Below are 115,861 nucleotides of genomic sequence, written 5' to 3' on the forward strand. Positions count from 1 at the left end.
ATTCTACGGCTCCTGCCACCTAATTGTCCTTTTCTTTGAACCTTTTCTTTGATCTTCATCTCACACATACTGTTAACTAATTTTTGCAGTTCCACAGGATGAATTCTAGTGTTTGATGCTTCTCCAACTTAAATGAGGGCCAGCTGCTGATATCAATAAAACAGTACTGCCTAGGGAAGAAAAAAATGCAGCAAAAGGCTTGATATTGCTGAAAAGACAACCAGCCACATAACATACTTCTTACTTATAGGACCTGGCAGCTTCTAAGATTCAGGAATAATTTTAAAAAATAAACACTGAGTGAATCAAAAAAATATCACAGCAGGGTATTGGTTCACTGGAAAACCTTACTACTGACTGAATGATAAGTAGATGTTGAGTTACATGGGGGCGAAGAGTACATGCCATGAGTTTTACTCAACAGAAAACCTAAGGGGACTATATGTGTTGGACCATATCTGAAACCTACATGTTCAGATAGTCTTGATAAGAGAGTACCAGACTCCTCTGTACCTCTGAGATTCTGAAGGTCCTCTGAAACCTTTTTTGTTGAGTATGTTAGGATACAGCTTGAAATCCAAGTTATTCATAATCAAAGAAACCTTGGTTTTTTAGTCACCAGATGGGCCTTTAGTCATAGAGTGGACAAGACCTCTTGGATCTCTGAGTCCCATCTCCTGTTTTCACAGAGATCATGTTCTTAAACTCCTTGAACAAATTTATCAAACTAACTGAAAAGTTAGTGTGAGAGTCTCTCAAAAGAGGCAGTGTATTGAGTTTGGAGTTAAAATGTCTTCTCAGAGGGAAACAAAGACATAGGTAGCGTATTGATGAAATTAGAGTATAAATATACTTATATTTTAAATGGATTTTTTCATTTTTCTCATATAAAGACAGGGAGCTCAATAGCTTAAAATGTATTTTTAGTGAGTTTGTGAAAGCTTCAGCCTGCATGTTCTTATATAAATGAGTTGTTTTAGTTGGAATAAGAAGGAATTCTTGCAGTCTGCAAACATTTAGTCTTACTGAATTGTCTTCAGAGAGAAAACAAAATAGCATTATACAGGAATTTTGTGCAAAACAGCTTGTCCTGTGTTTGTGAAATGGCAGCATGTTAGAAAACTGGTGCGACAGTTTGATGGGTTTCCATGGAAACTGCTAGACTTGAATGCATGGGTGCACAAGGAAGCTTGCCAGGTGCCCGTTATTGGTTTGGAGAAGGAAAAATTACATTTCCATGACAGCTATAGATTAGCTGAGCAAGTCTCTTTCCAAAGTGATGTACTTTCAAAATGGATAAGCGCCGACCAGTCTAAAATTTGTTTGCACTTTCTACAGCGAGCTGTGTAATTTGATCTCCCCTTGAAAATGTCCAGATTGGAGTTTCTGCCCATTGACTGTTTCACTCAAGACACTCAAGTCTTCTGCTGCAAGGTAATTTTCTGGAAAAAACTCTTAACACTGCAGGTAGGATGAAGAAACCAAAATTGAAATGGGAGAATTATTGCCTCAAAGAGAACCACACAAGCGTTTTGAACACCGATGAAATATGTAATAGAATGAACCACAAATAGGGCTTATGTGATAATCCTTTACACTCACTACACTTGTCTGCTGGGCTATTTTTAAAAATCCGAACATAACCAGACCCTCGGTTAGTGTAAATCACCATTGCTTTGATGAAATCAGTGTAATACTGAAAGCTTCTCTAAACTGGAGATTTAACTCAGTGTTGTTCAATGAGCAGATATTGATTAGGAGCAAGGGACAGGCTGAACTGTACCAGGTGTGCTTTCTCAGTGTGAGTCTGTTGCCTTCTTCCATTAACTCTTTGAACACAACCAACATTTGAATAAGCAATGCAAATGCCAGAATGTCACAGTCACAAGTGAGAAAGGGAGTGAACAGTTCAGGAGGTAATGACAGAGTTTTAAACCTCTGAAAAACTGCATAGGAATATGATTAGGGTAACTGTCCCTGACTGCGGATTGATTTGCTTTGGGATCCAATAGATAAGAAGTCTTTTCAGAGGCCACTTTACAAATGCTAGGGATATGTGAACAAAATCTCATGGAAGTAAATTCACCAGTTTCAGCTGACAAGGAATTTGGTTTTATACTCTGGCAAATACTCAGGGAGGAGAAAAATGGGCTGTACAGAACACATGCACAGAAGGAATTCTAGAGATCCTAAAGCACCTGGCCTAAGTCCAAAGAACATGGTGCAAGGGTAGAAACTCAGATGTTTCATTGTTTTGTCTAGGTCCATGAGTCTCTCTCACAGTTGGCAGTGAAAACTTTGTCAGTATGTAAGAATCTTCTAATACTCAGTTTCTGTGAAAAACAGCTTTTAAACAGACTGCCTACAGGTATTGTGCTCTGGAAAACAACAAACAACTGGTGAACCTTGTGTGTCCACATCCATGCAGGATGTAATTGCATCCCAGGAGCTTGCTTCTCTAAAGGGAATCTACACTCAGGGCATTTACAAGAGATACCTTATAAAAGAAGAGAACACTGTGACTTACCCAGACCAAAGAAACCTTATAAGTACTTAGGCTTATTCTTATGCAAACCAGAACAGCCTAGTAAGTCACTAAAAATGAGAGGTCCATTAAGGAGTCACTGAACAAAAGCTGAGGACTTTCATGAGTTCTGTCATTTCCCAGAAGGACTACTCTTGCACAACTGTTAGCCCAGATGGTGAGCTCAGATTCTGGATCACTATAACTATTCATTAAAGCCTCACCTATAACAAGTCCAACAATTCAGGAACAATGTTTTTATGGATCTTTAGGCATACATTAAAAATGGCTTTGTATCCACCCTCAACTTCAGTGAAGACTATTCACTTTTAGATTATTCTTTCCATTCAAACTCCCAAATTGGGAGGACTACCTTTATGTGGACCATGTGTGGTCTGGATGTCTGAATTCCTAATATAGTCACTGGAGATCTAGGACTCTTTCATTTGTCCTCATGTAGGCCCACAGAGCCGTTTCAGTTATCCTATGGTATCTTTCACAGCTTTTATTTGTGTGCATAAAAGCACAGGATTCCCTTGTGCCCTGCATCATATTTGCTAGTGCAAAAATGATACTTCTGGTATCTTAAAGGAATTTCTGTTCATCACATATTTACCTACAGACAGCTAAATAAAACACTGATTCTCCTTTGAATAGAATGGGTACTTATGCACTCAACTCACATGGGATATTGCTTTCAGATTCCTAATGTAGATGTCTACCATCTGAAGCTGAATCTTATCCTTACTTCCAGCTTCTCTTTCTAAATCGTGGATACTTCCTTATGGGTCTTTATGCTTAGCCACTCACCAAATGGTATCTCTAGCATCAAGTATTCATGTCAATAAGTGATTGTTTAACATAAGCTGTATTTCACATAGCAGTCTCCTAATTATATATGCATATGGCTTTATATTAATTCAGTGATATCCTTTTAAAAAGACAACAGCACCACAGAGATTAACAGCAATACTCAATGGAAGCCTAGGCCCAAACTTTTTTGTTTCATGAATGATTCCTTTTCAAAACACACATTGTGTCTGTCTTAAAGTGGATTACTGCATCTACCCTAAATGTTGATCTAAACCTTTCTGAAGGGTCCAGCCATGAGTCCGTCTGAGGGTAGCTACTGAGACACACAACTGTCGTAGGTGTTGTTTCTTTTCATACTGCCTCTGTCGCAGATGGGCCACTTGTGTTATAACAGTAGAGGAGGCGGGAGTGAGCATTATCACTGCACAGAGGGCAGCTGGCAGAGGTACAAAACAGTCTCTGAACCCCATACATTATCCAGCGGGCTGAAAACAGGACAATGTAACAGCTTCGGAAAAGGCACAAATAAATGTTTTGTACACACGTCCATTATTGCATGTGGTACTTTTCCATTCTTTCATTTGACTAAATCACAGCTTCAGGACAAAATGATGAGACAAAAAGAACCTTGTACAAATGTATTTAGTATAATGGCTGAATGAGCTGACTCTGGAGAGTCTTGCATGTTCAGGCAATTTTTTCTTTCTGGTTTTTCTTGACACTAATTCTGTCTCTGGCTTCCCATAATACATAATTGATATGGAAATTAAAGCATGAGTGAAGATCAAACAAAAAGTCACAGTACTTGAACTTTGTTATTCTTCCTTTCCTGGATGAAGTAATTTGTATTACAGTAATGCAAACTCAGTTACACTAAGCAAATATCAATGTCTGAAAACAAAGACACGATACTGGACAACAACATTCTGGCTGAAGGATTTGCAAGAGATTTTGGAGTTAACAAAATATATACCTTCACATATTTCTGAAGCCAAAGTTAAATCAGGAAGCCTTTTAACCTCAAAGTACTATATTTCTGAAAGGAAACAAAAGACAAGAGCTCTCATCAGGACCCCGTAACTTCCTTTCATGTTACATGCATATGTTTATCATAGTTCTTATCTCTCTAATGATAAGAAACCTTTATAAAATGGGAGATTCACTAACTTACCTGTTCTTAAGTGAAAATGACATCTTGCAACCCTTTCAAACCTACCAGGAAGCATTGATCACTTAATGGGGCTTGAATATAGCAAAGGGTTGTTCTACACTAGATATAATCAGTATCTCCGCAGAATAAGAGTACCAGAAAAGTACATGAAAAAAAATATGAAAACAAGAAGAGAAACACAAAACAATTCTGAAAAAGTACATCGAACTTCCCAGTGGGCATCTGAGTTTTCAGATGTTTAATCTCACATAGCCGTACACTCAAAGATACCCTTATCATCCAGATGCTGCAGTCTAATGAGAATGTCTCAACATATAATGCCCTCTCCCTGAGCTTTGACCAGTATTACTCAAAAAAGAGCCTTAGCAAAGGTTTCCACAGGCCTGAAACACTCTTTGAATTTAGGCTCTACAGTTTTCACTCATACTGACATGAGATAGATTGGTGGAGCAGCACCTTAGCACCCCTGAAGCAACAGGAGCAAATGGAGGCTCAAAAAAAGTCAGGCAATCCCTCACTCTCTTGCTACCAGGCAGAAGGAGGGGACCTAAGAGATGAGGGAGACTGGAAACAGGTCCCTGCTCAGGGAGGCAGGAAAATCCCCTCCCGACCTCCCTCACCTTCCATGGTGCCCCTTCACAACAGATACAGGGCCCTGGAACTTGTGAATGAAGCAGAGAAGGATGAAGAAAATGAGTCAAACAATGAGGAAGGTCAAGGTCCACCTAGGCCAGGTCGCTCTAGACCAAGTATTAAAACGAGTTCTAAAAAGAACCCCAAAAGGGTCATTGTAGTGGGTGACTCCATTCTGAGGGGTGCTGAAGGCTCAATATGCAGACCAGACCCACTTCACAGGGAAGTCTGCTGCCTTCCTGGGGCCCAGGTGAAGTACCTCACAGCAAAACTCCCCACTCCAGTGAGAACCAAGGACTACTACCCTCTCTTGGTTTTTCAACCAGGAGAAGTCCTAAAGCAATGAAGAGAGATTTCAGGGCCTTGGGGAAACTGGTTAAGGGGTCAGGGGCACAAATTGTATTCTCTTTCCTCCCTTCATTTGTGGGGATGGATGAAGAAGATTACAGGAGAACCCAACAGAGGAACTTGTGGCTCCGAGACTGGTGTTACCAGCAGAACTTCAGATTTTTCAATTATGGGTTACTATACAGGACGACAGACATTTTGGCATCAGATGGGATGCACCTGTCCCAGAGGGTGAAAAGGATCTTGGGACATGAGTTACCTGAACTCATTGAGAGAGCTTTAAACTAGATTTGAAGGGGAAAGGGGACAAAACTGGAACTCCCAGACATAAGCCCCAGGGTAGATTACCACAGTTTGCGGGCTGGTGTGCCAGCGATGACCCTCACCCTGCTATCCCAGTGGAGGCAAGGGATGGAGACATGCAGCACAACAAAGATGCAAGGGATATTGATGGATCAGTAACTGTTGTAACACCTGTGAAAGCTCAGGCTGGACTTAGGACCTCTAAATGCAAAAAGGTGCTGGGGACATCAGCCCATCTGATGTACATCTACACCAGTGCACACAACGTGGGTAAGAAACAGGAGGAGCTTGAAGCCATGATTCAACAGGAAAATTATGATGTAGTGGCTATTACAGAAACATGGTGGGATGTCTCCCACGACTGGAGTGCGCCAACTGATGGCTACAAGCTCTTTAGGAGGGATAGACAAGGAAGGAGAGGTGGTGGGGTGATGCTGTATGTTACAGACTGTTATGATTGCTTTGAGCACAAGTATAGTGAAGACAGGGTGGAGTGTCTTTGTGTTAGAATCAGGGGGAAGGCCAACAGGGCAGATGTGGTAGTAGGAGTCTACTATAGGCCACCCAACCAGGACAGAGAGGTGGCACTTAGGAGAAATCTCATGATTGCTTGCCCTTGTTCTTGTGGGAGACTTTAACTTCCCAGACATCTGCTGGAAATACAACACAGCAGAGCGGGACCAGTCCTGGAGATTCCTGGAATGTGTGGGAGAAAACTTCCTGACACAGCTGGTGAGCGAACCGACCAGAAAAGGTGCTCTACTGGACCTCCTCTTTGTGAACAGAGAAGGACTGGTGGATGATGTGGCAGTTGGAGGCCGACTAGGGCACAGCGATCATGAAATAGTAAGTTCTCTATTCTTAGAGAGGTCAGGAGAGGGGGTAGCAGAACTGACATCCTGGACTTCCAAAGAGCTGACTTTGTCTTGTTTAGGCACCTGCTTGACAGAATCTCTTGGGAGATGGTCCTGAAGGGTATAGTGGTCCAGGAAGGCTGGACACTCTTTAAGAAGAAAGTCTTAATGGCTCAGGAGCAGGCAGTCCCCAGGTGCTGTAAGAGAAGCCGGTGCCAGAGAAGACCACCCTGACTAAACTGGGAGCTTTGGCTGCAACTCAAGGAGAAAAGAGAGTTTATGGCCTTTGGTAAAAAGGGCTAGCCACTCACAATGATTACAAAGATGCTGTGAGGCTATGCAGGGTGGAAATCAGGAGGGCTAAAGCCCAGCTAGAAATTAATCTGGCTTCAGCAATCAAGGACAACAAGAAATGTTTCTATAAGTACATCAACAGCAAAAGAAAGACCAGGGAGAGCCTCCATGCCCTGCTAGACGCAGGAGGAAACATGGTAACAAGTGATGAGGAAAAGGCTGAGGTGCTTAATGCCTTCTTTGCCTCACTCTTTAATGACAAGACTAGTTGTACTGAGGGAATCCAGCCTCCTCAGCCAGAAGACAGACACTGGGAGAATGACCCCCCCACAATCCAGGAGGAGATAGTCAGTGACCGACTGCATCACATAGACATACACAAGTCTATGGGACCGGATGGGATACACCCGAGGGTGCTGAAGGAGCTGGCTGGGGTGCTCGCCAAGCCGCTTTCCATCATTTACCAGCAGTCCTGGCTGACCGGGGAGGTCCTGACAGATTAGAAATCGGCCAATGTGACGCCCATATATAAGAAGGGTCAGAAGGATGATCTGGGAAATTACAGGCCTGTCAGCTTGACATCGGTGCCCAGGAAGCTGATGGAGCAGCTCATCCTGAGTACCATCACACAACACATGTGGAACAACCAGATGATCAGGCCCAGTCAGCATGGGTTTATGAAAGGCAGGTCCTGCTTGACAAACCTCATCTCCTTCTATGACAGGGCGACCTGCTTATTGGATGAGGGAAAGGCTGTGGATGTTGTCTACCTTGACTTCAGTAAGGCCTTTGACACCGTTTCCCACAGCATTCTCCTGGCAAAACTGGCTGCTCGTGGCTTGGATGGGTACACGCTTCGCTGGGTAAAAAACTGGCTGGATGGACGGGCCCAAAGAGTTGTGGTGAACGGAGTTAAATCTGGTTGGCGGCCAATCACGAGTGGTGTCCCCCAGGGCTCGGTTTTGGGGTCACTCCTGTTTAACATCTTTATTGATGATCTAGATGAGGGGATCGAGTGCACCCTCAGTAAGTTTGCAGATGACACCAAGTTGGGTGGGAGTGTTGATCTGCTCAAGGGTAGGGAGGCTGTGCAAAGAGGAGAGATCTGGACAGGCTGGAGCGATGGGCTAAGGCCAACTGTAGGAGTTTCAATAAGGCCAAATGCCAGGTTCTGCACTTTGGCCACAACAACCCCCAGCAGCGCTACAGGCTTGGGGAGGAGTGGCTGGAGAGCTGCCAGTCAGAGAGGGACCTGGGGGTATTGATTGACAGCCGGCTGAACAGGAGCCAGCAGTGTGCCCAGAGGTGGCCAAGAAGGCCAATGGTATCCTGGCTTGTATCAGCAATAGCGTGGCCAGCAGGGACAGGGAAGTGATCTTACCCCTGTACTCGGCACTGGTGAGGCCGCACCTTGATTACTGGGTTCAGTTTTGTGCCACTCACTACAAAAAGGACATTGAATTACTCGAGCGTGTCCAGAGAAGGGCAACGAAGTTGGTGCAGGGTCTGGAGCACAGGTCTGATGGGGAGCGGCTGAGGGAACTGGGGTTGTTTAGTCTGGAGAAGAGGAGGCTGAGGGGAGACCTCATCGCCCTCTACAACTACCTGAAAGGAAGTTGCAGAGAGCTGGGGATGAGTCTCTTTAACCAAGTAACAAGCGATAGGACAAGAGGGAATGGCCTCAAGTTGTGTCAGGGAAGGTTTAGACTAGATATTAGGAAGCATTTCTTTCCAGAACAGGTTGTTAGGCGTTGGAATGGGCTGCCCAGGGCAGTGGTGGAGTCCCCATCCCTGGAGGTGTTTAAGAGTTGGGTTGACATAGAGCTTAGGGATATGGTGTAGTTGTGAACTGTCAGTGTTAGGTTAATGGTTGGACTAGATGATCTTCAAGGTCTTTTCCAACCTTGATGATTCTGTGATTCTGAGATACTGTGAAAAAATATCTTTGGCTCTGTGACAGTGAATTAATCAGTTCTATGAATAATGAGTCAACTAGAGTGATAACATTCTTGCCTATACTGCAACAAGGCAAAAATCTGATGCAGCGCTAAAGAATGTCATGGACTTCTTGCATGTTCTACTTTACTTTTTAAAATGCCCCTCAGCTCTTTTGGGTGGATTTTGCAAGGGACAGCAAACGCTCTTGCCGAAATAGTTATTGCTTCTGCAGATGTTGAGGGTTTTTCCTCTGGGAAGGACTGCACTCATGAGGACATGGGAGCAGCTTGTGTTTTCATGGAAGTTTCACTTGGAAGACAGATATGCTATTTTGTGAACCGGTAACCTGAAAATGGGACACAGATGTGCACAATGTAAAATGTACATTCAGTTTGTCTGACTTAATTCTTCAGAGTTAGCCACAGCTGAGGTACTTCAGGAATAGAACAACCACCAGGAGCCAGCTAAGGACTTGCAAATGCTTTGATTCATTAGAGAATTATGCACATACTTTGGAGTTTAACCAAACAACAGATAGATGCAAAGACTTAAAACAAAGTCCATACTTACACGTTGACATGTACTACAGGTCTTCCAGAACTGGGGCACAAGCCAGTAAGAAAAGTTGCCCCTATGTTAAACTCATCTGGGAGTCATGTACTCTGTTGCAGCTTTATAATACATGAAGCACGATTTGGGAGAATAGTTTTCCCGTCGTACATGAAGATACAGTTCACTTCTCAGTAACACTTCATAACTATAGGCTGTTCAATTAAAGTTTGACTGCAACAGGATTCTTAGATTGGCTTACTGCATCCCTCAAATTCATACAATCATCGGAGTGTTGGCTGGAAGGGATCTCTGGATGCCTCTAGTCCTGCCTCCCATAAGAAGCAAGACTGTTACCAACACCAGATCAGATCAGCTGTTGCTTTGCCTAGATGAGTCCTGAGATCTTCCAAGGACAGAAAGTCCCTGACCTCTCTGGGTAACCCGTTCCAGTGCTGCACCACCTCCCCAGTGAAGAATTTTTTCCTAACATGTAACCTGAACATCCAAAGCTGCAACATGTGACTGTTGCTCCTTGTTATACCATCTGGCCCTGTTGAGAAGACTTTGTCTCAGACATCTCTGTAGCTCCTAACCAAATAGCTGTATGCTGCTGTTTGACCAATTATCTCTTCCCCAGGCTAGGCTAGATGAGCTCCCCAAGCTCTCCTTGTAGGTTTGTGCTCCAGGCCCCTGATCATCCTATTAGTACTCTACCCTCTGTAGTCTCTCCCCTTCCCTCCCGGGCTTCAGCGTCTGTGAACTTGAAATTATTTGAAGTGCAGCTTCACCAGTGTCAAATTATCACCTCCCTTTGGACTGCTGACCACGCTGCCCCTGACACTGCCCGTTGTGCAGACTGTGTTGTTTGCAATGAGAGTGCACTGTTAACACACATAGTTTGGCATCCACTGTAACTCCCAGGCCCTTTTCAGTCAGTCTGCGCTGATGCCTGGTGTTATTCCTCACCAGGTGCAGAGCTTTGCACTCCCCTTCCTGCACTTCATGAAGTTCCTGTTGGCCCAATACTCAAGTTTCTTTGGATTGTAACTCTGCTGTTCAGCATGTTAAGCATTCCCCCACTTTAGCGTCATCTGCAAATTTGCTAAGGGTACGTTCTGTCCCCAAAGTTGAGTAATTAATGTTAATACAAGCTACAGGAATTAGTACTGATTAGATGTTATTCTATGGTGCTCCCAAAGCTCCTGTGAGAAAAATGAAACATCCCAGTCAGGATTTCTAGTTGTCAAGAAACAACCAAGTATGGAATGCCAGAGTCCGCAAAGCAGAAACATCTGCTGAATAGTTCTTGCTTGTTGCAGCACAGTGTACTCGGGATGAGTGCAAAACGATGAGAGAAAAAGACCTACATGCTCAAAAAGAATTAATGAGAGCAGAAGAGATAAACTGGCTAATAAGATGTGGATGAGAACTGGAAGGGTGGAGAGTATTTGTCATTTTAATTTTGTTTATAGCATTTGTATTCTAGCCGAGTTCTTCACTGTGAATTTATCCTCCCCAATGAACAACGCACCTTTGAGGTACCTCAGAAGTAGAAACTGAAAACAAAATTTTGCAGTCTCTACTGTTTTAGCCATAGGTTCCTCCATAAAGGTAAGGAATCATTTTTTTCTCTACCAGGAGAATATTTCCCCAAGTGCGTGTGAGCTGGTGATATCATATGGGAGAAAGAGTAGTTTTCTAGGACCCAGCCTCAATCTACACACAGAAGAAAAAGTAAGCAAACCACCTCTTGTGTTGCGCACTAATGTTTAGAAGAGGTATCAAGCAGACTGTTCTTGCTTAGCACAAGGCATTGCATTTCATTAGTTTAGAAGAGACCTCCATTTTGCTCGACCCTACCTTTCAGATATCATCTTTCCTCAGGACAAGAAAGCTTCAGCATTCAGTATCACATCATAACTTTGTTGCAGATTGATCATGGCAAGGGAAAGGAACATTTACAATGCATGGGAGGGCAGTTTCTTTTGATGGAATTGAGAACATGTATGTCTACAAAAACAAACTCATGCATTTTTTTCTCCTGAAAGAGGGAAGAATAACTTACTAAACAGGTCCCTCAAGCCTGATTGAGAACCAGTTTTTTCAGGGAACATGTCGATCCTGACTCCATTTTAGACACAGCAAGCCTATTCTGTGACAGAGTAACTCCATCAGAAGATACACTTACACTGTTTTACCACCAAGAGGCTCCCATGCATCCCTTCAAAACTTCTACAGTGTGAAAATCAGCTTGCTTCACACTACGTGTTAGCCCATATCTCTGACGGACCGCTGAGGAAGGACTGTCTGTTTCTCTGGTGACACGACACTGCACCTTTTCTCACATTTTACTGTTTGCATGGGGCCATCACATCCACAATGCATTTGTATGCTCAAAGCAGTGGCATAGTCAGCCCTCCTTGCACTAATAAACAGTTAATCCACAAAAGTGGAACAGCTAGAGTCAGTTTTCTTGAGACTGTTTCTCTATTCAGATGATCTGATACATGCAGAAAAACAGTTCAATTTCTGCTCTCAATCAAGCTGATTTAGGCTCACACACTAGTGTTGTAAATCACCTGGTAATGATTTGCAGGGAAAAGCACTTTTTTTTCTTAGAACTGTTTTTGGTTGATTACTGGAGACAAACTAAGAGTCATTTGGTAAACATCTTCTCTCAGACAATACTAAAAGGCCCAGTGAGCACCTGGAAAGACAAGAAGCATGAAGTCATCAAGACTGATTTCATTTGAAGCTTAATGCAGACTGAGGCATGACAGTAACTTAACCTTTTATAGTAAAATTTGGCCTTCAGTACAAAGCATTGACCACCCTAAAGCCTTACACATCCTCCATCAGAAATAGAACTGCAAAAGCAGTTTACCACAAAGAGCAACTCCAGCAAGAAGTAGTTCTCCTCAAGGTGAGGTTTTGCCCTGAAATGCTGAATCAAGAAGAATCTGAGAAACTCTCCTTTGGTCCCAGGAATACACTGCCACTTGCTTTCCCCACATAAGGTATCTTCCCTCATTTTTCTTCATCTCCTCCCTCAAACTGGTGTTAAACTGTTCAATCCTTCGTTGCAGTGAAGGACATTGACTCAGATGGGGATTACGCGTGCAAGGCAGAACTCACAACCAAAAGCAGCTGTTGCAAAAGGTTGGGTTACATTTGTTTTGGATCTAGGCTCAGCTGGAAGAGCAGGGCGCCTTGTAGACTCTGACTGAAGTGCATGGGGAAGTCACCTACCTCCTCTAGGCCTGTCCCTCGCTAGCTACCTACCAGAGCAGTCTTCATTTGATTTGGCTTTTATCATCAATTTGTACAATTTATTCCTGCACTAAGTCTATACAATGCATTATCTCACAGGTTCATTTCCTTGCAGGTGTGTGCTCAGCAGAGATCGGTCTATAAAAGCTGCCATCAGCTATTGTCAAATCAGAAATGAAAAATGTTATTAGTGAGAATTGTGATTCTTTTTCCCACTAGCTATGAATCAGCGGTCTACAGCTTGTTTATTGAGTTACAGAATATTGGCAAAATGATGCCATTATGCCCAAGGAACGTTCTTTCAAATTTTTTATAATGACACTGAAACCCATTGTAATTGTGTAACTGCACTTCCTCTGGATTGAGACAACCTGCATTGTGGGACGTCTCACAGTTTAAGAACTAAAGTGATGAGAGTGTCTTAATCGAAGACAATGGCCAGGCAGAAGGGAGCAAGAACACATAAATTGCCCAGAGCTATTTGCTTTAGTGTGCTCTTGCCCTCATGGTACTGTATGCCTGGCCTCCAATGCCTCCTGAAAGCACCAGCTGTTCTCCCTGCCCCTGCCGTTGATCCTGGCAGGCTCCTATTAGCCACTGCTCCCACCAAGCCCTGGCTCCTTCCCTGAAGAGCAGCAGCCCTGGTCAGCCAGGCTCAGCTACTTCTGCCTCTGCTCAGTGCTCCACCAGGTAGGTACCAGGAGCCGGGAGCTACTTTGCTGCAGCTCAGCATGAGGAAACAGTTAGGTCAGTATCTTCCCTGAACATAGACTTACATTTCTGCAGACCCATGAGGTTAACACAGGAGGTTATGATTCTGATCTTGAATAAAGATTAACAAGGACCGTATGAAATGCAGAGCTAGCACTGAAGAATATACTATAGACATAATATAATATATTCAATCCCTTGAAAGACAAACTGGTGTCTAGACTGGAAGAGAGACTGACTTTCTCTCACCTAATTGCAAATATCTACAATGTGGACATCTGGAGATGAGTTAGGTACGTCAGGCTCACTTTGCAGACAGTAGAGAAAGCATAGACACTTGCAGAGTAGCGGTCCTCTGACCCTTTTCAGTGGCTCCTTTTGGATGAGGTACAGTATACTCAAAGCCTCCCACTGCTCCTCACAGTCTGCAAAGGGGACCCAGGGTGATGCTGCTGCAGATCACTGTACGACAAGTTGTTCTTTCAGCTCAGAGCTCTGTTGTTCAAAGGTGAATGGTTCAAATGGACAGAGAGGAAAGGATTTCTGAAGAGCCTGAAACTGTGACCTTCCTGTCATATTCAGCTTGCAGGAGCTGGATGGCTGCCAGAAAAAAATGTCCCTTCCTCTGGGAAGCTGATGGAAGGAAGTGTTTCTTCCACAAGTCCTGCCCTGCCACCAGCAGCCTCAGAAGCTCTGAGCTCCTGGCAAATGTAAAACAGAGCTCAGGACCTGAGGATAAGCATACTGAATGTAAAAGGAAAGGAAGGTGGTGTCCATCTGGGAAGCCAAACCTGGAGGAGAAGAAACTGTAGCTGATGAAGACTTATAACCAATGCCCTTGATGGCTGCTCATTCAGTGGCATAAAGGTTGGGTACATGTTTGTCAGCAAACTTCAAAGGATCTCTGGACCAAGGTGATTCCTGACCAAAATCCTGCCTCCTGAAAGACAGTGAATCTGGTATAACTTAGGGGAAAAAGAGCTCCAACAGCAACTACTGGTTAAGAAATAGGGCTTGACCATCATTGAAGAGAAACTTGGCTCCTATCTTCCATCTGGAAAGGTAACAACTGAGAAAAAAGACAAGAAGAGAGATATTTTTCTAGTTGTAAACTCAATTGTTGTTCCAGATGGTGGCAGAAGAAAGTCACAATATAATCACAGAGTACTTGCATCCCTGTGTATTCTGATGATTAAATGCCACTTACAACTACTACAAAAACAAAAGGTGTCACAATCAAAGAGGCCAATAAGCTGAAATTTTGCTGTTACAAAAGCTGATTTCTTTCTGCAGATCTCACTTTTCATCATGTCTTTGCTCCCCACCCTGTTCGTGTAACCCATAAAATACTATCTTTCTTCCTAAATATGCCAACAGTTATAATTGCACCTGGCAGGGAACTAGAGTTCTGCATAAGAAAGTAACAAATCAGGAATGTTTCTCCAAATCTCTCCAGTAAGAATTGTCTAAATGATATGAAAGGATAAAGTAAGAAGGCGGCACTGTCATGGTCTAGTGCCATCATCATGCAGTGAATGTCAGAACAACACCACCAGTGTAAAGCAGTCCAGATCTGCCGCTGAACACTGACCTACTAAACTTTCCCACTACCAGGGTTTTGCATGGCAGAAAAGAGATGCTCCCTTCACTTCACTATCTCTACAATGTAAGTTTTTAGACCCAAAACAATATTTTTGTTTTAGGAGTATAGCAGTGTCTTCCATTGCCTGTTTACCAGGCAGATCCAGGCAGACAATGCAGAGGAGGAGGCCAACTGGAGCCATGGTATTAATAGCTGTGAAGAAAAGAACATTATCATGTCTAATACAGTTATGGACAGATGGCCTGCTTGTAGCACAGTAATCCTGCAATCCAGTTTCAGTCCTCTGCCTCAAAATAAAACATACCAAATAATGACTCAGGATCCTCTGCTTCTTTTCCAGGGGCAAGTCTCATTACAGAAATAAGTTTCCACTTTTCCTGGCTGTTTAAATCTCTTATGTTGAAATTGAAGATTTATCATCGTATTTTTCTATTCCTACTTCCATTGCTTTCCTGTTGAATGTGACTCCATCTGCTCCATTTTAGCTGCCTGCCCTCCCTCAATTGCAAGGTGTCTGTGAGAGCCCCTGCAGAGCGCAGTATCTTGCAGCAAAGGCCTTGCAGGAAAAATTCCCCTGTTCCCTCCCACCACCATTCCCCCAGCATCTGTGAAATCTCAGCAGTTACGACTTGTCAGGCTGCACTAGAGCTTTGCATAGCTTAGTTTGAAAGAAGCCAGACAAGGTGAAAAGGAGAGGAATTTTTTCCAGCTCCTCTCTTTTTTGACAAGTTGATGGTTTTATATGGGAAAAGATGAGAACATGATGATTTCTAAAAAAAAAAAAATAAGTAAAAATTAGAGAGAATGAATGAAAGGTGGGTTAATCACGTGTTAGATGAGAGGCAGTGAATCACTGCTGACATGTGTCATGACAGCATCTTTGGACTGTGCTAAAATGTCTTGCATTAAAATGCCCTGTGTATCACCCCAAGTTGCTTGGTGATGTGCTGGGCACACTGGCCATTCTGAGGCAGGGCTAAGGACAGCTTGAATGTTTTTAGACTGCTTTTAAATCTCATTGGCTTCCCAGCAAGTACATGCATCCACTAGAGTTTTAAATATGACCTTGGAAGGGCAAAGTGTATGGCACACAGTGGCAGGGTGCCCTCCCAGACTGTCACAGCTCCAAGTTCCTCCATGTGCTCAAATCTAACAAGCCAGATCCCGAATTCCCTGTATTCCCTGCTCCGTCTCTACAATGATTAATAATAGCAGAAGCTTCTGTGCTGTCTTCTCTTTTCTCACTCCTACAGTCTTGTATTTAGATTGTTGCTAATAGCTATGGCTGCTGTTTCTCCAGCATCTTAGAAATCTTTGCAGTATCCAAAACTCACATTGTCCTTTCTATTCCTACTGCCAAATCCCTTTGTTACTGCTTTTGTTGGCCGATACTGCACTGTGATCCAGTCACCAACCATTTAGTGCACACCTACACAGGTATGGACTATAACCTATCTCAGATGACCCCTAAACCACCTAGCCCAGGCACTGGCAGCAGTCTAGCTATTATAAACTGAGACACACAGTAAATTAATCCATGCAGTAGTGTAGCTGAAGAACTGCGTAATTCTGTAGCTAGTCCATGAGACACCATAATTAAAATGGACTCAGATATCCATATGGTATTTGCAAAGTGCAAAGCGAATATAACAATAGTTTACTGAGGAGCACCACACACACATATTTGCTCCTTCCTATGCACCTTACTTTGAAATAAACAAAAAATTCAGTACGATGTTAGAGCTGAAGAGTTAAAAGCACTACATCAGAAACAGAAGATACTAATTCCTCAGCGAGCTGTATTTGTTTACAAAGCAAAATACAGATTTCGTGTCATGAAAAATATATGTGACTAAACTCTGTGCTGAAGTGACTCTCATTTTCCTCTTTGTACCATTTCCTGCCATGTTTTGAATTTGTGGCTGACTTCACAGAGGTGAGGGAGTTGTAATTTCAATCTCTTAATTTTGTGACTTCCACTCATTTAAATCCTCATATGTGAAGTTGCATGCAACTTCACCACAAAAAGGTCCTCAAGTTGAAACGCGACCCTTGCACACTGCCACTCAAAGCAGCCAAACAGCAGAATGATGGCAGCCTGAATGAAAAGCAATAGCAAAACAATAAGGATCAGCCTAGCCCTGTCAAGCTGCCATGCTCAGCCAGGCTGTTGCTAACAGGGCTCTGAAAGGGCTAGTTGGAACTGTGACTAGAAGGCAGTTCTGTCTCCTGATAAAGCAAGCAGACGTGCTGCATTTCCTTGTAATCTGTGATGCTGGATTGCCCATCTTTCACAAGTCAATCAATTTTTTGTTGTAGAGAATAGGGAGTGGAGAACAGGAGGGAAGAACCTGAATAAAAAACTCTTTCATCCTTCCCTTCCTTGGACAGTCTGGTTTGGTTTATTTTATCTTGACTGTAGCAAAGGATAAAATAGCCTGCCTTAGGACTTGTGTAAACATTATTTGCAGAAAAGGTTTTGTTTTCTCTTCCCTTCATGATTGAAAGCTACAAGCTATTAACATCCACTGTCATTTTTAAAAAGAGTATCAACTAATCTCTTGACTGTGCATTTTAGATACAGCTGTACCTAACAGTTGCCGCTGTTCAAAAAGCCAGACACCAACATAAGTCTGGCAAAAGAAGTGTATAAGAGTAACACTAAGCAGCAAATAAAACATTGGTGAGGTAACGGTACCCACACCACCCTCTTTCTTCCCTCCTCTCAGTCCATGGAATTCATAAGCATTGCTGTCAAAACACACACTTCCTAGTTTTGTTACTTTTAAAGTAGTTTCAAAATTCACTTCCTAATGACATACAGCTTCACAATAGAAAAGTCCTACAGTACTTGCTGCCCCAAATATGCTCAACTCCTGCAAGCCTGCTTGGTTCTCTTGACTCTTGTGAAGTGATGCCAACATAAACCACCACAAAACTGTCCCATGCTGCAGCTTTCCACAGCTCTGGTATCCTTCTCACCCTTAACACAGCTCAGCGAGCGAGCTCTGACAGCGTTGGAGCTGCTGGTCCTGCACATGGAGCTCCTCTTCAAACCAGGTTCATCAAGTACCTGAGGCACCATGAGACCTTCAGAGCTCATCTGCTGTGATGGGATCCACCACCCTTTCTGCTCTGTTTGTCCTCGCTGGACCCAGACTCATTTCTGTTCTCTCTCTGCTAGCACCTTTTCTCCCTAATAGATTCCCAGTTCCTCTCTCTGCTGGGACTTCTGAGCTTCACTTTTAATTGCCACTGTGTGCTCTTTTCCAGCAGGTGGGACACAGATCTGCTTGTTGCCACTCATGATTGCTTGTCTATGAATGCCCTAAGCTCTGCTTCTGCCCTCACATAAAAATTGCATGAACAGAGCTGTAAACAGAGATGCAGCATTAGAATTATTCCAGAATAATTCCACTGATAGAATATTTCTGGAACATCACTTTGACCACGGAATACTTACTGTTTCACAAAAGCAGATTTTTCTGGAGTTGGTTTGTTCAGAAGTAAACCTCTATCCTGGAATAGTTATTGCATAAATGCTTTTTGCTCAATAGTTATTCTTTCAATCACCCCACACTACCATAAGATAGAAGAAAGAGAAGAGAATTCACAGTATGAGGGAACTGTGGTCAGACCATTCCTAAGGGAAGCTGGATTAATGAGAAGGCCTGCTCCAGTTTATTTTTTCTTTGCTACCCTTCAGAGAAAACTTTGGAAAGTGTTTGCTGGATGGCTTTCATTGTCTTGCTGCCAGGCTAGTAACTGATCCTACCACCTCATTAGCTAATCCACTCCCAAATTAAATATGGACTGGATTCAACAGGCACATACGCAGGAAGGGGTAAAGTAAACAAGTGTAATGGAAGTGTAATTGGTTTTGATGTGTTGCAATGTCAGTAAATGCTCTGCATTAATTAGTGTTCCAGGGCAATCTGTCTGGTCTCCTACCTAACTGCCCACAGAGGTTGTTAGCTTATGGAGGGATATATACAGAGAAAGTTTTTTGATTATTCCCCCGGTATGAATGTCAGAATCAAATGACATTGAGATGAGAAAAGGACACTGAATAAAACAAAATGCTTAGGATGGTAGTGTGCTTTCTTTACTTAGACCATAAGGTTAATTTGCCCTCACTTACCAAAGGTTTTATAAGCACAATACAATGACTTACCATCATGTTTTCCTGCTAACACTGTTTCAGTCCTCACTGGGTTTTTCAGTAAAGATGGCAAGGGACAAGACTATGTCAGAGGCAAAAATGGGATGGGAGGGACCACATTACCTGATGGCAAGTCTGACTGGGAATTGATGGAGGTGGCCATGCAGCAGGAGCTTGGCCACAAATGCTGCCAGATCAGGGAGCACTGGAAGGGACCAAAGCAAGCATAAAGGTGTCCCAGCCAGAGATTGCCCTGAGCAGTGACCCTGCAAAGCACTGCACCATGTGCCAGAGCCCCTTTGGAAAGAAAAATAAAGATCTTGTTCCTGCACAACAGGCACCCCCTGGCTGGTACCAAAACATCTTCTCTTATCCACCTAGCAGATGATGTTTTTTTTCCAGTCTATTCATTGTGGGGAGGAGATGATGGTTTTGCTGGGAGAGCTGGTCAGCCCTTGGGCTCCCTACTGGAAGCCTGGTATATCACCACAGACTGTCTTGATGTCAGTGTTTTTGCAGAAGGAGGCCATCTCAAACAGTGGAGATGGCTGAATGCTGAAAATGTGTGTTCACAGCTATGATAGTGAGAGGGGATAAATTAATGGAGTGCACTCTGCATTGAAAATTACATGACAAGGTAAAGAATGGGAGTAATAAAAAAAATCAGTAATGATGTATTCAAGACAGAAATAGGTGTAGACCAAATCATTTCACTATAAGTTAACGATGTGTCTTTTGATCAAATTCACTTGCAGGATAGGCTGGCTATATTTTTTTAGCCATGACTGAAAAGAAATGCTTCAAGTTATTACTAGTCCCACTGAACTACCTGATTTTTTTCACTTTTCTAGAAAGCCTATGTTCTCTTCAGCAATATTTGGACGCAGTTGTAAAATTTTATTGTTTGCTCATGGGGTCACAGTACATGCCAGTCCCTGTCAGCAATAGCTGGTTTGCATTCAGAGTATGTGCCACCACTTTATAACGTCAGCACAAGTTCAAATCGTAACCACACTAGAGGAAAAAAAAAAGATAAGCATATTCCCTAGGCAGAAAGACAACCTTCGAGTTTATATGTCAGAGTAGGCAAAATAATTAAATATACAGGGGTGTTCACCTGTTACTGAAACTTCCCAGCTTACTGGAACTCAAATAAAGCATTTCATAACTGATGAAAATGAGGGCATGATGGTTCGATTCTTCTGATTGTCAGGCTCTCATGCAGCTCAGTGAAAATATAGCCAAAAGCAAAAAAGTCAGGAAGCCCCAGATAAAACAAAAAACTCTCAGTAAATCAAGTGTAAAATGTCTTCCACTAATACTAATTCAGATTATAAATGAGTTCACTCTGAATGCACAGATGCCCCTTTTCTGTTTGCTTTCTGGAAAGAATCCAGCAGTGTGGTTTGCTGGCAAAAATGTCAGAAGAAATAGCTCATTTATGTCAATTTTTGAATCTAAAAATGTTATAATGCCTGCCAGTGAGGAAAGTGTAATAGTTTCACAGACTCACTTAGGGACAGAGACACAGCCCATGTCATTCTGCATGTGTCCAGCTAAAAAACAACCAACACAGCACAAGATTTCACCTAGCAAATCCCTGAAGGAAGATGCAGTTAACTTCCAGTAATGAACCTCTCCCATGTAGAACAGCATGTAGGAGCTGTTCAGGAACAACAGAGGTATAGAAGAGTGGAACCAAAAGAAAAAATTATGTAAGAATTATTTGCTCATTTAAAGAAATATCAGTGAACGTGAGATAAATATGACAGCTTAATACTTACACAGGGCTGATATGTGACATCTCAGGCTTTACCCAAGGCTTGCCTGTAGCAAGGCTGTCCCTCATGCCCAGAGGAGAGGATGCACTGCCAGATTCCCTGGGCACATCTCTGGGTACTGGTCCCTTCGGGCTGTCTGCTTTCTGCTCTCCCTGAGCTCTGTTTCACCGTGCTCACTGACACCAGATCGCTGTTGCAGGGAAACAGAAGGAAAGCTTGTTTAATAGTTTTCAGTAAGGAACTCAATGGCTTGTGGTCTCTTCCCTTTCTTGATTTTTGATTATTGCCCCTCAGCACCTTTTGTTTATCTGCTATTTTTTGCCTTTTTTGCCTGGTGGGGAAGGTAACTAGTTTCAGAGGTCAAGCATCAGCCCAGCCCTAAGACTTATCGATACAGACAGTGATCAGTGGCAACAGGAGAAGGGATAAGGTCAGGACAAGTAAGACAATCTCTCAACTCCTAATTCATGTCTACTGCCAACTCAACAGCTGTGTCTTGGAGACTTCTTAAATTACAGGTGGTAACTTTTCATTTAGCAGTCCTGAATAGATTTTTTTTTTCCTCTGAATTTGTCCAATCACTCTTTGAACCTGTTTAAATTTCTAGCTGTCATAACAATCCACCAGAAACAGTTTCACAACTTAAGCACACACTAAGTTTTCAGAAGAGAACCCACAAACTATAGGAGATATATATATAGGCTATATAAAAATATATTTAGATATAGGCTATATATTCAAATCTATGTATGTATATATGCCTTCCATATAAACATATTTATATGTTTATACATATATGTACATGACCAAGTTGGTCTTAGATCATTTCAGTATGTCTCATACAGTGCAAGTCTTAGCCGTCCTGTGGCCCTCTTACTACTCAGATGTTAAGCTCTGTCCTGGGTAAACTTGCTTCTTTCTGTTCCCTGTCTCATCTAGGCTTTTGTCTCCTGCTTCTATGTACACAAAAGCAGCGCTGATGAATCATGTTCCACTCCTCCATGGTGTTTTAGGTTTTTCCCTTACATGTACCCAACAGCTTCCCTGGCTGGAGCTACTGGGATATTTTTCCAGCTGGCATCCTGGTCTAGGTGGCAGTTGCACGTACTGGGCATTTTTGGAAATTAATAGCATCATTCTACATTTTGTACATTAGGAAAAAAATATGGCCTGCATAAACATTACGTAAAACAGTCATCTCCAGTGCAGTCTCCACCTATGCCAGATAGCAAATGGACTCTGCAGGACATCATTAACATAAGCAGTTGCTAAAGAAATAAAGCAGGCTGAAAACATCAGCTGTATTTCTCTTCACCATGCCACTTCATTTCTTTACAGCCCACTCTTGGAGAAAAGTGGAGAGAAAAGCTGTGCCAAATGGTGCTTGTAAACACAATGCCTCTTGCACTCTCCTTTCCCTGGGATGCTGCAGTTGGGTAAAGGAATATCCAAGATTAGGTCAAACCCAGGAATTCCCTAGAGTACCAAGGATCATTATGGGGAAAGCTGTCTGAAGCAGGGCTCAGGGGTCTTCCAGACCAGCTTTTTTGAAAAACAACATTCAGGGGCTATGTTTTCTTTTGGTTGCATGGAAAAACATCCAGATTTCCTTCTAAAATTTTTCAACAAGCTAGCAGTTAAAAAGGAGGATGGAAAGTTTTCATTTGAAGAAGTCACACAGAGAAAGCCAGTGAGTAGACAAAAGCCTTTAGCTCCATCTCATGACTGTTGAATATGTTTCATGAAGCAGCCTCTTCTGATGAGATGAAGACTAGAAAGCAAGTAGCTTCAAGAGACATAATTGTTATGACAGAAAGCAGGGTATCTGAGCAGAGGTCTCTCACCAAAGAATGGTGAGTTAAACTCCCTAAGCTCTTGGTGCTGTATGAGCCTGGCATGCTCAAGTCTTGCTGGATGTTTACACTGACAAACGATGCTAAGGAAGCAGGGTTTTTTTCAGCTTTTTGTTCCAAGCCAAAAGGTATCTGTAATCCATTATCTTCCCCATTAAAGTCTCTTGATGCAGATCTGTTAACTGTTTGGAGCAGTAGTCTGTCTAATTTTATGAGTGCTGTTTTGCAAGCCTACCTGGCAGACTATGAAAACAAACTTCTCAGGAAAAGATGTTTTCTCTGGCAGGAAGCCAAGGTGTGCACTGCAAGCACTAGACAAGCACAGGAAGAAAATGTATCCTGTCATCTCTACAACCTGCCAGGTGAAACCTCCTTGAAACTGCAGACCAAGCTTGCATTTTAGTTTTCTTTTGGCTCATTTTCTTCGTGCACCTCACTGTGAATCTGACACTTTTCTCATCCAGTATTTCTTCAGAATTTATCATTTTGTCCTTTCCTCATATAATTCAAGCTGACTTTCTGGTGTAGATAGCAGTCATCCCTTCTGTCACTGGGGTGGAATGACAGCAAATGACCAACCACATCTACAAAGTGCCCAACTCTGTTACCACAACATAGCTGATGTTCAATGCCTTTTTTTGCAAATAGAAAACTGTGAGTTCTAGGAATGTCAGTTTAGTACTTCCAAAATTACATAGTTGGCATTATAAAAATTCAGACTCTTACACATATTCTTTTTCCATGAATACATATGAAGTGTGTTTTCAGGTTTAAAGGCAGTGTTATCTTCTGCTGTACCCATTTCTGGTGGGAATTTGCGTGGGTTGTCTTTTTCCTATCCCTTTTTCCATCTCACACCCCCCCTGAAAATCTGGACTGTCTGGTCCTGTCAAGAGATCCACAGGACCTGTTGATTTCATAGGTCAGAGGTCAGGCCAGTTTTGTACAGCTGAGAAGAAGGCTCAAATTCAGATATCTCACAGGAATGTAAGCCAAAGCCAAAACAGATGACGTTTTTCTTGCACTGTGTACAAAAAATTAGCATCAAGACTAGTGTAGCAGGAATACAAGAGATTGCAGGAATGTTATATAGGATATAAAGTATAAGAAACTTATTAACAGCCTTGATTTGTTGTTGTTGCTTTCCAGGTGTAAGTCCCTCACTGATGCAACAGTGACCTTATAAAGGTACCTTTATTTTTGGTGGGCTAGTCATCAGGCCTGTAACCTCTGAGGAAAGCAGCTCTGAAAGCCAGTGACCATGTTACTATGGTGCTCCAGGTGCATTCTCAACACTTTGGATTTTGATGACAAGATTGCTTGAATAAATCTGTGTATGTAATTTGGTTTCCACTTTCCTTCTCACATGTGCACAAAGTAATCTCTATGCCTACCACTCCTGCTATTGCCCTTAAGGATGCAGCATGTTCCTCTTGTTTTCCTCAGTTCTTTCCCATCACAGTTTGAAGTCTTCAGCTATGCTCACTAACAAACTTCGTCCACCACTGATTGAGCCAGACCAACTTACATATGCTGAAAATTGTGTACTTCTTCCAAAACACATTACCATGATGGAAGATGCGTTTGCTTTGTTATTTCCCATTTCATTTTGGCTTAACTTCTCCATCTCACCTCTCATGTTTTCTATTTCAGTGAGGCATTTGATTGCAGAATCTCCATTTCATAGTTTCTGGAAAGTCTCATCTGATTTCACAGGTGAAAGTGCTGTATCAGAAAAACAAAAGCTACACCAGCAGGTATTATACGAGTGCATGAGAATTAGTTATAGCACGGCTAGTAATTCACACCAGAGAACTGAAACATTTTTACCTTAACCCATTCCAAAGGGAACTGCCTTTAAATGCATGAAGGAAGAAAAATGAAGGGCATGCTATCAGAAGGTTTGCCAAATATGCAGACCTCCCCACTTCTCCCAATAGGTCACATCCTTTGGAAACTACTGCCTGAGGTGGCCTGCTCTTGTCCCAGTCAGCCCTGATTTTACATCAAATACCATATCACGCTCAACCAACTGACTACAGAGCTTTAAATTCATACTACTGAAAAGATCGATTATGTTCAGCTTCTTGACCACCACAACTCAGAAGTTTCAAGCACTTTTTCCACTAGTTGACAGTGATCCTGGCAGCCAAAAGGTCTGATTCTCTCTAGCTCAGTTCTCAGATATCTGCAAAGCAAAACACTAGAGAAGTGTCTTTAACTTACGGAAGAGAATGTTTTGTATCTTCAGGTGCATCTGATCCATGGAAAAGCACAAGTCTGTTCTGATTTTCAGGCTTTGGCTTAGATCCTCAAAGGTTTCAGCCAGTGATTCAGGAAAAAAATTAATACAGTGACTAAAATCCTCACATCATCAGCAGAAGGGTTAGATCTAGGAAACCATAAATCCAGAGGTTTATCTGAGCTTCTCCTCACTCTGAAGGTGCAGGCTGCTCAGGACTTTGTATTAAGGGTCCCGCTCATCTGGACTAATTCCTTCTTAAGGTTCCAAACCCTGTATTCCTGTTAGTTTTTCTCTATATCTCCAGAAGAGCCCAGCCAGTAAGGAATACTGTTCTCAGGAACACAGGGAGAGTTAAGGCACTCTGAACATAGTCCTCAGTGCTTCAACACACCTGGGGGATAGGTCCTTTAATTCAGCACATGCTTTAGCTCCAATGGCTGGAGGATCAGTCCCTGAAGGCAGTAATTTTCACAGCCCAGCCTACTGTATCTGCTACAGAAAAGAATGGAAGATTGTTTTTTTTATTTGCCTACATTGCTAAAGCCATATCCAAAAACTTATATTTAAAAGGAAGTTCAGCCTTTCTTTTCAGAGATGACATGATTTGGCTTTGAGACAGAAACAGCACCAACTTGAAACGTGTTGGGAAGCACGTGGCAAATTCAATGCTTCAACCCATCAGCTCTAACTCATGGTTTAATTTTGTTTTTCCAAAGCTCCCTGACAGTGGCTGGCCCTCTGGATGAACAGCACAGCCTGCCAGCCACAGCTTCAGGCCTCCTTTCTTTGACGTTCACACCTCCCACCTGGCACTGAAAGCACAGATCTAAATATGTGGTTTTTGTCCTGGCTGAGGCTCCCACATGCCAGGCATTTGGCTTAGAGCTCTTGTCATTGCAGCCGCTGATATGGATGCAGGGGGAAGAACGTCGGGCTGGCGAGAGCTCGCCTGTGCCAGAGAACAAGCGAGGAACTGGGATGTGAATAAGATGGGCCTGTGGGTACTATGATAATTTTTTTAAAGTTTATGTAGCCCTTTTCAGCTGAAGAATTTAGAGAGATTTTTTGGCCAAATTAGTTTTTCACAGAGAAAAGTAGTTAAGATACCAGTTTTAGGTCTCTCAGGAGATGCTGAAAGCCTTGTGGGATGAAGCCCTAAATCTGTCAATGGGCAATGCTAGATAAGGAGTGGTCCTGCAGAGCTATTCCCAAACCATCCCCATTCTTGCTCCATGGCCCCTTCCTGCGCTCACTTGTTTCCAGGAGTTACTGGCCTGCTGTTGAGAAATGCGGCTTCGCTCTGGTTCCCAGAGCGGCCATGAAAGAAGCGGTGGCATCTGCATCCACATGCGCATTCATCCGGGAAGAGGAGCTTCCCCTCACACCTGCTGTGTGGCACAAAGGACCTGGAGCCCAGCGGGGGGCACAGCCCCTTGCCCAGCCTTCCTCCCTCCCTCAGCTGAGGCAAACAAGAGAACAAAAAGTGGGACTTTCTCTCCCTTCTGCCTCAATACTGATGTTGGGGCCAAAGAGGAGGCAGCGAGCTCTCTCACCTCTCTCCCGCGCTCTGGTCCCTTTCAGGGCCGTGCTATGTGGGCAGTCCTTCCTCCTCTCTGACAAGAAAGATTTGCACTGGGACTTCAGATACAATCACTTGCTGCCACAAACCACAGCCTTAGCCCACTTGCCTTTTACTTTTTCTGGCCCCTATCATCAAAGCTGTTAAGACCCCTTACTTTTAAAATTCCTAAATACCTTTGAAGTGCTGGCCTTCAGTGTTGCAGCTTGCCATCTTAATGGGAGGGCAAACTACCAGAAGAAACTCAGGTCAGCCTAATACACTTAATTTCCCTAAGCTCCCTCCACAACTAGCAAGGAGAGAGGCCCTTCATGACATCTTTCAGATTTGCTAAATTAGCCCTCGACTCTGAATCACCTTCTGAATAGACTTGTCATGCTCCATTGACTACAGAGGGAGCCTAAGGACAACCTCTGAGATTAACCTTCCACCTCGCACACAGGGACGGTGGGTACTTAGCATGGACAAACTGCATAAAAGTTTTGAATCAAATGTTAACTGAGAGGGTATTACTAAACTACAATACAAAGCATAATAATGGCTGTTAAATTGTTGTTGTCATTGCTACTAATAACAACAGCAAATAAAGTATATTTCTGGGTTTAAGATTAGAGTGTTTTTCATCTCCCTTGAAAAAATCCATTTACTCCAGGGATCTGTAGCATAAATGCTGCAAAGTAGTAAAGTGGCTACCTTTTCCATTGTTTTTTCTTCCTCTAAGAGCTTGTCATTTTGCGTTTATTGTACCCCACTTTATTGTGACCCTTACATTAAGGTTGCAGAGCACTTAGTCTTTTGGGTACATGCTGCTCTGAAAGAAAATTTATGGTCTTTTTCTTCCCATGCTGGTAGATAGAGAAGTGGCTTATTTAGGGAGCTTTCCTGATAAGACAAGTAGCAGTGATGATACACAGGCCCAGTTCAAATTCAACTACTTACAAAACAGTCTTTATCACAGGGAGTGTATGTTTTGTCTTTGCAACACTCAGTTGTGCAGGTGGCTTGATGGACCCCTGTCACCAAAGGAGGACAACAGCAAAGAGAACAAATGTTGTACTTGACTCCCAGCTAAGGATAAATGGAGACCTAGTTCTGCCTCTCCTTGGATTTTTGCACTGGGAAGTGTCCTGTTGAATCAGTAGGACTATCTGCAGCACATAAAGCACAGCACTTGTGTAAACTGTAACAGGACTGGGATATTATATATTTTAGGATCTTTATACATTATGACATGAGTCTCAAGACATTTATCAAGGCTGAAAATGGGCCATTTCACATTCAGACTACATCCAAAATCAGGCCCCAAATTCAACATATTTTTCAGTATATCTTGTCAGAAAACAAGGGGAGAAACCTCTGGCTTTCCTTGCAGATAGTTCCATCAACTGCCCAGGTAATCCTATTTTTGGGATAGGACTCTTCAGCACCTCAGTCTAGGCCCTTTTTTGTGTCATTCTCTGATGCCTAGCTTTTTGTTGTGTTGATCTTTACATCATTCTGTTCTCACCTTCCAAAATCACCTCTCCTCCTCAACATTACATCTCAAAACTCCCAGCCTCACAGAAGTTTGGAGACTATGTACAACAGATATCACAGACAAATCCCTTCCCAGGTAGTCACTTACTCCCTGAGTTCTGGGTCAGCAGTATGTGGCGTTAGCCCAAGCAGAGAGTGGAAGAAAGGAAGAAAGTAAGCAAGCAAGGAAGAAAGAGAGAGAAAGAGAGGGAGAAAGGCTAATAGGGGTAATATTGCTCTGTGTTATATCTCTTTGGCCACTACCTCCACCATAAATACTTTGAGGAGAAAATGGAAGTTATTCCATTCTTGCAGCTGGAGATTCCCTTTGCATCAAGCACATCCCAGGAAGCCACTTCATCAGGCTGAGGCCCACTGCGCACCCTGGAGCGACACCAACTACACCTGACCGAGGTTGAGAATCTAGGTCCAATGAGCATCTATAGTGCTATGTAATGAATAATAGAAATACAATAATTAATGTAATAAAAAAGCTGAAGTTTTTCAGAGAGAAAAAAAAAATTATTTGAGTGCAGAAATCTTTTATTATGAACGGTAGGTTTTTGAAGCTGTATATCATGGTAAAACACAAAACAGAATAAAATAACAGCCTGTATTGCAAAATGTAATAGTATGCACATTAATTATAATTGTTATGGAAAGCTCTTTTCCTTTCCTCCATCCCCAAAATAGTACATTTTTCTTTTACTCTGCCTCCAGAACCTCCAGTAAAAAACACTTACCAGCTGCTAAATAGATATCAATTAACTGAAAACATTTATCTTTTTTTTTTTTAAGCACTCTTCATTGTGTTCTAGTCTTGAAAGGTTTTATCTGCTGAACAAGACAAGAAGTAGTTACTGACCTTTTCAGATCCAAGCTCTCATATTTTGCTCCTGGGATAAAAATGGGGGGAAACAGCAAATTAAGAGGACTACAGTGTAGCTAAGAAAGCAGAGACTGAATAAATACAAATAAAAAATAATCTTTGCCAATGGAAACAATAGTTTCAATGTGATTGTGTAGCAATGGAGACTTCTACAACTCAGGGTACCTGGAAGGGATGGAGATATTTTCCTGTAAAAGACACTCTGTGCATGTGTGTGCATGCATGCGTGTGTACACACGTTTGTGTGTATGTCTGCATGTGTATTTGTTTAATGTCAAATCTCATTTGACCACAAGTCAAGTGTAATGGTCTTTCTTAAGAAATGCTCTCAGAAAATGGTGAAGATTTTATAACAGACTTGTGTTTTACTGTAAGATTACTGTTTTTTTCCTTCTATTTGTGTTTCTCTAGATACAATTAGTACAGGCTAAGTAAGATAAACCAAGAGACGATGTCTGTGTAGGTGACTTCCCACATCACTGTAAAAGATGACAGTGGACAAAGAATTGTATTATTACTTTGTAGGAATGCTTTTTCTTGAACATGAACAGTTGATTGTGCCAATTCTCTGTTCTCAGTGAAAATCAAGAGTTGCTCTGTCATCTACAACAAGGGATGAAGCGAGTGTGTCTCTGTGTGTGAATGGGTGACTATCATGCATTGAGTCTCCAACTACAATTCTACCCTGTGCAAGGCCAGAGGGATGATGAAGTACAAACAGGTTTTTAATTTCAGCTGTAGTAGTGCATAGGTTGAGCTCTGGGGTCTTACAGTTTTCAAAGTGGCCTTCACACTGCTAACGGCTACTTTTGCATAGACATCTCATCCCACTCACCACTGGCGGTCGTCTCTGCATCCATAGACCCACTTAATGAACCACCACTCCCAGAAGTTTGGAGCACAGATTGGTAGCAGAACTTGGGTCTCTTCTGCATGAAGTCGTCTCCATTCAGGTACTCCATATATAACAAAAAGAAGATACACAAAGACAGCGATGGTCTTCTAAGACCCTAATCCATGAAGTTAACCCACTAGAAAAGAGCTGATCTAAAAGCTCTTTGCCAGACCTGTTTCTAGCTTAGTTAGCATTTGGGGACAGAGGTGGGAAGAACAGAAGAAATCAGAGACCTGTGTGCCCTAAGTGATGGAGTTTTGGGAAACTAAGCATGACTTGAGAAAATACGCAAGCAGCTCAGGCTTACTGACAAGATCAGATATGTCCCATGGAATAACAAGAGCATCTTAAAACTCTCTCATTACTCAGTAACCTAAAAATGTAACTCACTGCTAAGTAGCATTTTAAAGAATAACGAAATGTTTTCTTTTGTAATTAAACAATAGTGAATACTTGGTCTCCTTTTCAAGGATAGGATTTAGGTTGCTGAGTCCATTAGTGGTTTGAAGAATGCACTGTCAGTTTTCTTAACTTATAATACTTCACTTTCTTCCAAACAATTTCAGAAGACTGTATAAATCTCCTAGTCTGGTAAACAGTGTGAAACATCTTCTTTTGGCAGTGAGTGATGGAATGGCTTGTATGGAGTACTTAATTATTCTAACATTTTAACTAATAGTTGGACACAGAAACAAAACCAGGAAAAGTATTTGGAAAAGAAAGTAGATTTAGGAAAAAAGGATAATGAATGAACAAAAAGAAAGGACAAGACATGAACATATAACGAGCATTACCTGAATTTCTGCATAATTCTATTTAGACCATTAATGTAATATAACTTCTTTGCTCTACTCTTGAGGCTTAATCCTCTCTCACTGACCACACACCCATTAAAGTCACTGTTAAAGTAAAACAGCTGAGCATGACACAGCTGAGAATAAGGTTTTCCCACTGCTTAGTTGATAGAGTAATTTAAAAAAAAAATCAAACTCCTCATCTGTAAGCCATCATTGTGTCAATATTATACAGGTTGAAATAACTGTATACTGAAACAAGCTGCTTTACAGCACTGATAAGTGTCAGGAATTGGGGCAGGCAGACTTCAGTATGCACAAATCAAAGAGCTGTTATCTGCTAGAATCATTTTCTGGTAGAATTCTTTCTACAGACAAAAACTTTTTCTGAATTTACAAAGAAAAGTGTTTCTGTGACAAGCAACACCTACAGGTGATGGGAAATTAGCACGATAAAGAAAGACCACTAAGAATACTTGGCATTAATTTAAGAAACTTTGGAAGTCCCCTACAGTTTCCACAACCAAATGAAAACACCACACTTCTGTGTATTAGTTTATTTAATTCTTTATCGCCACTAAGAGCAAGTAAATTATGTTGATACAATTGGTAAACATATACATTCGCTAGTGTCTCCCACAATCCCACAGAGCTAATGGAAACATTAAGGGATGTTACAGGATTAATGCTTTCATTCTACAATATGGATATATGGCTTTCATACAAGTTTAAAAAAATCGAAAGAGTAACACACTGCTAGCTTACAAAATCAATATACAAACTGAAAAAAAAAAAGGAAAAAGAACAGGAAAAAGAGTAACCCATGAGAAGATATCATGTAGCACTGGTTTAATAGATATATACAGAATTAGAAATCCAATGAACACGATATTCAGGCTTCAATTTCTTATTTTGACTTTCATTCCTTCTTTCTGTTTAACACCCAAACTACAAGCATTAAGATAACTTCTGTTTTACTTTGTTTTTTCCATCTTTTTTTCCCATTTTCCTCACTTTTTATTGGCAGAGAAAAAGCCTTTTTCTGCCTCGGTTTCTATGTTCACACCCAACTGAAGTAGTTTGTCCACTTTGAAGCTTTGAGCAAAGCCCTTCCATGTACTTGGTGCAACAGGAGAGAACATCACTCTGATACTAAGTCCTACTGGCCATGTCATTGGCATGTGTTTTGCATTTTCCTTGGACACAGCTATCCTTAAACTGTTTTGCTGTTGAGTGTGAAGAAACCTAGCCCTTCATCCTATATACCACTTTTGTATCCTCAAGTAAATAACAACACAGGACAAAAAGCTTTCACTTCTACTTCAGCTTGAAAACATGGTAGCACTAGTTGTGAATCAGATTTTGAGTTAGCAATGCACTTTTTTGTAGAGTTTTGCTTCCCTGTATATGGATATATATATATATGCAGTATGTACGCATGTATATTTAGAGAGCTGCTGTGTCTGATGCTGACATCCTCATTAGGTGGTTTCTAGCTCCAAGCTGCAGTAGTACTGGCCTGCCTCTGCTTCAGGTCCCCTCAGCAACCACAACACACTCGATTATCAGAGCCTTTTCCTTCAGCTGTAAAAATCTAGATGACCTACATAATTATTATATGGGAAGTGTAATGAATGACCTAATGAGAAAAGTTAAATAATGTCTTCTTGCCAGGTAGATTAGAGTGAGGGAATCTAAACAGTGTAATTAATTGAATTAAATTGGCTATGGGTAAGACAGCCCTGCAGAGGCTATCCATTTTCCTAGCTTTACATCACAGAATTCAAGGCTAAAGCTTTTGTGCAGTCTTTAACGTTGAGTGACCTTCTGAAATCAGAATACTTGGGAGACTCTGTTTTATCTCATCAGTAAATTCATACATTGGACACATGTTCAGTTTTGTTGTGGGTTTTGTTTGTTACAGTGTTTTCTTTAAAGAAAGGAATAAGAACTGTAGGTATAGTTTTTTCATAGGCAACTCACTCAAAGCCAAGCTATTTAAAGGCTAGGAGATACCTACTGAGTTTTCAGTCATCTGGGACACCAAGACACCCCACATTTAACTGGCAAACTGAAGAAAGGGCAAAATGAGATAACGACAATAGTTGAATATAGCTGAATTCTCATGTTTTCCTTGAAATATTTCATTTCCGCTCAGGTCAGAGTGATCAGGCTACAAGGCAGACTGTCATTTTTGAAGAGTAGCAGAAAAGGAACATTAGGATAATGAGTAGAGTTCAGGATCATTTAGTTTTGGTCCAAAAGTGCACAAAGTGTTCTGCTGCTATGAACAAGACTAACTAGGCCTTCTTCAAATGCAAACACCCATGGGGTGAAAGAGGTTCTCTCCATGCTCTAGTTTGCTCAGGCAAGTCTTCCACTAGTCCTGAAGCTGTATGCACCACGTCTCTTCCCTTTAATTTGATGGTCAAAGAGGACACAGGGGGAAAGGATGCAGCTTCTTGCCACTGCTTACCTAGCTAAGCTATTTTTCTGTTTGAGGGCAAACACTCTTTCATCATCTCTAATTTTCCATCAAATGTGATGCATTTCTATCTCCTAGAAAGCCTCACCCAGACTGAGCTATTGCAAAGGTTTTACCAGCAAGCCACCCTCCCAATGAATCTAGAGAATCTCTTTGCTTGTTCTCACATCTTCTTGTTCATTGTAATCTTCTGATTAACAAGTTGCTTTTAATCTTAAAAGGACAGAATGAGAGGTACCCAATGTAGGGGCTTGCTGGGGCTGTTTTGCAACAATCCAGCAAGAAATGGAGCATACATCCTTAAGCGTGAGGAAGCATCAACAATATCAGACAGAAGTTTGGCTGAGAGCTAGAGTGCCTTAGGAAAATTGACAGAAAACCTACAAATACTATCAAAATTAGGGATGAGTGGGGCAAGGCAGACAACAGGTATAATGTGTCCCAAGAAAGGAGAGAACACAGTCAGAAGTTCACAGAAGATGCTGTCCTAGAGAATTTAAAAATATTGAATATGAGATACCTACCCCCATTGACATGCTGCTTCCCCTTTCTGTATGAATTTGGGAGATGTGAAAGACTACTGTGTCATGTCAAAATGGTGTACCTCACCACTATTTTTGGCAGGTTTACATTGTTAATGTAGGTGCAGCTCCTAGACTGAAGGGAAGTCAGGCTGGCTTTTGTCCCACCCTCATCATTGACATTAGACTAAGGAAACTCAGATAAAACTCATCATATGTTAAGGGATTCCACTAAACAAATGTTTATGTTCAGATGCTCCCTGCTAGCAGGAGTTTTATAGGAGGTTTATAGTTTTATATTTATGTTTCCATAAACAGTCTCCATAAGTATTCACTTCCCCTTATTTCATCCTAATGGTCCCTTGTTTTACTTGAATTGTACATTGCCACATGTCAAGTGTTGAAGGATGTACACTAAAGTTAAAGAAATATGTTTTCTCCTATCAACATCACCATAACTTGCACTCCTAAACCAGAAAAGACAGACATACTATCGTCTCCTTTTGATATTGCCTCCTGTTGGACATGTTCTTTTGAGGTTGGAGTGGGACTTTACTTCTCTGTAACATTCTTCATTTGATTAGTTTTTATTAAGGCATAAATCAAGCACAGGATAAAACCAAATGTGCCAGCCAGTAATCCTACCTTTCCTACTCCAGGAGGATGCAAAAGAAGTTTGTATAAAATGCTCCTGACTTCGTATCTGTCTCCTCTTGACAAAGTCTCCAACACTGTCTGTTGATATGTTTTATAATCATTATTCTTTCATTTCTTCTAATTTTTCTCCTTTGAAAAACAGTACAGTACAGAATGTCATTATGCAACTAGAAGATAAGAAGTAGTAAGTTACAACTTAGTATCTACCTGCATGTACAATAAATGTTTTCCCTTCCTGGAGCCTTGCCCTATAGCTCTGCTGTGCTTAGTAATCTGCTAAATATGCCAGGCTGACAAGCAATGATTCTCTTTCAATATGGGCACTTCTGTCAGCAAACATGTCAAAGTCAGAAAATGCCCCGATCCTCAAATATTGTTTTGAATCAAGATATAGAGAAACCTAATTGCTTAGAAGCATGGCTCAGTCTACTTAGAAGAAAGGGAAGTGAGCTATACCCAAATTCCCCTAAGTTTAAACTTGCTAGAATCCAGAGTCTGGATGCAGATTCAGATCTTAGCTGATGTTCAGCAACTCACCCCACCCTTTTCTATGAGATTTGAGTGCTCAGAAAAAGGCTGTCATCTGGAGGATTTCTATCATATTACACCATATTATAGCTGTAGCAAATGAAGATGGAAGCCACTTCTTGAGAGGGACATTCATGAAACAAGTTTCAGTCAGTTAAACTAGCTAAGCAACATATCTACACTAAGTCATTTTCCACTGTAACAGGATAGCACCAAGAGGGCAAAACATGTATTTCATCTGAAGTAGCCGCCCCCACGGCACTGTCAGACAAGCTTGCCCTCCCAAGGGAGGGAGGGTAGAAGATTAGAGAGCAATTAAGAAGAAATTTCAGAATGACTCAGTGGAAACTGAGCAAGATAAAGCGGGAAGAGGTTTTGATCGGATACTTGCCTCTTGCTTTCTTGATAATGTCACTAGTGAAGCAACTGCTCCTATTAGGTACCAGGTACCTACTTTCAGAGCTGACCTGACTGACCTATTCAATCTTCCTCTGTGTTCTGCCATGAATTACTTTTATCATCTCCTTCACAGCCAGAGTTTCCACAGAATGTTTTCTGCTAGCTTCTTGGAAATTTTCTTCATTGTTTATAAACTATGACAGATACAAGTCCAATTACTTTCAACAATAAAATGCCAATATAGATCCAAACATATGAGTCTGTGTAGTACAGAGGAACTCCTATTTCACGTCCTTTACTACAAGGACTGCTGCGCTTTCTTCTGGTCTTAACATGGTGGCGTTTTGTTTTTTCCTTTGTTTTTTGTAAACTCTCTCCATGGAGGCCCTACACTGCCATAGGAACTTGACTGGCCTCCTTCAAAAAGTATTAGGAATGTTCCTTTAACAAGCTAGGTGGGCAGTTAATCATGAGGGCCATAAGGTGTCAGAGGAAACACAGGGGAATTTATTTTCTTCTTACTCACAGAGGTGAAATCAGAAGTCACATCTAAGGTTTGCTAAAGGATAGTCAAACTGTTGGTCTCAGCATCATTCCCAACTCCTGCCAGCTCCCTATGAAACATGGACTAGATTAACCAGTGTAAGACAATGGTGCAACAGTGTTTGCACTCAAAGCTGAACCACTTTAAGTGAACTGATGCAGCATTTAGACAGATAAACCTTTGGTGAGTGAAAAAACTTCTTTCTCCCTTTGCTTTCAATCAGACCTACCAATCCATTAGTTTAAGTCTGAGGCACAAGCACAGGTAGACCTGATTAGACCATGAAGAAACCAAATAGCACCCAGAACCACCCAAATATGAGCCTTTATGATTTTGGATTTGATCATTGCACATCCACCACATGTTGGGGACATTTTTAACTATACCACTGGCTCAGGTATGTCTAACAGCATAGTCAGAATAACAAGGACATCAACACAGACTGCAAAACACACCCAAGGAGTCTGGGAAATAATTATGTGGCTAGTTTACCTTGAGCTATGTGCAGCCTTGGCTAGCTGGCTTCAAAAGGGTTTGGGAACGTCTACAGAAGGACTTGCCTCACTGTAAATTCAGATCAGTCATACCCTCCATGTGAGAAGAGGGCAAGCTCTGCAATTGTTATAAATTTTTTGCATAGAAAAGGGGAGTGATGTTAGTCTGGAAAAAGACTCTCTGCTTGTCTACAAGCTAATCCCAAGAGAGCAATGTGATTTACTCAGATGAACACACCCTGCTGCAGCTTCGCTGAAGTCAGTGGATACCCACAGCAGTACAAGGGAGACTATTCCTCTTGACCAGCAAGCAAGCCTGCAGCCTACACAAATGGCAAGCTTATTTCTTGCTGTTGAATTTTAAGATTTAGAATTTAAAAGCAATGATTTTGAAATTAATTTGGGCACTGAAATCTCCTCTAAAAAGTCCGGTCTGCTGGTTGTTTAGTTCATTAAACAACCTTTACCTGAGGACCAGCCCTTTGTCGGATCTTTTTTCTACTTTGTGACTTTTCTCAGGACTTACCATTTAAAATAGGTAAAATTGAACAAAATGAAAACCAGCTGGTTACAATTTTTCTTTTTTTTCCCTGTAGACCATTTAAAAAAAAAAAAATCACAGAACTATTTTTACTTTTGACTGAGCTTTTCCAAGGTCTTTTTGCTTATATAAAATGGAGGAAAGCAAAAGGTACTGGGGTTTTATATTTCCCTTCTGCTTTACTAACAGAGAAACAAAAATTAGTTTCATCCCTATTGGATTTACGTCGCACAAATTGTCCCTTTTTTAGTCAAAAATATGAACTATGTCAGGCAGTTTCCAAACAGATTTCTTCTGTTACTTCCCACCAGACATACTATTTTTCAACCAGCTATAATTAAAATCAACAGGAAGATTCCCACTGATACATAGGGAGTTGGGTCAGGCAGAATCACAACAATTTGAACTATATTCTCCCTTCTGGCAAAATAAACAAATAAAAGAAAGCATTTTTCAGCTTTTATAGGTAAAACAGAGAACACTACCATCCACCAGCACTGATATGCTAAAAAATGGAAAGTTTTGCTATCATTTCACTTGGAAAAATCATTGCTAAAAAATCGTGAAAAATTAGGACTCTTCTATATACAATTGTTGAAAGATTTCAAAATTTTTACTGACAACATGCAAAATATGGCCAAGGATAGGAATGCTACTGTTTTTTTACCTGGAGATAGTAGCATTTTGGAATGAACAGTCACCACACACCCAAAAAAATTCTATGCCCATAAATACTCAACAAAATGCCCCCATCCTTTCCTTAAACAAATAATTTCATAGTTATCCAAATCTAATAAGAACTTAAGAAACAAGTCTGGGTTTTTTCAGATATAAGGTCCCAATATTGATTATAATTGCATCCAGCCAGAATCCTATGTTCACTGAGGGCACCACTGGCTTCAGCGGAGCTCCACACAGGTTCAGGTTCTGCTTGCACGGAGTAATTAACAGATTGAGACCTATGGCAAGACTTGAGAAAAAAATATTTTTAAAAGCTCTACATTGTTCAATATACAATAGACATGATTTTCTAAATGAGTTTGGAGTCCTTTATGACAGGCCTCTAAAAATTGGTGTTAGGGTTATACATTAAAAAGACTAAAGTAATAAAAAAAGGATTTTTTTTTTTCTGTCTTTGTTTGTTTCCTTCTATGGTACCATTAAGCTATAAATAATTTTAGGATAAAATGCCTAGGTATAAATGAAACTGTTAACTGATCGTGTTTGCTGATGTCCCTTTCTCACATCGCCCAAGTTGGCTCCATTAATCCAGCATCTTCTCTTGTTTCTTGCCTTCCTTTTTCTTCTTCTTGGATTCTGTCAAGATAACAACAACCATGATTAGCATCTAGCGGTCACTGCAATAAATTTAATTTCATCCAGTACCCCTGAAAGTTCCCCTTGTTTTCTCTATGCACGTAAGAACTAATTTTGTTTCCTCATTCTGAACAAGGAAGGGGAAAACAGAAAAGAAGAAAGAAAAGGAGTGGTCAAGGTGATAAGAGAAAGGGGGGTGCGTGTCCCATTCAGAACCCTTCCCTATCTGTACAGCTGACCCTGTTTGGCATGCAAAACATTGTCTCAGGAACTTGCTTCGAAAATAAGAAAACAGCAGGCAGCTCCTGGAGAAACCAGGTCATGGCTCAGTGGAGAGCTGGAAGAAAGCTTTGCACACACTACCCACACACATACCCCTCTCTTGCTTCCTTTCTGTTTCATTGTTAGTCTTTGGCTTTCTCTGAATATGAGAGCAACTCCAGAGCGTGGTGAGAAAGCTCACTTGTTTCTTCAGCTTCTCCACTGCCAACCCTTTCCCCTTTGTCCGGGACAAGCACCTATGTACACTTGAGAGGCAACTGAAGCTTGGCCTGGAGTCATGAGAGCACGGTCTGTCCAGCCAGCTGCTACCAACAGGACAGGGAGGGGACTAGCAAGCATCTGCTGCTCTGACTGATTTGGGGTAAATAAGGGAGTAATGTGAAGGTACAACTGAAATTTTATATACTATACTATCATCTGCAACAGCTTCCACTGTGCTATTTCTACAGGTAGAGGAAATTCGCAGAGGGGCATAAAAAAATGAATATGAATTAAGCGGATTAGGTACTCTTGTATCACATGTCACCTTGTAATGGGGGAAATAAAATGGCTCTTACTGGGAATGTGAATAAATCCTCATGGATACCACCACAAAACACAGCACAACAGGTACTACAGAGAGACAGAAACTGAGTTTCTGTGAAGCATCTTTCCTGAAATCAAAACAGCAAGCAAGTAGACGCATGTTTGCCTTAACCCAGATTTCACTTTCTGCCTTTGAACCCTGCCTTTGTTTCTTCCTTCTCAAAAAACAGTCTCCCCCCCCCAAAAAAAAAGAAAACCAAGAAGCAAACCAACAAAAAAATTTCTCAGGTTAAATAATAAATATCACTGTGAATGAGAAGACTTGGCCTTTAAAGTAGTACTCTTCTTTATGAATATGATTCTTTTCTCTCTGACCAGTTTGCATAACATAGACAGTCAAGCAATCATCAGCTCTGGGAAAACCAGCTTACTTGCATTAAAGCCAAGGAAATTACACTGACATCTTTCAGGTATTGATAGGGCCAGGGTACCTTCAGCAGAAGGCAGACTTAGGCTATCACATTTCTCTGATGGTTGTTTTTCCTGTTTGTTAGCATTTCAAAACAACGTTTTTCTCTTCATCTTTTTCAACAAGACAAAAATTGTTTCCAATTTAGTCAAAGCAAAATAAAAGACCTATTTCATGTTTAGGCACATAATCTGCTCTAAAATCTCTTTCCCTTAGAAACTTTGCTTACCATTTAAAGGGATAATAATTTTAAAAAAGAAGTAATCTTTTTTTTGTGTGAAAATGAACTATTTTTTTTTTCCCCATGCCTTTGTATGTGTGTCTGTGTGCGTGCGTGCGTGTAGGCATGCCTGCAGTCTGGAGCCATTCACAGAATCTGGCACTATTTTACAACCTGTCATTCCAAAAAAGTCCTTTTTCATTAAGTTAATATCTAAAGACTTTTTCCCCCTACAAATTTTCTGTCTCCCCTCCTATCCTCTTTTACCCACATCCTCCACTTCCTCTACTTTTCCCTCTGTATCACTGACCCTCCTAGATTCTGTATTGATTGCGCTCTCTCTCACACTCTCTTCACCGCCAACACCAGTTTCTCTGAAAGAAACAGTAGCATTTTATCAATCAGACCAGCACTTGAATCTGTAAAATCTATTTAGACCCAGCACAAGCAGAAAGGCATTCTGCAGACTTCAACTAAATTTACTAAAAACAAAGGAGACATATGAATGTGGGCAGACCACTAACAGGACTCTACTGCAGAGTGTGTGCAGTTCATGGTAGAGATGAAGTCACCATCAGGAGAAGGTTTTGGCCTGGAGTCATGTGATCACATCAGGTCCCCATCCTCACTTGACTTGAGGTACTGGACAACCCACTGTTTATTCATTTGCACTTGTTCCCTGTGGGTCTCTACCTGCTCCTGTTAGCAGCGGCTCAATTCCTCCCTGTTGTCTACATTGTGATAATCTGCATATCACCCAAACTGCCAAACCCATCTACATACAAAGACAAGTGATTCTGCTTCATGCCTCAGCACAGTAAAACCCTCACGTGGACGTAATTCCTCTCTGATTAAAGGTACACCACCACAGCTTAATCTTTCAGACAACAGGTAAGCGGTATTTATGCAAAGCACATTTGCTCCATGAAATGACAGGTACACCCAGAGTGTGGCATTATAAAAAAAGAAAAAAGACGACTGCTCAAATATTTCCCAGTCCTTATGCTTTGTTTAAAATCCTACCACAGTCACCAATAACCAGGTACTCACCCATAAAAATGTTGCTGTTCATACTCTCATGCACAAGTCTGTTCACAGCTACCCTCCACCTGTTTTGACTATGGTCAGGCTACAGACTACGGTATGTCCATGCTAACAAAGTATAAAGTTGCTTTAAGATGTACTTTGTTCATGCTTTCTCATTGCTCTGACCTAGTCTTTGTCTCTGTGTCATTCAGGCTTCTATTGTCCTCACCTCTGTTCACCCCACACTACTATTTCAACTTTTATGACATGCTATCAGGTCAGTTTACACAGACAGACTGGGACCCATGTCACCCTGATCACTTGGTTTGCCAATGCTCCCCTTCCCAGAGTAACCAGGCTTGACTGAAAGGGTCACCCCATGCCAGCAGTGCCAGCACTGACACCATGCTCGAAAGCCCTGACCAGTTGAGAGTACAATGCCAGTTACCTGAAAGCTCAGCAGTTCTATTACCCAGCACCAGCTGTAGCCATCTACCAGTTAAGTGAGGGAAAGATTCCGTGGATACACGGTCTCCAATAATACCATTCAGATTCCTATTCCATATATGAAGATTATCAAAATTCAATTCAGTTTAGCACAGACCTTTGCTCAGCCATTTCCTACCAGGCCTTTTAATGTGGTCTAAGCGTCCCATCAGAAATTAATGTAACTCATCAAGCAGTGTCCACTGAAACAGTCTTGATGATGGGGAAGCCTCTGTGCTGCTCTCCACATGTCACTGGCACTGCAAAGCAGCTTGATCTTGGCAATGCTCACTGTGGAGCCAGAAGGAAGTAAGAAAAGCTGACCAGTGAACAGGGACTACCCTGAGCAGAACGCTGCCATCTGCAAGCACTTTGGGTCAGCAGCAACCTCCTTCACCTCACGTACCTGATTAATGCAATATTTGCAAAGACAGAGCTGTGAATTTGTGCATCAGCTGTGCATTGGCTACAGGAAAGGTGTTTTGCTGCAGACAAGTGCTACCAATAATACTGAGAACCACTATGATGAAACCACTTGACCAGTTGAAATTCAGGTTCACACCAGTTCACACAGAATTTTAATCTGAACCTACTCACTGCAGCACTTGCTTTAAAGCTAGGTGGTCCAGTCTTTTCAGTGTTGAGCCAGACACCAGTTGGAGGTATCTTTATGAGCTACCTATAGTAGAGTTCAAGATCCGGAGAGGAAGGAGCAAAACAAAAAGCAGGATGATAACCCTGGATTTCAGAAGAGCAGACCGGCCATTTCAGGGACTCAGATGGGCTAAGTGCCTAACTGTGACAGGATTATACTACAGACCACATCTGGCTCACAGGCCACAAACTGGAACATCTCAATATAAAACTTTATGAAAGGTATGTAAATATGTTTGATATTTACAGGTAAACACATTAATTTAAACATATTAAATGCCTTATCAAAGGTACTTCTCCTACAGACACCAATACCAGGGTCAGCACTGAGGTGGGAGTGGGCGCTATCTCTCATTGTCTCTCAACACTTGAGGCGAGCAGGCTGTGCAGTGGAGGGAATGGATGAGAGTAGCTGTTTCCCTACTGCTCCGAGTGCATCGAGTGTTAGTGCCCCAGACAAACTGTCCTTCCACCTCCACCATGGCTCGGCACACAGCCACACTGAGGAAAGCAGTAGCAGGAGCTACTTCTCTCTGGCTTTCTTCATGTCAAGGAAATACTTATCTTTACCATCCCTGTGCATCCTTGGAGTACTGGAAGAGTGAGCTATGCATGATCCAGAGTATTAATGAGGACGACAAAACAGTCCTCAATTTTTGTGCCTGTTTTACTTTCCTCCTTCCCTCTTATCCCTCAGTGAGAGGCTGCCTGGCGGTGCTCTTGCTTGTATGGAGGCCAGGATCCTGGACCAGGGCACACACAAAGAGCAAATTCAGAATACCTAGCAGTCCCTGCAGGGCACAGCTACCAAGCACTGCACAGCCATCCTGCTCCCCCCTGGAACCCAGAGCACTTTCAGCAAGATAAAAAACACCCACATTGTATTGTACAAATACCCCTGCAAGAGCGAACTGTGTCAATGTGCACACACTGGATTATTTAATCATTCATCACCTGAATAGCTCTATGAATAGTTGTATGACTAGGAATTATTCGCAGGATTGAAAGATGTGTGGTCATAGATTAGCACTGGACCCAGTGATGCCCGGTAACAAAAGTTCCAGTGAGGATCTTACTGAGTAAACAAATCAATTTGGTAAGTAGAACTTTATGTAATTTGGAACGGCAGCAGCCCTCTTTAAATAGTCATCTTTATCTGGAGCCTCATTCTTACTATGCAAGCAGCAAAGGAAAGTAATTATGTTGAACCAGAGGCACGTACCATTTGAAGCCACTCTTAATGTATAAGGCACAAAAGGGAGGTAATTACATTTTAATGGAAGCCAAGCTTTGTCAGCCAAGATTTGCAGGTATTTGTCTTCATTTGTTGAGAAGAAGGTAACAATTAACTCATGGCACTGCTGAACTCCTATATATGAAAGTCAAGCAGTGTCCCCAAAAGCAATGTAATTCATTCAAAATAGCAAAAGCCATGCCGATGGAAGGTTAGAGCGAAGAATTTCAACACCAGGTGTTCAGAACACAGTTTTCCCAGGAACTAGCACTCAGTTCCACTGAGTAGAGATGAAGGCAGGTTTTCTAAAGGGCTCTCTACCTCTCATTGGGGCAAACTTTCCAAAGCACCTGGTTGCTATGGTGATGAAGGACAGTGGTGCCATGGGGTGTGGGGCATTTCTGAATTTTGGGTAGGAAATGCCAACCCATGTGGAAGGAGCAGTCTTGACTTAGACAAAGTCAAGGATTTTATCACTTAGTGAAAAAAATCTCACCCTAAAGAGCTTCACCCTGCTCTCTAGGAACAGAAATTGTACTATCTTGTGATTTCCATGACTGTAGAAACAACTCCCTTGATTTCTGTCTGGGTCACATGTATCTAAGATGGTAAAGCCTTAAGACTGTATTTGGAAGACTGCAATGGATAAACTTCTCAACTGAAGCTTGTTTTGCAATTGGAGACTTGCTGGAGGGGTCTGGCTAACTGGAAAGTGATTTTCAGAAGTAACTCACTTTGCTTTTCTGTTTGCTGCTTCTTCTCTCCTCCCTCTGGTACCTTTGTACTGCTGCTTTTATAGGGTATGGACTTTCTTACTGTTCTTTGTCATGTTCTATGCTCAGCACAAGAGGGACCCAGTCCCAGCTGGCTCTTCAGCCCTCTGTCTATGCTGTACACAAGATCCCTCTTAATGCCAGCGAGACAGGTGCAGGCACAGACTGATACATTCAGAGTTTATTCTCTGCATTCACATGCCTGCAGGAGACTGCTGAAAACAAAAAGTATTAATAAACCATTTGGAGTTTGACATTTACCTGTATCCACAGAGAAGCAAAAAGATCACACATTGAGGCAATTTATATATTCCAAACTGAGATAAGTAAATAGCTATTTATCAGAAAGTTATTTGTGATTTACTGTGAATAGAGACCCTATTTTATTTATTTAATTTTTGAAAACCAGGCACACGCATTTCTCATTTGTGCTTTCTGCATCTGCCCCAGATGGGATCTACGCTCAGGGCAAAGGACACAGGTTTTGCTTTGATCCATGCTCCACACTCCAAGAAGTTGCCTGCAAAACTTTCACAGTAAGCACAGATAGAAGAAAAGATAAAGAGATGGTGACATAGAAAATGAGATGGAGGGATAAAAAAGGGGGGGAAAAGCTTGAAAGGAAAGGAAGTGAAGAAGTAGAAAAGGAAAGGAAAGGACAGAAAGGAAGGAACAGAGCTTTCTCTCTGTTTCACTGCTGGGAACAGTAATGAGTGTAAACATTTGCTGATGGCATATCTTTTATCACAGCAAGTCCCACAGCTTCAGGCATTTTCATGGCTCAAGGGCACTGACTAATGCCAAGGAGGCTGGACTGCTCTTGCAAGCCAGGAAAATGAGACAATGACATGTAACAGAATTGGCATACACAAGGCTATTTAAACTTTCACCCACAAAGGTCTGTATTAAACCCTAACAGAAACTTCTGCAGGCACAAGAGGGTTAAACAAGAACATTTGTCACATCCAGTTTTTCATCTTTTGGGGCAGCCTAGAAAAAAAATTAAAAATCTGAAATACACGCCAGGGGTGAGAAAACATGGAGGTCTAGGTTTCCCTTGAAAATTCTCAACCTTTTCTTTTCAAAAACACCTGTAAAACCTGCAGAACAACTAAAAATTGAAAAACACTGATTTTCAAAAATATATTTCCATTTCTCCCTCTCCCACAAGCACTTCCTGCTCCCTGGAATCAGGGCTGTGTCAATCAAATTGATATTATGATATGATCTGACAATGCATTCAGATTTATCCAAACAGTATAATTTTTCAAAGGTACAAAAGCAGCCTCAAGGGAGACTACAATGCAAAGCCTCCAAGATACATAAGGAAATGAAAGCAGAAAAAACACCATTAAAAGACATCCAAACTTTATTAGTTATGGGCTGCACTGGCAGCCTATTAGCAGCTTGAGCCTGGTCCACATTGTGTTTATTTTTCGTATATGGGTTACTCTTGTTCCCACTTAAATTGAGAAAAATCTTATTTCCTCGTGTTATGGCAGCAGGAGCCAAATCACAGAGATGCGTTTCAGAGCCTAAAGTTTCCAGTGAGTTTTACTTCATCTTGAAGTTACAAGCCTCGTCCTCAGACTAGGAAGGGGCATAGGGAAACACAACCAAGCATTTAATACACCATCTCACTCCCCCCGACCACTGTTTCTTCTCTTGGTTTTCACATCTCTTGGCTCTATAAGGCATAAATTATTCATGGCAAAACTGTCTCTCACAATGTTTATGCAGTTCTTAGTACAATGGTACCCTTTTTCAACTGGGGCCTCTGGGCACTCATGCAATACAAATAATCATGATGATAGCAACAATAATAACAGCCAGCTATGCTTTTCCCACTGCGCTTCCACTGCCAGTGTCTGCCCTGCAGAGCTCAGACCACTGTATTTCACTGCAGGGTCCCGGTCAGTGCCAGAGGCCATTCTTCAATAAACCTGGCCTCATCCTTTAGAGCAAGAGAAAAACCTCCCAATTTTGCCTTTCAGGTTTTTGTTTAACTATCACAGCTGTATCCTAATATGAGAAAATCCCTCATTTTTACATCTAATTAGTTTGAGCAGATCTTATTACTCTGCCTCCTGTAATACTAATTATTATGCTAGCTGCATGCCTGCACAACTAATGAGTTACATTAAAGATGGGGAATTCTGAAACCTACAAAGGGAGATACAACATGACTGTGATGTCAAAGCAGGAGAATCTTTCAAACAAAACAAAATCACAGTCCTAACAAGTCATTTCTTCTCCCCCTGTGTCCCCTCCAGCTACTTTTCAAAACCATTTTGTTGCTGCACAAAGGCAAAGTTGAAGGAGGGCACCCCAGAAAAAGCAGATTGCCCAGCATGCAAAATGGAGTGGGCGACAGGTGGTCCTTTTCATCAGAGCAGCACAAAGTTTGTCTGAATAGCTGCTTCTCAGGTGAGCAATTCATTCAGACATCACTGTCAGCTCCTTGCAACAGCCAGTAGCCAAATCATCCCACCAAAGCACAGTCAGTCTGTCCTAGCAGTGCACTGTAAGATGTCCTCTCTGCGGGCAGAAATCAAGGCTGCCACTGTAGTGCTCAAAAATCACGTTGTTTTCTGTTCCTGGCACCAAAGTAAGGATGGGGATATACCCACCCATGAAGAACAGTACAGCTCTATGTATTGACACCAAGCTCCCTAAGAAGACACAAGGTAAATCAGTGTCAAACGCTGTCTTAAATCCACTGAAATTACTAATTTCAAAGCCAAAGACCCTAGTTAAAGACTGCAGTTCAGACACTCATCTTAAAGTAAACCATCACATTCTGATAATTGCAACTGCAGACTTGGAAAAAGGGGAGCAGCAGCCTCTAGTCAGAGCATGGAGCCAAGAGTCAACAGCTCCTATCTGAGTGCCTGAACCCGCCATTGATACTGTGTCAACCTGGAAAATCATTCAACCTTTCCAACTTTCAATTATTACTTCTCTTTAAATTGTACTTTCTCAGCACCAAGGTGTGATAGGAGGATTAGCTAAATGCTACCTGTAAAGATTGCTAGATAAAAGAAACAATGTAGTGCAGATTATTCATATTGCACTAAACTCTTAAGTAAAGCTCTTCAAACGATATGAAATTATTAAAAACGCACGGGACGTCTTTCCTCCACTGCAGTAGCTCTCATACCGTGCCAAACACAGGGAACTGCACTGACACCTTGCTAGACTCTCAAATGCTACACCTGTTCTGCATTACAGAAAAGACATTACAGCCATTAACAACTTGGGTAGGTCAGGTAGGTCTTGCCTTCATGTGAGAAACCTTTCCAAACACTGCATGTTGGAGGATGTGATCTTTGGACATCACCCCAATTATTAGACAACAGAGGTGTAAGCAGTGTTCAAGTTTGCCAGCCTTAGTTGGAATTGTTTTTCTATGTGGCAAGGACTGAGCTGAACTGGGATAAAGTAACTCATAGATCAGATGTACTGTAAATTGATAAAAAGTTGGGAAGGGAGATTTATGACAAAGAACTAAATACAGCTGGGTGAAAAAGTTATCAGAAAGGAGCATAATTCAAAAAATGAAGGGTACATTGCAGAAAAAACAGGCAGACTGCTTATTCTATTTAATTTTATCTTAATAAAAAAAATAAATAGCTAAAAGTACAAGAGTTATGGTGAGAGAGAGAGAGAGGAAGAATGAGAATGACAGAAAGAGTGAAAAAAGAAATAAAGGCTATCAGGCAACCCAACTCAATAAAAATAAATTCCTCCTCTCTCAGCAGTTAAAGTAAAATGTTTCCTGAATCCTGACAATACCCCATTCTTTTACTTTCTGGCTGGCTGGAACCTGAACAACCATCAATCAAGTTTGGGTGGCCGTGAAGTAGGCCAGATGGAGTATGTCGGAAGCATTTTCTGCTCTTCAGTGCAAGTTGGCCATTAGAGCAGCCACTCAACAGAAGTGCCTGAGTCTTTCACATCTGTCAAGATAGTTTAGGGAGACCTTGAACATCCCTGGCCTTGCAGACACTGATTAGAATATGCAATTGTGTGTGCTAGAGGAGAGATGGCTGCCTCCACTGGGATTTTGTGATAAAATAATCCTTTCATCCTTTCCAGCCTTTGTGACAGGCTTTCTCATGACCTCATTTGTGTACTAAATACACAAATCCTGGTGTTTGCAATATCACTATCACATTGCTGACAATCTCTCTGTCCAAATGCACAACATTCAAGAACTAACAACAGTTTTCATCCTGTGTTAACTACACTTTAGCACAGCAGCCCAGGACCAAGCTATTGTCTTCCAAACTCAAAATACCTCAGCAAAGCTATGGAGAAAAGAGATCATCAGACAGAGCAGCTGCTAATAAGGAAAAAGCACAATTTTTTTTTGTTTGTTTCCAAAATAACAAGAGTGCTTCAAAAAGATTTTAAGGCTTTTCCATGAATGCTGACTAATGATAAAACAAATCCATAAGAACACTTAGATCACCAGCTTATGAGGCAGGCATTGATTCCCAAGGTTAATGAGCATCTCCTGGTTTAATTTAGCAGAAGTTTTGCCACAGATCATAGAAGTTCCTGAAAAACCAAAATATATTTTTATCAGCAAATCTGCAATATGATAACCCTTGGGATTTTTCTGCAGGTATAATTTTCCTTTCTGTTAAGCATAGATCAAACTCCTATGAAACAGCAGTCATCTTCAAAATAGTTAGGTGAGAGAAGAGAGACACAGGATTCATCCTACCAGCAAAGTTGCCACATGTTCATGACCTGGAAAGGTAGACAAGCAACAGGAGAGCAACAGTTACAAATAACATCAATTTATTTGCATTTCTCTCAAAGAACAGAGAAGGTAAGGAGGAACTTCAGACACCAAGCCATACTAAGGCAATGTGTCAGGTGAAAACTGATACACTGTACTTCATTGGGCAAGCCTACACGAAATAATCTGCGTTACCCACACACCTTCTTGGGTTCTTAACTAACCACATTAATTAACATTTTAAAAAAATGTAAGAGGGAGAATTGTGAAGGTCTCAGATAAAGATATCTGCTCCACATGCAAGCAGTGATCAAAAGAAAAACATATTTAGGTTATTTAGTGGGTGTAATGAACAGTAAAGGAAGTATTACAATGATATTCTCTTTTTCAACAGAAATTTGTGGAGGACATGCTTGGAATACTGTGTACAGTCCAGTCTCTTCATCTCAAAAATGGTTTTTCAATAAGAAGGAATTTAGGCAAGTCCAGTAGAGAGTATTGTTATAACAGATAAATTGTTATACAATGAAATATTTAAGTCAGAGGTTTCAGCTTCAAAAGATGGCAAGTGACAAAAAGTAACAGAAGATATATAAAACTACAGTTGACTGGAGAAGCTAGATAGGGGCTTTTACTCACCCCATGTACAATATGAAATCAAAAAGAAAAGTGATGTAATGGAGAGGTTACAAACATGACCTAACAGAGGAAAAATTCAGGGCACTGGAAAGGGAGTTAGAAAATCATGAAAACAACACTTTTTCTGAATATACTGGTATTTTTCACTGCAATATTCTCAGTCGCTTCACATCTGCTTTTGGTACTCTCAACCTATTGCTGTCAGAGATGTATTCAGTGATGTAGCTCTTGAAGCACACACCAGCCAGAAAGGTAACTGTTTAGCAGTAGAACAGATTCCTGTAATCAATAAGCCCCTCATTTATTATTCTGCTGCCAGAGCTCCCAAATGCCAGAGCACCACTGCCCTGCTACTCCAGGCAATCACAGGAGGAACATACGGCACTTGATCAGCATTTACTGGTCTAGCTGCATATCAATACAGAACTGTCCCTCCGAAAAAAAATTGCTGCTTCCAAATAATGTACCATATGCTTCTTCTCTTGTAGTCTTGAGCTACTGATGGGAAGCTATGGGTGAAAAGGGAGGCTAATATGTACCTGCAGTCCATTCCAAATGCTCAGACAATAATCTAGATCTTACTTCTTGTCTCCAAAGAATTAAATTGGGTCCTATTCTAACTATAGATTGAACACAGTTTAATTTTTCCTTTATTTAGATGTGGGTGGGGACTTACCTCCAACCTGTAATTTCCTTCATCGCAGGAAGAAAGCAGAAATACTCTCATTCCAGCTAACATGTCAGTACTCAGCTTTTTAACTCAGAAAGAAAGTTCAGCAGGGCACAACATTTCACACAGTATTAATCTGCTTGACCTAATTTCTTAGTCTAGTTCATCCTACTGCTGCCAACATACTGTCCAGTGTAGCTCCTATGTAGTTATACCCACAGATCTGCAATATGGATTTCTTATCTTTAGCTCAGGGCCCAGGCAGGCTGCGACTGTGTGACTTCCATGCGTGCTGCTCCTACTAATGCCAACAGCAGATGAACTAGCAGGTGGCATGCAGGAAGATGCCACGAGATTTCTAATGCAAATCAGGAGAGCAGAATTTCTGCCCACAGTTATTATGATCGCAAACCTACATTTGTACCTATTTCTCCTTTTGCATTCCTTCAAATCAAATGAAGTCTGGTTTCCTAATTAAGTCAAACCACATAACTATGTTTGCTGCAGTTAGTCCTGATCCGAGTTTCAGTCTCAGCTATAACACACTCAAATCTAGAATCAGTTAACTACAATCCAGCAATTTCACAAGCTCTACCTTTAAAACTATAACTTGAAAACGACCCTGTACTACCCAACAGCACTGCCCTCACAAAACAGTGCTGCATCAACTCTGCTTTGTCTCCCTCTCCCCTCTTCTGACAGCCATTGATAGAATATACTGACTCAGCAGGAGCAGAACAAGGCAGAGGGCTACTAGCGGCTTGAGCGGCAGAGGCCTTCTGGCAGCACAGTAGGAAGCTTCATTCAATAAACTCCCAAATGCCACTTAGGCATGGAAACTTACTGGGGAAAAAAAAAAAAAAAAAAAAAAAAAACCACAAAAAAACCAACCAAACCAAAAAAGTCCTTCTCCCCAGACGAATAAACAATAAAATCACCCAGCTCAAAGCCCTTCCTGCATTCCCACCCAGTCACTTCCACCTCCAAATGATGTTTATTGCTGCCAACTCAACCAAGTCAACTGGTCTCTGAAAATCTAGTTGTATCCTCTCTGCTTCACAGCTTGTCATTATCTACGCAGGTTCTAGACTCAGCACTTATTTGATAACTCCATGAATGGTGTGCGAGGGAAACCAGTTACAGCTGTACTGACTGCAAAGCAGACGGATGCATGTACACACGCAGAAAGCATCTGCAATCTCATCAAACGTGTCTCCGGTTGCACAAGCAGAGCAGGCCACCTGCAGGTACTCCTCAGATCAATGGTGCACCACCATCAACAATCTGAAAATTGATCATCCCAGTTGCACCTGTCACTCCTAACCACATTTATTTTTGTAATTATCCAAGTATTCAGAACCTGGAATGTGTTAAACATAGCTGGTTTTAAGCAAACAAATGTCAGGGTAGCATAGCTTGTATAATCTACTTAAAACACATTACTTCCATATCTCAAACAAGATCTCACAGTTTTAGCTCCCACTATAAATCATCCTACACACATAACACCTGCTACTCCAACAAAAGAGTACATTAAAAGGCTTTAATGCTTAGAAAGCAAATAATTTTTTCTAAGGGACACCTGGAAACACAAATGCAGGGCATATGACTTTTTGTGTACTAGGAATTACACTGTCACTTGCATTTAAATAAGACATATACATTCTGTACTCTCCTTCCTGCTATCTTTGAATAAAGAATATACAATCCCAAGGGTGCAGAACATCCACATATTCCCTCAATACTACCTGTCCAGAAGAAAAGCCATCCCTTTTTCAACTAGTCATCATTCAATACCAAACAAAACCTATATAAAAGGTGTTTTTATCAACAGACATTTTTGCATGCTATTATTGGTCTGTTCCCATCAACAGGAGAGTTATGAAAAGCATTAAAGGTCTAGTGAGCATCAGCATACTGGTAGCAATACAGGTGGCCTAAGTTTAGAAGTGGAGCCCTAATCTTCAGCTCACCTCTCGTGTGTGAGGTGCATTGACTACACAACTCAGGAATATTGATTGCCTGATAGCTGGGAGATAGGAGCAGTGCAGAACTGAGGAAAGGTCATGAAAGTACAATTTCCTGTACTACTGAGTTCCCACTGAAGCACACGGGACATCACAAATCCAGTGATTTAAATGAACTGGTGTGCAACTTTCAGCAAGTGGAATTTACCTTGAGGTTTGGGTTTGGTAAGCTTCCCACACGGCTTTGAGATTGTGACAGTCTTCTGGCAGTCAGCATTATGAAGGGCTCTCTTTAGGTTCCCGGTTCGAGTCTTCAAGGCAGTATTCAAGTCGCATTCTCCCCAGGCCTGGAACTGGTATTTGCACTCCGCTGCAATGAGTAAATAAATGGCAATATTTAAACCAGAATGACCGAGTGTGAAAACAAAAATGTTATGAGTCTAATAAGATACCATGGATAGCCAGTGCTTGCAGACAAAAGGATCATGCAACTGAAGAAAGGAATCCCAAGGAAAATTTAAAGATGATTTGCAGTGATAATTGCAGTCTCCCCCTCCAAAAAATACTTTAAAACTAAATCCCCTTGCTTTTGCATGGATATTGTATTATTGTCATATAAAGGAAAATACATTTAACTGTGAAGATAAACGGTAAATTAAAAAAAAAAAGAAACAGCTGTGGGAAATGTCATTCACTTTCTATATAGCTGTTGTGTGATGCCAAAGGTTACCAAATAAGGACTGAATAGTTTCAAGAATGTACGTGCAACTATGAACTTGTCAAGTCTGAAACTGCTACACTGATAACTACTGCCTTAGTAAGGTCACAACGATGTCAAAGCTATACAAGCTGGTCATTAGAATAAAGCCAAGTTTGCAAGAGCAATCAGAGCTGAGTCCTGGACAGACACCTTGTCCAGGACAGATCTGACGTATCTTTCTGAACTGCTACAGATGAACCTTCTGAACTGAAGTAATATAGATGAAATACACTGGTCTTCATTCACTCCTTTCAATGCACACGCTGGTAAGCCAACCATGCTCCATGCTGCAAATCACACATCGCAAGGTCACATAATGCCTGTGGTAACCATCGCAGAGATTCACAGCTGTGAGTGGACACATGACACCTACATTGCTGCCTTAAATAGGGTTGTACACCACAGGAGAGCAGATTTAAACACACTGCTGGAACACTGAGTTTACAATAAGTAGGTTACATGGACTCTCTGCAGAAGAGCTGCTTTGCTCTGAAGAAGCTGCCTTCTGATGCCTCACATGTTCTAAACAGAAGTAGCCCCCTTCACCAAGACATCTGCTTCCTTCTCCACACTTAAGTAAAAACCAAAGCAAATCCTTTGAGAGTGTGATGTTTACCTCCAAATTGCTTCTTCCAGTTGCAGGGAATCTTACACTTCTGAGTCTTGGTGGTTTGTTTGCACTCAGCTCCAGTGCGAGTGCCCTCACGCGTCCCCAGGCCACAGTCGCCACTGGTGGGCACACAGACGCTCCACTGCCATTCCCCACAGTCAGACTTCTTCACTTTTTTCTCTGGATGAAGACAAGGAACCAAACCCAAGCAAAAGAAGTGGTCAGTACCCACAGCCTACAGAGAAGTTCCCTAAACTTCACTAAACAGTCACAGCATCTGAAAGGGTGACTAAGGAAGACATTTGTAAAACAACTGCTTCAAAAGCAAAAGACATCCTCTTCATAATTCTGCAGAGACAAGTCAGCCTCTGTGACTCCAAAGCAGGGTGGATCATTCAAATTCAGACCCACTATCATGTCTACTAGTCCACTTAGGTATTCTCAAGTGGATTCTCATCTTCAGGATGGAGAACCATCTAGAAAACCTCAGGGATCAGTGACTAAAACATGCAGGAGAGCTCACTCAGACAGAACATTCCTCTGTCTCCAGTAGCTGATGGCATGCAAATATTTTCAGTTTCAACTGAAGCACTACACACTTCATGGATTATAAGTGTATACGTTGATGTTGTGTACCAGAGGATTTGAGCATCTCCAGGGAAAAGCTGTGGGATATTAACTTCTCTTTGGTATACCATGCCACATTTTATATCAGAATATGACCAAAACTCCAAAGGTGAAGAAAAAACTACATGGAGAAGGGTACTCAAAATGCTGTTTAATACTGGTAGGTTTGCTGCTCAGGGACAAAAGTAAGGATCATGATTTCATTTAAATCCTTAAACCCAAGTCTGATGAAAAAAGACAGCAATGTTATCAAGCCCAAGGGTTCACAAAAATAATTAGTTAGGCCCTCAAAACATCACAAGGAACTTTAAATAACCTGATATAGAATTATTTTCCTTCTAGCTCTTGTATATTTATGTTCACATTTTCTCATATTTCCATACAGCCACAATGGTTAAAAACATCTTTTTTTTTTTTTAATGGGAACATTAATTCTGATAGACTCACAGGTCATATTAACTGGTGTGTAAGTAGTCTGTAAATAATAAGACCTTAAGAAAAAACACTAGAAGATGTGTTCCTTAAAAACCGTCAAAACTGAGTTTGATAGATATGAATTTTCCACCCTAGGCCTTTTTCTCCTATAATGAGGTCTGAGTTCATTACTGACAGAAAGCAATTACCACTAGATGTCTGGCTGCCTATCTGTAGCATCAAGTTAGTTCAATTCTTTGTCCGAGGATTTCCACATCACACATCATTGGCGTAGCATTGTCATATACAACACTGAACAAGCAACATAACTGCTCTTTCATCATTCCTGTTTGGTTCTCCCTAAGTCAAGCATGAACCTATTCCCAGAGTAAATTTTAAGCTGCCTTGCAATACCCACTCTGTGATAAACTAAGGACTCCAGTCTCTTGGGCTGTCAAACTGACACCTTTCATGGAAAATACTTTCTATTTTCCTGTTTAACACAGAATAACATGTCACAGCCACAAATCCCTACCCTGTATGTCAAAAGGTTAACAAATGACTTGAATTTCATAACAAAACCAGAAGCATTTGACATTCTCCCACACATACAATCTATCTCAGGGATTAGCTCTGAATTACACTGGACCTTACCTGGTTTCTCTTTTTTGCCAGCCTCAGTGGTACTCACAGCTGCCAGAATGAAAACAAGTGCCAGGAGGGCAGCTGTGAACATTCGACGTTGCTGTTGTTGCTGTTGCATTCTGGGGATTAACAAGAGAGAGGAAAAAAAAGGTTGGTTAGACTGCAAGAAGTGGGACCCCATCTAAAGTGTTGCTACAGCATTTTTGGGAAGCTCTGCTTCAGGGCCACAAGACAGAGGCAGGGCAAATTTAATTAGCCATTGGCAGAATGGTCAATTATATTAATTCCAGAGAGAATACAAAGATTTTTACAATTACCTTCCAGCCTGTGTACCAAATCCCTCATCTACGTCACTGATGTTATGGATGACTTTTGCCACAGGAAGTTCAGTAATTATTGCTCATCTTCTAGAAACCTGTCAGAGAATTGAGGCTCCTGATGGGCCTGGAACTTCTCTCTTCTTTTCTGACCTCTGGCTGTGATTTGTGTAAAACTAAACATAACATATACTTTGTGTTTCAGCTTACCCATTCATATGAATTAGGGAATGCTACACTGTCCACCTTGCAAGGGTTGAAGTTCTTATTAGGCTTACTTGACATCTGAAAAGAGCTTCTTCCATGAAAACTTTTATAGGTAATATGTGATTTATTAACTTAATTGTTATTGCCATGTTGCTTCCCCTCCAATTGGTGTCTCTTCCTAATATAAATTAAGCTAATTGCCTGAAATGCAAAATGGGTGCAGAGAAAGGACTTGCACACACAACTAGAGGCTAGCACGCTGAGGAACCCAAAATCTGGATTGGTAAGCAAATAGTCAAATATGAAAAGGAATTTAAAGCACTTGCTTGATGGCAGTTATTAGCCAGTCACCAAAAGTCATTCAGAGCCGGCTGATTTCAGTGGCTTACACACATATTTCCCTTTCACTTTGCTATACTTTGCATTGTCTCATTTTGGCATTGTTTATCTGAAAGCAGGGCCGTAACAAATACACGTTAAAAATAAGCAACCTCCCTGTTTGCCAGAGACACCTCTCTAGCAGGCTGCCAGGTACCAAGACAGTAGACTAGAGATTGCTCAGATGGAAAGTTTCTCCAGCTTTTTTTTTTTTTCAAACCAGGGCCCATGACATTCATGCTACACCAGCCCTCCAAGGAGGTGTCAACAGTACTGGCCACTAAGATGGCCTTAAAAACTCAACTAGACTGATGTTACAGAGAGTTTAGAGGCAACCTGATCTCATTTTGCTGAGTACAGCAACCTTAGGGGAGAAATAATTCTCACCATGAACAAAGAACAAAAGCTATTTGAAATTTAATTTGGCACTCCTCAGTATTCCCTGTTGGCAACCTCTTGCTCAAAAGCAACATAATTGCAACTGACATGGAAAACAGGAGAGGAATCCCAAACACTGAGACTTTTGAGTATCCAGTTTTAATATCATGCTAGAAGCCAGATGAGAAAACTTAATAGCTTTGTTGAAATAAAGTTCATGTGAAGACTGCAAGAGACATGGCATTCAAATGTCTGAAAGATCTGTCATTAGCACCAGTTTGGTTTACTTCAAAAGAAAGTACCATTTCCCATCATGAAGAAAGGACCACCAGTGCTTCCGCTGAACGCAAACAGAGCCCAAAGCTAGAGCACACACGAGTCCTGTGTGAGCTTGGGTTTCTTTTTTCCTTTCTTCTGCTACATGTTTCCACTTGGAGCCCCTCATGTTTTACAGAAAATGAAATAAATAAACAAATAAAATAAGCAATTTAAAAAAAAAAAAAAAAAGCAACCTGACTTTTTATTCCACTTACTTCAAACTGGTTCTCCATAATCAAACACAGTTGCAATACTGTTAAGATACCTGTCCTGGTTTAACCAGGATAGGGTTAAGTTTCCCCAGCAGAGGGGGGGAGCTCTAGCCGGGTTATTCAGATACCATGCGGACATCACATCCTGGCAGGGCACATTTTTCCTGGCGCTGAGCGCGGTGCACTCGTGGTTTTGTACATCGTGCTTCAAACTGCTGTATTTGGTAGCTATTTTGCTCTGTTCATTGCTATCACTATTACTGTTATTGTTATTGCTGTTGTTTGTTGTGTTGCTATTGCATTGTTGTATTAAACCTTTCCTTATTTCAGTCTTGGGGCTTTGTATTTCACTCCCTTTGTGGGGGAGGGGCAGCGGCCGCGTGGTCTCAGACCCCGGCAGAGGCTAAACCACCACAATACCAAACTTCCCCTCTCAGACCCGTTCCCTTGGAGAGACTTCACCATCAGTAGCATTGCACCTTACCTCATGTCCCATATTCACTACAATTTATCTTCTCACTTCCTGTCTTCCAAATGACTCACCAGAATCCCTCATTGAAGGAGGGAGTTAAGTGCTCATGTGGAAACACATATGGAAGGAGAGACAAATACTTCCATAATCTCAAGACACTGTCCCAGTGTGCTGTCTGGGGATGTCAGAAGCTGAAGCAAGGCAGCACCAGTGAGTTTGCTGCACAGGATGTCGCCGCACGCAAGAGGGGGCTTGGGGCTCCCTCCTACATCCTTGCTGTCCACCCCGGGGACCTGGGGTGTGGTCATATGCACCCCATGGGTTGCTAGCAGTCACCAGGAGCCATGGATAACTGTTTCTAGAGAAGCTGCCTTATACTAAGTTGACAGAGACTCAAATTCAAATCTGATTGACATTATTTTCAGCAAAACAGGCAGGGAAAATAGTTGGGTTTTGGAATCTGAAATGTTCCAGAAGCCCTATAAACAAAACCCCACGGAGCCTTAATATAGCATGTTTTCCTAAGACTTGAAGTCTCCCTACAGCCAAAACACTTACCAAGTTGTCTAAGGCAAACACTAAACCTGCAGATATATAGAGAGATATATATATCTCCCTCTGGCAGAGAGCACCAAACTGCTTCCTGAAGTGCCTTTGCTATTAATTACCAACAAGTGAAAAGCCATATTGTACAGATGGAGGCCTTGCCTCACATCACACCAACATCTCAGATTTGATGCAACCAGTATGACTACAGAAAATTGCATAATTGTTTTGCACATGATAGATCAGCAAGGGCAGATGTGCCCACAAAATTACATACAGCCTATATAAAGTACCCATTAAATATTACGATATTTTTCAGAAGCCCAGAAAATCCCACCTATCAGCAATTGAGTTCAGTCTTCAGTTTTCCTTGCAAATATTTCAGCTGGCCATTGGAAAGATGGATGAAGAAAAAAACTTGTCAGACTGGACTTGTTTTTGAAAACAATATATTCCACTGCAAATATCTTTGTCTTTTTTGGTTTATTTTTTCAAAATTCTAAGGTGTCAATTTTTCCTTTTCATTAGATTCTGTGATAACATTTCCAGTTCAACCTTTCATTTAAAGAAATGACAAAACTGCTAATAGCAATGAAAAAAACAAGTGTTTCATGATATATAAGATGGGCTCCTCTTTAACATTTTGATTTTTGTAATGAGCTTTCTATCTGCACCAATGGTAACAAGCAATTCATGTGTCATGAAGGGAAAATATTTCTAAAATCCTGTATGAGAGCCACAGCAGCATTTAAACAAATGAAAGTGGCATTCACAACCAACAGGAAGAGACAAAAATAAAAGAGAAGGAAAGAAAAGAAACATTTGGGGTGGGGTGAGCTCCAGGAAACTTCAGAAGAGAGAAAAGGTAAAGACAGAGAAAGAGAGTTTAGAACAGTTTAAATGGTAAACTGGAACAAGGTCAGAAAAAGAGAGTGAGTAATCATGAAAAGAGCACCAAAACAGGAATGAGAGGAGAGAGAAGTAATTAATGACAGTTAAACACTGAAACAGAGAGTGTTAGGAAAACATGAAGTGTGCAATAAGGTGAGAAGGGAAGCCCAGTTGAGATGCACCATAGCAAGTGGCTTCTCCCAACCAAAATGAGGCACAGGAATTACTCCAGTCTTACAGTTGATTTCACAGTCACTCTCTGCTCGGGAGTGAAAAATTAAAGGAAAATTTTAAAATGGCAGGCAATCAGAAAATTAATGAGTTCATCAACCATCCATCCATGGGTTCAACTGCATGTTGAGCACCCGAAAGAGAGTCAGGCAGAAGTCATGCTATGGCTGCACTTTACGGGACCTTCTGTGTGCTTGAGCCTCCCACTCCAAATCCCTCACTACCCCTGGCCTGATTTTACAGTCACACTCATCTCTCCTGAACCTGATACATTAAATCATTCGTTTGCTGTGATGAGTACAGTCCACATGACTAAGTGTACCAACTCCTTCAGGAAATACCTATGCTATGGACTGCAGCACACAAATCCCAGCTCTACCAGAGACACAAACCAGTATCTACATAGTGTGGCGCAGTAGCATGTAGACACTTCCATTCAGTCCAGAAACACTACATAAATTTCATGAAGTGCCAGGCTTTGTCTAACAGCCCAAGAGAAAGCTTACTCCTTCCAACCCAAGACCCTACAAATGCAGCTTGCTTCCTTCATATCCAAGCTGGCAGCCCAAGGTGGCCCAGGTGTTCTCATGCTGTGCTTGTTAGACCTTTGGATCTCAGTGTCAGTCAAGCTCACTGGAGCAATTCTGCACTCATGCAATTAACTCATATGTAGGTTCTCCGTTTCTCACATCTGAACAAGTCTTTTCTGAACACAAGCATCCAGAACAAACCAGACAATTTCAGATGAAGCTCTATTGGCGAGCAAGTGTTTATTTTTCCTAGCCTTACTGAAGCTAGCATATGTAGCACATCCTAGGATCACATATGCCTTTTGCAGGTGGCTTTTTTGCTGTTAATAACTATTACTCACAAGCCCTTCCCTTCATCTGTTCTTTCCAGAGCAACTGGCAAGGTCCCAGATTATAGAAGCAAGTGTTTTATTATTAGTCCATATGAGTGTAATCCCCCACTCTGAACTATCAGGTTTTCTCACATGATTTAACCCATCCATATCCTCCAGCTCTTCCAGTATAACATGCCAAACACCCGCTCTGTTGATAATGCTGTTACCTTGCATGTATTCCAATACTGAATGTATTTCTACTGCTAATGACAGGCCACAGGCTTTGTAGTGAGTTTGCAAGGCCTCAGGACTGAGGTTTGTCGAGACTTGCTCTGTCTGAGCTTTCCTTGACCCATCTGTAGCTTTGCACATTTGGTTTAGCAGCAACAGCAATTTTTCTATTTTCTATAGCATTAGCTATGGCTAGTTTGATATATTTTTCTTTGCCATTGTATGGAGCCACCCAGGTTTTATGACTCTATTATAATAATGTGCTACAGAGAAATACAGGACTGGTATCTTAGCAAAGGTCTTGAGAAGTGGAGACATGGGGTGCAGTGTAGAGGAGTACAGGTATGGGAGATACAAGATGTGGCACAGGCTTGACAATGGAGACCCCCCAGCTATAAACAACTAATTCATGGTCAGATAAAGAAATGCAGACCTGGAAAGGTGCCATATACAGTATGTTTGGATATGACACAGAGCTGAAGACCAAGGAAGAAAGAAAAAGGCATAAAAGCATGTTAGTAAACATAAAAAAACCACCCCAAGTTGATCCTAAAGTGAGGAAGAAGAAATCATCAACACTAACATCCTCCTGACCAAGGACCCCAGATGATGACAAATCACCATAATCATCACCACCACCAACATCATAATAAAACCGCAAACCTTAGTGCCGAGAGGAGCTGGGGAAGGGTCAGCATAACATTAGGAAAAGTAGTTGAATCTACATGCATCTATAACAATTTTAACTGTGGTGGTGGTGGTGGTACTGTTATTACTATTATAACATCTGCACACATGTACTCTTTTTCTGCAATAACTACATCTACATCCTTAGATTAGACTGTTAAGATTTCAATTACACTAACAATAAATTTTTTACTTTATATAAGTATATATAAAAGATATGGTTCCTCTTTACCCATAAACAATACCTTGAGCATAACTATGACTTCCTGCTTCGTCTTTTAGTACACTATCATTTTCATCCCATGATCATGAATAAATAAAATGCATCCCAAAAGCAGACTTAAGAAATTCCTATAGCCCATTATTTCATTTGACAACACTGCTCATTTTGAGTCCTCTTTAAGCTCCTTACCCATGTTAGAACTAGCTTTGGCATTAATTCTTCTTTTTTCCTGCTTGAATGAATAATTTCTCAAGTCCCACAACAAATACTTTAATAAATTACAGTTTGATTAGTCCCAGATTATTCATGTCTACAAAATCAGTTCTTAAATGAGCTAGTTTGGGAGATCAGTCTCCTTTCAGTAAACACATGCTGTGTTTAATGAAACTTAACATTTACCTCCACTTCTTAAATTATTCTCTTATTCAAAATGTGTTCTATTTTGCAGTCCATTGAGGGCAGATGAACATGTCTGCAGTTACCTGGATCTGTTTCTTTCCCCCTTCTTAAATATAAGTATTATATTTGCTATGCTCCAGTTGTACAACAGCAGGAAGTATTTGATGCATGTTTTAACAGTCTTAATGAATCTGAAATGTCAAGTGCCATTTTTACAGTACTCTGAGATAGAAACACAGTTTTCTCTGTAAAAGAGAAGTTAAGACCATGCAGCTCTTAGGAGTTTTACCTCTGTAACAGTTGCAGAAACTTCTGTTTCTCCAGGTCTCTTTCTTATTCACCATCTGGTGCATGCCTCCATGTCCTACCTGACTTCTCATATTGAAAACCGAGGCAAATGCTCACACACTTTTGGAGCCAGACTTTTGTGAACTGTAATCTTCCAACTGTAAAATGTTCCCTCTTCCCTTGCACACATACATATTTCCTGTGTTGTCTTTATTTGCAGGACTAGAGGAAAAAAAAAATAAATCTAGATTTGCTTTTCATTCCCTTTGCAAGATTTAAGTCAGCTAAGTTTTTGGTAAATCTCAGCAATCTGCCTCTTCTGGACTTCCAAGACACTACTTTTCTTAAATTCCTGCAAGCTCCTGATAGTACTTTAGTGGGGTGATCCCCACTTAGATCTGGAATTCCTTTCTACAGACTTTTTTCCCCCTCTTTTTTCTTGAGGAAACAATTTATATAGATTTGAAACAATCCTTTACTAAAAATCTTGCATTGGTCCAACACACATCACCAGTTTACTTAATTTCTTAAAAATCAACTTTGAAAATTGAAAAGCTTTATTATATTTATGTTCATGATTCTATGTAATCTAAACTGAATCATCTTATTAACACCTGATACAAGTGTTTATTTTTAAGGATGAGCTTTAAGGATAAGCTGTAAAGTCATACAAAATTAAATTCTAAAATAGCATCACCTTTTTATAGTCCTATGGTAGGTAGTGAAGAAATGACATCCACAAATAATTAGCCCCTATTATTATTAGCACCATTTACCTTTGAATCTAAATTTGGAAAGATAAATCCTTCTATAATGAGAGATCTCCTCATTATATTTTCCTCACGCATAACACTACAAGGACTTCTAATTAAATTCACATCCAACTTTGGGTTGACACAAACCAGAAGAGAGTTTTCCATACTCCTTCAAAGTAGTTTTGAGTCATATGAATCCTATCTTATGCATATCACTAGCTCTCATTTATTTACAGTGTATCATTAATCTCCATTACAGCTATATGACTTTTACTGTGTTTTCCATCTTTTCTGGAATTTTTCTGAACCTTCAAGTCCTCTCTATCAGTCATGATCACCATCACAGCGTGTGTGGGGGCTAATCCAACAATATCTATTTGCAGGTACTACAACTCTTCCCAGCTTCTCCAATTAATTGCCCAGGCCACCTGCACCTGATATTTCTCTCTGATCTCACCTAAATGTCTTCCAGGTACCAACTTCTCATTACCTGCTTTCCGCTCTGACTACTGCAGTTTTCAAAAGCAGTAATTTATTTCTTTGACTTGGCTACCCTGCCACTGTAATGTTGTTTCTCTATCTAGTAATAAATCTTTATTCACCTTACTTTTCCCTCCTGACTACTAAAAGGAGACATAGACATCACATACATTTCTCTGTATGCTTCCTTATGGGTAAAGATCCCCAAACTCTCCTCACAGCACAAGGCCTTGAGCCAACTTGCTGATCTTCTTCATTTAGTTTCACCTTCATGGAGCAAAGAAATGCTGTGTTCATTTCAAACATAACTATTACTATAGCCTTAGCCGTCTGAGCCTAGAAGTGAGCCAAGGTTTAAGGAAAGAAAGAACCTTTAATTATAACAGATTGCTCAACCAAATGATACTATCTCTGACTGAAAAACCATGCCTTAATCTCATTTCTAACAATGGTTATGTTTTAGAACTATTTTATTACAGAAAACCTACTAGAATAATGATGAAACACCAAGTTTTCTTCTTTGGTCAATTTAAGTAATAAAATTATATTTTACTCTTGGGGGGAGTAGCTGGGGAGGGGATGGATGGGTTGATGAGTGTAACAAAAAGAACACCCCCATATTAATTCAGAGTCCCACAGCTACTGCAATCCTGCCCAAAGCAAAACTGTGTGCTCATTTCCCTTACTCCTTTGACTCTCCTGTGAGGGATCGGTATTCTCTTGTGATATAGTCACGAAATTTTGGGAGCTTCATCAGCAACACCAAACAGTGGATGCCAGTGGTCTGAGTCTGTGTGCTCACAAGTTAGTTCAAAGTAGTGGAGGAAACCCCAAACCCTACTGAAAAAACTCCCTGCATTTCAGCCATAGGAGCAGAGACAGCATCTCAGCACCAGCCTCCAGGTCCCAGTTCCAACACACATGACACAGTGCAGCTGGCAGGTTGCTCTGTATGGCAAAAAGATAGAGAATTAGGGAGTTTCAACCAACAGGTACTTCTCAGCTTTTTCATCCTCTCCTTTGCTTCCCTGTGGGGGGGAGAGAGGGGCCACACCACATGGAAACAGCTCCAGTGATGCTCTCCCTCCATGCAGGGGAGGGGAAGCTGTCAAGCAGCAGCTGGTAGGGAACAGGCAATTGCTTCCAAGGTGAGCTGGTACTGGAAGGAGTTGGATAAGCAGCAATTTATTCAGCAGTATAGTGGCAAATTTAAAAAAAAAAAAAAGAATAAATCTGAGTATAACTATCTGTTTATTGCTGCAGATTAGCCAGGGAGAAGTGAGAAAACTCTAGCAGGCTGAAATTATATTTGGAAAACTTTCTTTACTTTTTAAAATCAGCATGTATGTTCAGCTACAGCACAAGGTCCCCATAATAACAAGACAGAATCAAACAGCTAAAAAGGAAAAAAATCACAGCATGACTCTTCAGATAAGCCCAAGTCAAACACTTCTCTTCAAAAATTGCAGTGTGCAGTTCAGAGACCATGTTTTTCAGTATGTAATCAACTTTATGTTCTCTTTTCAACATGGACATGATTAAGGGCCAGAAAAAAGAGCATCGAGGCCAGCAAGTTATGCCAATGCCATAAAAATAAGCTGGGAACCAAGAGTTGCATGACTGAAGAAAATTATTAAAATGTAAATGACAAAAAGTCAAAATCAATGATCAATTAACATGTCCCATCTAGCTTTGTTCAAGTAAATAGGCTAAAGTAATTAGTGAAGTTGCGGATAATAGTTCCCTTAGCCTTCGATATTTGCATAGTTGATTGTGTGTTTGCCTCTCACATCAGGCTAAGGCAAACACACACTGCGGATATTTTATGTTTGTAGTTCTCCAGACACAAATTAATAGTTCAAGTTGATAACAGATACCCCTGGGTATATGAATTCTGCCTTTTACTGCTGAGCATAGTTTAGACTGACTCAAGACTCAAGAAAATGGCCAGTCCAAACAAATACAGACAGAACTTCTCTTTCATTTTTCAAAAATGTTTTGCCAAAATTAAAATGTTTCATGGGAGAACACTGCTTTCAACAAGATGGCAAGGTTTTGAAAGTACTTTTTATTAAAGTAATTTTTTTATTTTTTAAATTTTCTATTAAAGTAATTTTATTTTTGTTCTTACAAGCTCACTAATATCAAACTGCATTCCCTCTCATTAAAAATATAATTTTACACAAGCTATAGAAAGGATCCTACTGCTTCTCATAGGCTGACTCTCCAGATATTTCTGGAACATAACATCAGACCTAGAAATCTGAACCCTCCATTTGGACTTCTTGTTAGCCAGCTCTATCTGTCAGGGATCACCAAGAGCTGTGCAATTTCTTCATTGCAAGTTTTAAGCAAAATTTTGCTAACCCAGGACACTATAAGCCTTTACCTGATCACAGAAGAAGGAATCAATTACAAAAGGTGTCCTTTTGGGTGAAAATGTAGCATTCCACAGTAGCATTTTGAACAAATAATTTCTTCGTCAGAGGAAAAGTGTCATAAGTAGAAACACAGTGCTAAACAAACACAACAGGCATGACAGATGGTTAAAAGGCCAGGGAACTAAAAACTTAATGGAGATGGCCAAAACCCTCCAAAGGGGATTAAAAATTTTATGCTTCTCTCTTTCCAAATTTCCAACACAAGATTTTACAAAAGTGATTTTATTTTCAGAAAGCCTAGGGAACACATTTTTAAAACATAATTGAAAAAAAAAAAACCGTTTAGTATCATAAACTGATGTTTAGAAAGTCATGTCAATAAAAGGGTGAAAAAACACGCTGAGCTTTCAAGAGAAGCATTACATTTATTAAATGTAAAAGGGGCAGTTCCTATTTTCTCTTTTGTTCCCCAGCCAGTATATAATTTTCTTAGCCCTGGCCTTCAAAACTCTTAGAGACTACATCACTGAAATGAACATCACTGTTGAAATCAGTTTTCTTGCCTTCTTCCCTGAGCTCTTATTTCACTCTCATCCACAATGCACACATCTTCTTCCTCTCTCTTGCTTGTGGCGGGTCTGAGCGAGTCAGGGTTCTCAAGTGGTAACTACTACTGACTTCTGCAACTGCCTCTTCTATCAACCTCCCCCCTCCCACTGCTATAGCTGAGAAAACAAAACAAAAAAACCCAAACCAACTGATATTTCAGTTCATTCTCTGTATTTCCAGATCCTAACTGAAAAAGACATTTTAAGCCACTTCCGTTACTGTGATTTTTTTCCCTCCCTGCTCTTCCCACAGTGATCACAGCTGCTGTGTCGGTATCGACAAAGTCACACTGGGTCTCTTTACACTTTCATTTCTCCAAGACTAAAGATAAGATTAAACAGTCCTGAATCTGATCACCAGGAAGACCACAGGAGGCTAACCTCCATTCTCTCCAATTATTTTCATTTCCGTGAGACCAAGGCCAAGCTGCTGACTCAACTCCGCCATGCATCATCTGCATCAGTGTGTCTCTCCCAGAGAATCCACATGTTGTGTTCATGAATTTACCCAGCCAGAACTACTGGTAAATCCTCTCTATTCTCTTTCAACTCTGCTCCTCCAACATGCAAAAGATGTAATTACTTGATAATGACAGAGGGACAAAGCATGCCTATCTTGGGGAAAACAAGCTCTTATTACAGTTATTCTTTCTGTCTCCTTTCCCACCCCAAACTGACTAGTGTCTTTGCTCTACCTAATGATCTTCTGGTTGCCTTAGATTGGTAAAACATAAAGTATTTTTCCATGGTTTTGCAACGCCTCTGAGAAGCAACCACATCCCTACCACTCAGCTACCATGACACTACAGGACCAGTAAAGGGCAAATAAACACCGTTATACAGAGTATTCTGGTATAAGGAATACAGCTGACACCTGCTTGGCTAACTAATGTGTTTTCATCTACCAGAGATTAATTTGGGTACCTTCTGAAAATGTTAGAGTAAGGAGTGGCATATTCCCATCCACTTGTTAAACAGAGGGCAGAAAAGAGTCTCTCAGTGTCCCTGTCTGGCCAAGAGAAAGTTTTCTTCACTATTATAAACTAATCTATTGAAACAGAATAAATTTATGAAGCCCCACTTTTGTAATTGCAGCAGTTGCAACAATGTCCTATGGGTATCACAGTCAGAAAAAAAAAGGAGCATTCAATGAATGTAACTATTTTTGTAATTAGGTCCACAGCAAAAGCTTATTACTACTACTACGAGGACAAAAACTGTGTGCAGATATACACTGATGTCACCACAGCCCCAGTGGTCATACCATTATTGTGAATGCCTCATGATTTGAGAGCTGTTTAAGCTGTGACATGATTTTCATAATGAACAGCTGTACTGTACAAGTCAGGCAGATGCCTCCACTGTATTTTCATTTTCTTTTTCTTCCTCTCCCCCAGTGAGGACATTTTCAGCTCAATGGCCATAGGAAAATCATAGAATCATAGAATACCAGGTTGGACGAGACCTCAAGAATCATCTGGACCAATCTTTCTTGGCAAAATCACAGCATCTGTCACTGTCCTCACTTCTCCATCTATGAAATAGGAATAATAGCACTTGCCTCCTTCAAAAACCACTGAGAAACCCATAATAAAAATGATTATGGGAAGGAGGGACAATTTTATTATCCAGCATCAGCTGCAGCTTGCTTTACTTTCCTGGATCTCATGCCTCCATCATTCCAGGCTTTGAGCAGGGTGGCCAGACTCCCCCAAGCAGAGTAGAACAACAGCAACACTGTGCAGCTCCCAATGGCTCAGCACATTGCTGAGGGAAAGCTGCAAGACACAGCAGAACCCTTTTTTCCTTGATAACTACCCTTCCTTGAAAGTAATCAAATTTTGCCAAATACTTAAGTTTGGTCTGCCTGAGATGACTGTCAGGTTGGAAACTTATTTTTCCCCTCCAATCAGACCCTGGGAAATACTCTATACTGCTCAATAAAACGACCCATTTCCATTACTCATTATGACTCCCTCTCTGCTTTGCTGCCTGTCTATTCAGATGGCACTCCAAAATATGCAATGCAGTCAGAAACCTATTTAAGTTGAAAGCACACAGCCTTTCACCCATGCCCTCTATTAATCTTTTCAAGGGACTACTTTTTTTTTTTTTTTCCAGAGAAATTATCTCCTTGATTCAAGTGACAAACTTCAGGCCATTGGGACATCTATGCAAAAATGAATGAGGAAGAAATTAATTCAATCAAAACAAATGTGACGTGCAAATGAAATCTGTGTTTTGGCCACATTGTAACATAGGGCTAGACTGTGTTTTTAAGTCCTTCTCCTCCAAAAGCAGTTAGTGAGCAGAGGGCAGCAGTTGTGTAGCATGTTATCTCCTCTTTGCCAGTCAGAAAGCAAATGGCATCTCCAAGGCACATATGCCCTCCAGTATGATACCATTCAGCAAAGAAAGAGCCCAGACCTCATCTTCTGCAATTGATGTTCATAGAATCATTTAGGTTGGAAAAGACCTTTAAGATCATCGAGTCCAACCGTAAACCTAACACTGCCGAGTCCACCACTAAACCATGTCCCTAAGCGTCTTTTAAATACCTCCAGGGGATGGTGACTCTACCACTTCCCTGGGCAGCCTGTTCCAGTGCTTGATAACCCTTTTGGTGAATAAATTTTTCCTAATATACAATCTAAACCTTCCCTGGTGCAACTTGAGGCCATTTCCTCTCATCCTATCACTTGTTACTTGGAAAAATAGACCAACACCCACCTTGCTACAACCTCCTTTCCCTTCCTGCATACCTAGGACTTTAAGAACTGCCTCTCTTACTCCAGTGCAATTTAACAACCACTCAGGATGGACCTTACCTTGAATTCACAAAAGGACATTCACCGTGTCGTTTAATGGTAGCAAAAAATGAGTTGGGATGCAGTGCCACTCTCTTTTCAGGTATGGGAGCCTGGCCAATGTTCACCATGACCATACTAGTGCTAAAAATGAGCAACACCTTTCAACAGCTGCAGCAACACACTGTAAGGCACTGATAGTGAACAGCTGCATTCTGTGACAGCACCTCAAAGTGGTGCCTCCACCCATAAGATACTGTTCTAGAAACAAGCAAGCCAGGGGAAGAGAGGAAAGTGCAACCACCTTCACCTGGCAAAACAGAAACTGAGGTTTAGAGACATGAATGAACTTGCTTCTAATTACCCAGAAGAGTGTGTGACAGAGAGCTTTTTTCAGAGAAAATAGTCTTGCACCTCAACAAGAAAAACATCCTAGACAGAAAATCCCACTTTCAAATATGGCCAGGAAGATATGGCCCCTGCTCCAGTTACCTACCTTATCTGCAGTAAGTTTCATGTTTATCTAAGGTAAAAAAGGTCAAAGGATATTGTAGCTACATCATTTGATGCAGATGGCAGAGAATGAAGTGTGCAGTACATAACAGGTGAGACTCCAGAGCAGTCTTTCTGGCTTTTAGAATGTCAAGCTCTTTTGCTATATTTCATAAAATCTTTCCATTTTGGAAGTCAATACAGAGCTGCATACTTGCAGCAAAATTTTGGTAGCTACAGAGTAAGCCTGCATGCTACTGTATTACTATTCAAAGGACACTGTGTTGCAGCTACCTTCCAGCCATGCAACAGGTCAAAATAAATTCCATTTTTCAAAAGCCTGTTTTCATCTACCAAGGGAGGGCAGGAATGCAATTTCATGACTGATTAGCCTTCTCTGTTATCATCCTCATCTGCTGGAAGGTATTGGAAGAAATGAAGAAACTCCATTGAAATTTAAAAATCTTGTTATCTGACGTCCCAGCTGTAATTCGGTGGTCACCATTTCACCCTGTTCTTTCAGTTACCCTTCCAAGTCTCATCTTCTCTAATCCCAGATGATGTCTCCCCTCCTCTTCGTTCCTTTATCCTTCTACACACATCTCCTTATGAGTCATTCTGCACCTTGTGGCTGCTTCAGGTCACAAAGTTGTCTTAAGACCACTAAAACAACTTCTTTTAAACAAAAAATAAACAAGTCTTTTCTACAAACTGGAAGACAGAATTCACCAAACCATTGGAAGGTGAGCGTTCCTAAGGGAAGCCACATCCTTCCAAACCCAGACACATATCCTATTCCATCTATGTTTCTGTAACAAAGAGTAACTTCTAGCATTGGGAGAACATTAAGCAAGAATATAAGACAAAAAAATAAAAGGGAGGGGTTATTTATACTATTAAATATTTAACAGATTCTTTGGATGGGAAGATTATATGCACCAATAATCAGAGAACTGAAAATTCATTGAGTAACAATAATGCAAAATTTGCAGTGCAAAACTGAAACTCTTCTTAAAATGTGGGCAGGCTAACACGTATTTCACACCGTTCCCATAGTCTTTATTTTGCATCTGCCAGAGATGTCTGTATACACTGCGCAAGAAGGAGACAGAAATTCTCAGGGTGACAACTGTAGGTTTTGGGATCCAGCTGAGGGAGAACCAGACTCATTGTTACTGTGGTGGTCCAAACAGGTGAACTGGATACTCAAAGAGAAAAAAAAAATAAAAATTAAACATGTTTGAATTTAAGACCATATCTTTGGTGTAGAGAGTTAATAGCCACCTAAGAATAACAAAATAATCCAAGGACTATTTTTCAGTTTACTCAATACTCAGATAAATAAAAATGCAACAGGTCACACATGGAAAGCTTTCCCCAGAGTCGTGGTTTGAGCTCAGAGGGCAACTGAATACCACACAGTCGCTCTTCACCCCTTTTCCCCAGTGCTGAGAAGGAGGGAAATAAAGCAAAAGGCCCAGGAAACTGAGATAAGGACAAGGAAGGATGATCTCATCCATTAAGGCACAGGCAAAAGACAGACTCATTAGGGGAAGAAAAAAAGAACATAAAATTTAATACAGAGACTGACAACAACATTTAACAGACAGAGTAGGACTGTGAGAAGCACTACCACATCCTGAAAACACCTTCCTCCACCCCTCCCTTCTTCCCAGGCTCAGCTTTGCTCCCCATAGCCCTACCTCCTCCCTCCCAGTGGCGCAGAGGGCTGGGAATGGGGGGTGTGCTCAGTCCTGCTGTTTCCTCCACCTCAGGGTGGGAAGGGAAGGACCACACACAACTTCTGGCATTCTTCCCCTGTTCCAGCACGGTCCCCCTCTCACAGGAGACAGTCCTCCACAAACTAACCCCAACATGAGTCACTCCCACAGGCATGTGGGTCGTCCCTGCCTGTTGCAATCTTCCCAGTGCTGAACTACAACAGCAGGGCCATCTTCCCATGGGGTCCCCACCTTCTCTGGGCACAGTCACCCACTCTGGTGTGGGGCCCCACACAAGCATCAACCCCCATGAGTGGCAGGGGGGCAGACCTACCATCCCACCACAGGACATGGGGGTCTCTGCACCTCCCCCCCTTCTCCTTTCTTCCACTGACCTCGGTGTTCACACAGATGTTCTCCTCGCAACTCCTTACAATCCCACCACTCCTCCCAGGTTCCCCTTCTTAAATACGTTATCGCAGAGGCGCAGCTAACTGGCCTGGTCTTGATGCAAAGGTGGGTCTGACTTGGAGCCGGTGGAGCTTTGAGAAGCTTCTCACAGGGGGCCACCGCTGTAGGCCCCTCCCCTGCTACCAAAAACCCCGCCACTCACTCAAACCAGGACAGTTGTCTTTCCAAACCACAATGGCTAAAGAGCCTTTTTTTTTTTTTTTTTAAATAAAGTCCAGATTCTGCACAGACTTGTGTGACAAGAGCCACATGGATGACATACTGTATCATCACAGTATCACAGAATAAGCCAGTAGATGCCAGAAAGATAAGATTGCATTTAGGAAAGTTGGCATTTTTAACCTCCAAAGGGAGGCTACAGACCTGGAGGAGGTTGAACTACTGCTGGGAGGCAGGTTTTATTCAAATTGAGTTCTTATTAACATATAAATAAGGTAATTTTTAAAAGGTCTATCTATGCCACATATCCAAGTGCAATAACAAAAAGAAAAAGAGGTAGGCTGAGAACAGCTCAGATTTGTTGCTGATCTGCTGGTTGATTGTTTGCAGACAATATCCTTTCCCACTTGTCTCCAAACCAGACTGTTTTTCAGCTTTAGACCTTATATCACAGCAATCAGGCTCTTGCTGAAGATCTCTGAGAACTACCCCTTTGGGATTTTGAACAATCAGTTAGTCACACAAACTTAGTGCTAATTCACGAGCAGAAATTAAAAGAGAAAAATCATTTATGCTTATGGGGTTTTTTGTTGAATTTTGTATTGATTTCAAAACAACAATTTAAAGCTTGGAAGATCTGTCTTCAGATCCTCCCTATGATTGATAGCTGAGGTTTTGATTACTGTTTCCTACTCCTCAAGAGAGCCCTAGCTACAGCTCAGAGATTACTCAGACGGGCATCTCAATTGCCCATATAGAGAATTTGTCTCATACTACGATATTTCTAACGGCCTCAAAGGCATTTTCCTGGAAGGTGGAATTGTTATGCCCTAGTGAATATTTAAGTATTTTATACCACATGATTAGCTTCCACGGGAGATGTGGAGAAACTACCACTAAAAAGTACCTTGTAGGACAGTATTTACAGCAATCAGGTATTTGAGGTTTTGGCTGAAAAGAAAAACTTTTCCAATTCAACAGAGCAGGGATGTGAATCAGGACTCCCTCACTAAATATCCTATCCAAAAGACTACTAGATAATGGCAAGGCAGTATGATACAGAGTAGTCTCACTGCTCTCTTCTCCCTTGCACGAGCAGCAGTTACTCCATAAACTTTTTAACTTAACATGCAGTTATGTATAGCTATATCTCGTAACTGCATTCCTCAGTGAATAAAATATTTGCCAAGTGTGATTCAACAGAATTTTCTTGAGAATGTGTCTCTCAGCAGAGTTGTAAGACAGTCCTCTTTTTTCATGTGTGAAAGAAACCGCTTGCAAGCACTTCAACTATCATAAAGGCAGGATTTGTAGAACAGTTTCAAATTTTTCTGTTCCCTGCATGATGTACTCAGGGATACTTAGAGAGTCAAGTGAGAGAACTCCATAGCCAAAACCATGTTTTACAGACCATATTCCCAAAGTTGAAACCCAGGTGGTCTCTTTAGAGTCTGCCGATGAGTGGAGCTCTAGGGATCACATTGTTTACAGCATTTGGGATGTACATTTTTTTTTCCCTTCCTCATGCAAACTGCCACTTCTCCTCCCATTCTTCTGCACTGCTATTACGTGCAGAAATTCAGTACTGTATTTCCCCATATGAAGAAATTGGCAAGGAAAGACCGCGTGCTCTTGGCAGAAGTTTATCCTGGGATTATGCCAATAAACAATCATTTTCTGGTTGCCACAAGCATTCCATTATTTCAGTTTGGCCATTCAGTCCACTCCAGTTCAGCTCCGTTAGTGCTTCCTTAATAAACCCTTATTATCAGGGACTTAGGCCTTAGTCATTTGAATTCATGCTCAGCTGGGACTTGGTATTCAGGGACCCAGTTCGAATGTCCTTAAAAAAAAAAGAATTAAAACACTTACTTTGCCACAAAGCAGAGACAATGGAATTTCGTTGGCTGCAAGTTATATTTGCACTCTTAAAGACTTAAGAAAAGCTGGATTTTGAGGCTTGTTTTATAAACAACACTTGGAGGCTTTGGTTCTCGCTAGAAGAGAAATGTGACAGCAGTCTTTTGCCTTCATCCTTCTTTGCATGTATACGCCTGTTGTTTACAGCACAAATAGCTTTCATTCTCTCATCCATTTAATCACCTACTTTTGGGGCTAGATTTTTTGGGGGGGAAACCCAAAACCCAAAAGCTCTGGTAGGTACCAAGTGATGACAGCACCTGAGACAGCTCCTCTTCCCATGACACAGCTCATGGCTGCTCCACTGACTTGTTACCTACCGAGGAGGCAGATCAAGGCACTGTATCTGTACAGCATGGCTTTTACAGCTTTGATCCAGGCACCTCAGTTCTCCTCAAAAGCAGCAGGCAGTCTGTATCACTAAGGGCACTACACACACACACACACACACACACTGAATTAGCAAGGTGAGCAGCTCCAGACTTGAATTTTAAGCAACTGAAGTCAACTTCATTGCTGCACAGATAAATTAAGAAAAACAGTTTGTCCAGATATTACTTGTAAATCCAGCCTGTTGGGTTTGCCACTGAAAAAGCTCACAACCACCTCCCTCATGTACCCCACTGTCATAACCCCTTAATATTTACCTTGCTCTTGATTTTCTATTCTTTACAATAAAGGTGTAAAAGCCATTAATCATAGCAATTTATTTGATGTCTTTAAGCGGTGCCTGTGCAGGGCAGGAGTAGTGGCATGTATACCTCAGACACAGCAAGGAGGACATCTGTCTGCTCTTCTGCAGCAAGTTCCCTTTGCACAAGTTGGATTCTACTGTACTTACGGAGGCAGCCTCTAGAAAGCAACATTTAAATGCAAAAATGTGTATCACTCATGGACCAAATTAGTAAGGCTTTACACTTTATTTATGTTCCTTCTCTTCCAACATATCATTGATCAATATCATGCCATCCTTACTGTCCTAGAGACAAGCACCAGTGAAAGACATTCTCATCTACTCCACCTTCTAGTCTCCTTTGCTCTCTGCAATTATAATCAGATATGCAAACCACAGAAAATGGAATCTCTGCCCTGCATCCTAATAAGGGTGGCTTGCAAGATGTGGAAGTCACTGCTGACTTGTTTGGAAGTAGAACGGGAAAAAACCAAAAAAGTATGATAAAAACACATATGTATTTTGAACTTCTATAAAAACATGGATGTGTTTTGAACTTCTAAAGTGAAGTCTTTCTCCATTTGCTACTGCTAGTCACTCTGCAGGTTGCTACAAAGAGTAGTCCAACCTGGAAGGACAGGGAACATACAGAATTTTTTTTTTTTTAATTTTTTTTTTTTTTTCAGGTTGGAAAAGACCCTTGGGATCATCGAGTCCAACCATCAGCCCTACTCTACAAAGTTCTCCCCTACACCATATCCCCCAACAACTCATCTAAATGACCCTTAAACACATCCAGGGATGGTGACTCCACCACCTCCCTGGGCAGCCTATTCCACTGTCTAACCACTCTTTCTGAAAATTTTTTTCCTAATGTCCGGTCTAAACCTCCCCTGTTGGAGTTTAAAGCTGTCCCCCCTTGTTCTGTCACTAATCACCTGTGAGAAGAGACCAGCACCAACCTCTCTACAATGTCCTTTCAGGTAGTTGTAGAGAGCGATGAGATCTCCCCTCAGCCTTCTCTTCCTCAAACTGAACAGTCCCAGCTCCTTCAATCGCTCCTCATAGGATTTGTTCTCCAGGCCCTTCACCAGCTTCGTTGCCCTCCTCTGCACTCGCTCCAGCACCTCAATATCCCTCTCGTATTGAGGTGCCTAAAACTGGACACAATACTCCAGGTGTGGCCTCACCAGTGCAGAGTACAGGGGGACTATCACCTCCCTACTTCTGCTGGTCACGCTATTTCTAATACAAGCCAGGATGCCGTTGGCTTTCTTGGCCACCTGGGCACACTGCCGGCTCATGTTCAGTTGCTTGTCAATTAGAACCCCCAGATCCTTCTCTTCCACACAGTTCTCCACCCACACCTCCCCAAGCCTGTAGCCATGAATGGGGTTGTTGTGGCCCAAGTACAGGACCAGGCACTTGGCCTTGTTGAAGCTCATCCCGTTAACATTGGCCCACCGATCCAAGTCTCTCTGTAGTGCCTCCCTATCTTCATGCAGATCGACACTCCCACTTAACTTTGTGTCATCTGCGAATTTACTGATAATACACTCTATGTCCTTATCAAGATCATCAATAAAGGTGTTGAACAGAAATGGTCCCAACACCAAGCCCTGAGGAACACCACTTGTGACCGGCCGCCAGCTGGATTTAGCTCCATTGACCACCACTCTCTCGGACTGTCCAGCCAGCCAGTGCTTCATCCAGCAGACTGTTTGCTCATCCAGGCCACTAGCAGCCAGTTTTTCTATGAGAATCCTGTGGGGAACTGTGTTAAATGCTTTTCGAAAATCCAGGTAGATAATATCCACAGCTTTTCCCTCGTCCAATAGTCGGGTCATTTTATCATAGAAGGAGATCATGTTTGTCAGGCAGGACCTGCCTTTCATAAACCCATGCTGACTAGGCCTGATCCCCTGGTTGTCCATTATATGACTTTTAATGGCACTCGAGATGACCTCCTCCATGACCTTCCCTGGCACCGAGGTCAGACTGACAGGTCTATAGTTTCCTGGATCGTCCTTTCTGCCTTTCTTGTAGATGGGTGTCACATTTGCTGCCCTCCAGTCCAATGGGACCTCCCCAGTTAGCCATGATTTCAGGTAAATCATGGAAAGCGGCTTGGTGAGCACGTCTGCCAACTCTTTCAGCACCCTTGGGTGTAACCCATCCGGTCCCACAGACTTGTGTGCATCCAAGTGGTGTAGCAGGTCTCTGACCACCTCCTCTTCAACTGTGCTGACCTCAATCTGCTTCCCCTCCCCATCTCCCAGCTCATGAGGCTGGGTGTCCAGGGAACAGCCAGTTCCACTGCTAAAGACTGAGGCAAAGTAGGCGTTGAGCACCTCAGCCTTTTCCTCACCCTTAGTTACCATGTTTCCCTCTGCATCCAATAAAGGAGGGAGATTTTCCCTAATCCTCCTTTTGCTGTTAACGAATTTATAGAAACATTTTTTTATTATCCTTAACAGCTGTAGCCAAGTTGAGCTCTAGCTGCGCTTCGGCTCTCCTAATGTTCTCCCTGCATAGCTTCACTACATCTTTATAGTCTTCATGAGAGACCTGCCCCCTCTTCCAAAGGTCATAGATTCTCCTTTTGTTCTTGAGATCCAGCCAAAGGTCCCTGTTTAGCCAGGTCGGTCTCCTTCCCTGCCTGCTTATTTTTCAGCATATGGGAACAGCCTGCTCCTGTGCCTTTAAGACTTCGCTCTTGAAGCATGTCCAGCCTTCCTGGACTCCCATATCTTTCAAGGCAGCCTCCCAAGGGATTTTGTTAATCAGTCTTTTGAACAGGTCAAAGTTTGCCCTCCGGAAGTCTAAGGTGGCAGTTTTACTAACCCCTCTTTTTGTTTCTCCAAGGATCGAAAACTCAATCATCTCATGATCACTGCACCCTAGACGGCCTCCAACCTTTACTTCCCCCACAAGCTCTTCTCTGTTCACAAGAAGCAGGTCCAGGAGGGCACCTTCCCTAGTCAGCTCACTCACCAGCTGTGTGAGGAAGTTATCCTCCACACATTCCAGGAACCTCCTGGATTGTTCCCTCTCTGCTGTGTTGTAATCCCTGAAGATACCCGGGAGGTTAAAGTCCCCACAAGAACAACGGCAAGTGACCGCAAGATTTCTCCCAACTGTTTACAGAAGACTTCATCCACCTCACTGCTTTGGTTGGGAGGTCTATAGCAGACTCCCACAGCAAGATCTGCTTTATTGGCCCTTAACCTAATCCAAACACTCTCAACCCCATTATCACTATACTTGATTTCTGAGCTGTCATAGCATTCTCTTACATACAGGGCCACTCCACCGCCTCTCCTTCCCTGTTTATCCCTCCTGAAGAGCTTGTAGCCATCAACTGCAGCACTCCAGTCATGTGAGGCATCCCACCACGTTTCTGTTATAGCTACTATGTCATAGTTCTCGTGCTGCATCATGGCTTCAAGCTCCCCCTGTTTGTTGCTCATACTGCATGCATTGGTATAGATGCACTTGAGATGAGCTAATGAATACAACACCTTTTTCTGAGTGTGGGCCCCATTCCCTACCAGACCCTTCTCAGGTGCTTCCATGGTTTCTAAACATCTTTCCCTTCTCTCAAATGACTTCTCCAAGAGGTGCTTCTACTCCAGACAGAATCGCTGGGGAACACGTTCTGTCTCTGTTCCCAACTCTGTTCCCAACTGAAACCCTTTACTGATATTGCTGGTTGAGGAATTTGGGGAGCCTCATGGTAAAAGCAGCTTTCCAGGGACTGCACTACTACTGTGAGCTGCCATAGTGATAACAAAGAGGAGCTGGCGTGTGTCTCAAAGACCAGTTTCACGGGCTCCACTCTGGGCCCACGGGCTCTTGTCAGAGTGAGGAGCTCCTGAAGCTCTGGATTCTTCAGTTACACCAGAATTACACACAGATGAGTCCTGAGACAGCAAGAGTGCAATCAACCTCAAATGAAATCAGAGTCATATAAACCTGTGAGATTGCAGCTGTCTAGAAATCATACAGCACCAGACTTGTAAGATCTCCACGTCTTTTTATACTCTTCATGAGGGAGTAGAGACCTGAGTATATTTTGTAACTCTAAATGGTACTTCCTATTGGTCCTTTGCTTTGAATTTCTTCCCAGATATTTAAAGGACAGAAAAGTACTGTGGTATGCATGGTTGTTACAATTTCTATAAACCAGGAATTCAATTTCAATGAGTCTTCCAAGAACATGGTCAATTTTAACTACTGAGTTTTCTCATTTCTCATTTTTGTGGATTTGCAAGAAACAATGATGGGGAAAAAAAGCCTTAATAAAACTGAAACAGCTGAATAGGCAAGTACTGGGGAGGGGTGGGGGAAGGAAAGAAGGAAAGGTGGGGGATGTTAACTCTTGATAGTTTTGGTAGAAAGTTATGACAAGTCATGATTGTTTTATTTCTGCACAGCTCAAACATGTAATGCAAATCAGTCTGGACTTGTATAGGCAACACACCTACCACCAATGGGAGTGACCTCCCCAGAAATACTCCAGGACTTTATTGCAAAACCACAAGGTTAGTATAATTTATCATGAATTAAATGCATGATTTCTCATTAGGGAAGATAATTCAAAGGTCCTCGAGGTAGACTTATTTGCAATATCTGTACAGGTGCAATACAGCATTGCCCTCTGCTGGATTTTAAGCTGCCTGCTCATGCAAAAGTTGGCTCTGACTGAGCTAGAAAAGATGATTTTTAAACAAGCACTGTACTAATTATCATAAGGAAATATCTTGCCACCAAATAAGGAATGAAATAGTGAATTAACACTTATTCCTAAGTCTTTCTTTTTTCACAGGCATAACACTGCTTCAGACAGGGCCAATATTGACTCATTCAGCCCTTGCCTGGTCCAGCAACAGTCACAGACTATCATGCATTCCAAACACTGAACAGAATCAGTGCACAATCAGATGCACAACATCTAAATAGGTAGAGGCTGAATTTTAGGTGAACTCTGGCTAAATCCATGCCATGGTCCTAGTACCTACAAGAGGGGTCCATCTTACATGACTGTCACATCCAATTGGGTGTTTCCCAGCACATGGCATTCCTGCTAGACAAAAGCCTGCTTCCACCAACTCCTTTTTGGATATCTCCTGATGAAAAGTCAAGTGGTATTTCCAATCTCTTCATAGGTATGAATACGGAAACTACCTCAGTGTGGACTGATGTATGATGAGTATGACTAGAACAAGGAAGGGCAAACTGGATGCAGTGCTACAGTGTAAGACAAATCTTTTTGTCTGTTCTTGCTGTTCAGCATCTATCATTTGCTGATTCTTCCCTGGCTTATTGACATTTGGTATAACTAACCAAATGCACACACATATACAGGTATACACATAAACCTACATGTGTAAACACATATTTGAACACAGCTGCCTGTGATGGGTTAATTATAACCATATGATCTACATAAAGACAACAAATCCCACTTCTGTACTTCTTCAGCTATTATTCTTGCTGATCATGTAAAAGACACAGCAGGGCATTTTGCATCCTGTAGCTTGATGCTGTGCAAAATGGGACCACATCCAGAGAACCAGGACATCTGCTAATTCAGACTAATATATGGGAAACTGAGAGTTAGCAAAATACTCTTTCAGAAAAAAAGAAAGTGCAAAAAGAAAGCTCTTTTCCATTTATACTAATTTCCAACCCATAGTCTAGCCTTGTTCTTCTTAAATGGTCCTTTATTGGGTTTCTTTTAACTTTCCTTTCCTACCATTTTTTCCTCTCTTTCAGTCTCTACCTTAATTCTCCCATTCCAGTCTCATTTTAATATTTTCCTCATTTTCCTCTTCCACCAAAAATACATGCTGTATATTTTCTTCAGAATAGCTAGTCTGCAAAAGCAGCTGCTTATATCCCTAGTTTTCTTAGGATTCCAACTCTGTTATGTATCTGTTCTGCACTAGTTCCTGTAGGAGCAACTCACTCTTCTCCATGGGTGGTGTTGTTAATAATAATAACAACAACAACAACAATAATAATAAACAACTCAGTTTCTAAAGATACTTTCCTACTTTGTTGCTTGATTAGAATATCTGTACTCTAAAAACCTCTCTCAAGTCTGCCTCTCCCTGCAAGGTATACTGCAGTTCTCTGTGGGAGGCTTCTTCCTAAAAATAAATGTCATGTTTTGTTTTCTCTTATGTTTCAACTAATTAAATTTTGCCACCACAACATTTCACTATTTCATTATGCTGCATTTCCAAAGTATTAAACATCACTTTGCCCTTTTCCTGTTTCTTTCTTCTCCCTGTACCTTCAAGCCAAGAGCAATGGCTAGGTTTTAATATGAAAATTATCAACCCCAGCCACGTGCAATGAAAATAAAAACCAAATCCCACATTGCTTGATCTCTTGAAAGAAGTTAGCACCAGGAGTCAAGAAGATTTGATAATCTAGCAACTTTAGCATACGAACTGTGGAAAGTAGGAACCTTAACTCTAATAAAAAGTCTGTGTCACTACATATGAAAGCACTCAGACATGAAAATGTGAAGAATGTACTAAAAGGCAGACAGAGAGAAGGTAAGAGTTATGTAAGTAGTAAAAAAAATGGTGATAAGGTTCATATTATCCAGAACTCAATTCTTAAATACAAAGTTTATCTAGATGGCAAAATGGAGTTTTATGGACCAGGCAGGCATTAAAGGACACAATTTACAGCATCGGCCCATTTTTTCATTGCCTTGTACTTTATTTAATTATGTATACTTGTGCAAATGAGTGGGAAAAATGATCCATTAACATTTTATGCTCACCTTGAACCAATAACTGAACAACATGCAAAGCCATAAAATAGATCTTGTAATGATGGCAGAAACCTAAACATCAGCAATTCCAAAATAGTACCAATTAAAAATTCTTTTGGAATTATCTGCAGACACTATGTCCAGTGATGCACATGATCTCTCCATTTTAAGACTGAGGGAATAAGTCATAATGAAATGGTGCAGCAAAACAGTCAGAGATGCAAGGGAATATATAAAATTCTCAACATGTCACACTCAGGTGTATTTCCTACTTTAGATTTTAAAGCACAACCATTCAAATGAAAAAAACACTGCTATTTAAAATGTAAGTTGCAAAGACAAACTTTAATTAAAACTATGTTCTTGAACTTCAGACACACTGTATATCATGACTGATTATATTATAGCACACATTTTCTACAATGTTAGGTATTTAAGTTTTAAATTGGAAAATGCTTGGTGATGATGATATATCAGAATGTAAAAAATCTCCATGTGACCACTGACCTGTCTTGAACCTATCTGCAGCTAAACGTCCCCAGGGAAAAAAAAAAAAAAAAAGAAAAAAAAGACTTTGCAAGGCTACAGATGGCCACAAATAGAACAGTGACAATAAATCCCTGATACTTCTTAATAGCAATGTCAGAAAGCCAATGCAAAAAAGCTACCAAACTGCTGATCCTTCTTTTCTCTCCCAGGGTGTGGGTGTCCCAAAGGTCTTGGCACATTCCAAAATGGTTTGCAGAGTCCCTGGAGGACAGGACTGGAGTGGGAGGACTCTGGCAACATGCAGCCTCCTTTCAAGTTAAATGTTGCCAATAGGGAAGGGGGCAAAAATATTTTGTTCTCTTTATAGCTATACCATGTAACTGAATTTGGAAATTATTGCCAACAAGCAGGCAGAAAAAGTCTAATGTGGATTTCAAAATATCTTGCCTGAAAGAAACAAGTGGTATTTAAGCTTTCCTGAGACTGTCTTTTAGTCTCTATCAGAGAAAATACCTACAAGGATTGAGTTCAGGTTTCAACTGCAATAAGGCATGAGTAAGTAGGACAATTCAAGCTCAAACAAAAATCCTTTCACTGACTTACACCAACTCAGATCTCTTGGCACCATGACTCTTAAGGAAATTTGAAAAAGCAGAGAGCAATGCTCATAAAAGGGCAAGGAACAACCTTCCACTGTTGAAACTTTCTGAATATTATGCTATTTGTTATTGGTCATTACACACCAAGAGAAAGAAGAGATGAAAGGTGGTTTGTTTACAAAACCTAAAGTACTGGGCAATTTCATGCACACATATTCCCTTTCCATCTCAACTTCTGCACAAATAAAGATAAAACACAAAAAACTCAAACCAAAAGAAAACAAAAAACCCCAAAACATTCAATGGACCCAGTGTCAGATCTTCTCTCCAATAAACAACTACAGGTTCATGTGTTCATTTCTGTAACACTGCATGCTTTAGAAAGTAAAACCAACATTAAGTGAACCTCCTGCCTTTAATGAATGAGGCTGGAGATCCCACAAACTCCATGATTTTTTCTGGTAACCTGTTGTGTTGATAGGGTTAACCAGGCAAGTGCTCAGATATAAATGCCTGAGGGACTTAGGACCTTACTGTCATATGAGATACCTAGATTCACAAAATGGGGATCTTTTGTACCTCTGCTCAGTGCCCAGCTAATGCTGATACTGTCTCAGATTGCAAGGCAGTTTAAATATAGCTAAATATAAATGTAGCTCAGCTTTATCCTGAATAGCTAGAATATTGGAAATCACTGGCTTCATAGGGTTCATTATAAGCTAACTTACCTCATTACCTTTTGTATTATTGTAGTCACACAATCTTCAGGACACAAGATACCATTCAGTCAGCAGGCCTGTATGGATTTCAGTCATACACTCTTAATTCTCCCGGTACATCAATCCTAATGATTCTTGATTCCACTCCTAAACAATTAGCTCAACAAGGCTGAATGCACCTTCTGTGATGTGTGCCAGTGCAGGAGACAAGGGATCAAACCCCAAACCCAACCTAGTCATTTTAGTTTTTTCCTTCTGGATAGTTTGTGATCCACAGGGTATACTGAAACTTGTTGGCTCTTTTCTATTTTTACTGTTTGCTAAGAAAAGAGAAGTTCAGCTTTTGGGTAAGACTGCCTCCCTGTCCGGTAAAGTGTAGCTGGCATGTGTGCATGCAGGAAGGCAGGGTCAAATTCAGACTTGCTTGAAGTTCTAGACCATTTCAATTAACTTCCTTCTCTACCATCCCCTCCTTAGGTCACTGCATCACATTTACTGACAAGGTAATATACACATTTTATATCTGTTTGCCAGTTACTTTCAATCTTTTCTTCACCAACAGTAAAAAGTGCTGGCACACAGCATACATCTGTTCACATAACGGGTGTATGTGTATGGGATTGCTTCTGCGAATATTTCTGCCATTCTTTGTTCTAGGAATAGAATAAACAAAACCACACAAAGCAGAACACAGAAAGAAGAAAAGTTCAAGAAAGAGGATATTTGATCCTGAAGCATTCCCCTGTCTCCATTTCATTAATATTCGTATCTTCTCCTGTGATGGAAAGAAGGAAGAACAGCTTATCTCACCAAGGATCATAACACCAGCTTTCTCATCTGTGGATTCAGGGAGGCAAGAGGGAGCATTCCTGCAGGTAATTAGCCTTGACTGCTAATCACATCAGCCAAAAGTGATGAGCAAATTAGAGCTTCAGTAGAGCAGCTAGTCTGATACTCTTCCTAGATCCCTAGAGCAACATTGCTGGTTACCGTGACACTCGGATGCACAGAGACCTGAAATACATCCTCAATACCATACCAGGGCTGGCCTTCACAGCAGTCTGCCCTTGGAACATATGGGAATAAAGACAGTATGTCTTCTATTGCTTCACCCCAAGGACCATGTTTCCTTAAGGGTCAGGGCAAATATTCGACTTCTGATTCACTCCATTGATCTGCCCTCATGTTGAAACAGTACAAACTAAAGAAGAGCAGAAATTATTTGCTTGATCTTCTCAGAGTCAACATTTGTCTGGTCTGCAGTTTTCCAGAAAAAGAGAAAAATCATGATCCAGTCACAACGAACACAGTGAGAGAAGCAGACAGGGACTTGGACTCAAATTTGTCTGTATCCCTTGTATGCTAATTATTTCAAATTAAAAAAAAATAATCAAATATACTATAGCACTGCATTTCTACATGACCTGTCACTTGAGGTCTTATTCATTCCTGAAGATGCACAGTAAAGTCTCAGCACACACACCTCACCTGCAAAAAAGGCACTTCTATTCAAAAGTTATAAATAGGAAAAAAAACCAAGCATGTAGACAGCACAGCACAGTTTACACCTACACCATCTATACCTGAGACCTGAAAGAAGCAAGCATGCAAGCAGCCCCAGCAGGCTATTTTTACAGACCTCTCCCAAGTACCATATGTGAAGCATGAGACTCGAGTTGATTCCCTTCAAAAACCCTCCCAGAGCCAGGACTGGATCTCACATAAGTTGGCAGTGATGCTTTGCAACCTTCCGTCCACACCTTGAGCTTCCAGACCTGGACCCATTTCCCAGTGAATGCCTCTTTGCTGACTGACTGCACCTGGGCACAAAGAAAGGCTCAGTTCAGCTAGGCATCGGACTGATCCTTCTCTCCCAAGGATACAGTTCCAAGATGCAGCCCAGTGCCATGTCCCTTTCTTCATCTTATGCCCCATATTTGCATTATTGCATGCAGGGTGTATACTACAGCCACCCCAAACAGTGCAGAGAATGCAGAACAGTGACTTTCTATTACAGCTAAGAGGTTCCCAAGGGGAAAAAAAAAATTAGTAAGGCTCTACTTTTACAGATGTTGCATATACATGTTATGTAGAAATGTTAAGAGAAACAGTCTCCAAAAGCTGACAGCGATGGGACAAAAGCTGTATGTTAGATACACTGAACTAAGAAACAATCAGTCCCAACTCTGTCACTCAAGGAAAAGACTCTGAAATGTTTCAGGGCAGAAGACTGTGTCACAGATGGCAAAGGCCTAAAACAGCATGAAAAAGGACTTGGAAGATGATGATGATCAGGAATGGAATGGGCCAGGAGACACAGCGACAAGCGGGCTGTGCATTGAGAAGGAAGGTTAATACAGAAAGTATCTGAATATGAAGCTCAGCCCAGCCAACTGTGCTGAAGACATGGGGGCTGAGACGGTTGCTCAAACACCCTGAGAGCAGGTGATTAGTTTCTGTGTCCTGACATTTTAGAAACTCAGCAAAGGAAATGGATAAAAATAAATCCTTCCAAAAGATTCTCTTCTCAATCCAAGATGAAGATAGCTTAATTATGCTGAAACTTATTGAGGGCTAGACTTTAAAGAAAATCACCCTGTAAGATTTCAAAGGACGGAAACACAGAATTTAGTAGGTATTACTACTAAACCCTACAGAATTTAACTGAAAACTGTTACAGGTAGATGTCAGATTTCCAACCTCTAGAAGATCAGAGTAATTTGATTCTCCCTTGTATAAACATTTACATAAATCAGAGGCTGCCAAGGGATTTAACGATGGGAGTTCTACGTCAGGAGAGTGGGATTTCCAGCACCTATTTCCAGATCTGTGATCCAGGCTATCCCACCCCTTTTCCTCCCCCCCACCTCTCCCTGCCACAGAATAGGCTTGTTGTAAGCAGCTTTCTGCCAGAAGAAAGTTGGATGATTAAGCTAACTACCTTACAAGGCTCATGGATTATATCTTCCTCTTTACTGACCCAGAAATAACCTTAGAAAGAAAAAGCAGAGCTCTTAGTGAGAAAGGCTGGAGACTGAGGGCAGGAAGGAGGGAATCTGTCTGAGGAATTCAAGCCATTCCAGTACCCAGATGACAGCAGTCCATTCCCAGGGCAGTCCTACCAGTTTTTCTAGCAGAAATTCATTCTTATGGGTTCCAGGAAAGCCATATTTAAACACTTAATGAAATCAGGACCTCTGCACACCACCCAGACTGCACAAAACATCTGAATGTGCCTCTGCATACATCGGAGGTTTGGCCTTTCCTCCAAAGCAAACACAATTCTTATTTAGACATCTTCTCTCCAAAGCTAACCCCTGGCCACTTTGGCTTCCCTGCTCCATGGCCAAAGACAACAAGCAGGGTGCCTAGAAAGCATTTCAGTCTTAAGTTCTACATCAGCATAAACCACAACACAGGACTAATTTCCCTGCAGCTCCAGGCTGTCTTACACTGCAATAAAGTCTCTTTGAAGGAGTAAGAACATTGTCCCTTCACACAAGTCGTTATCGGGATGTCAGTCCGTGCATGTGGCTGGAACAGTAGCTGAAATGGCAACGTTTCTACTAGTAATTCCTCCAAGTAAAAAGTTAGTTTAGTATCATTTGTCCCCTTCTCCTTCAACACAACACATACACCCTTCTCCTCCCCTCTACTAGCACACAGTGCTATGCTGTTGCATACAAATTGACCAACAGAAGGACAGAGATGGGGTACAAGCCTGAACAAGACAATTGCTCAAGAGTCACACAATTAGCCAGTATAGGAATCACAGAATGGTTGAGGTTGGAAGGGACCTCTGGGGATCACCTTGCCCAAACCCCCTGCTCAAGCAGGGCCATCTAGAGCCACCAAGAGCCCAGGACCAAGTCCAGATGGCTTCTGAATACCTCCAAGGATGTAGACTCCAACACCATTCTGGGCAACCTGTGCCAGTGCTCAGACACCAGCATTGTGCTCAGCCAGGAAGAGCCCCACAGTCTCACTTATGCCTGACACCACAAGCAGGCCTGGTTTGTACAAGGATGGACACTCACAGACCTGGTCCAATTCCCTTAGTGTGGTGTGGGGTTTTGCTTCTCCCAACCCTGGACCATCCACAGTGCTCTGCGGCATCCACACTAGCATGTGCAAGTTTTACAGTCAAAACCCAACCAGCTAGGGAGGCAAAAATCCTGTGATTTAATGTTTTGTCATGTCTGCTTTTCAGCAAGATATGTCTCTAAATGGAAGGCATAATTATTACAGCTTACACAGTGCTGTATTTCTGCATTTTAATTCTCAAAATGGCTTGACAGAGGAAGGGAAACTGCTTGTGCTTTATCCAATCAATCCTATTACAGCCTCTGCAAGGCAGTGTACTCCCATTCCTCAGATAACACACAGATTAACAATGAGGTCAGCTTTGTGATTACTCCTTGTACTGGCGTTTTTAAGCAGAGTCAACATTAACAGGTGGGTTTGCTACAGAGAGGGGAAGAGTATATTAGAAGCAGGTACGAAAATACAAAGAAACGTAGGAGGAGTAAGCAAGGCAACACCTCTGAGGGTGAAACTACAGGATTGTCTCATGAGGGAAAATGTATGTGGAAAAGTAGGATCAGTAGAACAGGTAAATCAAGTCCACGCATTAAATAACATCTCTGCGCTTCCTCCCCATTGTCTTCATCTCTTGTTTATCCTGTTACAGGTGAAGAGAATAGAGGACTAACAGAACTGAAAGTCCTGCTGGACCAGATTTGTTTCAAACAACCATCTCACCAGCAAAAGCAGATTAAAAAAGGAGCTAAATCTCTTAAGGAGGAAAAGAGAATGGCCCTAGTTCACCAGCCAGTACTCTTAGTACAAGTGCTGCTCCCAGGGCAGTTCACAGCAACCTTGCATCAAGAATATGTGGCAATGAATGTCACCATGCTGCAGATACAGAGGGATCACCGATCAAATGCCATAATTATAAATATGACAGCAGCTCCCCCGTATTCGGGTGCTGGCAGACTGAGAGTCTGAGACTACTAAAGTAGGCCAATATCTTCCTTATTAACAAAGAAACTCTCCACCCTCAGTCCCTGCACTGCTTCTTTCTATCTCTCATGTAAAAAGACCTACGATGCTTTTATTCTCCATTCACTTTGTCTCTGCCCTATTTCTGAGGTCCCTTCGGCCCGAGTTTGCATACCTCTGAACCAGTGGTTGCTGTTACAGTTTTGATCCTTTCCCTGGCTGGTTTAGTTGCTTTTATTAGCTGCAGCATGTCTCCAAAGTTAGAGCTGTTTCTCTCAGCAGCCTCTCCTTTAGCATGGAATAATACATATTACAGCTGATTCTCTCCCTAATTAGAGGACTTTTAACATCTCTAGAGTTACATATGACTGACAGAGGTCTCATTCATTCAGTAATGTAAGCATCTATCTCTCCTTTGTTTCTCAGTTTAGGGTACTTCTGGCACCTCAAACTATTCCTTCCCTATCTTCTCTACCCCCAAAAACCAAAATAAACAAACAACCAAAAAAACCATGCACATGAATGTAAAACTTTTCTAATAACTTTCCTAATTTCTCATTTTTATCTCCTGTGGTCACTATATACAGGCCCAGTTCTTACTTTTACTGCATCACAAAGATGCAGGATTTGTGTAAATTAATCTGAAAAACCCAGTGTTCCTTTTGCTTTGAGTCCCTCCTTGTTGCTTTTTAGAGAAGTGAAGAAACGCCAAAGAAAAAAAATAATGCATTATCTTACTAGACCAATTACTGGCTACTACTGTCTTATGTACCACAGTTGGGGGGAAAAGCGCCATGAAAATATGAACTTGAAAAATAATAAAGAATCTTTAAGATTGTTATTTTACAAGGTTCTGGAAATATTTTTTTATATGAAGGAGTAAATAAGAATAGAAAACACAACAGCAAGACACAGGCAAAAGTCTGTCACAGTTTACTTTCGGCAAAGAACCCCAACAGCCTCCAGCAATAAAAGCTGCAATTTTCTAGGCAAAGAAAAAAACTTAGAATACTCCTCCACCTCAAGTATATTAAGCCATTTGTTACAGGGCCACAGGAAGCTCAGGGATGCTAGTGAATGGTAAAATAGGCAGACAAACCATAAGGATGAAAAAGACCTTGCTAAAAAGTGTCAAGTATGCTGAGAGAGGAAGAACTGAGTTTTTCCAGACATCCCAACTTGACCTGGATGCTGAAGGCTTCGTATCAAGTGTGATTCAGAGCAGAGAGAGAGACTTTTCTAAATCTTGGTTGCCAAGTGCACAACACAGGTTTTGACAGCAGCACACTCAGGACGGACAGACACAGTATTGTCCAATTTGGGATTTAGACAGATTTAGGAAGCTGAGAAATATAATGCTGGGGGGGAGGTTTCAAAGCAAGTTCCACAAGGAGTTTAGCACCAAACTTCGGGATTTTTATTTAATCCAGAAAACATATGAAACCAAGGACAAAAAATTTTATACACTATAAAATTAGCAGGCTTTCCTGCTAATACACATTAGGATCAGGTCATCATAAAAGAAGAGGGATAACAAGTTCTGAAACTCAATAGTACCAGAAGCAAGATCACACACTTAGGAACTAACAGAAAATTCTGCTTTGAACCACCAGCTCATCAGGTTGCACAAGTGAGAAAGGGGAGTTTTAACACTGACCCTGATTACCACCATGATGAGATCATTCAAAGACGGGATGTGAATTCAGAATATATCATGCACACAGGGCATAAGGGGCTGGTGATTCCTTACAATTCCTCCCCCCCTGTAATCAACCTTCAGAGAAGAAACATCTGTAAATGACAAAATTCAGCAGGTTTTCTTTTGGTTTTGTTTTTTAATACAGGGATTAGCAAATTTCCAAATTTAATGTTTTCAAAACACCCAAATTTTGGATGTTTGGAAACAGCTTGATACACTGTGCTCTACTTCACATGCTGTCTTCTGGGACACAGACTTTCTCGGTGACTATTTGTACCATGCCAAGAAAACATCCCTCATCTTTGCTGGCTGAGTTCTCCTGGCACCTCTGTGAAAGAAATGAAAAAATAACCTAATGAAATCCCAAAGTGGCCAAGATACTTATCTATACTCAACTCCACCCTCCCATGTCTCGGAGGGGAAGGGTTGTTTACTTAATCAGAAGATTACATTTGTTGATCAAAGGATGAGGGGAATCCTCTCTACCTCGCACACCCCATCCACATGCAGATTTCGGAGCACGGCCTCACTGAAGCACAGTGCATGGCAACACAAATGAACTACCCCTATATTAAGTCACCAGATGTAATCCTGACAGCAACTCCAAGCTCTTGGGTTCCTCCTCCTCTGATCTCTCTCTTTCTCCTGCCTCCCTCTCCCTTTGCTTTGATGACTTTGACAGCCAAGTTCTTGGAGAGCTACTCCAGGTTACAACGTGTCACCTTTAATGGAATTCAAAGCTTTAATTCAGAAAGTGGCCACTCTTGACCTCTGGCCCCACTGCCACCCACTCTGCCGCCCCCCTCCTTTCTCCATCGCCATGGAAATGAATAGCCGAGCGAAAAAATGGGAGCAGGCAAAGTCTAAAGCTTTTCACGGAGCCCCCAAAAGAAAGATGAATGAAACTCATTCATCACCGAGCAAGGGACCCAGAGAGCAACGCTGACTGAAAAGCAAGCCAGAGGGAGAGCAAGCAAGGGAGAGAGACAGACCAAGATAGAAAAGGTTACCTCATGCAGGAAGTTATGTGATTTGAAAAAGAAAAGCACAGGAGGTGTGAGGGAACATAGTTCACTTGCAAAAACTGCAGATTCCGCCAAGAAAGATGCTGTTATTTGGGGAGGAGGGGTTATTTCCTCAGCTCCTTCCATAGACAGAATTTCTTGTCAGATTACCAGGGAAGGGTGGATATTTGAAGGGAGAAGGGAAAGATGACTGAAAAGAAATTGCAGTGAAAGCCTAAAGGATGGACAACTCATTGCCAAGTTAAAAATATAATTAGAAACAAAACTCTGTAGTGTTTAAATTCACTTCATCAGATCTCCCACTTCTGTAGTATTTTGCCCCCAGTGCATACACCTGCTTTCCTCCCCATCACCTCTGCATCACATAGCTTGATTTGTCTTGATACGTGATAACAATCCAGTATCAAGGCAATTTTTAGCACTAGGGAGCAAATGCACTTAAGAGGCAATAGCTTATTCGCTCAGACATAGCACTGGTTTTATGGCGTGTTCCTCTAATTTCCCCATTTCTCGCAACCTCACTACAACTGCATTGGCAAAGAGCTCCTTCTTTCAAGGCATCTGTTTCAGATGCCCAGTAAAAGAAAAAAAAAAAAAGAAATGACACCATGTTCTCAATGTCAGATGAAGGAAAATGTGCTGCTGCATGCTGTCCTACAGAGCTGAGGGAGCTTGCTGATGCCAGTGACAGAAAGAAAGGGAGAGGGAGAGAAAGGAAAGTGTGAGAAACAGCAGCTCCAAAGAGTTTATTTGCCTGCAGCACTTCAAAAAGAGATAAGCAGGACAGAAGGAAGGCAAGAAGCAGTGGCAAGTGATTCCCTAAACTCAGAATTGTTTGAAAAGGTATTAGGTAAGAGTGTCATAGATTATACTAGGATACTTATATCATTTATGAGTTCCCAGAGTAACCAGTCAAAATTTATCTCAAGCATACCAAAAATTAGGCAGAAGCCAGCAGGGAACTTTGGGATGGCTATGGGAGAAAAGCTGTAAAGGGCAGAACTCAGTAAGAGGCAAATTCTTACCTAAGACTGCTTTCCTGCCTTATCCTGACAGCGAAATGATAATTCAGTTCTCCTTTTCATTGAAGACCAGTCCAAACTTTATTCATTAAGCACAACTCAGAAGTGAGCCTACCCACAGATTAAGTGATAACTCCAGGAGATAGTTACCCCTTACAGAGCGATTAACATTCTGAATCATGAGATTCTTTTTCGTCCTTCCGAAAGCTAACCAGGCATGATTCTCTTTCATTCCCCCAATCCCTTTGCCACAATTTAATTCCTTATTTAGTGTTCTAGTGAAAAGGTATCACCTGAGAGGCAGGAATCATTAAACTTTATTCATTGTTAATTCGGTGAACAAGATGCCAAGTCAAGCTTCCTGGGAGTGGCATTAGCACCTTTGCTGGCCAGTGAGCTCAGGCTCAGAGCTCATACTTAAGCTTCAGCTTTTTGATAACCTGTATTACCCTCTAGCTCTAGCCTGAGCTACCCTGTGGATTCCGCAGGGAGGGGAGTTCAGGCACAGAAGGAGAAATGGTCACTTCAGTATATACAGTATATACTGCCTGTGAGTCACAGTAAGAGGGACCCAGTATATTCACAAAGCCTTTTGAAAAAAGAAAAATAGCAGTAACAACTTGTATACAAATGAACTGAAACTAAAGCCAGCATTCTCCATTGCTCCCAGATCTCTCTTCCACAGCTATCAGAATGCATCTATCATAAATGGAAGCAGGCACAGATAATGCTCCTTTTCACCTGCTGAACGCCTACTACTGAGGTGGGGTTTTTACCGTGTGGCTCGTTTCCCATTATTGGGGAATCATTCCCTTCAAATACCTGCAGATATCACCTGTTAAAGCTAGTGAAGCATATTTCACTGCAGAAGAATGCCAGCACTGAAGGCATGATGCAGAATCACTGCTACCTCTCTATGCCTCATCCTTCATGAGAAGCAGCTCTGCAGATGTATAAGAGCCAGAAGTAATGCTACAGGCTCATAAACTGAGTACAGAAGGGAGAGCACCACAACACACAAGAGGGGGAGAGGAAACAGCCTAAGAAACCTTACAGTGCTGCTCCTCCCACCTTGACTCACCCTCCCCACTGCTCTGGCCTGCAGACCTCTTCCACTCTTCCCACACCCATGGACTTGTAGCTTTGCCTCTTCAAAAGCTGTCTTGCAAACAGAAAGAAAGGTGTCCTTTAGGAAAGGTTTTACTAGTTATAAAAAATGACTATTTATTCAGGGCATGGCAGAAGTTAATAGGAAGATGCTATTCTACACAGGCAGAGAAATCACACAGTTCTGGTCTAAACCAACTTGTGCTAGTATTAAGAACATGTAATAGTAATATCTTAGTGAGGAATTACCCTCTAAATGGTTCTTTTCTCTGGTGGCTTCAGGCTAAGGCTTTGAATTGTCTTGAATTAAGATGTCTCTGGTTGATCCATGCTTAATTCCCACTACAGGGAAGTTCAGGTCAGATCTGTGCTGCACATCTGTTTATGTTAAACAGAGATTTTGGTAGCAGTAAATTGTGCCACAAATGGCTCCACAGAGGTGGGAAGCCTCATTTGGTCTTCAAAGTAACCAACTTCCTACAGTAAATTTAAAAACTTCAGTGCTCCTAACCATGAAGGACACCTGCATGTCATTAAGTACTTAATGCTGAGCATACAGCTTTCTGGGTCACCATCTGTTCAGCAAGAGCACCGGCTCCTGGCTGCTGTTCCCCAATGCAGTGTGCTCCAGGGTTTGAACTCTCAGCCTTGGCAGCTCACAATTACCCAAAAGGTAGCATGGATGGATCTTCTGTGTCAGCAATACAAATCGAAAAACAGTGTCCCCAGAGAGAACAATTCAACCAGGTGGAGTTCAGTAAAGTCTGTTTAAGGATTAGGAGCTAAACAGAATAGCTTATAATGTATATGCCTCTGTTTGTCATATCTACTGCTGCCCTTCTAATCTCATCAAGATGCCCACTTATCTGCAGTTTATCTGGCTCTGGTAATACTTATTGTCTGTGTTGTTTAAACAAAGTTCTCTCTTGTGCTGGAGAGTTTGCTATCTAGGCAACTACTCACAGAAGAAAGTTCAAAATTAACATGCCCTCACCTAAACAACAAAGCTTGTTGAAAACACTTTTTGTACCAATAGGAGGAGCTACCTGCATAAAGCTAGAGAAGAAATATCTCATCAGCTCTAGAAATCCAGAATTAGTTTCGCTCTGCTCCACAGGAGCCAGGTTGGCCCAATGCTGCCACTTCTATCCAAAGTTTTTAGCCTAGAGCTTCAGCCTTTTGAAGTTGAATCACCAGATGGTTCCACTACATCAACATCATCATTAAATCAGGCAACATTAATCACAGAGATAAAACAAGAGGTAATGGGTCCTAATGGTCACTAGGGAAGCATGATCTTTGCATAAAACAAAGCAGGAGAGAGAACAGAGGCTGCACTAAGGTCTGGGGAACTGATGCAGGCTATAACCATTTTCCACATCACAGGCTTACAACTTCTGCTTTTTGCCCCCTGTCCTCCCCACCCAAGTTGTATTACACATGAAAACTCAGTTTAGGGAAATGTACTTTGTGGAACAGTTCCATATTCTCAGTGAGAGGAGCAAACAAGTTTTTCCCCTTTGCGAAAATCCTATTTTGGATTTGATCTTTCAGAACCTTCTTAAATAAAGCCAGCAATTTATTATAACTATAGCCAGTTCTCAAATTGAACTAGAGTGCAAAGCTGCTAAACTCCTTCGTTCTTCTCAGTGAGAGGAAAATCAGCATTTTTGTTGATTCTGGAAACAGAACTGGCTTATCCACATGACTAGAAAAGCATAAATAAAGGTCCCTGGATCCCATGAGCAAAGGAAGCCAATAAAGCTGACACCTTCCTCCTCTCTAATGCCTCTGTTTCCTCAGTCTTGCAAAATCCAGACCTCCTTATCCCTGCATACCTTGCACATTCCCCAACTAAATGTGGACAAGAAATAGCACACAATGTGTGGATATTATTCTTTGAGCTGGCAACACCTTAGTTTGATTTAGTTTGTTTCACTCTAAAGAGATTTGTTTACATTAAAAAATTGACGCAATCTACCTATCTCACAAATGCATGTTTTTCTTCATTCAGATTCACTATTCTAAGAGGCTTTATACAGACAGGACCTAAAGACAGTAAGACAATGCTTGGATGGAGACCTAAAAGACTACAGTTTCAAGAATAAGGGCTGTGGCCTGTCTGTCTGCTATCGAGAAAACCATTCTTGATTGGAAAGAAAAGCACACACTTAGCTAACATTCCACTAAGGCAAGGTAAGTGGGGGGGGGGGGGGGGGGGGGGCGGGGAAGAAAGAAAAAAACCCGAAAAACATACACGCTTAGAAAGGAAGGAGTAAGCACCTCTATACTTTGATGGTAAATGCCCTCCCAGCATGGCCCTTTTAGTTTCTATAATGCATGTTTCCCTGTTCACTCTGTTTTTCACATGATGTTTGGCTCTATTCTACTAGGTTTACAGCAGCTGAATTACAATTTGATATGATAAAGGGCAACACAAGAGGTGTGACTTGCAACGTTACAGCCTTTGTAGGAAGTAACTGGTACCTAAATTACAGTATTTGTGTATTACAGTTAAAAAGAGAACTCTGTTACTTGTTAAAGCAGGACACATTTTCTATCTTTTAAAACACAGACTCCTGTTTTGCTGACGTACCCACATTTCACCTCTGAGCTGCTGAGAAAAACTCTTCTGTCGAGACAAAATGGATGTCCTTTTGCAAAAGCCTCAAGTTAGTTTCTTGTACCAATCTTCTGGAATCCACAACTCTACATTTGCCATTTACGCTTCACAAGATGAGGGAACCGCTGCCTTCTATGAAAGCTTTTGTGAAATTATCATCCTGCCTCCCACCATCGACACTGTAAAATAGTAAATTAGTTTGTAATTGAATTTTTCTTATCATGGCTTTCCCCAGTAAGTTAGAAGCCTTCTGTACTTGTTATTTTTTTTCCCTAAAAGATATTTATAATGTGGTTATCTGTTCTCCTTGAGTCTGCCAGGCAAACTAAGCTCTTTAAGCTGCAGAGTGAACTTTCTCCAACCATTAGTTTGTTGGAGAGCCTTCCCTTCCCTTCCCTTCCCTTCCCTTCCCTTCCCTTCCCTTCCCTTCCCTTCCCTTCCCTTCCCTTCCCTTCCCTTCCCTTCCCTTCCCTTCCCTTCCCTTCCCTTCCCTTCCCTTCCCTTCCCTTCCCTTCCCTTCCCTTCCCTTCCCTTCCCTTCCCTTCCCTTCCCTTCCCTTCCCTTCCCCTTCCCTTCCCCTTCCCTTCCCCTTCCCTTCCCCTTCCCTTCCCCTTCCCTTCCCCTTCCCTTCCCCTTCCCTTCCCCTCCCCTTCCCTTCCCCTTCCCCTTCCCCTTCCCCATTTCTTTTTTGTACCTTTTGAAAATGTTGACACCAACACAAAATGCCTTATCCTTGTATCTATGTCATCACCACCATCGCCCTAGCCTGGTCGTCTCACATACATGCCTAAGAACTGGGTTTAGACATTTTACCACAGCACTACATTCAGACCTCATCTGCCAATGTCTACCTCCTATGACCCCATAAAATTCTTTTTATTCACTGCTTTCCAGATATTTCCCAGTACATAAGTTTCATTCATACGTATGGAGCTAGAAAGAACTAAAACATGCTGTGCTAAGCCACCTGCATCTTTATTTTCAGCCCTGAAAGCACGACAGGGAAAATGTCACCCATCCCTAACACACAGACATAGACATGGGAAGGAACAGGTGGAAAAGAGGTTCCCTGCCTTTTCCTGGCACCTTTCCCGTTTCCAAAAAGGCAGAAAGAGGTCCTCAGCAGCCTCAGGCTGTTAATAATGATGCCAATGCTCAGTTAGTAATGAGTTTTGCAATATTTAGCATTTTCCTTAAAGACTAAAGTCTAATTTTTCATTAATTTTTAAAAGGAAAAAAAAGAAGTGTTTTCAGTCTTCAGCTTTAGAGAAAATACTTGAAAGTGTGACCAACAAGTTAGATTAAAATAATAAAAACCTATGTAGAAGGCCAGAACAAAGAATCCCATCATTGTTTTGGATTTTCTTCATCTAGTGATTTTTAGGCCAATATCCTGACAGGAAAGGGGGAGGAGTGGGGCTGTCAGTACTGTATTCAGTGAGTATAATTACACTGAATTAGCGCTAAGGGGTTTAGAGAGAGGAAAAAAAATACTATGCCACAGAGTTAATATAAAGTGGGCTTTCATGTACATACAAACCCACAAGGCACAAGCTACTGCCTGCTGAGACCTATTTGAGAGCCAAGGGATTGATCGGACTCAGCCAGCCCTTGCTTAAGAAAAAAGCTGCAGTTGTGAATTACTGTAAAGCAGTATTCACATGATTGATGGGTTTACCCCCACCACCACATTTGTTTCAAAGATCCATTTTGTCTTCTGTGGCGACGGTGTGAATTAACCCCTCTCACAACGGCTGGCTGGATTTTGCAAGACCAGTCCAAGGTCTAGGAGCTCGATGAAGCTTTTATCTTATGCAGCTGTGTGACCAGGAAAATGGGAAAGAGATGCTAGTTAACACTCAGGCTTCTGAGGAGCACCAGAACACCAACCTCCTCAAAGAGTCTGCAGACTTTCTGCCACCAGACCAGCCAGCTCCTCACCTGCCTGTCTTTGGAGAAGCTCTCCCTCTGATCTCCCTTGCAGTCTGATACTACACCCACTCGTCCTTACATCCAAGGGAGCATAAGGTATATTTATTCCATCTCTTCCCTTTTAAACCCAATTTACTATGAGCAATACATTATTTTTTTTCTTCTTTTTCCCTGTGGAGAGCAAGAGAAGACCTGAACTCTGTATGCAGTAAAGAATCCAGAGACTCTAGGCAGATTTGTGATGGGATTTCTCCTCAAGCATCAGGCACTGCAAATTAAAAGAAGTAGTTAGAATAGCCAAGGAAATGGGGGAGAACAACCAGAAATGGGTCCAGATCATGACCAACTTTTAAAAAGCTCCTGAAATATTTTGAATTGACAGGATGACACAGAAAGCCAGATTTCCATGGAAGCCTGATCACACGCCTGCTTAGGAACAGGCCCACAGCATCTCAGGAACAGCTTATTCAGCCAGGAATAAATCTCTGTGTGTCAACTCCAAACTGCCCTGTGCTCTTCCCAGTTCCCAGGAAGGTACTACATACATGAATAAGATTTCTTTTTCCTCTATGAGGTAAGTACATTGCTTAAAAGGGGGAAAACAAACAAACAAAGAAACAACAGAGCATTAAATACTATTAGCTACACCAAGCTGGCTGCAGGAAAGCAAAATGTAACATTCCCACACACAACTCTGCAAATATGTTTCACACCGTGTCTGCACAATTTCATTTCTCTTGCCCTGAACTTCCTTAAAACCATGTGTCTTATCCTACAGCACCTCCTCTGTATTCACAGTCCTGTTCTAGCCACAAGAAGAAAAAAATGATGTATTGACACACCAGGCACCTGTGTCACTACTCCCCACCACCACACTGCCAGCATTTCTTCATCGCTACCTGCAGCATCCACTGCTCCCCAAAGTGTGAGAGCCCTTTATCCCAGCCCCACTGCCCCACCTGCCTTCCCAGGCCTGGCCCTGGGAAAAGGGTGTAAGAGCACAGCAGCACAGCTGATTTTAAAATGAAGTTAGGTGGGGGAGCTTCTCGGCATGTCCTGCCTTGGTCTGTCATGGAACATCATAGAAGTTCTCTGTCCTCAGGTTTAGAGTACCTTGTAATCCTCTTCAAGTCTTTTCTTGGACACCATCTTCATCTGCCTTGACTGTTACAGCAGATGTCACGGGAATCACAAATGCCGAACACAAACGCTTTGAGAGGTCTCTGCCTAAAAAACCCAGCCTCCAAAGGGGCAGATGCTGAAGTAGCACCAAATTGGGGTCAAACACATTCCAGCCACCACACTCAGTTCTCTGTTGGAAATACAAATTCTCAGGCCAAAATGTGTCATGACTGAAAGCATCCAGTATCTAGGTTAGTCACTGTGCATCAAAGTTATTAGCGATCCATACAAACTGCAACTAGAGCTCAGCTGTCCTGGAGTGGCTGAGTTAAGAGATGAACACTCAACATCCTCAGCAGCGTACAGAAACTGCTGTCAGACCTTCTCCTGCTATTCTACAACCATGTTTCCAAATTTTCTGTGTGCACATTTTATTAACCCCAAAGGACAGCATGTTTCATTTCTCTGTGAAAAACTCTCTCAATTGCTGAGAAACCATCTGATTTGTCAGGATCACTTCGACTTTTACTTTGCTTGTGACCTGTGTTGCTGTGATTTGCAAGTTCTACACGTGCTTTCTGCTCCGCCATGCAAACAGGGAAGGAGGAGAATGGGATCAATGACAGGGTGTTCCGGGACCTCGCAGAGCAGCCGGCAGCCTGCAAACCACACATATGGATAAGCACACCCTGAGACAATGTCGTGAATCCTGCATGAGCCAGGGTGGGGTGGGGGAACACCAGAGCAGCAGAGTACACTAGCATTATCAGTGTGCTGATATGACACTGCTGTGTTATCAGAGCCATCAAAACCCATAGACCCACCGTACCAAGCTGAAGGCTCACTCCAGTCCCAGGAGGCTGGCAGTCTTTGTTTCTACCCATTGTATGACAAAAATGTTTCCCCTGAGCTCTGACACTGTTTTCTCTTCCCCCGCCACTGAATCCCCTAACTGTGCAGTTCAGTCCAGTGGCAGTAGCAGCTGGATGTGAAACACAAAGTATGCTATTAAGAAAGGTCAAGTTATTTCATTTCCAAAGCCTATACACAGCGGAGTACCATTAAAACCAGGCACGCTTTTCTGCTCGTTCCACCTAAACAATTATTTACCTTAAACAAAAACTACTTGTTGTCACTCCTTAACTTGCCACACTCAGAGGTGTCATAGGCAAGTAATCTAAAAGCACCATCATTAGAAGTGGGAGCTTAACTGCAACCTAGGTTGGCTTCTGTTACTCCTGATGCTGCGTGTGTCATGGCAAAAACTGTAATGCATTCAGCGACTCACATGATGACAAGAAGCACTAAGCCCTTGTGCCCATTCACAGCATCCTACATAAAAGCCACTTGAGCTCACCAAGAATAGGAACGAGCTCTTTCTTAAGTCCAGCCCAATCCTGTTAACAGGCTTATATGGAAATGCTGAGAGACAGGGCTTACAAGTGGCAATGCACCTAACTTGCATGTACTAGTTTGCTAAAAATTAAGGAAGAACATGTATGTATCACCCAGCTGAGATCCGTAACTGGCTCTTTCCATATATTCCTTTACAGATGCTTTTCTCTAAATATATGAATTTAAGAAAGGGCTTGAGTGACCTTTATGATTAGTAATCATTATTATAAATCTTGTTCCACTAGCAAAAAAAAACCCCAAAACTGTTAAATACAGAAGCCCATTTCATTCTTCTTGATCAATTAGCCTTTCCTTCCTGCTCTTGGCATATGTTTGCATAAGTTGATTTGCTTCTGCTAAAGAAATGCCAGCATGCATCAAAATAGAAAAAAAGATGCACAGAGTCTTTGAGATTGTTTGTTGTGACATCAGTTGGTGATAACACATTACTGTCTCCCATCTCCCTCACTCCATCTGTGCACAGAGATGCAACCTGGAGAAGGGGCTGTTCCTGACCTGCTAAGGAGTAAGCATGTAAGTGGATGCCCAAACCCTGTCCTCCCCACCACCACTGAGCACAGGAGATAGCTTCAAAATGAAGGATGCAACAATATATTCCTCCTATTCCCAAAGATTTGCTTTGGGACTCATTACTTAAAAGGTAATAACTTTAAAGTACCTGTAACCTCAACTTGCTAAGTCTTGATTTTCCATAATAGAAAATGGGGGGGAGCATCAATTTTGCCCAGAATGTGAATAATTCTAGAAGTTAAATGGAAGACATTTTAGAAGTATGAATGTACTACAAAAAGGTAATGTTAAAAACATTCTCTGTGAGATGCAGGAAGACTAAGTCAGCATCACATTAATTGAACTCAGTCAGACTTAAGGGAAAATGGGTAGTTTTCACAGGATTTTCCAACTCTAACATACTTATTTTCAAATAGTTGTCCATTTACTACAGCTGGAAAGCATCAGGGCATCAATACACGAGTGCAATCAGCTTGCACTTCTGATATCACAAACAGCTTCCTGGAGCACAGTTTGCTCAAGTATTAATCAAAAAAAAGCAGTAACACAAAAAATGTTAAATTATACAGACAATCTAACTCACAATGAGTCTACATACATATATGCATTTACTTTTACATACATATTTAGTTACTTGGACGGACTTTAGATCTGGCCTTTAGCTAAAATGCTTAGAGGGGATTCTTCTAAAAAGAGAAAACGTACAACCTTGAGCTATACTTGCACTCATACCAAGTAAGAAAGAGGAAGAACTCTAAAGTACAAATCTGACTTTTCAGGCTCTCTTCAATGAGCTTTTCCTTGCAAGGAAGTACATTAGGGGAGTGTTTCCAACTACAAATTCTGAGCTACAGTCTTGGGGATGATAGAAGACAAGCCTCCAATTCAGACCAGAGATGATCTATGTAAAATACTTGGTGATCAAATGATGACAACATTACCATTTTCTAGAAATGTGAAAATGAAATAATTTTTAAAAATTATTTCTTGTCAGTGTAATCATATGTTGGCAGCTGGTTTGAAGCTTTCAGAAGGAAAAGCTACAATGAACTAGTCCCAAACAGTGGAAAAGAATTGATTCAGGAATTAGCTATGTTTCTAGATTAATTTCCAAAGGAAGATTTGCAATAGTTCAAATACATTTCCATAGGATATAAACATAGAATTCTCTCACAGTCCTTTGAAATCTTCACCCCAAAGTTACTCCCTGATTATAGCGGATGCTACAATTGGGAGGTCACTACCAGTCCTAAGAGAACCAGGCTTCAAGAAGCACAATGTTTGGGAGTCACTTCTTTCTGTTCCCCGTGAACCTTCCTTTAATAAAGCATGAAAGGAATGAGCACAGATATTCTGAAAGGGTGCCAAAGTGCAATCACTGATGATACTTCTGGCCACTCAGAAAGAAAGAAAAAAAAAAAAAAAAAAAACACCACCACAACTAACCAACGATCTCTCAAATGTAGTTTAAGAATTTATTCACTCACAGAATACCCTTAAGAGAAAGAAAAGGGAAATCCAGCCTGAGTGAAACTAATAGGAGAGAACAACTTTGGCAGGTGAGATGCAAAATGGAGATTAAGAGGTCCAAGAGCAAGGTTGAGGAACAAGGAGGCAAATACATAGTGACAAGTAATAAGGCATTCCTTAAGCACATGGGAAACTGGAACTCCAGAAGAGCCGGTGGCTCCTGCAGAATATACGGCAGACTACCCTAATGCAAAAAACTCAATGAGGGCAGAAAAAGAGATTGCACAGAAGTTAATGGCTCCTCTGCTTCAGTTTTTACTTCAAAGGAGGGAAGAGAGATGTGTGCCTTAGGTTTATGTACGAGAACTTGACGTAGAACTGCCAGACAGAATTAGGGAAAATAAAATAAAGTCAATTTAAAAAATAAAAAAAAAAAAAAATAAAAAAAAAAGCTTGAGAAATTCGGTTTCACTAAACTGCATTTCCAGAGCTGAGAAAAATCAGTTAAAGGCAAGTGTAAACCAGCTAGCCTGAAATAGAAGCCTCACAAACTAGAAAAGTCTAAAAAGCCACATTTTTCACAATGATAAACTATGCATCACTAATCTACAAGAAGCCTTTAAAAACTTATCCTGGCTATTTTTCACTAGATGTAAATCGTTTGGATTTTCAAAGACTTTGAAAAAGCAATTAGGAGAGCTTGGTAATCTTGGGATAAGTGGTTAAGGTCCTGTCACTTTCTAAATATTAGCCAAGGAACTGAGAATCCCAGAGTAAGAACAATAATCAGTTCTTCGTATGGAAGAAAGGGTTGTAACACCCAAAGTTCAGCCTAGGATCAGTGTTGTTGAGTGCATTTATGAATCATCTGAAAAACAACGCGACAAAATGTGCTGCCCATATAAAATTGTATTAGTCAACAGTATGGAGGTCCTTGTCCTCGCAGCTACCCAGACAACTGGACAACACAAATATCAGATAAAATTCACCAGACACGTTGAAGTCTAATGGAACAAAAACACATATGTGCTTACATACCGCTATATACCAATGATTACTGAATTAACTTCTAGACAGCAAAAATCTCTGGAGACAAAAGATGTCACATCCTAGTACTTAGCAGAAGAGTCATTCAGACTAGACAAAAACTTTAGAATAGTGTTTCTAAAACTTTAAACTGCAATATGAAAAAAAGTTTGACTATGGAAATTATAATGCAATTATAGAATGACAGGTTAAATTTCCACTAAGCTGGAATGTTTTGCTGATTTAGAACTAGGCATGGGGCTCTAAAAGGCCACTGAAAACGAGAAACATGAGAGAATGTGTAATATTTATGAAAGATGACCTACTACACTATTTAAATAGAAGAGAGGTTAAATCAAAGAGAAGTTGGGGTTATAAAAATAAGGACATTAGAGACACAGGGATTCAGAATTAAGATTAAGGAAACCTCAGCTATTCAGAGTTATGGAAATACATCTTCAAAACCAAAACAGCTTAGGTGTGGTTTATCTGTTCAGGGAAGAATCCATTTCAGATCTATGAACATTTAAAGCTAAGGAAGATGAAGGCTACTTGCAAAGAGTTTTAAGCAGTCCACATAACCCTGGTTTTACAGAACTCAACCCACGCTCTTCCATTCACTTTTATATCTTGTACAATTGGACTACTAATCACAGGGCTTGAGCCATGCCTTAGAAAAATCCAGACCTATTTCACAGCTATAGAAGCAGTAGCAGCCTTCAGTGGTTTAGCTTTGCCAGACAGCAAAACTGGGACCGGACAGGAATCAGCAAGGAAACTAGAGAAGTTGGCGAGGCTGCTCAAAGTGGGCAGCAAACCTGGCATCAGCTGCCACAGCTTGTAAATTCTGCTACTTCAAAACATTTTTAAGCCTAGAATACTTTTTTGATCCTGAGGGAAGAGAAGACATATATAAATGAGATTTTTAAAAGTATTCCTTTCATTTCACACAAATCACACACTGCATCAGGCAGTGAAAACTATATTATTCTAGGTTAAGGGTCTACTTAACACTCAACTTAGGCTAAAATGTCTTTTGCAACAGAAGCTATGACTACATAGGGAGGAGAAAAAAAAAGACAATCCAAACACCATGTCCTGTGGAGCAACTGAAAAGAATATACACAAGGCTTTGGGAAAAAATGGAATCAAAATTCCATTTTTATTCAATTTATAATTATACTAGTAATAATTGTAAACAACAATTTTAAATTATTACAAGTGTTTAAAATTATTTTGTAAAGAAATATTTTTGTAATAATTTACGATTATTACAATTGTTTACAAGTGTTTACAATTATTACAATTATATTCTAATTTTCAAAGGTATATTTTGAAAAAAAACCTAAACTGATCAGAAAAGGATAAATTTGAGAAAATGCTCCTCCTTCCCCATTGCTGTATACTATACCACTCTTTTTTGTGAGACATCATGATCATAAAAATGCCATAACGAACGCATCAGACGGACATCATAGGGCATCACAAAGATCTTACTGTAGCCAATGGATCTATCCACCTCATATGTAGGCTCAAGATCTTGTTTTCATTCCCTCAATACCCATTATGTGCTGCAAGAGTTCAGATACACACTAGTTCAGATACACACTGGTACAGAAATCTTGGATTCAGTAACTCGAAAATTCACATTTCGATAAGCCTGATGTGAAATATTTCAACCTCAATTTTTCTTGACTTAGACAGATAATTTACACTTCACAGACTTCTCCTGCTTTGGGTTTTTTGTTTGTTTCAGAAGTTCCTATTTAAATAAGACAAGAAATTCCCACCTACAATTACTTGAGAAATCTCACTTGGTAAAATCCCAACTAGAATTAGAACCTTATTGCACATGCTGAAAGCATCAATACAGAAAGATGTGAACTTGTCATTTATAGTACGTGTTGCACAATTGGAAAGTCTAAAGTTAGATAACACATTTTTGCTACACATCCCTACAGTTTGGAAAGTTTCTCCAGAGACTCACTTTTGATGTACGTGTATAAAGCACAATGTTGGAGCAAAGTGTCTATACATATCATTATTTTTCTCTATAAAAACGCACAGCCTCCATATCCACTCAACCTAGTTGTGGTTTGCACAAGGAGAAGGGGTTCTTATTTAAAGGACTACTTCCATGTAGATATAGTCATAAATAATTCAAACTAAACTATAGTACATAGCAATTAAATGAACAAAGTACATGCTGTAATATACTCCCTTTGTTTTTTAGTCCTCTCCTTGCATGTCAGTATTCAATCTCCAGGCATTTTTAAGAGCTCTCACCTTTTGTGAAAACTAGCACAGAGATGCCGTATTTGGGTACAGAAAAGCAGCCAAAGAAAGGCCAGGACGATGTAGCACATTACGCTACTGTATAAGAACGGGTGTTTGTAAATATTATCTCAGTTGCAAAATACTAAAAGGATCTATAAATATTTTTTGAAACAGCCTCAAAATAACTTTTCTAGATCAAAGTTATACTTAAGAGCAAGGACTTCACCCACTTTTCCTTCCATTCTCATCCCTTTTTGAACTTCAGATTTTTTCATCGTGAAAACATGACGAATTTTGCAAGTAGTTAGGGACAAGGAGAGACCATGTTCCCCACTTTCCTACATTTTTGATTCCAAACAGCTTCACAAAACCATTTCAGATGTTAAGCCCAGAAGTTTTCTCCCTTCAGAGGTATAACCGAGGACTGATCCCATGGGAAGAGGGCAGCCTCCACCTCTCATCAGGAAAAGCCAGAACCTTCACAGCACCAGGTGGTCGTACAGTGACGAGTTTTGTCAGGGAGTTATGCCCAGCCCACACCGTGCCTTGGAAAGGTACAGTTATTAACATGGACAGATAGAAGAAGTTTATATCAGAAAGTGGAAGAGAAAACCAGCTCTTCGATAGCTTGATTTTAACCAAAAATACAGGAGCAGCTCATGCTTAAATAGGTGTCCAGAAAAATATCAAGTGAAGCTGCTGAAGGCTCCAGAGTAAATGTATTGCTATAAAAGTTATCACAAGAGATTTCATACCCACCCACCCACCCATAAAGGGCATGCACCTGAATGCCTATTGTATCATTGAAGATTTTTATTTCCGCTAACTGTGTTTAATCTTATAAATTAAGGCACCGATCAAGCAAAGGTTTCATATGTACTTTTACATTTACATTGTCTAAGTAAATCCCACTATTATCTCAGTGAGAAAACTCATAGTCCCTAAAACTGTTCCAATGCACAAGACATGCAAAGACTATAGCTCAAATTACAAGCAATTGAGAGACTGACACCTCTTAAGGCACATACACCTATAATCCCAATGGCTGTTCCATATTAATGAGTCCAAAACACAAATTTAAACTCTATGTCCCATTTAAAGACAGGTTCGTGAGCTAACAAACATGGAGCGGAGCTTGCCTTTTCTTCTTTATCACCCCATAAATACGGTTCCCACGCTATTTTGCAAGTGCAGGGAAATTCCCAAGAACTAGATTCAACGTAGATACCCCTATTTAGGCAGCCCATAATCCCTGCAGCTCATAAATCCTCTGCTGGTGAATGATCTGTTTGTGATTAGTAATAGAAGGAAAACGAGAGCAGCTTTTAGGCTCCTCTGAACTCTGTAGGTCTTTGGTCAAACTGGCCAGAATATCACCATACAAATAACTGGCTCCCCCATGGCTTTCTGTTGTTTTGGGTTTTTTTTTCCCTGCTGCATAAGTATGCCTAGAAGAGGAGGTGGCCTGCAGCATGGAGCAAGTATGCTAATGCCATATCATACTAACTGTCATGCCAACGACAATCACACACACGCCTGCTCACACACTTCTGCCAAATAATCACTTAAGCAAGCATCAACTACAGAGATTAGCAAAAGCATCTGACAACGCGCAAATCAGAAAAGAAACATGGGCTAAAGGGACATCTTAGGAAAGTGAGGATTTAATAAGTGAAATGACATGAAGTTCCTGAATCAAAGCTTGCAACGTTTTTGGAAGATTTCTGAAAATCCTATCTGTTGGCTTTAGATTTTTATTTTTTTTTCCAGCCCCTGGGTCCCTACTGCATATCAGCTGCACCCAGGCAGGCTTCTAATAAAAGCAAGTGACTCTTGTGCAAACAAAAACATCTTTGTGACCTCTGGGAAGGCAGCAATCCAAACAACCAGGCAGTCAGGTGTCACAAGCTATCGGGAAAGCAATCATTGCATCTCAGGGGCCTTTCAGCAGCACTGGACGGAAAGCTAAGGTACTACCACAGAAGACTGGGTTTCCAGGAGAAACAACCCTAAGTAGATAGGACAAGAAGTTTAAACTATTTCTGTTTAATATGGTGGGGGTGGGGAGGCTACTTTTGAACACATAATTTTTATTGTTCAAACTAAAGGAAAAAAAGTGTTTTCCTACCAGATTTAAGACAGAATAGCAGAACACTCTCTTGATTTATCTTTAATTTACTAAAAGGTGCTTCACTCTAAAGGCACTTCCAATGAAAGTAATGAGATTCTGCTGCAAGAAGTACAAGAAGAGTCACAACCATTTACCAGCATTATAACTCATTTGTGTCTTATTTTGAAGAATTTGTCACCAAAACAAAGGGGTGGGCACCCTTTCTAAATCTTAGGTTGAACTCTGTAGCCCTTATTTTGATGAAGTTCTTGCTGAAGCATCAACTTTCCCTGAATAATGGTGGGAGTAGGTGTGTCTGGTTTATTACGAATCTCTGCTTAACAGGAAGAATATGATTCTTAGCAAGCTGAAATAAATCTCAGTATGGAAATGGAAGAAATTCAGCTGTCCAAAAGGAAACTGTGACCTTGTAGTTCTGTAACACTGCAGAAACAGCACCATATTAGAGGTGCCATCCTTCTAACAAGGCTATTTCTAAGTCCCTTCCTTATATCACTTTCAAAGACAATAGACCTTTCTTAAAAGCTCCATCCATTACTGTCTATAAAAGTGCCTAGAAAAGCATCACAGAAATGTTAAAATGGGCATTTTGAGACAATGTCATTCTTTCCACTGTTACTTGCATGCTGTAAACCTGTAAAAAAAAAAAAAAACAAAAAAACAAAAAAACCCAAACAAACAAAAAAAACAACCCACCTGTAAAATAGCTACTTTTAAATAAAAAGGTTTTGGTATGAGAACTACCTACACACAGTATTAAGCACATTTTGGATGCTCCTGTCATGGAGGCAAAGATGCTCCAGACTGTGAGCCTTCTGTTGCTGGCTACAGATGGGCGCATACATTTGCACTGCACTACTAAGACTCTTTTGCACTTTGAGATACATGATGTGTGAGAAGTATAGCTAAAAAAATAAATACATAAATAAATCTGTTGTACTAGTGATCCGGTCGAAACAAGGAAGCCTTAAATGCAATAGTCAGATCATCTCTAGTTGGTTATGAAACTAATGCCATTGTTTGCGTGGTTCTGAGAAGCAAAACACAAGAACAAAACAGGGTTTGTGCCTGATATCCAATGGAACTGAATTTGAGAAGCAAGTTCAGTCATTTTTGCTTCTTGCAATCAGACAGGGCCATTCTGACTTCCACAGATATCTATATATTTACTGCTTGTGTCAATACACAGGTAATTCCTCCTGTCTTTTATACCCGTATAGCCCAATTATCTGGTTTTTACCTTTCTAGTCCTCGGGGACAGCCTAAGGCAACAGACAGATGCAGGTAGCAAAGTCAAATGGTGGTCAGAAGCAGAGTGGTCTATCTTCCTTAATGATCTCAGAAGATCAAGACCAACTTTGCATTCAAGCCTGAAACTCAACCTCATTGTCTGTGCCTGTCTCTGCTGCCAGCTGGACCAGCCCTACTAAGGCAAGAGAGCATCAGTCCGGGTGCATAGAGAGAGGCTTGATGAAGGAAAGAAGAGCCCATCCAGCCAACTCTTCCCTCCAAGTTGTTCTGTCTGGTTTTACTCCTGGGAGGAGAACTCATACAGATAGTGAGTTGCTCCAAACATATCGTCTGAAGATGGCAAAAACTGAATTTCATTTACACTGTTAGCTAGCTGCGGACCAGTGTCAAGGCAAGCATTTGGACTGAGAATTTCTCCTCTTTCTCTTCCCTCCCCACAGGCACTTGACAATGGTATCATTCCCTAACTAAACAGGGGATGTTTACAACGTCCAAGCTACACTGAAACTCTGTAGAAACTAATGAGGAAGGAAGACTTTTATAACACTCTCATGAAACATTTAATAAGCTCTGAAATAGTGCTGGCAGGCCTCAGAGGAGAAAGGTCCAGTTTAAATTTGAACTTTGCAGTTTACTAAATGGCAGTGGACTAGAGCCCCAAGCACTACTCATTTTCAGAGACTATTTTTACTAGAAAATCCCCAACTCTTGTCATGTTCTTCTGCCCTAAACCCCTCCGTTGCAGCTGCCATGCAATCAATGGTACTTGCAAAGCAACGTGCTCCTAGGGCCCAAATTAACACAGTAATACATTTTTCTTAATGTAACAAAACTGGATCTTACCTCCGACTTAAGACTACTTCTCACCTCCAGAGATTATCCACATTGAAACCAGAATCTGCTATTCTGGGAAAGCAAGGAAGGGCAGAGTCTTTTTGGAGTGGAGGGACAGAGGGGGTGGAAATCACCTGGCTGCATCAGTAATGTATCTAGCTCTTTATGATATTCACGTTCCCCCCTCATCTCCCGTGAAACTGCCTACAGCTGTGGTCTCTCAACCTTCGGTCTGAAAGACATTAAAAAGCAGTCTGCAAGATGACTACAGTTTTTAAAAAAGTCACTCCCACATATGTAAGCAAGCAAGGAAATGAGAAAAGTTTAAAAAAAAAAAATCATCATGGTGCCACTGCAGGAAGTAGAGTCAGATATTTTAAATGGTTCAGTAACTGTACTCCTTGGAATAAAATAAGGTGGGATATACTGGCTAAGAGAGTGTCTAGTTTGGTAAAGTCCCTCTGACTCCTTCTACCATGGTAAGGTAAGCCATTGCTGAAAGCTTAACAAACTGAACCACAATGTCAAACACCACCTGCAACATGGCCTTTAAAGTCTTAAAGGTCCTTACTTTTCACTAGTGAAAAGACTGTAGGAGCCTGAAGAGGGTCTGAAAAGTATTAGTGAACTTGGCATCATAAAATCAGTTCTTCTGGCAACTCAGCGCAAACAAAATTTTAAGCAGCAAATTCCATACCGACAGCCAACTCATTTCATGGGCTGGATCAAGCTCATGTTAAAGACAGCAGGATTGAAGAGTTTCTCCAGGTGATGACCACATCTGTTTGATACAAGATCAATGGTTTGCAAAGCATATTTAAATAAAAAAAAAAAAAATCTACAGTTTTTTATTTAGTGTCTATTACCATTGGCACAAATAACAAGTATCAGTCCCTTGGAAGTTAACGACACACAGAAGATATGTCTTTTCTCATCCTGTTTAGTTGCTGCTGTGCCAATCCACAGAGACACGGCCATACCGTTTCTTACACAACTACAATGCCCTGTGGGTTACTGCAGTAAAACACAAACATTCACATTACAGAAGACATGGCTCGATCCTTTAATTTCATTTTTCCACAGTGCTTCTGCTGAAGAAAGTTGATGTGAAACAACTGACTCAAATTTCCCCCAACTCGCCTCAAATGCACATTGAACACTTGACAATGCCCACTGTTCTATTTTCCTCTCCACATCTCCATCGGAGAGGACCCTCTATGCATTCAAAGCAGCACAATGGAGAATGATTTCCAAAGCATTAACTTGGAGCCATTGAGACTTGGATGTTTTCAAAATGACTCTATTGTGCTCAAAGGATTCTAGACTACCCCAGCTACTCTAGAAGAGAGTCTTTTTCCCTTTCTCAAAACGTCCATCCCTTGAGCCATCCCTGGAGTGCATTGTTGAGGCTGATTCCTTAGTGCAGCGAGTTCCATCAGTCAAAGCTCAACAGATACAAATAATATCAGGATATGGATATAAATTAGTGCGACAGACCCTAAATAGTTTTGACAGGTTTAGTAAGTATATATAGCAACACAGAATGCTATTCCTGCTGTCAGACATCAATATGTAGACAGAAGATTGGGGGCACCATGGAAACTCAGCCACATAAGAGTGGTATTGATTGGATAGAAAATGAGGCTGCAATTTAAGCTTAAGGCTGCCAGAGATGCCAAGAATGGAGAATGACCTCCAGCAGTGAATTTTCAGCATAAGCTCCCTGTGAACAAGCCAGTCCAAGAAGGATAAATTAGGGACAAGCTCACCAGGGATATGGCTCAACCGAATGCAGGCTACCCTAAGCAGATGAGAATCACTCTGTGTGTGTGCGCGTTACAGTGACCTAGTTCGTTCAAAGACAGCACTTTGAATAGTTTATTATAGAGGCTTGAAACAAAGAGATTTCCTCAATTAAAGTCCTGAAATGAATCCTCTAAATGAAAATGCTTTTGATACACTGATCAGCAAGAGGTTGTAAATATCGAAGCAAAGCGTACATTGTTAAAGACCAGTTCCCACAGAAAACACCACAGTTGGGAGTGTAGGTAATGAGGGGGCCTGAACAGAGCAGGAGGTTTCATGGGCAATGCCAGCTCCATCCCTAATGCCCTAGTGTTATGCTAAAACACTTGTTGCACCATCACACTTGATAAATTGTATCTTTCCTGTCACAAAAACACACTAAAATAAGAGTATGAGTTAAATGAGTGCATGTTCAAAGCTTCTATAAAGGATTATTTTTAATCGTTATCTGAGGACTCAGGAACAACCATTCCCAGAATGATCAAGAAGAAATACAGAACATGTCAGGGAAGTACCTTGCTGGAGCCGTGACTGCTGGAGGTCAGCTAAGTAATAATATTCACATTAGCAACAGAAAGATGAATCTACACAAAAAGTCCATCAGTACAGTTGTGTCAGGAATAAGATATGCCTCTAAAGTGTCCTCAGTGTCAGAATGGGCATAGAGGAATAAAGGCATATGGTACTGTGATAGCAGCACTGTTTTATAATACTATGATAAAACCAACCTTCTGCTGTCAAGGATGTACCAGCCTCAGACTGCATCTCAAATAACTGGTGATAGACATCTGGATAATTGCAAAATGTCTGTTTTTCTTAGGCCACTTCTACACTATAAAAAAAGACTTACCATTTGTAAAAGAAAGATATGTTGCTGGCTTCTCTTTTTTCCATGCAAGAGCTTGCTCTGGAGCATGCTAACACCAGTCAGTTTGTGTCCTTCAATTTCATCCAAAGCTTCATAAGTCACCAAACAGTTTAGCTTAGCCTGGAGACAGGAGTATATTAAACCCCTGCTCTCCTTCTCTTCAGGAAGAATCACTAAATTATGCAGCAGGGTTTTTTTGTTGCTGCTTTTTTCCTTGTTCGTCCTCTCCAATGAAGTACCCTCTCAATTCACTTCCAAATTTTCATTGCTACAGCAAATTAACAAATTTTGTCACAAATACACAGGTTCATTTTTCCCTTTGGACTATTTCTCTTGATCAAAAGTTCAGACATTTTTTTCCTTTTTTTAAAAAATTCTTATTTCTTTGCAGGCAGGAAACAGAAATACACAGGGGGGAAAAATTTAAAAAACCTTAAAATTTGCTTTGTAAATTAGCTCAAGCACACTGTCTAGAAAATGTAAAAGTCAAGTACTTCTTTATAACAAATTTTCCCATATCCTTCCCTTCTCTCTTTCTCTCCAACTCTTCCCTCCTTCTACCTAGCACAGTTACATACTCAGTCTATTTCTTGTCCAAAAAGTTGAACTTTGCTAAAAGCTCAAAAGAAATCAAGCTCCAAAGGGAAAACAAGGAAAGGGCAGAGAGTTCAAGAGTTGATGAGCCACAGGTAAAGCGTTCTTCCACTTTAATACAAGTCATTTAGGGCAAACAGGATCTAGTTAAAACACCTACCCCTACCCATAGCTGAAGGGTTATCTCACCGAAAAAGACTTATGCATGTCACAAACATTTCCACAGTAGTCCCAAGAACAACCTAGTCTCTAGGGTTTACATCCTAGAATCCAGCTGCAGAGTGTGTCACGGAGCTAACACATAGTAGACATTCACCGCCAAGGCAAACCACTTGCAGCGTGGAAGAGAGAGGTGTGCGACAGGCAGCTGGAACATGTCAAAGGAGCAGATGAGCTCCTGAAGAATGAAAACTACCCTTGCCCTATAAAAAGATCTACTTTTAAAAAGGAGAGGATGAAGGAGGGTAAGGAGTTAGAAGCATCAGTGTTGGAGACCAGGACACATTTACGGAACAATGCGTATGCTCAACAGGAGAAAACTCTGTTTTCACCGTTGTTAACTCCTGTTTTCTCCCAACCTCTCCCTCCAGAGGAAAAGAAAGACAGAAACTAACAACAACAGTTTTAAACAGGTCTATCAGCACTTGCTAGATTCAGTTGTTCCACTAGAAGTAAACTAGGGATAAGAAGGCAAAGTCCCAAGAAAAAAATCAGTTAAAGTGCTCAGTCTGAGGCTCCAATTTAACCTGATCATCCCGAGTCTCAGCCGGGACATTCCTGGCACCGGGCAACTGGGACCCGCAGGGGGTTTGCCGCTCTGGGGTCACTCCGCTGCCCTTCTGTCCTCTCGAAACGGATCAGCGCGAGGACTCCTGCCTCCCTTCGCCGCTGGCTCACGTCCCCCACGGCCACCTCTCTCCTTCTCACCCTGCCGTGGCTTTTTGACGCTCCCACGAGCGGGGCGGCCGTCAGGCGCGGCAGCGCTCCCCAGCACGGCCAACCCCGCCACCCCGTCCCGCTCCCCGGCACCCCCAGACCTCGGCTCCCGCCTGCCCCTCGGACAGGTGCCTGCAGGGCAGCAGGCGCTCCCCCACCACCCCGCCGAGTCCCACCCGACCCCACGGCCCCGCTCCGCGGCGCCGGGCGGCGAGAGGAGGCGAGGAAGGGCCGGGGCTGCGGAGCCCCGCGGGGGCAAATCCCCTAGAGCCGGGGCAGGACGGGGGGAAAGCGCTCCCCACCCTCCCCCGCGGCGGGACCATCCCTCAGGCGGACCCCAGGAGCCCCCGCCGCCCCCTCGGACTTACTTCGGGCGGCAAAAAGCTCTTCTCCCGCAGCTGAGAGGGGCGAGCCGCGGACGTCCCCGGTGAGCAGCGCCTGCTGCTTCTGCTGCCGCCGCCGCCGCAGCGCGTCCCTTCGCTCCCCCACGGACGGGCTCGCCGGCCGCCGCCTCCCGCCCCGCTCCTCCCGCGCACGGTCCCTCTCTCCCGCCGGAGATTTCTCGCCGAGATTTTTATACTGGAGGCAGGGAACCTGATCCGCGCTTTGACTCGGCAGAGCCCGGGCTGCAGCGAGGCGGCGAGAGGAGGGAGGCAGGAGGGAGGCAGGCGGGCGGCGGGGCAGAGGGAGCGGCCGCGCTGCCCCCTCGTGTGATGCGGCGGGGGCGCGCCCGTCGGGCGGGTCACCCGCGGGGCAGCCTCGCCCCCGGCGCCGGGGGGTGGGGAGGGGGCGGGACGGGGCCGCTCCGCCGGCGGGGGGGGGCTCGGCCGCGGCTCCCCGTGCGCCCGCCGCCGAGGGGGAGCCCGGCGGGGCGGCGCGGCGCGGCCCCCGCTGTGGCGGGCATGGCCCGCGGGCCGGTAACGGGCTTTTTTAAGGCCAGCAACTTCCCCTCCTCTTCCTCACGGCGCCCCCGGCCACGGAGGCGGGAGGCGAGGGCAAGGGGCAGCCACCTCACGGTACCCCCCGGCCGGTGCGGGAGCTCGCCGGGGCTTCAGCTACCGTTCCAGGCACAGTCAAGCCACAGCTTTTGCCCGCGTAGCCTTTGGCTGTCGGAGTTTGGCGAGCTTTAACTTTAGCCTCGCTGACCTCCAGCTTGCCAGTTAGACCGCGGCGGTGTTGGACTGGAAATCCTGCTGGGGAGAGGGAAACAAAAAAAGAAAAAAAAAAAAAAAGTAGCTTTTGATTTCAGTTTGGGCTGAAAGAGCCACGACACAACTTTCATCGTGGTGTTTCAACACTTCTGGTTGCAGTGGTTGCTGGAGTTATATCGAGGCTTTCACTTAGGAGCAGGCTTTTCCAACTTGTAGGTTCATTACATCCATTGAATAAGAGTGTTCCCCAGTTCACAGCTTAATTTAAAACTAAGTGGACTTGTTCCAAACTCCAGGCGATTTCTGTGTAATTCCCCATCCCCAGAGCAAGCTGACTTGATTTGAAAGACTGGGCCCATTGACTGCTTGAGTCTCTACTGGGGTTGCAGCTTGCAGCTCCTGCTCCAGGTTTGCACAGAAATCCAGTTCAGATTCTTCTCCTGTTTCCAGAGGAATGAGCTAAAAAAGTAATTTGTCTGGCACCATACACATTGCATCATCTAACACCTACCATCTGTGACAATGAAAAGCACTGTGCGGCTAGTCCCAGCGTGGGCAATTGCACCCACCTGGAGTCTTTCTTCGAAAAGTAAACTACTCCCTTCCATCCACACCTTGGCATCTTCTTTTCATCACACAGTTATGTGTTTAGTCCTGGCATGGCTGTTCAGGATTTGCACCACCGGCAGATTTAATGACAGTGATGTAATTTAAAACAACAATTTTGATTTGCAGTGTAAAATGATGGCTTGAGATGGAGAGAATATCCTTTCTAGCAGCTGGACGAGTGGAAATGAGCACTCAATAGTAAACTTCATCTCGCTGTTTAGAGCATGCAAAGCTGAACAGATCCTTGATAGCTAGCCTCAGCCTTCCTGAGGGCTTCTTGGCATCACGGTGCTAAGCACCATGAACATCTAGAGAAAGACACTTTCCATCAAAAAACACCTGGTAGTGGTTGACACTTTAAGCCCTCGGAGTTTCTCCACACAACCACAATAGCACATTTCAGATGGTCGGTCGTGTCAGAGTAACAAAGAGAAAGTAGGAAAGAAGACAGGGGCCATCTGTAAGCTCACACTGATTGAACCCAAAACAGATTCTGTCAAAGTGGGTCAAGAGATCTCTTCTCACAGAAATCTGAGTCTTAGCTAAAACACTGAAAACACATTCAGCTGTTCAGCAAACAATGGAAACTTTCTGCAGAAAGCAACTGCTTTTCACAAAGATGTGCGTGAGGTTAGAAGCCTCATTTGTCCGCTACATTTTAGAAACAATGTCAACAGACAATCTTTGACCAAATTTGCTCACAATGTTTCTCCATACCTAGTTTTCCATAGCTCAGAAATTAATTCTCTGAAACTGAGTTTACATGCACAGAAATTAGTTTTGTGTGATACGGCTTGG

At 41.7% G+C, this 115,861-nt stretch overlaps 1 protein-coding gene and 1 long non-coding RNA gene across 2 annotated transcripts; one reads left to right on the plus strand and one right to left on the minus strand.

Annotated features, from left to right (window-relative positions):
* The first annotated feature begins 1,337 nt into the window (after positions 1–1,337).
* LOC141944709 (uncharacterized) lies at positions 1,338–24,152 on the plus strand. The gene is made up of 2 exons (XR_012629313.1): positions 1,338–1,434; positions 23,960–24,152. It is a non-coding gene; the product is annotated as an uncharacterized LOC141944709 (long non-coding RNA).
* Positions 24,153–31,269: 7,117 nt separating this feature from the next.
* On the minus strand, positions 31,270–114,016 carry PTN (pleiotrophin). Its single transcript, XM_074871779.1, has 5 exons — positions 113,672–114,016; positions 54,974–55,083; positions 53,285–53,458; positions 52,117–52,278; positions 31,270–38,213 (listed from the first exon to the last, which is right to left on the minus strand). Exons 2-5 carry the CDS (start codon positions 55,080–55,082, stop codon positions 38,161–38,163), a joined length of 498 nt encoding a protein of 165 aa, XP_074727880.1. The 5' UTR covers position 55,083; positions 113,672–114,016; the 3' UTR covers positions 31,270–38,160.
* Between the last annotated feature and the right edge of the window lie 1,845 nt (positions 114,017–115,861).

Source organism: Strix uralensis, chromosome 5 (genome assembly GCF_047716275.1).
Source record: "Strix uralensis isolate ZFMK-TIS-50842 chromosome 5, bStrUra1, whole genome shotgun sequence".
Lineage (NCBI taxonomy): Eukaryota > Metazoa > Chordata > Aves > Strigiformes > Strigidae > Strix > Strix uralensis.

Coding starts and splice junctions, on each gene's coding strand:
- PTN (XM_074871779.1), bottom strand. CDS start 55,082: ATGCAACAGCAACAACAGCAACGTCGAATGTTCACAGCTGCCCTCCTG. Junction 52,279..53,284: donor CTGGAAGAAGCAATTTGGAG/GTAAACATCACA, acceptor TACTCATTGCAG/CGGAGTGCAAATACCAGTTC. Junction 38,214..52,116: donor TACCAAACCCAAACCTCAAG/GTAAATTCCACT, acceptor TTATCTTGACAG/AATCCAAGAAGAAGAAAAAG.